General features: G+C 46.5%; 6 protein-coding genes and 2 long non-coding RNA genes across 26 annotated transcripts in view; 4 read left to right on the top strand and 4 right to left on the bottom strand.

The window, feature by feature from the left end:
* Positions 1–30,595, top strand: part of KDM2B (lysine demethylase 2B) — a 119,014-nt gene extending 88,419 nt beyond the window's left edge. For 3 of the 5 annotated variants that reach the window (XM_062009603.1, XM_062009608.1, XM_062009606.1), the window contains 11 exons: positions 13,710–13,934; positions 17,484–17,627; positions 21,813–21,899; positions 22,438–22,698; positions 23,675–23,713; positions 25,298–25,971; positions 27,291–27,454; positions 27,881–28,042; positions 28,368–28,469; positions 28,795–29,013; positions 29,353–30,595. In XM_062009603.1, coding sequence (XP_061865587.1) covers positions 13,710–13,934; positions 17,484–17,627; positions 21,813–21,899; positions 22,438–22,698; positions 23,675–23,713; positions 25,298–25,971; positions 27,291–27,454; positions 27,881–28,042; positions 28,368–28,469; positions 28,795–29,013; positions 29,353–29,534 — 2,259 coding nt within the window. In that variant the 3' untranslated portion in view covers positions 29,535–30,595. The remainder of the gene's footprint in view (positions 1–13,709; positions 13,935–17,483; positions 17,628–21,812; positions 21,900–22,437; positions 22,699–23,674; positions 23,714–25,297; positions 25,972–27,290; positions 27,455–27,880; positions 28,043–28,367; positions 28,470–28,794; positions 29,014–29,352) is intronic. The other 2 variants (XM_062009604.1, XM_062009605.1) reach the window with 2 other exon arrangements.
* RNF34 (ring finger protein 34) lies at positions 30,182–39,701 on the bottom strand. 3 transcript variants are annotated; one of them, XM_062009609.1, is made up of 6 exons: positions 39,625–39,701; positions 36,045–36,263; positions 34,818–35,204; positions 34,168–34,224; positions 33,731–33,932; positions 30,182–32,459 (listed from the first exon to the last, which is right to left on the bottom strand). In XM_062009609.1, exons 1-6 carry the CDS (start codon positions 39,628–39,630, stop codon positions 32,272–32,274), a joined length of 1,059 nt encoding a protein of 352 aa, XP_061865593.1. In that variant the 5' UTR covers positions 39,631–39,701; the 3' UTR covers positions 30,182–32,271. The 3 variants fall into 3 exon arrangements, with proteins under 3 accessions (XP_061865593.1, XP_061865595.1, XP_061865594.1); XM_062009611.1 differs by having other exon boundaries at positions 32,367–32,820; XM_062009610.1 differs by having other exon boundaries at positions 32,367–32,771.
* Positions 39,702–43,252: 3,551 nt separating this feature from the next.
* On the top strand, positions 43,253–57,415 carry ANAPC5 (anaphase promoting complex subunit 5). Of its 2 annotated transcripts, XM_062009719.1 has the most exons (17): positions 43,253–43,471; positions 43,616–43,695; positions 44,466–44,575; positions 44,960–45,155; positions 46,244–46,310; positions 48,035–48,136; positions 49,287–49,477; positions 50,089–50,170; positions 51,287–51,376; positions 52,302–52,483; positions 52,947–53,082; positions 53,299–53,373; positions 54,104–54,225; positions 55,260–55,367; positions 55,883–56,030; positions 56,544–56,706; positions 57,080–57,415. In XM_062009719.1, the coding sequence occupies exons 1-17, from the start codon at positions 43,268–43,270 to the stop codon at positions 57,292–57,294; spliced, it is 2,271 nt and encodes a 756-aa protein (XP_061865703.1). In that variant the 5' UTR covers positions 43,253–43,267; the 3' UTR covers positions 57,295–57,415. The 2 variants fall into 2 exon arrangements, with proteins under 2 accessions (XP_061865703.1, XP_061865704.1); XM_062009720.1 differs by lacking the exon at positions 43,253–43,471 and having other exon boundaries at positions 43,628–43,946.
* Positions 57,416–58,688: 1,273 nt separating this feature from the next.
* CAMKK2 (calcium/calmodulin dependent protein kinase kinase 2) lies at positions 58,689–77,088 on the top strand. Of its 5 annotated transcripts, none has more exons than XM_062009723.1 (18): positions 58,689–58,755; positions 63,463–63,590; positions 63,976–64,464; positions 65,363–65,410; positions 65,794–65,847; positions 66,002–66,053; positions 66,146–66,279; positions 67,408–67,444; positions 68,235–68,256; positions 68,500–68,588; positions 68,812–69,011; positions 69,102–69,155; positions 69,624–69,697; positions 70,234–70,321; positions 70,565–70,660; positions 71,197–71,325; positions 73,169–73,269; positions 73,653–77,088. In XM_062009723.1, exons 3-18 carry the CDS (start codon positions 64,027–64,029, stop codon positions 73,723–73,725), a joined length of 1,689 nt encoding a protein of 562 aa, XP_061865707.1. In that variant the 5' UTR covers positions 58,689–58,755; positions 63,463–63,590; positions 63,976–64,026; the 3' UTR covers positions 73,726–77,088. The 5 variants fall into 5 exon arrangements, 4 of the variants coding, with proteins under 4 accessions (XP_061865707.1, XP_061865705.1, XP_061865708.1 ...); XM_062009721.1 differs by lacking the exon at positions 58,689–58,755 and adding an exon at positions 59,312–59,416; XM_062009722.1 differs by lacking the exon at positions 58,689–58,755 and adding an exon at positions 59,318–59,416 and having other exon boundaries at positions 63,489–63,590.
* Positions 76,889–84,355, bottom strand: P2RX4 (purinergic receptor P2X 4). 3 transcript variants are annotated; one of them, XM_062009725.1, is made up of 12 exons: positions 84,065–84,355; positions 83,268–83,415; positions 82,242–82,313; positions 82,080–82,152; positions 81,803–81,899; positions 81,564–81,644; positions 81,316–81,457; positions 80,862–80,998; positions 79,455–79,548; positions 79,303–79,368; positions 79,128–79,223; positions 76,889–77,732 (listed from the first exon to the last, which is right to left on the bottom strand). In XM_062009725.1, exons 1-12 carry the CDS (start codon positions 84,193–84,195, stop codon positions 77,577–77,579), a joined length of 1,293 nt encoding a protein of 430 aa, XP_061865709.1. In that variant the 5' UTR covers positions 84,196–84,355; the 3' UTR covers positions 76,889–77,576. The 3 variants fall into 3 exon arrangements, with proteins under 3 accessions (XP_061865709.1, XP_061865710.1, XP_061865711.1); XM_062009726.1 differs by lacking the exon at positions 76,889–77,732 and adding an exon at positions 77,818–78,479; XM_062009727.1 differs by lacking the exons at positions 76,889–77,732; positions 79,128–79,223; positions 79,303–79,368; positions 79,455–79,548 and adding an exon at positions 79,556–80,035.
* Positions 84,356–88,802: 4,447 nt separating this feature from the next.
* LOC133627092 (uncharacterized) lies at positions 88,803–94,026 on the bottom strand. 3 transcript variants are annotated; one of them, XR_009819935.1, is made up of 3 exons: positions 93,498–94,026; positions 90,986–91,164; positions 88,803–88,934 (listed from the first exon to the last, which is right to left on the bottom strand). It is a non-coding gene; the product is annotated as an uncharacterized LOC133627092 (long non-coding RNA). The 3 variants fall into 3 exon arrangements; XR_009819936.1 differs by having other exon boundaries at positions 93,663–94,026; XR_009819937.1 differs by lacking the exon at positions 93,498–94,026 and adding an exon at positions 92,040–92,129.
* Positions 94,027–94,209: 183 nt separating this feature from the next.
* On the top strand, positions 94,210–128,759 carry IFT81 (intraflagellar transport 81). Of its 4 annotated transcripts, none has more exons than XM_062010254.1 (18): positions 94,210–94,654; positions 95,439–95,539; positions 96,112–96,292; positions 97,567–97,656; positions 98,743–98,808; positions 99,127–99,237; positions 100,158–100,242; positions 107,651–107,814; positions 108,753–108,848; positions 110,786–110,932; positions 117,522–117,671; positions 119,511–119,639; positions 120,749–120,838; positions 121,890–121,976; positions 123,419–123,490; positions 123,581–123,666; positions 126,298–126,343; positions 127,280–128,759. In XM_062010254.1, the coding sequence occupies exons 1-18, from the start codon at positions 94,511–94,513 to the stop codon at positions 127,460–127,462; spliced, it is 2,028 nt and encodes a 675-aa protein (XP_061866238.1). In that variant the 5' UTR covers positions 94,210–94,510; the 3' UTR covers positions 127,463–128,759. The 4 variants fall into 4 exon arrangements, 3 of the variants coding, with proteins under 3 accessions (XP_061866238.1, XP_010202919.2, XP_061866239.1); XM_010204617.2 differs by having other exon boundaries at positions 95,436–95,539; XR_009819934.1 differs by lacking the exons at positions 121,890–121,976; positions 123,419–123,490; positions 123,581–123,666; positions 126,298–126,343; positions 127,280–128,759 and having other exon boundaries at positions 95,436–95,539; positions 117,522–117,667; positions 120,749–120,829.
* On the bottom strand, positions 106,869–110,912 carry LOC133627093 (uncharacterized). The gene is made up of 3 exons (XR_009819938.1): positions 110,750–110,912; positions 107,519–107,593; positions 106,869–107,418 (listed from the first exon to the last, which is right to left on the bottom strand). It is a non-coding gene; the product is annotated as an uncharacterized LOC133627093 (long non-coding RNA).
* Positions 128,760–138,406: the final 9,647 nt, after the last annotated feature.

Here is a 138,406-nt window from a genome sequence, read left to right as displayed (position 1 = left end):
TTATCAGCACGAGCTTGCTTACATTCATTGCTGAGTTGGCCAACAAAAGCAAACAAGAAGTTAAGGTCTGAACCTGATTTCAGTATTCCAACGCTCTTGTGCTCTCTCCCACCCCAATGTTAAAATCATTGAAGCTCTGGGATTTAATAGTTTTGTTTCTGGATGGAAGGGCATCAGCAGAGCACTGGGGAAGGCGTTTGGCACTCCACAGTACGTGCTGCACAATTATGGACATTAATCCTGCATGCACTTTTCAGAACAAAATTGAATTGTATGTTCTGTCCCTGAGAAGATGGTTTCCTTTGAGTTCCATAGCACATCGAAATTAATGTCTGCTGAGAATATAAATGAGGTCTTGTTTCAGCTTTATGATTTTCCTGCAGGCACCAGTAGACCAGATAGAAGAGGGGTACAGAAAAGGCTCTCCTTCTTGAAAATGAGCAAATACAGCAAAAGATATGGATAAATTCTGACACGAGGGAAGCAGCTTTGAGACTGCCTACTGTGGCTTGGTTGTTTATGTCCTGGACGTTTCCCTACTAATCCCAGTCAGGTTTGTAGGTGACAGCAGAGCACCAGAGCTCTCATCAGGCAAAGCATACTTCAGCTTTTCATTTGTCTACCCTTTGTTGGACTCAACACATTTGGGTTTGGTTTCTAGACTGTAAAGCTGCTGCCCACACGTTGGGCACAACTGACTGTCTTAAGTGTTCTGTGCTGTGTGTCAAGTGCACTGAGCACTTAGAAGAAAGCAGGGCACATATTCTGGTTAATCCACTCTTTTAGCCAGCAGCCACATCTATTTGCATGTCCCTCCACAGCGTGGCAGTCACTTCTTATCTTCTTAGGAGCCTATTTTACTAGTTTTTGTATTTACTGACAGAACATGGCTCCTGGAGACACACACTGTGCTGTAGAAACACTCTGTAGCATGAGGATCTCTGGAAGAAGTGAGCACAGCAGGATTTCCCTCATTTCCCAATGAATGGTCCCAGTCCTGCCACAGATGTTCCTGTAGACAAGAACCTGTCTTGTGTGGTAGATGAACTTGATGTTTTACTACTCTGCAGTTGTATTTATAATGTTTTTAAGATGACAGGATGTTGGAGTTTGGGGAGGCTTTGTTTTGGTTTAAGGCTTATGGGAGAGATGGAGTGAGTTATTACCAGCACTTTCTGTCTGGTCTCTTGTTGCCACATATGTCATCCTTCACGAGATAGTTGTACAACCCCTGCTACCTTTGCTTCTCCTGTTTTGGATACTTGTTAGAGAAAGCATTTGCAGTAGGCATTACATGCAGTGAGTGATCAATACATTATTTTGTGTTGAGCTGTTTTATTTGATCTAAAGTTGATCAGTCAGACTGTTTATTAAAGAGATTGTGACGGATGCTCGGTGCGTCTGATGATTACTCTTGTGTCATAGTTCAGATAAAACAGACAGCATGAAGCACTAAGATCACAGTACTAGATGGATATTTATGAATGTCACTGCTAGTGTTGAGAGTACAACCGAAATACTGGCTAGAATACGTGAGAAAAGTGCCATGAAATTTGTCCAGGCCCAACAGTTAAGTCCATATTTCACCTGAATGGACACTTACACCAATACAATGAACCTTAGAAAGCCATTGGCCAACTCTCCTGTTCTGATACAGGTCATGATTCATAAACATCTCAGTGGGTTTCCTTTTCAAAAACACATGTGCTGGCCTGCAGGAAGCAGCAGCAGCTCAAATCACAAGATCTTTTTTGAAGGACTTGCAAGTATACCAGTTTGAGGTTGTCTTTCCAACTGCTTCCATGTACATATTTATTCTAATACCAGCTAAATACAATATTCTGTAAAAGGTGCATAAAAAGTTTTGAGGGAAGGTTAAATCAGAGGTGTGTTTGTGCCACATGGAAAACTTTTTCACCTCGTGTTGAGAACTGTAGAATCATAAACTCTTGTGGCTAATACAAAAACACAGATCCTTTTTAGCACTGGTAGCAACAACTGAAACCTGTTGGTACAAAGGATGCTCAGGAGCAAGTGAGCACAGTGCAGGGGTTATAGTTTTCCTCCTCCTCATATTGGTTTCACTACTTAAGGATATTTGCATGAGAATAAAACCTGGTTCTTTTGGCACTCATCTGCTCCTGCTGTTTATTCTTCACTTGAGGTTATTGTCTCAGTTTGTGACAACATAATTGGTTTCTGTGGAGAAGATTATGATATTGATGAGACTTATCTATGACTTCAGGTGAGGTGCAATCAAAGCAACGGTTCAGAATAGGAAGTACTGTCTATTTTCTTGGAGTTTTCACTAAGGCTCATTCAGCAATTGAAAGGATGTTGTTTATTACTGAATTGCATCACACAAAGCTGAAGTATGGACACAGGGGTGCCAATACAGGCATGATGAGGGTCAGTGCTGCTTATTTTCTTTTCTAAGCTGATGTAAACGGCACCAGGCTAGTCAAATATACACTGTTCACACAAGGGTTGCTCACTGTTTGTCGTAATTTAGTGTCCTCTAGTGTAGACAAGCTGAAAGAATTGAGCTGGAAAATGCTCTCTTAATAGATCTTTCTCTGTATTAAGTATTTCTCTGAATGGTTAGCTGCCATAGTTCAAGATGAGCTTTTTTGAGAGCAATTATAAACAGAAAAGTTTATTGTGATGTTTTCTCCCCACTGACTCCCAGTTTGCTGGTTTATATCCCTTTTTTTGCAATGCCATCTCAGCAATGTTTACCTAGCTCTTGGAAGTCAGTCTGAGACCTTCTTGGCATGTGTGTCTTCACTCCTAATGCAGGCCTCGTAATTAGAGCTCATTTGTCAGTTGTGTTGCTGTTGTAAGCAGCAGACTGGAACACGCTCTCCCGTGGCAGGGCTGGCTGAAGTGAGAGGTTTGATGTGGGTTATGCTGGGTGACCTGCTGCAGCCCAGATAGGCTAATGCAAATATCCAGAGTGCCAGTATGTGTTGCAGATGAGAGGAGCAGGATGATCTGTGTCATCATTTAATTTGCTGTGAATGACATTTCACTGTGGTGTGACTGGTAGATTGTCCTTGGGGGATGTCACAAGTTATTTTTTTCTCCTGGCTGGATTATGGAGCCAAAAGGCAGGCAGGGTGGGCAAGCGTGAGCCAGGCTACGCCGAGCCTCGCGTGGGGTCAGCGCAGGCGACTGGAGACTCGCTCTGCCCACGGGCAGGTGTGGGACCAGGCATCTTCCTTCCGGATGTCATCAGTCCTCCTGCCTGTGCTGGAGGCCAACTGCATGACTGAACCACGAACACTCCTCTAATCGTCTGGGGTATCATTGCCTCGTAGTTTAAACCTGTCCTTTGTAGGCCTGTCGTGAGACATGCATGCACCACACACCCCCCTTTCTCCTCCAGAAAACATTGGATTCTGCTATTACCTTGTGATTCTGAAAGCCAAGGCCTTAGGCACATGCCTTTCGTGCCTCAGCTTTCATCTGTTCCTGCTCCTGGTTGTGTAGGAACATAATGGAGGAAGAGAGAAACCTGAGGAGACAGGCTGAAAGTAACCAATGGCATTCTGGAGAGCCTCATCATGTGTGAAACGTTCACTTGCAACTCTTAGCATGGCAGATGAGCAGGGCTGGGAAAATACCATCATGTACCCATATTTTGAGTTTGAGTTGTCAAGAGGACAGAAGTACAAACAAGAAATGGGCATTTAAGCTATTCAGAATAAGGGGCATCATCCCATGATTCACTTGCCTTTATTGGTAGTTGCCTGTAAACGTGTATTTTGTTACTTTAACCAGAGCGACCAGGCTCTGTGTAGACTGTGGTGTCACAAGGGCTGTAAGCAGGTCTAAGGCAGCATTGCTGTTTGTTCCTGTGCCAGCTCCTGCCTGTTGCTGCCTCCTCTTCTCCTGGGCTACGCAAAGCGTTTGTGTGGCCATGTGGTAATTCAGACCAGGGAACTGAGCTGAAACTAGTTTGGTTAAAATCCGGATGCAGGGACCATGAGATGTGCTGCTTTATGGCTTCTTGGTTGCTCAGCACATGCAAATATTAAACCTCATGTTTAATTCTGTGTTGTGGGTGTAGGAGCCAGAGGCAAAATCCTAACAACTTGAATGGAATCAGGATTTCCCCTGAAAGCAGGCCCATAAATCCAGTGGGAAATACAGTTCTCGGTACTCAAATTCAGGCCTGTGTGTCAGGCTTTACGCTCTGAGGGTGAAGGTGGTGTCTGTGTTCAGGTGCTGGCCCTGCTGTGACCTTTGGATCCAGAACAGGTCCCCATTTCACTGCTCTATTACACTTCATGTGGCAGAGAGGATATTTTATTGTAAAACCCTAGTAGTGGGTCAGGCTGTTCAGAGCAGGGCTGGAAATGGTTCCTCGGGAGCAAACAAGGGGATGCTTGCATGGGGAGCAGCGTGAGGCCGATGTGAGCAGCTCTGCAAGACAGGTTGCCTTGTATCCCATCTAATCCAAACATCTCCCATCGCATCCCATCTTATCCTAGCGCTGGTTCTGCAGCCGCAGCTGGGGAATCGCTTGAAATCCCAAAGTTTGCTCGGTGCCTTCCTCCTCCCGTCCCGGCCTGGGCAGGGAGAGCGAGCCGGCAGGTAGCGAGGTAGAGAAGGGAGGGGGGGTGGTTGTCTGTCGGTCTGTGTGTGTCTCCTTTGTCTGAGCAGCCTGTGCAGCGCTGTGCACCCTGCGGGCGGCCGCGCATCCCCGCGCCGCGCATCCCCGCGCCGCGCATCCCCGCGCCGCGCATCCCCGCGCCGCGCATCCCCGCGCCGCGCATCCCCGCGCCGCGCATCCCCGCGCCGCGCATCCCCGCGCCGCGCATCCCCGCGCCGCGCATCCCCGCGCCGCGCATCCCCGCGCCGCGCATCCCCGCGCCGCGCATCCCCGCGCCGCGCATCCCCGCGCCGCGCATCCCCGCGCCGCGCATCCCCGCGCCGCGCATCCCCGCGCCGCGCATCCCCGCGCCGCGCATCCCCGCGCCGCGCATCCCCGCGCCGCGCATCCCCGCGCCGCGCGGCACACCCAGCCAGGCCGAGCCGCGGCCCGCCCCCGCCGGCCCCCTCGGCGGATCGCGGGGCTAATTACCAGCAGGGGGCTAATTGCCAGCAGGGCGTTAAAGCCCCCGGCCCGAGCCTGGCTGGGCTGCGGCGGGCCGGCCGCCGCTGCCCCGGCCGAGCGGCCGCGCTGTCCCCGCAGGCCGGCTTTGTGCAAGCGGGCCGCGATTGGCCGTGCCGGTAGGGCCAGCCCCTTCCTGGCTGCCTGGCATGAATATGCACGGCCCCCCTTCCTCCTCCTCCTCCTGCATGTGTGTGTGTGTGCGGGGAGCGGGGCTCCGCCAGCAGCGCCGCTCCAGCCATGTCAGCTCGGCTCCGCCTGGGCCCACCATGAGCCATGGCCATGTCTGCGAGCGCCGACGAGGAGGACTACGAGTCGGAGCCGGAGCCCGAGCCGGGGCCGGGGCCCGAGCTGGGGCCGGAGCAGGTCCGGGGCGGGCGGCGAAGTTTGCAGCAGGAAGGGAGGGAGGGGAGGAGGCCGGGCCGGGCAGCGCCGAGCCGAGCCGCGCCGGCAAGCGGGGAAGGAGAACAATGTGGGGTCGGGAGCGGCCCCGGCCCGGCCCGGGGCAAACGGCGGCCGGCCCGGGGCTGCGGCCGGCGGCGGCTGCGGGCGTGTCCGCGGAGCGGGGCGCGGGAGCCTCCGCCGGGGGCCGGCCCGGCGCGCTCGGCCTCGCCCGCCCCGGGGGCACCGGGAGTTCGGCACCTCCGAGGGCCCCGCGCCGCTTCCCAGGCGAGTGCGCCGGCAGCGTGTGGCTGTGCCTCTCGGGGGGGTTCCCGGGCGTCTCTCCGTGGCGTTTTCAGGGTTTTTCTTTTTTCTAACAAGATTCCTCAAATAACTGAGAGGGCTGCAGGACTTGAGGAGAGAGTCTGATGCTCCTGGCTACCTTGTCTTAGTTTGATTTCTAGACAAAACCTCCTTTCCCCTCTCAGGAAGGAGGGATGTAGAATAAGGACGAGGATGTGTACTGAAATTGAAAGAGAACTTTTGCTGGTACTTAAAGGGTTTCTTCTGTGAAGGTCGGGGTTTGTTGTTTTGGGGCTTATTTTTTCCTTCCCTGTGGGGGGAAGGAGAATAAACTTTTTAATTTCTGAAGTAATCTGTGAGAAATAATCCAGAACATATGTTCTAGATTGCGTATTTTACTCTCTAAGAACTGCCCGAGCAATTAAAATTGCTCCAGAAATAGAATTAAACATGTGTATGCAATTTAAATGTAAAGTTGATAGTTTTGTTCGTAACTCAAGGTGTTTAGCCCTTTAAAATAGCCTAATAATTTGCTTATAGAGGCAAGTTCCTGCGTAGGCCGAGCGTTGAGTTTGTTCTCCAAACCCTATCTCTTTCATGGTAACTCTACTATGTTTTCCTTCATAATTGCACCCAGAAAGTGGGGCTGAGAAAGTGTGTGGGCCAGCACAGTTGGTGTGTCCTGGGTGCCCCCCAGGGATGGCAAATCTGATGTGCAAACCTTAAGAGAGATGCTAATGTGTTGCACTGGCCTGGTGTAGTGTCCTTCCAAGAATCTCAGATGGGTCTTGCTTTAGTAACTTTATTAAGTCTTTACTTCGACCTGCAGGTTGTGTGGATGTGCAGGCATGTGCTGCTGCCGCTCAGCTCCCAGACCTGGTGCTTACAATGTCCCAACACTTCCTTTCCTTCCACTTTGCCCCACACCAGGACTTTTCCATTTGCATCTTTGTCTTGGTGTGATTACTGTATGCTTTTTAAAAGAGCTGATTTTTACTTGATCTCAGCTTTGTACCAGCTGTAAAATAGCTACTGGATGTGCTAGTTCTTGCTGGATGAATTTGGAAAGTTGGTTGGTTATGTTATGAGACTCTTCAGCTCCTCTAAAACCTGAGTCTTGGTGGCATTCTTCTGTCTTAATAGTTCAAAAGAGAAACTAACCCCAGAAAGTGGAGATCCCTCTTGTGGGATTTCTTAAGGAGCTTGGTCTCATCCAAAACTGTAATGCACTGACCTGTGTAGCAAAGACCTAAACATCTTGTGCGGATACAGCTGTATTTTTACACAGGCCTTGTTGAATGTGTGTCATTACTGTATTTTTCTACACTACATGTGTCAGATCTGTGTCACATAGCTTTTTCTACTTCCATAGTCCTGGGTGTGTAACAAGTGAATGGTGTCAGCCCTACAGGTGTAGTTGAACAACACAACTTTGGTGCTTGGGTCAGAGCTGCAGGTTTTGTCACTCCTGACGTTCCTCTGACTTTTCATTCCTCTTTCCCTAGTTTGTGTCTAAACTAAGGTAGCAAAAAGATAAGTTTCCCAGCATGAGCAGATGGATTTAATGCACCTACGGTAGTTGCAGTCAGCACTGGGGGCTTGGAAGTGTGTGTGTGAAGGGTTTGTGTCCTGCCTGGTGCAGGGCCTGGGGAGGGCAGCACCCTGCTGCAGCCCACCAGCCTCGCTGGGCACTCAGGGTGGGGAAGAAAATGATTTCTGATTGTGACACTTAAGTATGTGCAAACAGGCTTGAAAAATGCTCCTGGGTGGGGGTAGGGGGATTTGTTCTGAAGTGACAAAAAGCTAGGTTTGCACCAGGTGCCCCAAGTCTGTATAACTGGTGTCTTTCTTTTTAAGAGCTCCTAGTTTGGATGCAGCTTATCTACAAAAGCATATTTTTGCCAGTGTATCTTATTCCACCCTCCAGGCCTAACTCCCACCTCCTCACCACCACGGGAAAACAAAGGGAAGCACTTGCATTGGCACTGACATGCCAGTTTATCACACCCTAAACAGCACAAAGGCTGCTGGAGTGTCACTAATGGCCAGATGAACTCTGAGGTATAAACTTTGCTGTTTTCTTGTGGAAAATTGATCTGTTTATTCAGTGATGGAGCTCCCTGTGCTCACTGGGACCTACACTGGGTTTTGCTGGAGAAAGCTTGTAGGTATGAGTTGGAGTAGATGGTGGCAGTGAGCAAATGGAGAGGATTAATTCTGTTTGGGGATGACTTGAAAGTTCCACCTTTTCCCTCTGATGCTGCCTGCTTAATGGGGGACCTTGGACTTGTCTTTCTTCCAGCCTGGCAGGAGCATATGGTGATGATAGGTGGTGTGACTCTTGTAAACTATCACTGGTGAAGGAAAACAACTCTCCTGGAGTTCACATGGGTCAACATTTGGGTAGATCGTGTTAGGTCTGTGGTGTTGGCTGGCTTGCTTCATCTAATACAGCTTTTAAGGATGTTATTGGCATTTTTCACTGTCTTAAACTAGCTTCTTCCTCATCCACGTTGAATTCCTTCAGTCACATCCTCTTGACTTTTCTTCCTTCTTCCTCTAAGTTCTTCCTCTGACAAGGGTTTCGTTAGTCACTGAAGAGATGTAAGGGTTTAATGCTGAAGAACTGTTGACTTGCTTGTGATTATCTAATGCAAGATAGTGTGTGTGTAACAGGCTGTCAGCCTGCCAGGCAGTTCAGTGCCCATCCCCGTGTTTTAGGGTTAACGTGGAGTCAATGACAGCGTCTGTTTTGGAGACCTCTGGTAAAACTACTTCAGTGGATCTTGGTCCAGTACATTGGTGGTGTCCACAGCTGCTGGAAATTGTTGATTTCACTGGGTTCCTTAGCAGGAGAGTCAAACCTTGCCTAGGAAGCTGGGAGAGGGACTGGAGTAGGAGAGGACAGTGCTGCTCACTGGCCGGGGGCAGTGCCCAGTATCAGCCCATGACCAGTATGTTTAGGGTGGTGTTTTAGCTGACAACAGTTACGAATTGTGGATTAATGTGTGTGGCTTTTCTTTTTTTTCCCCTTAGTGTTTGTTTTATCAGATATTAGACAGAAACAACTGGTAATTTGTCTGATTCTGTCCTACACTTGCATTGGGATGCAGTGCCATACAAAGTGCAGTACCTGGGAAGCCTGGAGTCCTCATCTTTCTTTAAGAGCCAATAAGATTGTGTGGACTTGGTCAAACTACAGCTAATCAGGACAACAGGGGTTTGTCCACATGTTAAAGAAGGAAATCACCCCATCTTACAGATGGAAGGAATATATTTGTGTGGCACAGAACCTTGAAGCGATGAACTGTAAGGTGTCTTGGAGAGGTTTACATAGTGGATACATAAGCTGTTCAGATTGTACTTGGTGAGGAAGTTCTTCAGGGTCTCACTGAACTGACCACATGATAAGCTCTTTAGAAGGGCAGTGCACATGTCCCTGGGTTGTTCTCAGAGATATTGAGTCTGAAGTAATGATACAGTGCCTGTGGCAGCAGTTCCAGGACTTTGCTGAAGCTGAGTGGTGGAGTGAGACCTGTGCCCAGGTAAAGGCCACTTGCAGAAGAGCTTGTTTCTGGGCTGCAGGCTTTGTCACTCCTGCTTTTAGGACCAGGACCTCCTTCCTTCAGAATCCCCCACAGGGTCTTTTTCTCCAGAGCACAGGACTTTGTATGTGAAGTTGCCTTGTGACAATTCCAGTAGAGACAGGTTGAGGAACAGTTGGGGAACATCAACACCTACTTAATGATGCATTTGACAGCTGATAGCTCTTGAAGTGTTGTCTCCAAAGCTTGATGCTCTTGGCATTTTAGTTTACCTGAAATCTTTCTAGTTACTCTTTACAGATGAAGGTTAGAAATCTGTTGCTGTAAATACCAAAGTTGTCTTTCTGATGTAGTGAGAGTTGTGGTCAGGACAGAAGCCCTTGGTGCCTCTCCTGCTCCTGGCCCTGGTGATGGTTGGTGCCTTTTTGGTGACTGTCCAGTGGGGAAATGACATATATACTGTGAAAGTGTCTTAAAAGTACCTGTAAGCAGGCAGGGAAAACTTCCCACCAGCCACATGTTTGTCCTTAGCCAAGATAAACTAATGTTCTAAGTAATGACTCTTCCAGGTAGTGTGTCCTAGGGAGTTGTTTGGGGTCCTGTGGAGTTGGAAGTGTTATACCTGGTCTTACTCCAGATCTTCCCCACCTTGTTGAGACTTGAACTGCTGATGACCACCCCACCCAGTCCTCTAATTGTCCACCTGGAGCCCTGTTGAATTTGGGGGGGTTTGTAGGAGCTCAGCACTTCTGAAAATGATTTTGCAATTTTGTGTATTGCCTGTCTGAGGTGAGTTTAACCCCTGTGCTGTGGGAGAGTGATCTCCAATTAACGATTTGTAAATGGCTTCAGAGTTCATAGTGTATTGCCTAAGTTTACTCTGAGTAAGTACCCAGCTGCTATAAAGGCTCTGCTGCAGGGGCAGGAGTAGGTTACCTTTGTGTGTTGCACAGCAGTAATCTGTGAGGGGCAAGAAAAAAAAACACCCACAAAAGAAGAGAAAAATAGCAGGAGGTCCTGTTAACATGTGTCCTTTTAGAGGGCAGTGCAAGTCCACCATCCTTCCAGGGCTCAGACTAATAAAGGTAAGCATTTAAAATATTAATCCTAATATCTCTCAGCAGCTGGTCTTGCAAGCCTTTGTTGGGAGCTTGGGAGAGTGGTGGTCATTACTTCAGCATCCTCCTACCCCTCTTTTGAAGACTCTTCTTGTGGCCAGAGGAGTGTAGGCACAGTTTCTGGGAGGTGCTGGAGAACACAGAGGATTGCTTGTGATAGTATTTCAAGCAGACTCTGTCTCAATTCCCAGGGTTTTTTTTTGCTGTAAGATTTAGGAAAAAGATCTTTTCAAGTTGGGTATAATCTTTCTTTTCTTGCCAATTCTCAGAGGTGGCTGCTGGGGATTAGAGTCAGCAGGCACAGGCTATGCTAGAGGTTCTCAGCTCATTTCCAAGGAAAGGAGATGGCAGGATCCGTTACACATGTGGGAGACAGCATTGGTCCAGAACTCAGTTTAGGACTTAATGTGTTACCCAGTCCTGAGCTTGTGGCTGTGGAGCTGCCAAGTAAACCTAGGTTAAGGAATCCTGTTATCCCCTACCACTTGTTCATTATTTGCAAGACATTTTTGTGGAGTTGGACTAGGAGAGTGGCAAAATGCAGTCAAGAGATGGAAACAGGAGCTGGGAGGGAAAGCTTTGTTCCTAGTTTCACTACTAGAACTGGTACATTGTAAAACTACAATCTTAGCTGGAAATCCTGCAGCATCTCTTCACTAACATCGACCTGGAATTTATCTGGCTGTCTGCCATGTGCTAAATAAACCCCAAGTCATGTTGGAGGCTCCTTCTACCCCCTTGAATCCCAGCCCCTTTCTGGGATAGCAACCCACAGGCCAGATTTTCTTCAGTGGAGGTTTTTAAGTTACCACTTTGGAGCCCCTTGAAACTAGATACTAGTGGGAATTCCTGCAAGGCCTCTCTAGCCTTGCTGGCTGCGACATCCTGGAGTGAAAACGTGGCTTGGATTGAGGATTGGTTGGTTACTAAATTAGTACAAATCCAGCTAGTACAATTGCTTGAGTTTCCTAATGAGCAGTGAAGAGGCCTGGGTAGGTAAGAAATGTTTCGTACAGTGAGATCAGAGGTCTCTACTTTAATCTGTTATGTGGTGGCCATTTGTAAGGAAACCTGAACTGTGTGGTGTGATCTGGCTTCAGACTTGTTCTTGTGCCTTCATCTTTCTACCTGTTTGGTGGGTTTCTAGGATTGTGTGTTCAAGGTAGGTCTTTTAACCACTTGCATCTTTGCAGTGTTCTGGCACTTGCAGTGCTCTCCTCAGAATTAAGACTTGGCTTGTGTTGCTGTGGCAGAATCAGGAGTTGTCTTTCATCTGGAAAGGTATCGAGTGTGGGTTTTTTCCTTGACAGAGACTGTGTTTTTTAAAGACCATTGTGATGGTGTCAGAACTGTTGTTTGCCTTTGTAAAAAAGCCTTAATCCTGTTTAAACCTAGTAGGAAGGAGTCAGATGCTCATACAGAATCTTGCATGTGCTGTGGTCAGAGAGGAGCTGCCCAGGTTGTTGCATGTATTATGGTTTAACTTGTTCCCACTGATGTCTGGCCTTGGTTTGTGTCTCCTCCTTTCCTTACTAAGGAGACTCTGCCAGAGAGAACTGAGGAGTGTTTCACACTGAGGGAGGACAACTTATCTAAGTTGTCTCTAAGCCAGTCCTGACAGAGCTGACTTTAGCCTTGGGAGGCTGAAAAGTTGGTCTAAAAAGTAAATATTTATTCTTTAGAGCATCTGAAGTTGCTCTGAAATCCAGCACTGGTGTGTTGCTGATGGGAAAGAAGCTGCACTTGTCTGTGTTCACACAGCACGGTGCGATTCAACCAACAAGCAGAAAAGAGCTGTTCTGGAGGAGCATCATTAAAAACTTGCTGAAATCCATGTGGCTTCATGGACTAAGCCATGTTTTCTCCCACCTCAGTTATGATGGGGGATCTGTGGGAGAGAAAATTAAGAGATCTAGATGCTGGCTTCTCTGCCCTCCCAGCACCAAGGTTCCTGGGATGGAGACTATTGAAGTATCAGCACTTTTACTGCATCTCAGAGAAAGTCACTGGAGCTTTAAGTCAGCTGGGAGTAAGATCAAGTAGTCATCAGTATGGCTTTTCTTCAGGGTTGTATAATAGGACACTTAGGGAAGCTTTTATAGTATCAAGTAGAATGTTTCCATACCCTTTCTTTAATAAACTGCAGTGGAAATTGTGTGTGACTTTCTGTAGTCAACCTGTCCCTGCCTTGGTGATTGCCCAGAGTTCAGTCGGAACAGAAAGTGAAACAACCTGGTCTGTTGGTCATGTGCTGAGATGTGCAGAAAATGGAAAAGCTGTATCAATACTAAAGCAGATGAGCTTTGCTGTCCTGTGTTGTCATCTTCACGGAGAACGCTGTCAGTGGTGAGAATAAGCCAAGTCAATTGTTGCATAATTAGCTGCACACAATTACATGGTATTTAGTGATGTTTGGCTTGAGCTGTAAGTTCTTGTGTGTAACAGGGAATTTCTGATGAGAACGTGGAATCTGGATATCTAGCGTGAATATGTTGCAGTTAACCTAAGCATGTGAAATCCTTTCATGCTCCTTTAGCCTCTATCTTAAAGGTCATTGAAATCTAGACCTGGGATGCCCTTTCTAGCCCTTTGCACAGCATCAGTGTTCTACTTTTGAGCACTTTCTAGTACTAGGTATGAGGGAAGCTACTTTGGAAGAGTTCTGTAGTATTTGTGTTTAATTTCCTACGTTGTCACTTGGCTGTAGTTCATCCTCTCCTGGTTTTTTAGGGAGATTGCTGTGGCTTGAGCCATTGCTGCTGAACGTGTTTCTCTGTTGTACCTAACCTCAACATTACTTGTGCTGTCTCCTCGGATTCTTCCTTTTCCAGTGGGAGAGGCTTAACCTCAGCACAATCCTGAGAGCTCCCTAGCCCAGAGCTCAGCAGTAGCACCGATTGTCTCCTGACCTAAGCCAAGCCGTATCACCTGGGACTCAGTCCTGCGTTGAGCTGTGCATACATTGATTCTCCTTCCCCTGCTGCTGAGGTGGGCTTGGTTTGGGATCTCTCATTTACACCTTGGTTTCTTTGTCTTTTCACAGTGCATCTTTCCATGAAAAGGTAATGGAGCTCCTTTAGCTGTAAGAGTGATCACAGGCATCTGCTGAGCGTTGCCTGCCTGTGTACAATCCTGACACATCTGTCAGCTTTACATCTAAGATGCGCACAGCTCCTGCCCAGGGGAGCTCTGTGGCTTGGCGTGGGATGTGTGATTAACTTGGTGTGTGTCTGTCTCTTTCAGAACAGGGCAGTGGGACGGCCCAAAGGGAAGCTGGGCACTGCCTCTGCAGTGAAGCTCGCAGCTAACCGCAGCACGGCCGGGGCGCGCCGGAGGAGGACGCGATGCCGCAAGTGCGACGCGTGTCTGCGGACGGAGTGCGGCGAGTGTCACTTCTGCAAAGACATGAAGAAATTTGGGGGACCTGGCAGGATGAAACAGTCCTGCATCATGAGGCAGTGTGTTGCAGTAAGTGTACCTGTTGCTACAGCTCATTTGGAGATTTCTTTCCTCCATCCATGTCTCCTGGTGACAAAGCATGGACCTGAGAGCTCCGCTCAGAGCAGTCTCTAAAGTGCCGAAGACACGGCAGTAATCTGCTCTCTCAGTTCATGTCTCTTGTCCTCATCACTTTTCATCCTCCCCAAATCTTAAACCTAAACCTGCTGCTAAAACTTAATAGCACAGCTTTCCTTCTCAGTAGTATGCAAGTGGAGATTATCAGTACTCTGGAAACTGGCAATCAAATGGCACTGAAATTCTGGGATTTGGAGGAGAAGAAGAGTGGGAGGATCTGATTCAAAGAGAGAAGAGGCCTGTTTGGTTTGGATTTGCAGAGAAAAGCTGCCTTGCAACCATCTTTACCATCTTAACCACTTAAACAAATCAAGATATGGAAAAATCTTTGGCTGGCATCTTCCAAGATTTTGGCATTGGTGACCCTAGTCCAAGGATACTTGAGATCCAAATGTTGGTTGCTGTTACCCAGATACATAGCAGAGGGTCTGATACAGATGAGCCAAAGAGCCATCAAGCCAGGGTCTTGTTTTTTCTCAGGGACTGGAGATGTCTGTCGAGGAGTGAGCATCAGAACAGGGCAAGCAGGCACTCAAAGACAGTTTTGTGGGCTCCTGTGATAAGTTGCTTAGAAGCTTCTTGAGCCAGAAGTGGTGGCATTGTATTTAACAAATATTGACAGATAAATGTTCCATTAAGTTATCCCAGCAACTTTGAATCCATTGCTTTCGTGCTGACTGTTGTGGAGCTTCTCTGTCTGCAGCACCTCCATTCAAGGTTAAAAATTAGCTTTGGCTTTTATCTTAACTCTTTAGAAGGTCTTGTTTATGCTGTTGTTAAGGGTTTGGGTTTCTGTTGTGTTGGGTTTTTTTTAAGGAAAGGAATGTTGTTTATTCATAACTGAATTATCACCCCATCTCTCCTGATTTCTCTCAACTCTTGTTACAGTTCCTTTCACTTAGTTTGTCTTCAATTCAGATGAGGAAGCTGAAGTGGAGGCATTGAATGATTTGATCTGACACTGATAAAAAAAACTGATAAGCACTTAAGGTTTCCAGTAGCTGCCCCTGGAAGCTCCCTCCATGTCCTGTTCTAAGCCATGCACTGTTCTTGACATAGAAGATTGGATTCAGCTCTGCTGGATCTTTCAGTAAAGTACATAGTCTGTGGAAAGGTAGATATTCTGCTTTTGCAGCTCAAGTGTCTTTTCTTTGAACACTTGACTTCCTGGAGTGTGGCATGAATTGAACAGCATGGATGAAGAATTTATTATTCTCCAAGGGGAAGAAATAGTGAAACCATGCTGCCTTTTTAGTGGAGGGATTAAATTAGGGCTGCAGCCTGCTTTCTTGTCCTGACTGATGAAGGCAACTTCCATACTAAGCTGTTTCACTCTTGATAACACGGGCTGAACGTTTTGAAGATGAGCTGGGTTCTCTCCTGGCTGAATGTAGTCACCCTCTCATCCTCTCTCATCTAATAAAGAAGTGTTTTTCTTCTTGCTATCCACAGTTTTATTTTCAAAAGCTGTGGGTAGAGCCCAGGGCTTGGTAGGCAGTGTACTCTGATGCCTGGTCCCAGCCTTGCATGCATTCAGGAAGACATCTCAGCCCATCATGAGTCCCCACTGGTGTAAATAGCAGGAGGAGTGTTACAGACTTTGTTAGAGCAACAAGAGCTTAGAAAGTTGAACTGCTGCAACTTGTAAAGGTGCTTTACCTTTCTCTGAGCAATCCTGATGTCTTTACTCTTGCTATGTTCTCTAACAATTACAGTAGTGATGTATCATGGTACCTATCCAGCAGCTTCCAGACAAAAATGAAAAACCCAAAACACCGAAGCAAGGCTTCGTGGAAATCAGGATCCCCACAGTTCTGGGATTGTGCTTTCCTCTGGTTAATAACATTGACAATATTAACTAGACACAGACTTTCATTAAACTCAGAAGCCTTAAGAGAGCCTGTACTGCTGTTCAGAGAACAGGAAACTCCTCTGCATCACTAGTTCAATCAAGAAAGGAAACAAGAGTGCCTGGGACACTTTATGCTGCGTTGAATAGGTCTGAAGGGAGCGTGGGGTTCTGCTGGGAGGACAAGTTGTGACAGCATGGCTGCTTTTCCAGGCTGTCAGCAGGACAGAGCTTGTTGGGGCACAGATGAGATTCTCTAGACATCCTTGCTCACAGCAAGAAAAATTGTGCTGCTCCTGGTCTGTTTGTTCTTGTGTGTGGATATATTGTGTGGGAGATCAGACAAAAGAAGTGGACAGAGCTCTTACAGCTCAGGGCAGCTTGGCTTTGCTCTGGTTTACCTGCTGGTGGAATGGGATCCTGGGGATTTGTATTTTCTGCTTGGAGAAAGGGAGGGAATTAAACAGCATTTGCAAAATGCTTTTAAAATGGAGCGTGGGTAAGTTCTGGCATGAGAAAGCCGGGAAGTGTTGCTGTAGCTGATGTATCAGTGTGTGGGGCAGCACACTGTACTCTGATGGCTTACTCTAGCTGGCCTTTCCTCTGCCTGAAACTTGCTGAAGGATGGCTCCTGCATAGACTTTGGTGTGCAAGTATCCACATACATGTTTTTTCACTCCACCTACGAGAGATCCTTGCTGTGAAAAGTCACATCTCTGACTGCTTAATAGTTAAGGACTTGCAACCTAATCGATTGCATTTCACATCACAGCCAGGATCTTCCTTTTCTTTCTTGTAATGAGGCTTGTGCCTTATTGCTGCAAACTAGAAGTTTGTTCCTCGTTAGCAGTAAGGTGGCTTTTTAATTAGACTGGCATTCAGTGCTCTGACATGGGTGACATATGTGAGATGTTGCAGTTCCCTCTCTGCCTCAGGAAAAGATGGTGCACTTCTCGCTTGTGACACTTGCAGGAGAGGAATTCTCTTTCTGAAGTGACTGTGCAATGCTTTTTGCACTGCCCAGGTTGGGAGCAGGGCCCTAGATAATAGACTGTCAGTCAGGAAAGGTCTGTTCTTGGTTCTGTTGTGGGCTTGCTATTGAGACCTGGATCAAGTTCCATAACATCTGTCTGCCCTGCTTGTAAAATAGAGGAGCTGCCAAATTGCTTGTCAGATTGTGAAGCTTAATGGATGTGAATAGTGATGTTCTAGGTTGCTTTTTTTCCCCTCCCATTGTACACTAGGAAAGTGACTTGCATGCCAATGCCTGTTTCAGCTCACAGATCCAAGGGACCCACAGAAAGGTGTTTTCTTCCCTCCTTGGGATGTCCCATGATCTGTGTTGTTACAAGGAGGACACTTCCATTCTGTGAAACGTGGCCTGGGCTGCTTTGCCTGGGTACCCAGTCTCAACTGGTACCAGTTTTTCTTGCCTTTTTTGCTCTCCTGGGCTGGAGCCTTCAGGAGTTTGCACAATTAATCCCTATTTATCTCCTCTTTGAAGTGAAGATCCTTAAATGCACGTTGAGTTCTTCTGTTTCCCTACGTGTTCCATGTCCTGATCAAGACTTCTTTCTAATCTGTGTAAACAGCCCGTGTTGCCTCATACTGCTGTGTGTCTGGTGTGTGGAGAAGCTGGGAAAGAAGACACTGTGGAAGAGGAAGAGGGCAAGTTTAATCTCATGCTAATGGAATGCTCCATTTGTAATGAAATCATACACCCTGGATGCCTTAAGGTGAGTACAAAGATGCGATACGTGTCGGAAACAAAAACTGGTTTAGTTATCACCTCCATGTGAGAGCAGTGCCCTGAAGTTGGAAGGCTTTCACATTTTCATCTTTGGAACCTTAATTGAGCAAAGAGTTGGTGTGAGGAGCAGGGTGACAGCTGTGACACACGCAGCCCTGACTGGCAGGTGGGGATCCTTTGATGTAACAGCTTCCCCTGTAAGCAGAGACTCTGGTTTTGGACAGCCTCTGAAATGTGTGTGCAGGCAAATGTCTTGGGTGGGTTTTTGTTTTGTTTTTCCTTTCTCTCTTGTTTGCCTCTTGTTTAAGGAAGTGAGGAGATTGAGTTGGGATGGGGGAAGCTCAAGAGGACAGAGAAACCTGCATGTGATTGGGAGGAGTTAGTCACAATCCTGTGTCAGTAGCTCGTTCCTGTGTCCCACAAAGTACAAATGAGCAGTTTGCTCCATGTTTGTCCATGCACAGATGTGCCTTTCAGTGGCAGCTGGCTTCAAAGATGATATGAGCAAATGTTGCAGTAGGAAGACTGCAGCTCTAGAGAACAAACTGGGCAAGTTTGAGACTGCAGGAGTGCTCACCCTTGACTGACTTGAGTCCTGTGAACAATTGTATTCTTCGCTGGTAGCAAAAGTGTCATCTGGGACATACCTTTGTGTAGGAGCATGTGGAAGGCTCCTTTCTCCAGAGCCTGGTTGTTTCAGCTGATCAGCCATTTCCTGTAGCTGATGTATTCATGCTGAAAGTGATTGGTCAAAGAAAATGTATTCTGACACACCATGCCCCTAAAAGCAGCTTTTGGCCCTTCTGGGATCTCTGGGAGGAGAGGCATGTTCTTTATGCAGGCCTGGGGTGATGCTCTCCTGGCCTTTTCTTTTTCTTGTTGTACATATTATGGCACCAAGCTACATGTGTGTCATTTTATTAGAGCAGAAAGTAGGTAGCTGGCAAACCAGAGCTGTGGCTGTCTCCTTGCTCTGTGAAATTGATGCTTGCAGCTCCTGCCACAGATGGGCTCTGAAAGGGAGCTTTGCTTGCTTGGCTCCGCTTAAAACAAGGCTTCAGGTGCTAATGAAGCAAGGGAAGGAGCTGCTCAGTTTCAGAGGTACCTCAGTTTTGGCTTGTAACTGCTGCTTTGCTATTCCATTCCTCCCTGAAAGTGCCCTGTGCTCCCTCGTGTCTCCCTCTGCGGTGTCAGTGACACTTCATGGCTCAGTCCAGAGGACACAAGTGCTGTGTAGTGGCAGTTTGGGTATGGTTTCCTCTCCCCACACCACATTTGGGACTAGTTGCACAGGATGTGGGTCAAATCTGTGAAATCAAGCAAGTGCTGTGTTTTCTTCTATTTGTGTGTGATGTTGAGTGCTGCTTTGGTAAGCAGGAACACTGTTGCTTTGGGTGTTTCTGAGAGTTTAGCAGTGGTAGATTTGCAGTGTTCCTCAGGTTTTCATTTCCCAACACTTTGTCGAGCTGAAATGGTAAATTAACTGGTGCTGTTTGTTTACTGGGACAAAAGGGCACTGGTAGGATCTCAGAATCATCTTGGAAGGTGAGACTGTGCACAGGAGAACAGCAAAAAGAAAACTGCTTCTTCCTTGGATCCTTCCTTGCTCTTTATTCCCAGGTTCTGTGATTTTCTGCCAGACAAGAATCTGTTGCCATGTTTATGTGTTGTTGGAGACCTTGACATGGGCTTAAGCCCAGAGGATGGAGCCCTCATCCACACTGAGGATGCTGAGGGACATGGTTTAGTGATGGGCTTGGCAGTGTGAGGGGAGGGGTTGGATTCGGTGATCTTAAAGGTCTTTTCCAACGGAAATGATTGTGTGATTCTGTACACGTGTGTGGAAGGTTTCTGACATGCTGCTTTGCTTGAAAATAAGAGGCTCCTTGTGCTGAAGGATTTTAGACACAGTCCTGGTGAGTGTTTTGCAAGCACAGCGTTGTTTTCAGAGGGAGACAGTGAGATCTTTGCACCAATATTGATGGATTTTACTTGCTACATCTCACACTGCTGGCAGTGCAGGCTGGCACGTGTGAGGGAGTGTGGTGTCTGATGCTGCTTCCTTAAGCAGAGGGGTTCATTTTTCCCAGTAGGGGCCTGTTCTCTTACATCTTAGGTTGGCATAGAGATAATGATGGGAAGGGTGAATATTCAGGTGCCTTGTCACAACAGCAAGAATACAAAGACCTTTCCCAGCACGGCTGCTTGTGGCTTCAGCCCAGGTGTGTCTCGCTGCCTGTGTTGTTTCAGTCCTGGCACTGCCAGAATTCATGGCTCTTGCTCAGTGATGGCACATCAGTATCCTGGGGTCTCCATATTCCCTAACAAGACAACTTCACAGTTGCACAGTCTTGTGTTTAGTCTCTGTGAATTGCTGACCTTGTGCTGCACATACCTTTCTGAAGATGCCTCACGCTGCGACTCAGACACCCACCTGCTGTTTGTAGCAAACACTCAGAACTGGCTCCCACCCAGCCTGAAAGGCTTGGGACAGATTCAGTGGCAGGTTTGTGTGTGTCTAATTAGTTTGCTTACAGTTCCTCACATCTGTTCAGTTCCTTAAACTTCACAGAAAGGACAGGGCTGTAATGTTTTCCCTTCAGTAGCATTTGTTCTATATTCAGTGCGGGAAATAACTTGTTCCCAGCTTGGGCTTGGGCCAGGAATTGTTCCCCTGAGGCAGAGATGTATACAACAACTCCTGGAGTATCTTACACCTACCATGGGAAAGAAGGTTCAAAGGCTCACAGTTGTGATAAAACCAGTATTTAAATTCTGCCCACTTCATTTACTCATTTATTAACTCCAGAAGACTTGCTGAGACTGACATGTCATCACTCTTGCTAGATGGTGAAACTAGAATGGCTGCTGTCTGGCTCGGGGACTTGAGGAAGCAGTTGCCCTAAAGCCAAGGGCTTGCTCCTGCACAGCTGGGAGCTGGGAGGAGAGGAGGGAATGGTTCAGAAGCATGAAAAATCTGCAGATCTCTGCCCCTGACGGTTTCAGCAGCAACCTCCTGCTACTGTGCTCCTGATGCCAGTACCCAGCTCTTTGTCCCAACAGTAACATGTTTTTGTTGTCTACAACAGTAATAAATGGATCTTCTCTCTTTTTTTTCCCCCAAGGCTTTCTTCTGAACATATAGCTAAAGCATTAAATGTGAATATGCCACTGGTGAGCCTGTGTGTGTGGGGAAGGTGTTTCTAGCTTAGCTCCACTTTTCACCCTCGAGTTCCATTCACTGAAATGCCTCTTCAGAAACACCTATCTCCCATTTGGAAAGTACTGCTGGCTCTTATATGGAAATTGAGAAACCAGCAGCTTTTCAACTGCGTAGGGCAGGACTGTGCTGCTATTGTAGTGTAACAACACTGAGTTTGTGTCTTCTCTTTCAAAAGGCAAAATGTCAGAGTCTCTGCGAGGCAGGGAAGTAGTGAGCATTTCTCTTCCTTCCACTGGCTGGGTAGCTGTGGGTGTGAGAAACCTTAAAAATGCCTTCATGTGTCCAGTCTTCTGAATAAAAGTGCCTGTTCTCTAGCTGACTTGGCAACCATCATTTTTATTGGCACATGAGCTCGAGGGCTGGAGGCTTGGGGACTGCTAGTTCTGATCCATGGAGAAAAATACTCCCAAGGAACACTTGATTACAGTGCAGGGTGCTTTGCTTCTAAAAATGCCCAACACTATTAATGTATGTGAGAGTGTGTGTGTGGGAAAAATCCCTTCCTATTAAAAGATCAGGCTCAGCCTCACTTGGGAGGGGGACAGGATTGAGCTTTGCAAATCAGTGGTGGGAGAGGATGTTGGGAGATGGTGTCATTACGGTCCTGAGTTTTGGTTTGGGTTGTTGGGATGTTATTTCGCAAGAGCAGAATGTGCCCTTTGTTAGCTGGGATTGTCAGTGACCTCCATAAAAAGCCCACACCTGGACCCTGTTGTCACATACCAATTTGGCCAGCATCAGGAGGGTGATTGTGCAGGACCGAGGGCTGGCTCAGCACCAGCCGGATGGTGCAGCACCTGCATTGATCTGGGCCCTTTCCTGCAGCCACTGGGAGGGCAGCAGCTGATCAGAGACAGTGCTGAGCTGTACAAAATGTCTCTGAGTCGTGTGACCCGTTGAGCTTTGTGCAGCACGGTTGTGACTGGAGTTGTGCCTCTCTTTCCCCAGGTGAAGGAATCGGACGGTGTGGTTAACGATGAGCTGCCGAACTGCTGGGAGTGTCCAAAGTGCAACCACGCAGGGAAAACTGGAAAAGTGAGTTTAATGGGAATAAGAGTTGCTGGAATGAGATACAAAATCCCCAACATTCCCTCTGGCTTCTAGATCTAATTTTAACCAATACCAGCTTTTGATTTTGTGTTTAATTCAGTTGAGTTGAAGGAAATAAGCTGATGGCATTCTGCTCTTTCATAACTTGTGTGTTCTCGTTCCACATGCCAACACTCCACCCAGAACCTGGGCATTACTTAGGTTAGTTCTGTGCACTGCTGGGTGGTGATTTCCAAGAAGAAAACACTTTCTAAAAAACCAAATAAATGAGACCCCTGAGTCCAGAAGCAGTTGTGCAAACCCTGTTGGGATTAGTGAAACGTTATTTCTCTGCAAACCGAGACAGGCACTAGAAAAACAACTTTAGGAAGGTTGAAACTACCCTCAGTCCTTGCTGAATCATTTTGCTTTTACAAATGTGATCAGCCCCACCGATGCTGGAGTGTTGGAGGCAACTTTAAAGAGCTGAGAAAGGCGTAAGATATAAAGTTTGTTTGTGTTTTGTGTCTCTTTGGCCTACAAGCAAAAGCGCGGACCAGGATTCAAATACGCGTCAAATCTCCCGGGCTCGTTGCTGAAGGAGCAGAAAATGAACAGAGACAACAAGGAAGTAACAGATGCTGCCAAAAGGAAAGGGGATTGTGAAGAAACTCCCAGGAGGAAATCAGAGGAACATTCCAAAAAGACTCCAGTTGACTCAATACTGAGGAGAAAATCGGACGAGGTGCATCTGTGGAGGAAGAGGAAGTTTGAGAAGCCCCAGGAACCCACGATGAGAAAGCGGGTACGGCAGAACCCTGTCTCATGTGCTTGCGTGGGTTGGTTGGGGCTGATGTCTGTTGCCTTCTGGCTTGTAGCTCATCTTGAAATCCCAGCTTGTTCCAAAAGACACGGCGATGTTTTACCTCCCCTGCTGAAAGCCGCCAGGCTCCCGGGGCGCCGGCCTGAGCAGCGACGCCTGGGGTGGTGTTCGGGGGCTGTGACTGTTGTTTTGCTCAAAACACTGGGGAACCTGCTTTCCAGTTTTTACAAGGTGCTGGGAGTAGGAACAAGGTGAAAATGCCATTTTGGGTGGAAACCTTTTCATCTCTTTCCACTTGGTGGCGTGTGGCAGCGTGTTTTGTGGTGGATTCGGGGATGGGCAGGACTCCTAACCCAGCTCAAGACCTTCAGAAATGACACCTTCTGCAGCCTGCAGAGGGGAGGAGCTGCTCACAGCAGCAGTGTAGACAAGGTTTTTTCCACAAATTTAAGAGTCAGAGCTCTTGGGCCAGGCATGGACACTCTGAATTGTCATGTGAATTGCAAAAGATGGTACTGGGGATATACAGAAATGCTGGTTTAAGGAGGTAGAAGTAAGGAGCTAGATGGAGTGTTTCTCACGAGCAGGTGGCTGATGGCTTTAAACTCAGAACCAGTGGCTGGTTTGTACTGCACGAGCAGCTCACAAGGAGCAGCAGTCAGTCTGCCCTGGAAGGCTTGGCAGTGGGAATGCTACAGTAGAGTGTGTGTAGGGATTGGGGTTGCTTTGGTCGAGTGAGAGCACAAAATTCACGATACCAGCTTAAGCACATCTGCTTTCTGGCCATGCTTTCCTTTCCTCATCCCTTTGGACTCCCTGCAGTGTTCATGGATTGCTTGAATTGCTCCATGAGACCCCCCCCCCAGTGTCTGAGGAAGCCTTGTGGATCCTCAAACCTTCACCAGACAGCACAAGAAATGTCGTGTTTTGGGGTTTTTACTTTTCTTTCTTCCAACAGCTTAAACTTGGAAAAGAAGACAAACTCTTCAGGAAGAAGGTACTTGGCCTTTTTAATAGATGTGTTCTCAGTCCCTTTTAATCCCTTCTCCTCATGTGAGCTGAATGGTGAGCCAGTTTCTCTATCAGTCATGTCCGTGTGTCACTGCAGGCGTTTTTATTATCCCATTTACATCTTGAGAGCACAGAATACCTCCCTCATGGAAACCTTTACTCTCCAGGGTTATTTGGCTGCAGTGTCTGGTTTTCTGTGCTGCTGTCCCATATTAAAATACAGCAGCAGGCTGTGTTTTGATGACCCAAGGAATAAAACCCTGCTTCTCTACTGATGTTTCACTCTTCCTGTGTGGTCAAATCTTGTCCCACCACACAGCCCCTCAGCAGTCTGTCCCTGGAGTCCCCCCAGCACCCCAGGGAACCCAGGGTGACCCAGCACACAGGTTTTTCTTCCCTCTGGCAGGATAACAAAGTCTGGTACCTTTAAACCAAGCACTCATCAGTACCCCGAGTGAAGGATGCTGCAAGCTGCCAGTAGTCTGGTGATGTAATTAACCTCTCCCTTTGTACCATGTTAATTTAGAGGCAGGGTGATGGGTGTTCTGTGCTGTGTGCCCAGTCTGAAGCACAGGAGCACATCCACTGACTTGAGCCAGTTGTTTATTACAAAAGCATAAACCCTCCCATGTAGCAAGTGTGTCACAGCAGTTCACCTTTTCTTGCCAGACCAAATCTCTCTTCTTATTACAGCAGTTTCATTTTAACAGCTGGTGGCTTCTCTCTTGCTTTTAGTGATGAGATTAGACTTGAAGTCTTCCTTGGTCTGAGTTTGTATGTCTCTTACACCTCTTGTCTGGTGTGCATCAGAGAGATGTGATTACCATGAGCAAGCAAAGTGCAGTTTGCTGTTACGAGCAGTGAGCAGGGAGGGAAGCAGTGCCAGCTAACCCCTGTCAGCCTGCCTTGTGCTGGAGGTCTGGTCAGCACGAGGTCTCCTCAGGCTGGCGCTGTCAGACCTGTCTCTGCTCTGCATGCACTGAAGTGGGGGGAAGCTTGAGAAGAGGAGCAGTTCGGTAGGATGTGAAGGAGCAGGTACAGTGTAATTAAAGGCGGCTGTGAGTGGGTATCCAGCAGTAAGGGGCACAGCCACGGTGCCAGTTGGTGATCGTGGTTCAGGGTGTTCCAGGAGTTCACCTTCTGCCTGTTGGGCAGGAACTGAATGTCAGCTGCTGTTTAAAGTGGGTGCCCAGTGAACAGGTCCCAAGCCTGGTTTGTTGTGGCCTGCTGGGGAGGAAGCTGTGGGCAGCGTGCTGCTTGTCTCCTGTGTGTACATCATCCACTGTGTAACGAGTACGGCCCTTAAACCCGCAGGACTGTGCATGGTGAATAAACACATTTATCACTCCCTTGGAGTCCTGAGAGCTAAGAGCTGGGCTCCTCATCCATGATGGCACTTGAACTCGATACCTTTGGCCGGTGAATGTACCCTTGTGCTGAGCTGGGCGAGGCCTGGTGCTGGCAGGCAGCCTGACCCCTGGGCTGGGCTGCCTGTGCGGAGCATCAGCCTGTGAAGTGTCGTTGAGAACCCTCTCGCTCAAACAGTCGTCTCCTGTCTCTTCCTTCGCAGCGGCGATCGTGGAAGGCTCCGGATGACCGAACGGCCATGATCAAACCCCTGCGGCGCCTGAAGCAGGAGCCAGAGGATGAGCTGCCAGAAGCACCTCCCAGGTCCAAGGACAGCGACCAGTCACGGTCCAGCTCGCCCACTGCAGGTCCCAGCACGGAGGGCACCGAGCCCAGGGACAAGAAGAAGTTCAAGATGAGGAGGAAAAGGCGCCTTCCCAATAAGGAACTGAGCAAGGAGCTCAGCAAGGAGCTTAACCAGGAGATCCAAAAAACCGAGAACAGCCTTGCCAACGAGAACCACCAACCCATCAAATCTGAACCCGAGAGCGAGAACGAGGAGCCGAAACGTGCTTTGAACAACAGCGAGAGACTGCACAGGTTCAGCAAAGGGCTGAACGGGACTCCCCGGGAGCTGAGGCACCAGCTGCTGCCCAGCCTGCGGAGCACACCCCGGGGCATCGCCCGCCCGCCGCCTTCGCTCTCTCCTCCCAAATGCATCCAGATGGAGCGGCACGTGATCCGGCCGCCCCCCATCAGCCCCCCGCCGGACTCGCTGCCCCTGGATGACGGGGCGGCCCACGTGATGCAGAGGGAAGTCTGGATGGCTGTCTTTAGCTACCTCAGTCATAGAGACTTGTGCATCTGTATGAGAGTTTGCAAGACCTGGAACAGATGGTAAGGAGCGGGGGAGTCCGAGCTGGGGCTGACGGTCGCGGGGTGGGCTCCAGGGTTGGCAGAGGCTCCTACAAGAGGTGCGCAGGTTGTCGCTGAAGCCCAAGGAGAAGGGGTGACCAGTAGTGTCAGGACAGCTTAGCACATCTTCTGATGCTTTCTCAAACAGAAACAGCCCTTCCCTGCGTTTGTGATGGGAACTGTGTGTGTGTGAGGCTCAGCGTCACCCTGTGGGCGGCTGCTCTGCCGTTACACACCACAATGTTCCTGCCTGCCGGAACGGACAGTGTAGGTCACGCTAAGTCTTGGTGTCATTCTGCCCCAGGACTCGCTGCAGTTGTTTGTTCAGTTCAGCTATTAAATATCCATTGAGATAAAAGGAAGATCTCCCAGTGCCCTCGGTGTTCTCAGAAGGTCTATGCCGATTGTTTCTCTGCAGAGGGTACGTGGAGCACGACCCCGATCGCTGTGTCTGTGCCAGCAGAGCTGAGGGAGGAATCCCTCCGTAACTCTGTGTGCTCACGCTGTGTCTGTCCAGTGCTCGGGGTTCCAGTGTGAACACTGGCACAGTCGGTGGCTGTAGAGCAGCAGGAAGTGTCAGTGGACAGATGGACACGTTTCAGTGAAGTGTCACTGTCTGGCATTGGGTTCCGCTGCAATGTGCTCACAGACGGGCAAACTGGGACGGGTGTTCGGTGGCAGGAAGGTTGAGAGGTTGATGATGTCTCTGGAGTGTCTCCTCCGTGGGCTGCTTGGTGTCACAGAAGGCTGGTAAATGCCTTTCCCACTGAGTGCAGTGTTTTCTAACATTGCATTTCTTCAGGGTTTCTTGTTGCCCTCAGAGAGCTATACAGACAGTGCAAAAAAACCTGCATAAACCACATGGGCAGGAGCAACAGATACAGATCCTCCCTCTCCTGAGCTTTACAGCATTCACTGGTCTTAAGGAAAGCGCAGGGGAGATGGGGACAGCAACGTTTAACACCAGTCTGTGTGCACAGAAGGTGAGCAAGGAGGTGTGGCTTGGCTGCAGGCTAGAAAATGGGATTTTAGTGAGTACTGTGATGACTTCACACGGGATCCAGAGCTGTTGACAGTGGTAATTCTGTGGAAGTAATTCCAGGCTTTACTGCATTACGTATTTGATGAGGAACTCCAGACCTCCGTGACCTCGTGTGATGAGAGTTGCTCCGCTGTATTTTCACTATTTCCAGTTAAATGCTGTAGTTTTCCTTCCTCTTTAATGACACTGTTTAAAGTCTTTCAGGAAAGCAACCAAGTGCCGAATTAAGCGCCGTTGGCTTTTTGTTCTTTTTGGTTAGGTGCTGTGACAAAAGATTATGGACCAAAATAGATTTAAACCATTGTAAATCCATCACTCCACTTATGCTCAGCGGCATTATTAGGAGACAGCCTGTAACCCTTGATCTCAGCTGGACAAATATATCCAAAAAGCAGCTGAGTTGGCTTATCAACAGACTGCCAGGTAAGCGGTGGGGTTTTGGCAGCTTCACTGAATTTAGCACACCACTTTGTATCTAAGCTGCAGTGTCTGTGGGGATCTGAGTCCTCCAGGAGGGCAGTTAAGGTGGGTAGGAATAGCATCAGGAAGTTAGAACAGGCTCCAAAGCAGTGACTGTGACTACTGGATGTTCTGGGTAAACTAATTAGAGGCAGGTCTTTGTCACGTTGCTGTGGGAAGTGCCTGTGATGAGTGGAGGGGAGAGTCTGCTGTTACCCCACAGTGATGAAGCTCCAGAGGGTGGGAGAGCTGAGCAGGGGGAGACTCCTGGGGGATGGAGTGGGAAGGGGTCAGAGCAGCACTTGGCTTTGCCCAACCTCTGTGTGGTGGCTGAGATCAGCACAGGTGCCTCTGGGTGGGCCAGTGCTCCAACTTCTTCTGTATCTGCAGGTCTTCGAGACCTGCTGTTATCAGGGTGCTCGTGGATAGCGGTGTCGGCACTTTGTAGTTCCAGTTGTCCTTTACTCCGAACCCTGGACGTGCAGTGGGCAGAAGGACTGAAAGACGCACAAATGAGAGACCTCTTGTCACCACCCACGGACAACCGGCCAGGTAACAGGCGGCAGCCCTGTCCCAGCCCTGCTGCGGCTGTTCTGCTGGTAGGGCCTTGGGGAGGAAAAGGGGGCAGAAACCACCCCCAGCAGCGGGTCTGGGCCGCGCCACTGCACGAGGTGTTCGAGGGCAGGGACTTTGCTTCGGCAGGGGGGTTGGACTGGGTGATCTCTAAGGGTCTCTTCCAACCCCCACCGGTCTGTGGTTCTGTGACTTGCAACACCTCCTCGCTGGAAGCCACTGGGTAACGAGTGATGTTCTCTGGCTGCTGAACAGTCGTCTGAGCCCACTGTGCTGGTTTTCTGTCTGACTTTCTTCTCTTCAGGCTGCAACGGGTGTACTTTAGAGAGTATGGAAACACTTTCTTCCAGTTCAGGGAAGGAGCAGTTGTGTGGGTCATGCCACATTCGCCCGGATATCAGCTCAGGTGAAATTTTGAGCAAATCAGATCTGCTTTCTGGCATGCTCTGCACAGCTACTGCTTGTTCCCGACTCGTAATTCCGCTGGGCCCCTGCAGTTACTTTCATCCCTTTTTGTTTTGAGATCAGGAGGTGGCTTTAGTCCACGTGCCTGTTCCAAAAATAGCCAAGTGTTCCTGCCGATGTCCCCTCCAAAGCTCCAGACAGGCAAAAGCGTCTGAAGTGGACGTAGGGCGGCGGTGTCGTGTGTCACGGTGCATTTCATACAGACCCGCAGCTGTTGGGGAGGAGGGGTGAGGCGCGTGGGACTGACCCTGCGCCTCCCTCCCCAGGTCAGATCGACAACCGGAGCAAGCTGCGGAACATCGTGGAGCTGCGCCTGGCCGGCCTCGACATCACGGACGCTTCCCTGCGGCTGATCATCAGGCACATGCCCCTGCTCTCCAAACTCAATCTCAGTTACTGTAACCACGTCACAGATCAGTCCATTAACCTGCTGACCGCCGTCGGGACCACCACGCGGGATTCCTTAACGGAAATTAATCTATCAGGTGAGCGGCAGGGGGAGGGGGGAGGCGGGGAAATGCCTCGGCAGGAGCCGGTTCACCCGGTGCTCCCCCGCCCCGGCTCCGCTCCAGCCCTCGGGATGGCAGCAGAGCCGCGGGAAGCGTTTCCCCAGCCGCGAGCCTCAGCTGCCTCGCAGCTGCCCTCCACGGGGGCTTCTCCAGCGCTGCTGCAGCTCCACACGTTTGCTCCCAAGCTTTGCTTTGTCTCGCTTACACCAGAGGCTCGGGGGGGTGGGCGGGTTGGGTGGTGGGGCCGATGGGAGGAGCAAGGAGGAGCCACCGCAGCTGGGATGAAACAAACCCGTGTTGTTGTCTCCCTGGCAGACTGCAATAAGGTGACTGACCAGTGCCTGTCTTACTTCAAACGCTGCGGAAACATCTGCCAGATCGACCTGAGGTACTGCAAGCAAGTGACAAAAGAAGGCTGCGAGCAGTTCATTGCAGAGATGTCCGTAAGTGTTCAGTTTGGGCAAGTGGAAGAAAAACTCCTGCAAAAACTGAGTTAGTGAAAGGACCTGTGTAAATACCGGGGCGGGGGGAGGGGCTAAGAACATGTAGGGATTTTATTTTCAACGGGGAACTTGGACTCTTGGAAAATCCTGCGAGTGAATTTTATGACTCTTGTTGAGGAAAACCAACGCGAAACTACCCACGCTACGAATTCCAACCTGTGCCACCGGCTCAGTCCACCTGGGGTGTCCTGCACTGGCTCTTATGCAAAGCCATGAGGCGACTGTTACTGGTGAGAGTTGTTCACACCCGGAAGACGACTGATCTCCCAAGAAATACTGTTATTTAAAGTACCACAGCATGTGCTTGGTAGTGTAAATTTGATTTCTGCTTTTTCATTTCTTAAACAACGACGACTACGAGGAAGTTGGTGTCATTGAAGTGGACCACGCACTGCATTTCTGCCTTCTGAACACGTTTTGTTTTGTTACATCTTAACATTATGCAGAACTATTTTTGTACAAAAATTGTTTAAAGATTATTTATGCAATGTTTGAATGCATTACCAGTGTTTCGGTTTCGATTGCCAATTTTTATCTTTACTTATGGTAGGCGAGAACTTAACCTATACTTCGTAGACAGTATCTATCTACAAATGTGCCCAGGTCAGGAAACAAAAAGTAGGTTCATACTTTCAACTTCAAGCATGTTTTAATGGAAGTTTATATCCTGCTTTGTATACTTCAGAAGTGACATAAGCATGTTGTGGAAATAAGGTGTAAATTATAGTTGAAGTAAAACACTTTGCCAAGTTTTATCTGTATAGAAATCACCTTTTTTCTCAAAGTTTTAAAGAAAAGAATTCCAATTCCAGCTTTTGCACATAGGAGGGTTTCACTCTGTAGCATGAGCTCTTGTACTCAATATGAAATTTAATTTATACAGTGAGTCCAGCCGTAGAATAAATGGTCAACCGTAGTCTCTCTTTCTTTGAAGTGTGAGTTGAGTTCTCATTTGAGGTTTAGAACATGGTTATTTCCTGAGTGTAAGATTCTGCATCCATAAGTGCCATTGTTGTACGGTGTTGTTTTCGTAGACCTTCCTGATGCAGTTTTACCTTTGTTGAATTTGTATAAACAATTGTACAAAAACAGGCGCTGGCTCTGTGGGTTCTGTTCCTGGGGGGTGGGAGCTGGGGTTGGGGGGTGACTGTGGCACCTTGGCCTCTGCTGCTTCATTTTTATTGTGGAGGTGGGAAAGGAAATCCCCCATCTTACAGTCTCCTCCAGTGGGAACGTGCCCTGAGGAGGCTCCAGGGCCACACCTCAAAAAGAATGTTAAAGCTTGAGCTGAGGAACCAGCAGCCAGTTAAGAAAAGAGACAGAGGCTGAGGGAGCCCATCACAAATCTTTATTAAGCTTGTGTGGCTGAGGATCAGCGTGGCAATAACAGGGGGTGGGTTGGGCCAGTGCTGCACCCACTGAGCTGAGACTCCAGGAATTACCATTTAAAAAATCACTTCTAAAAAATCAAGCCAGGAGGAGCTTTGCTCCCTTTTGAGACACAACCAGCAGGGTCAAAGCTGTGGATTTTATTTGGAGGAGCCACTTTTCTCTTTTCCAAGCCAGCTTAATTTTTTTCCTGTAAAGGATGAGAGCATGTGTGACAGCAGCAGAGGTAAGAGTCCTGGGGTACTTCAGTCCTGGCACAACCTGTCACTTTGCCAGCTCGTAGGAAACTCAAAGCAGAGGCTGTAGCTTCAACTGTGCTTCAAGGAAATCCAACCAGGACAGAGCAGGTCTCACCTCCTTTTTGTAACACTTGGCCAGAGGCAGCCTGGCCCCAGCCCAGGGCCTGTTTTTGCCCCCCAACCCCAGGTTGACAGCCCCAGGTGCCCTCCATGGACCATTCATCTCTTTAAGGATTAATTAAAGGTCCATGAAGAGGACCCTGGCCTCAGGGCTGAGCACAGGGTGGGGTAATAGGGACTTGGCCTGGGTGAAAAGTCTGTGACAAGTTTTCAGCAAATGCTGTTTCCTTTAGCCCTGTCCCACCCCAGGTTAGCAGCAGGTTGTGTCCTGACTCACAGCAACACCTCACAGCTGTAGTTACCAGAGGCAGGATCGAGGGGGTCAAGGACCACAGGGCCCCTTGTTACAAAAATATTTTATTCCTAAACAAAAAACCACATAATAATTGGTACTGGGGCAGCACAGGGCAGCAGCCTGCCCCAGAGCTGAGCCCCAGGAAGGGATGGAGCATTCTGTGCTGTGACAGAAGGGCCCAGGCAGCACAGGTGTGGTGACTGACATTCAGAACCAAGCACTTGGCATACAACAGGTTGCTTAAGGGCTTCGGGGTGGGCACAGTTAATGGCAGTGCTTCCTACTGTGCTGATACTGTTCACACTGCAGCTGGGACAGTGTCAAACAGTTACATTCTATGATCACAGAAAAGCTGAATATTCCACAGATATACTTGTTGCTTCTAATGCACTAGAGACAAGGTAACGCACTAAGGGCAGAGCTGGCTGCCTCTGCCCAGGGCCAGGAGAGCTGATGTCCTTCAGAGGGAGCAGGAGCTGCTGTAAACCCTTTGACTCAGTTTGTGGGGTGACCAGGGAAGTCCAGCAGCGCCGTGGCCGGCGCCAGGGCAGCAGCTGCCCCAGCACACGCTGCATTATGCCCTAGGAAAGCCTTTCCCAGCCTTCTCCATCCTGCCGTGGTTACTGAGAGCTGTGAGGAGCTGACAGCCACCCACAGAGCAACTCCAGAGTCCTCCCCAGGCCTGGGCTCAGGACTTGAAGACGTGCACGGCCCTGACAACGTACTGGCGGCAGATGGGGCACTCGCTCATCCTCTTGCCACACTTGGTGCAGGTGACCATGTGGCCACACTCCAGCAGGACACAGTCAATGACGGCGTCCATGCAGATGCGACACAGGTTGTCGTCGTTGTCGTTCAGCTGCATCTTCTCCCCCTCTGAAAGGCAACACAGAGGGAGGTCACCCATTCAGGCCCTGGCACAGCACTTACCTTCAGATGGCTAATGTTGCAGGCAGTAGTGCTGCTCCCTCATCACAGCCAAGAATGGATCTCTGTTCCTTCAACAACAGCAAGGGAACGAGAACTACACCATCCCTCGGTGAACAGCCAATCCTTGGCATCATTCTTTTAACCCAGAGACCAATTTCAGCTCAGAAGATGATGATGTGAAATAAGGTGCTGGATTAAAACTCGGAGACTGCTGGTTTTCTGCCTCTGAGCTCCCTTCCTGTGGCAGAACCCTCTCCTCTGCCGATGAAACAGAAAGGCAGATGAAGCAGCAGAAGCCAGAAGTGGCCTGTAAAGGTGGCAGAACTGAACAAAACCTGCAGGTTTCATTACTAACAGCTCACAACTCCCTTCACTCCATCAGACCATGTTGAAAAAAAGCCAAACAAACCCAAGAATGCTGAGGTCAAAGCTTGGTTTCAGACAGGTTTCAGTTCCAGTTCATGACCAAACCAAGGCTCTCACTTATGTCTCATTTTGACACTCACTAACCAGCTCCCCACCACCACTTGCTGATTCTTTCACCCTCATTCCCAGGGTCCCTGCAGTGTGTGCTGGCACAATCTGGCTCTGTAGTGGCCCAGCCTCTCCCCAGTCCCTGTTGCCAGGAAGGACAAGCCAGGTGTCCATTATTCAAGCTGGTAACGACATCAAACAGCTCCTCAGCTGATACCTTGGTGAACAGGAGTTGGGCAGTGGCTGTGTCACAGTGGAGGAGAATGCTCAGCACTGAGCTGTTGCCACACAGCCACCTGAAAACATGGACCCAGACCAAACCCCTTGGCCTTGGACTCCTGCCACTGGAGCCTTTAATTCTGTAGGGCAGTGAAAGACCCGAGTGGCTTTGGCCTGTTGCCAGCTGCTGAGCAGCTCTCACTAATGCTTTGCAAAACCTAAGAAAGGACACAGAGGTGCCAAGTTTCGTGTTCACTGAGGAACTGGCTCTTAGTTCTGCATTTTACCTTCAGAGTGACAGCAACTGTCTGAGCTTTGGAAAAGAAGAGTCAGTAGAAGCCTGGAAAGCCTTGTTTGATCACCAGAACCCAGGTTCAGCTACACTAGATGCACCTTGAATCATTACAGCCCACTTGCCAGCTGTTCCAGCTGAGCAGACAGAGTTAGATACCACGTCTTTCTGTTGGCAGCTGGCAGAAAGCAGGAAGTAAGCAGTCTTAAGAAAGAATTAAAGATAAACTTACGTGTCTTGAGGTTCTCCTCACTCTCTCGGTATAGTCTGCTCACTTTTTCCACAAGTTCCCATTTTTCACAGCATCCTGAGTAGTTGACAAAATTACAGGCAAGTATTTCCTTCAGCTGCCGCACGCTCAACCCTTCAATGTCTTCCAGACTTGAGATATCAGACAAGGATGCCCTCACTCGCTTTCTGGACAATCCAGGGGTCTGAAACAGGGCAAATGTTTGTTTTTAAGCATCCCAGTAAGTTCAGAGTCCCAGATCTGCTGCTACCTGAAGCTGCAGCAGCTCAGCTGAAGCTTTACTCTTGCTAGAGCAAGAACATGCAGCTCCGCACCGCGAGCCACTGCGAGCCTGGCAGGGACTGGAGCGTGGTGCTGAACCCTGACAGAGATCTAAACACTCACACGGTGTCACATGCCACAGGTTTATTGTTTCTCACCTGCTCTTCGGCACTTTCTTCTTCTTCATTATTTATAGAAGATGTTTCCATTTGGCCCTGTGTACAAAATAAAACTGATGAGGATAAAACCAGATCATCCCTCATGAACCATCTTCCTTTGCACCAACCCGATGACAATGGCATTCTGAAGTTTTAATTGCTCCTAATTGTATCTATTTAAGTCACCTCTACCATCTGAATTAGTCATCTGGCCTAGTCATCTTCTGGTTTCAGGGAAGAGGTACAAAAGGCATTTTATTTTAAAGAGGTGCCTATTAAAGAAGAACATCTGTGTGAGGAGGAAAGGCTGCAGGACCTGGGGCTGCTCAGCCTGGAGTCTCATTAACACTTACAGGTATTTAAAAGGTGTTTGTCAAGAGGATGGGGCAGCACTTCTGTTGTCTCACCTGAGAGGACAAGAGGCAATGGACATAAGCTGGAACACAAACAGTTCCACTTAAACACAAGGAGAAACTCCTTTGGTGCTGAGGTGAGGGAGCCCTGGCCCAGGCTGCCCAGGGAGGGCGTGGAGGCTCCTGATCGGGGGAAACGTGCTTTAGCAGGGGCTGGAGCAGCTCTGCAGGGCCCTTCCCACCCCCACCATTCTACGCCAAGCTCTGCCCTACCCTGAGGCAGATGTTCACCCGTACCCGTAGGGGCGCTGCGCTGCCTGCGCTGCCGCGTCTGTTGCCGAGCTCTCCCTGGGACGACACCGACACCGACATAGAAAAGGGATGGGTAAAAAACCCCGAAGTCTGTGACCGTGACGAATGCAAACTCCCAGTGTCCATCTCCTCTGCCCCTAATCCGTGGTGGCACAGCACCAGATCCACCAAATCTTCTTTCTCCCTGCAGGTGTCTGTCGGAATGTTCCTGAGGAGCAGGTACTGACGCAGATCCTTTACCTTCAGCCTCATTAACTGAGGTCGCTGAAAGGCCGTTTCTTGCAGCAAGTGACAAGTGGAACATCTTCTGAGATTCTCTTGTAAGACCGAGCAAACTGAGCAAAAATCCTTCTTGCAGTCACAACACACATGCTGAGGAGAAAGAGAAAATAACCTTTCAGCTCTGTGTCCCAGAAAACAGATCTCAGCCCTGTTCTTCCCTTCCTTGGGCTGCACAATTCACCATTAGTCTTTCTTAGCAGACTTTTATTCTTAGTGTACATTTGAATATACTCAGTGTCCCTGCTCTTTTGACAGGTGTGAACAACAATATAGTCCCCAAACTTTAAATACAATACTTCTTCCACCATTAACTGAAAGAATTCAAAGGAAGCCTTCATAGTGATTTACCTAGGTGGTAAATGGCCTGACAGAATAACAATGCTGGACAGTCATGATCCACAGAACCAGTACTGCCCATCTCAATTTCATTTATCTGCATTAACCCACTAACCTGCCTCCAAATGAAGGGTGCAATGGCATTTAACAGAACTAAACCTGGCTAGGAAGCAAACAGAATCACACCAGTATTCCCAGAAAGAAGCTGTGACACCATCTTGCCAGTTTCTGACTGTTCCATCACTGGCTTTTGTTCATTCCAGTACCCAACCGCTATGTCTGGCACCATCTTCAAGATCAGGCTTGTTTTAACGGTCAAGATTCTGACCCTAAAACACATACCTTAGGAATTCAGATCTACTAATTTTTAGGTCAGACTAGATCCAATGTGTCACTGATTACTGAATGTCAGACCTCTTAACTCCTAATCCTGTCTGACACTAATTCCTGTGACCTCTGAAGAAGGCACTTCCTCCCTCCCTGGCTACCTGCCCGGCTTCCCTTGTCTGAGGGGACAACACACACACATCTCCCACTGTGCCTACAGCTTGGTTCATAGCAGTAAGATCACTACAGAACAGGGAGTATACTCACTTTTTTCCTAAAAACAGAAAAGGAGATTCCACAGGCTTTGCAGACGACGTTGGTGCCCGTGGCAGAGGGGGAGGAGTAGGCCGAGAAGTCCGTGTTTGGCGCGAACCTGAAGGGGCCGGCGCCTGCCCCGAAGCCGGCCTGCTGGCCACGCACAGCTCCAGTGCCCATCACTTCATTCAGCAAGCCACAGCAGGAAGCCCACATGGAAGTAGCTCCCGCCTGAAAACGTTCACAGAGCACAAAAGAGAATATCAGAAAGCCCACATCAGATGGGGCTTGTTACTGTGAGCTACTTGGCTCCATCTGTCACCATCCCCAAAGCACGTGGCGTGGATCCCCAGAGCGCCAGGAGCTGAGCACAGCAGTGTCAGACAGGGCCCCAGAACCTCCCCTGCCCAGCTGCAAACCCGAGCAGCAAGATTTGCTTCCAAGCTTTCACAGCTCCTTCTGTCACAGAGCTCCACACAAAAAGGAGTCTGAGGAGGTAACGCAGTAGTGGAACAAAGACAGAAGCGAGTAACAGCCAGTCTTAGGAGGGGGCAAAACCTGACAGGCAGCAACACAACAATTGATCATCATTACAGCACAGCTGTGCCCTGCAGCATCTTCTTCAGAACTCATGCAGCTCTTGTTTGGCTCACAAGGAAACTTGCTCTAAAAAACACCATTTCTGGATCTTCAAAATTCCAAGTAATAAACCAGTTTCCATTAGAAACTAGTTATGGTCTAGTTTTTCTGAGAGAGAAAGTTTGTCAAGGCTCCCTGTTGTCTTACACAATGTCTAACTTTAAATAACTCTAAATACACTCACTCTGCACTGACTGGGTTCCAGGTTTGAGTCACAGAACTTAATCTTGAAATGCTACCAAAAATGCCAAATCCATAAATAAATTGCTACTTATTACCCTTGAAAGCCTTTAGTGCTAAAGTCCCCATCAGAAGTGCAAGTTCTACAGAGTTGGAGTTTGGACCCAAGTTGTTCAGGTCACATGTTTAATCACTGTCATGTGCCTCACTGAAAGAAACCTCAGGGGTTCCTTTCAGAATGCAGCCAAGCTAGAGCTGTTCTGGTTTTCATTCCAGAGCATGACAACATGAAATCATTACTTTTGAGACTGGTAGTTCTTGCTGTAAAACCTAATCCAACCAGAACATGCACTGCAGCTCAGTAATGCTGGTGCTTTCATTCCTGCAGTAACTGGACTAATTTCTACATCACACTTCACATTTGCTCTGAAACAAACGTCGTCCTGTTACATTTGTGGCAGCTTAATAACTGGGGCCAGGCCAGAACATCACCTTTCTGAGCATGAAAGGTAAAAGTCGCCACTCTGGTTTAGAAAGATGATGGGAGAAACAATGCCATAGGAGCAGACAAGTTCTACACCACCCCCTTCATGTAAGGGCCTGAAGTATGGGACATGAAAAGCACCTCCCAGCCCCCCCCGCCAAACTCAGTACTTGGCTTGTTCTGTGGTAAGCTGACACAGAGTGTTGCAATACAGGGAAACACTGAACACTGACATCCCACTGCCAAGCTGTGCAACACTTTACACTGTAACAGCAGTAACAGCAAATAGACATGCAACAAATTAAACCCAATAGGCTCATTTTAGAGGTATTTCAAGAGCAAAACTTATCCATGGCATCAGACAACACCTCCAAGGGACAGGCACCCTCCCCATGTGAGAAAACCTTCCTCAGTTGCGTTCCAACAGTGTGCAAAGGGATCAGCTCCAGCAGCCCAGGCACCCACTGAACACACAGCTGCTCAGAGCACCTGCACACTCCCCTCACAACCATCAAACCACCACCAAACCAGGACTTTCTACTTTTCAGTAATAGAGAGGGGAAACTAAGCTTGTTAATTTTCCTATACAAACCAAGCTATGCATGACTACCCCAGTCTATTAGATAAGAGCAATTCCCTTTCCAGAAATACACTCTGAAAATCAATGACTTTATCCCCGAGAGCTCTGAGTTTTACAGCTTGGAACTTCTGAAAAGTACTTCTTCTCACCTTAAGGGAAAGCTCTCAGTTGCAGAAACGTTAAAACTTGAATTCCCCACTTAAAAACTGATGGGCCAGCTTTACATTTAAAGTATTTAAAACCAGCCACATACAAATGACAGAAAGATAAACCAATGAACCAAGAGGGTCTGTCAGAATTCAACTTACTTCATTATATGACAATGCTTTTTCAGGGGGTCACTGCAGCAGTGGGACACACGACTAAAAGGACATGAGGCAGCTGCTACCACAAGCTTTGCACAAGAGTTCAACACCTGCTTCTTCCACTTCATTCATCCAAGAGTCTGTAACAACCACTCAGACATTGGTGTCAATACTAAACACATACAGACCTGGGAAATTGTTTTGTTAGCCATTTGATATACATGAATGCTGTTGGTGTCAAACAGAAAATCTCCTTACACCTACTGGCAAGCATTCTGTCATTGTAAGGTGAAAGGCAGGGCAACATGGGCAGCATTCTTTTCCTCCTTAAGCTAAGTCGGCTGCAGGTTCATTATGCACTAGTATCATTAACTGATAATTGAATTACAGTGTCTAGACTCTTCATATTACCCCATGAAAGAAATGAGACCGTGCTGAAAAGCACCAGCCCAGGTCACAATGAGATGCACCAAACAAAACCCACACTCCCTCGAGAATTAGTTACAATTTTGCCAACTTCTGCATCAAAAGCCTTTCCAACAACATCAGCCACGGATTCCATGTTCTGGTCCCAAAAGCTGCCACCAGCTCTCCTCTCTCATCATACCCATAACACTGCATTTGAACTTCTCTGCTCATGTTTTTGGCTTTAGGGGTGTTTAGTAACCCGAGATGCGAATTTCACCTCAGAAAGACACCTGCCCCAAGAAGCTGGAGGCCGTATGCTGCCCCTCGCACGGCTGTGGTGCTGTCAACGCCGGCAGATCGACAGCACAACTGCAGAAAGGGTTTTGCTCCTTTTAGCTGAAACTTCGTCCTTACACCCAGCCCGAGATCAAGCAAAGCTTTCTCGGAGATCAAGGAACCCGCCGAACTGAGAGATCTCCGGTCACCACAACCCTCAGCCCAGCACACGGGCCGCGGAGAAGTGCCTTTGGGGAGCAGGACCCCCAGAGCCCCCGCTCCCGCACACTGGGGGCTGGGCTCACACCCGCCGCCCCCCCGGGCCCAACCCCCCCCACACCGCCCCAGGCCCGGCTCAGGCCGTTCGGAGCCGGTCCCTCAGCCGCCGGCGATCGGCCGCGGGCAGCGTGCGGGGCCGGGGGCCTCAGGCCGCGAACCAGGCCCTACCCGGCTGCTGAGTCAGGGGAGGGAGGGCGCCGGGGCTCCTCGGCAAGACAGCGCTGCTCAGTAACAGCGCAGGCCCGGGGAGGCGATCGCGGCCGGGCCGAGCAGCCTGAGGCGAGGAGGGAGGGGGCGGCCCCGCCCGGCCCGGCCCAGCCCAGCCCAGTCCAGCCCAGCCCACTGGGGTCCCGGGCCCGTCACGCGCCGCCTCGCCCCCCTCCTCCCTCCCCCGAGCCGCGGGGAAAGGCGCTTCCCCGGCGGAACGAGCCCGGCCGTCACCTTCATGGCCGCTCCGGCCCCGCCGCCCCGTCAGCCGCGGCCGCCGCGCGCCGCCTCACGCAGGGCGGGCCTTCCCGCCCGCCGCGCCGCACGCCATTGGCCGCGCCGCCGCCGGCAGCCAGCGCCCGGAGCCAATGGGAGCGGAGGACGGGGCGCGCGCGGTGACGTCACGGCGCGGGGCGGGGCTGCGCCGCGGCTGCGGGCGGGACGCGCCGTGCCCCGGGGGGCCGGGCCCGAGGCCTGTGAGGGAGGGGCTCAGGCGCCCAAAGGCCGCTGTTCGGGCACCTCTGCGTGTGCCAGCGGCCGCTTGTCACAAACGTCACCGAAAGCCTCGGCGCTGTACGTGAAGTGTCGTGGAATCAATGAGTGGGGGCGGGAAGGGCCCTGCAGAGCTGCTCCAGCCCAGCCCCTGCTCCAGCAGCTTCCCCTGGCTCAGGGGGCACAGGAATGTGTCCAGGTGGGGTTGGGAACCTCCTGAGCAGGAGCCTCCACACCGTCCCTGGGCAGCCTGGGCCAGGGCTCCCTCCCCTCAGCACCAAAGCTCTTTCTCCTTGTGCTTAAGTAGATCTGTTTGTGTTCCAGCTTGGTCACAGTGCTGATTATTCTACCAAGCCCCTGGGTGATAACCTTTAAGTACTGGAAGGTTTATTATTCCAACAACCCAGCTTCAGCTGCCTTGTAGAGCCCGTTATTTCCTCTGTGCAAAATGTGAATGGGCAACATCAACAGCAAAAAAACATAGCCATGGGTTATGAGAGCTGAAAGCTTTTCACCAGAAGGTTGCATTAATAAACCCCAACACCACAGACCCAAGCAAGGAAAGCTTTGTATGAGAGCACACGGGGCCAAGAGCAAAGGAGGCCAAAAAGAGGGGACAAAAGTGGCTGAAAAGAAATGTTGCCCACAATCAAATTTACTTGTGCAAAAGGTGTCATGCAACGTTTAATAGCTTCTGCACGCCAGAGCTGTTTTTGGAACGAGTCAGATACAAGAACTGAGTGAATTTAAGGGGTGTGGGGGGGTGGAACTGCCACAAGAACGGCACAATCTTGGCAGCATCGGTGTCAAGAGCAGATGCTCCGTGCAGGCCAACTGCTGGATTTGCACTGACACCCTGTCAATTCAAAAGCAGGTCAGCTGGTGTTGGAAATGCTTGTGCTCCTCAGCCAGCTTCCCAAACCCTCTGAACTTCTACATGTGATTCAATGAAAAATGTCACCTTTTTCCTCTCCTGCCCTCCAAGACCAGCCAGCTGTTTTAGTCAGAGCAACTGAAGAGAGAGAGGAAAAGCCTTGTGAATACCACACTGAAACAAGCCAGGGCACAATTCCCACATTCCTCATGCAAAACAGTGCTTGAAGACACCTTAAGCACCACGGTAGGGTTTCTACACTTCCCTGTCACCCACCGACTCAGAGTCCCCCTTGAAATACCAAATCACACCCACATTTCTGTTAATTATCTTCCATTAAACCATGGGAGTTGCTCATGCAGTCGCTGCAAGCCGGGTGAAAGCTCTGTCCCACGGACAAACTGAGCCAAACCTCATGTTTCTTTCCTTTCAGCTCTGTTAGGGACTTGCCACCAAGAAATCCTCCCAAACACAGATGTTTTAGGGATGAACGTGGGCCTGACAGAGCTGAGATCTGGTGACTGTGCTGGCAGCTGCCTTAATTTGGGCGGATCTCTGGTGAATCATCCTCTCAGCATGTGATTTGAGATCACTTTGAATGCATTAGCGGGTCTCAGTCACCACACAGATTGGTTTTAAACAAGCATCTTTTAACCCCGTGGTTGAAAAATGGCATTTGCAGAGGTTCTGTTAATAAAAGACTTGCCCTGACTGAGCCAGGAGCATTAAAAGATTTAAATCTGCTCAGGATAGATGTCCCATTTCCTTTTGTCACGAAGGAACCAGCAGCAATGACTCTGGCAGCTCAGTAATCCCCCGAGGCTTCACACACCCGGGAGCTGGAGGTTGAGAAGTGATTCTGACCAGGAACATTCACCTGGTTTTCATGTAACCACGTGCAAAATTTTATAGCAGCAATAATAATACAAAGCAGTTAATCTCTGTGCTTGATTTGGGGATTTCAGGTTGGATATGAAGAACTGTAGGAAGCCTCGTGACAACACTCACTTCTCATACCAGAGACTTTTGGGAGGTCTTCAGATTTCAGAGACTTGGTTGGACAGATTTAGCCTTGCACAGGAACACAATTATCCCCAAAACCGTGGCTGTGTGGTGCTCTGTGGGCTCAGGCATTTTACTGAGGGACATCAGCCTGGTTTAGGTCAATTAACAGATGACTTTTCCAATTGCACTACCTAATCTTGCAGTTCCCACAACCCATCTCTGGTTGCTTCTTTGGTTTTTAGGTGTGTGAGTTTAGTTAAATGTTCTGTGTGCCCTGAGCTGGAGGATTCTCAGCAGAGTCAGCACATCAGCTCCTGAGCCTTACATAGAAACATCAGAACCAGATGTCTCTCATTTCCCTTTGCTCCCAAGTCCTGCACATGCTGGCTGCTGCCTGGCCTTTCTCTCACCCCCCCAAGCCACTCCACCGTGTCAGTGTTTCCTCCCAAGCTCTTGTACTTTCTTTTCAGGAAATGTCAGTAAATTGACCTTTAGAACCTAGTGGCTGTAGTTATTTCCTGGGGTTTACATTCAGATACAGTCCAAGGAATATTTAGTTCATTGAGGGCCTGGAAGCTATTGTTAATTATACCAGCAAACACTAACACAGTGCAAAGGTTCTTCAATGCAAATGTATTCTAGATTACTCCACACTTGATTTGCCTGCTCCTCTCACCAGGCATAAACCAGGAGGCACTCAACTGGAGCCCCTGGGGACATGCAGATGTGTAATAATACTGAGTTTTGCTTTGCTTTCACTTACCAGAAAAACAAAGGCAACGGTTATAATAACTGGAGCATCTTCCGTGGGGAACGTGATGCCTGAATGAAGTGAGTTGACAAATTACTGGGTAACTAAAACCTGATGTGTGGAAATATCAGTGTCACATGCAATTCATTGGCAAGAGATCCTGTGCTTTAGCAGGAGTGGATTTGCTCCGTGGTGTTCTCCAGCTGCACCAAGGGAACGCATCGGAGCGGGGGTCGACCTCCCCTCATGGCTCAGGAATGCCCAGGGAATGCCCACATGGGATCCCAGCATGGCGAGGGCTGGGAGGGCCCTGCAGAGCTGCTCCAGCCCCTGCTCCAGCAGCTTCCCCTGGCTCAGGGGCACAGGACCGTGTCCAGGGGGGTTGGGAACGTCCCGAGCAGGAGCCTCCACACCCTCCCTGGGCAACCTGGGCTCCCTCACCCTCACAGCAGCCTTTCCTTATGTTTAATGGAACTCTTTGTGTTCCAGCGGAGCTTTTCGCGTTCCCGGCCCACAGACCCGCCGGTGGCTCAGCGCAGCCTGCGGCTGCCGTTCCCCCGCCCGCCTCCAGGCGGCGCCGCGCGGACCCCGCTCCCCCCCGGACCGTCTCTCCCGGGCTCAGCGCTCCAACCGGCCCTGCGGTGCCGTCGCACCCCTCCGCCTCTGATTGGCTGCGGCACGGCCCACGTGACGGGAATGGCGACGGCGATTGGCCGGCGGGCGAGGCCGGTTTCCCGGGCGACGGGGCGGGCGCCATGGCGAGCGTCCACGAGAGCCTCTACTTCAACCCGATGATGACCAACGGCGTGGTGCACGCCAATGTCTTCGGCATCAAGGACTGGGTCACTCCGTACAAGATCTCGCTGCTCGTGCTTCTGAGCGAGCTGGGCCGCGCCGGGCCGCAGCTCGGGCTGCTGGAGCGGCGGCGGCTCAACCGGCTGCTGCTGCCGCTGCTGCAGGTCGGGGCCGGGGCTGGGGCCGGGGCTGGGGCCGGGCTCTGGAGCCGGCTCTGGGGCCGGGGCTGGGGCCATGGGGGGACGGGGAGCGAGCCCGAGGGGCTCGTTGCGTTTCAGTCTGTCGCGACATGTCGCTTTCCTCCTCAGGGCCCTGACATGCCGCTGTCGCGACTGCGCAAAGTCATCGAGGAATCCTGCGCGCACATGGCCAGCTCCGTGCTCGTCAGGTGAGCGCCGGCGCCGCCTCCGGAGGCCCTGGAGCGGGGCGGGGAGGGGCTGAGCTGCCCGAGGATTGCAGGGAGCGAGCCAGGCGGAGGCCGAGGAAACGCCCACATGGCCGGGTTGATCCCATCCCACCCCTCTTCGGGTCGCTGTGTTCTGTGTTGGAACCATGAAAAGGCCGCTGCTGCAAGCGACATCTCGGTGAAAGATGATCAAGCCGTTAAATGCACAGTGTGTGTCATCTTTGTCTATCCTGGTGTGTACAAGTGCTTGGAAAGAGCACTATAAAGAAGTGCTGGTAGAAAGAAGTGCTTGGCAATGTGCAAATGTATAGATGAAGGAGTCAAATTGATAGCAATTTGTTTCTGCAGTTCTCATAAACAGGTTCTGAAAGGCACATGCACCAAACATTGGAGCCACCTGTTTTAAAGTTGCTGTGATCCAGGAGATCTGTTTTGGTGTTAGTTAATGCACTAGACAGCAGCAGTCTAAAAAAAATCAGCCTCTTCTGGCTTCCCAGTTGTTTTGGTAGAAGAACAGCAATCTAATTGTTATTAAAAGAACAAAAATCAACCCAAAGCTGATGATTCTGTGAGGTATTATTAACATGTCATGTGTTTTGATTTGGCCGATGGGTGTAAATACCTTCTGTGCCTAATGGATTAGCTGCCACTTGGTTCTGTCTGTCTTTACTCATCTGTCCCTGAAACAGGAGGTTTTATTTGGTGTGTATTATTTATACCCCAAACAAATGTGGTTTTCTTTCCCTCTTTAGGTTAAAACTCATGGCAGAAGGAGAATTGAAAGATATGGAACAATTTTTTGATGACCTTTCAGATTCCTTCACAGGGACAGAGCCAGAAGTTCATAAAACAAGTGTAGTAGGTAACTAATTGTTATCCATGAGCTGTATTTGATGTGATACCTGTCATTGATGTAACTGACTCAGGACACAGCTTTGGGTTTGTTTTGGGGATGTGTGAGGATGGCTTAGTAGCATCTTTCTCTTGCTCAGGTGTCTCCTGTCACCCAGTAATTCTGTGCAGTTCTGGCTGATCCTGACATTTCTTTCTGGCATCAGAATCACTAAATTAATACCAGACTGACACCCTGCAAAGCTGAGTTTTGTCAATTGTTATGCTGAGCTGAGGCAAAGTGAGATGAAATCATGCAATTTAAGCTTCTGCTGGTTATGATTCTGATTTCCAGCCCCCTCTCTGAAGCAGCAGCCTTACAGGTAACAGCCATTGCAGGTGTTTTCCTTTGCAGGGCTGTTTCTACGCCACATGATCTTGGCATACAACAAGCTTTCCTTCAGCCAGGTCTATAAACTGTACACTGCTCTTCAGCAGTACTTTCAGAGTGATGACAAAAGAAATGGACTTGATGAGAGTGATATGGAACTGACAAACACAGAAGAACTGGAGGGGAAGATGGAGAAAGAAGAGCTTGACATGCCTTTAAGGTGATACATTGATGTTAAAGTCTTTCCCACTTAATCACTCATAGTTCAGATTACTCCTGTACACATCAGAGGCAACTTAATCTTTGTCGAGCTCCGATGTAACTCCTCTTAATCCTTCCAAACTCCACGAGTGCTCACCCAAGCCCCGTGCGTGTCCTGCCACTAACGGCTTCACCTGCCTGATTGAGGTGTGGGCTGCTGGGGTTCGTTTAAAGCCTCACACCCCGCCTGAGCTGGGCTCTGCGTTCCTTTGGTGCCACCGTGTGGTAACACTTGTCAATAGCAACGGTTCTGCTCGGTGGCTGGTAAAATGGCAGTATCCTGTCCTCAAGCTGGCTGAGGGAACGGCAGGCTGCGGGCCAGATGCTGCCCACGGTTCCCTCGTGCACAGCCCACTGCTGAGTGACTTCTCTGATTGTGTGTGATGTGCTAAAGCCGTTGGAGAGGTCACTTTTGCTTCCAACAAGGAAGAAGATTGCTTGCCTAGGAAAAGTTAAGCTTGATGGGTTTGGTTTCTCTTTTGCCCTTCTCTAAATACAAAACTCACATCAAAAATGAGAAGCAAATATTATTTTCTTTCACCCACAGAAGAAGTGCTCCACTGTAAGAATCATCCTAAAAGCAAGTTCTGCCTCCAGAGATTTAAAATGTACTTTCTCCAGTGCCTCTGTGCAGGCTGTGCTGCAGCATGAGTCAGTTCACAGCTTTTGGAGGCTGGATGCTGTAGTCACTGTCTTTCCCTGACATAAACTTCTGTCTGCTCTGGCAGAACAGCTCCTTTCTGGAGTGGTGTGTGTGGCCAAAGTGCCAGTTTGAGCCCCAGATCTTCTGCCTGGGGTTTCCAGGTGTGTTTAGAGTAACTTTCATCTTGACCACGGGCTCTGCAGGTTGAACCAAGCAGAGTGAAGTCTTTTGGATTGCTAACTTTGACGTGGTAGATTTTATTCTTTATTCAGTTTTCTCCTTTTAGTTTCATACTTTGAGCTATAATGTCTCTCAAAACCTCATAAAGCAAAAGTGTGGGGTGGCTGATGAAGTATTTTCTCCATTTCATTGCCCTTGTTTCTAACCAGAGTGCTTCTTCTCAGGGAAGAAGAGATATCTTGCAGTGGGCCTCTTTCCCAGAAACAAGCAGAGTATTTTCTTTCTCAGCAGGTATGTCAGTTCTGGATAATGCTGAGCAAATTCTCCACAAGCTTCACCTTTAATTTTATCCACAGTATCAGACATGATGTTTTCTTAGCTCTGTTAAAGATTTGTTGATGTCTTGTGTGTGGTTGCTGAGTATGAGGGCTCAGGGCTGAGAGTGTTCTATCTTAGACACATGATGGTAATTGATACTGAGAAGGTCTCTTCTGACTGCTTGCCTCAGATTTGATGTGTGGGAGCTGTGCACTTGTGGTGATTATTCCAGGTGGTAATTACAAAATAGAGCAGAAACACACACAGGCACCAATGTCAGTAAATGCACTGCACTGTAATAACATGAAGTACATGGAATGTGTGATGTTTCACAGACACTTTCAAAACTCAAAGTAACTTCTCAGTTCCATTAGGTCCTTCACTGTTAGGGGTTGCTGATCCAGTAGCTGGTTCATGGCAAAGCTCCTGCAGCTCCCATGACCCACAGTGCAGGCAGTGTGGAGGCTGAGCATGCTCTCAGTTATCCTGTTCCTCTCTCTGGCTGATGGGGATGAAGGTCCATTAGTGTGAAATATATACACATGTTCAGTCTCACGTGTGCTATCCCTATTCCACCAGTAACTGGGTTTATACACTCAGTTTATGGAGTAAGTGGCCTCTGGATTGTCCTGGATGCAGTTGCCTCCAGCAGAAAGACAGGGCATGTGTACAAATACAGCTCTCAGTTGACCCAAAGGCCTAACAGTCTCTCCATCACTTGGGATCTCCCTGGTTGGCCTGGACTTCCTCCAGTTGTCTCATTTAGAGAAATATATCTGGCCCAGTCTTACAGCCATTTCAATACTTGGCTCTCAAGCTGCTTACCCTACTTTCTGCCCAGTCCAGCTTGGTGTTCCAGTGACAGGCATCCTCAGGTTTGCTCTGGTTGCTGGCACCAGGCACACCCAGGCCTCTGTGACCTGTGGTCCCCACTCCAGTTGCTGGCACCTCAGGCACACAGAACCCTGTGATTGAGCTCCAGTTGCTGGCACTCCAGCCTCCCTACACACATGTACAACAGGAGACCCTTCCTCCAGGAGCAGAGTTAGAAGTGGATTTGAATGAGAGGACAAGTCAGGCTGTGGTGATCTGGTGCAAGGTGTGGATTTGAACTGCAGTGACTTTCTGTTACACTGGGTTTTAGCTGGTGGGATTGATGTGGAGTATCTGTTACCATATGGGTTTTTTCCCCCTCTTAATTAGATTATGAAGGAACCAGGATGTTTAGGAGAGTTCTGAAATGAGAAGTCATTTGATTATCCAGTAATGCTTGTTCTAGTAACAAATGATTGTAATTTGTTACTAATTGCTCTACTGGCTGAAGCAAACTCTGGGTTTACCTTCATTTAGTTTCCTGTATTTTTTTGTGGGAAGACCCATGTAATTCCAGTGAGTGATCTGTTGTGTTAGTTCTTCTAAGAGAAACTTAGACAGACTTCTTTAGGTACTTTTAAACAGTCCTTTGAATAAGCTTTTCTTTTACATGGTCTCTCTGATCTCTGCAAAGTGGATGCTGTAATAGCATAGAATTAAACTGTCAGTGATGTTGCAGCATCATAGTAGACAGAGCTGTTAGAAAATCTTCTTTAATGTTCTCTCCAAGCAGATAACAAACTGACAAGTGTGTATCAAAATAGATTTGCAGCTCTCCAGTGTGAGTTACTTATCTTACTTGCAGTTTTCCACTTTTATTCCAGGCCTCTTTACTAAAGAATGATGAAACAAAGGCTCTTACTCCAGCATCTTTACAGAAGGAGTTGAACAACTTGTTAAAATTTAATCCAGACTTTGCTGAAGCAGTTAAGTATCTTTTTAAGTATCTTTTTCTTCATGGTTGTAAAGGGATTTCTTATCTCTAAGATGGGATTATTTGGGACTAATTTATTCTATCTTGAAATAGCAGCAGATGATAAGAGTGTGAGGGAGTTGCATGGAAGTATTTAGTAATTCAGACTGAAACTCCTGAAGGTACACAAAGCCAAGTGCTTCACCATATGTCTAGCTTTTTGCACAGATAGAATCCCTTCATTTTGGTGGGCCTCAGTGAGCACATTCTTGCTGAGCTAAACCTAAAACTTGTTTCTTGTGACACAAGTTTTCCTGAGACATTCCAGGCCTTGTATTCCTACAGTTTAAAAATCAATATTAAGTGCAATACCTGTTGATTGTCTTTACTGATGTTCACTCTGGTGTTTAATAGCCTTTTATACTGAAAGCAAGAGACAGCTCGTGGTGTGAGTTGGTTCCAAGCCTGTGCTGTGAACGTTTGCCCTGTTCCTTGATAACTTATTCTTGAGCAAGTTCCATGAGTTCTCAGTCAACTCTTTCCTGCCTCCCAGGAAGGAGACTCTCTTCCTCCCAGGAGGGAGACTTTCTTCCTCCCAGTAGCCCTGTGCTGAGGTGTACAGGATTTTCCTTGCTCTTACTTGGCTCTTATCTCTGAAAGGGCTGCCTTTCAACCTTCACAACCCCAGAAGTCCTCTCCAGTCCTATTTGACTCACATAAAGGATTGTCCTGCCCAGGCCTCAATACCAAGAAGAAAATACATGGTTTTAGCATCTCCTTTCTATCTGCATGATGTTTGGAAGCCATGCTCATGCTTCTGAGTATCTTCCTAAGTACAGGCACAATATGCCCCACTTAGCACATAAATACAGGGATTCTACCCCTGTGGAGGCCTTGGGCTGGGTGGGATAACCCAACAGCCTGTGAGACACCATTTGGAAGATCTTACTGGGGAAAACAACCAATTCAATCCAAGATTTAGAGCACTTCTGTGCAGGTCATCTCAGTATCACTGCACCTGCTGGCCAGGCACTTCCCTGGCCGTACAGTTCAGTGCAGTTGTTAGCCAGCCTTTCAGTGAGAACACACCCAGCAGTTACCACCAACTTGGCTGAAGAATTCTCTGTACTTAAAGCTGGTTTTTGCTTCATTTTTCTTTTTAGCATTATTTAAGCTACCTAAATAGCCTCAGAGTACAGGATGTCTTCAGTTCCACACACAGCCTCATTCATTATTTTGACCGTTTGATCCTCACCGGAGCCGAGAGCAAAAGCAACGGGGACGAGGGTTACGGGCGCAGCCTGCGCTACGCCGCGCTCAACCTGGCAGCGCTGCACTGCCGCTTCGGCCACTAGTGAGTGCTGTCTGCTGCCACCTACAGCTCATCTCCCTGTCAGGCCATTCTGCAAAGCTCCCTTCAGGAGAAGGGACTTCTGTCTGATTTGGTAACTGCTGGGGATGGGTTGGGTCAGGAATTGGGTTGGGTCAGCCAACGTTTGGCTGCTGCAGTGGTTTCCTGAGGATTTAGGAATGCTTTCCTAAGGATTTAGGTTCTCCATTGCTGTGTTCCCATGACCTTATGCATCATGTAAAAGGACTGGAGATGAGGAAGCCATCTGCAAAATGGAGAGCGACAACTTTTCCTGCTCAGGCAGATACGTGATGTTGTCCCTGTTCAAACAATAACTTGGCACATTGGCATGCACAGGGCTTGAAAGCCCACTTAGGGGTTACAGCTGCATTTCTGTAGTGGCTTGTAGATGCTCTCTTGCTTATTATCCTCAAGACTAGAATGTCCTGCTGAAGTGCTGGGAGGGAAATAGAGGCTTTCTCAGCAGGTCTGTTAAATCACAGTTATCTCCAGAGGGTGATTATGCAAAGTTTAGATCAATATTGCTGTGTCCTGATGCTGTATTTTAAGCACTGTGGGATATTCACTCATTCTCCCTTTTTGTTTGCTGGTAGCCAACAGGCTGAACTTGCCCTTCAGGAAGCCATCCGAATTGCACAGGAGTCTAACGACCACGTTTGCTTGCAGCACTGCCTGGTAAGGTGGCTGTGTGGAGATGGAGGTGAGGTCACCTCTGCCTCTGTTACCTGAGCCTTTGCTCAGTGAACTGTTGCAGAACTGCTCTTACATTGTATCTCATGGAAGGCATCAGCAGTTTCAATCTGACTGTGCAGCAGCGGGGTGATGCTGCTCCTGGCAGATGGGTCACCCAGAGCTCTGGGGACATCATGGGATGGTTTTGTCACAACTCAGAATTACTTTCTTAAACAAGAATTGTGATCCCTGTCTAGTAAGATCTCAGTACTAAGCTCAAAGTTTAGTCTTAGATGTTCTAAAGAGACAAAGAATTTCAAAGGATCCCAGCATGGTGGGGTGGGAAGGGCCCTGCAGAGCTGCTCCAGCCCCAGCCCCTGCTACAGCAGGTTCCCCTGGCTCAGGGGGCACAGGAACGTGTCCAGGTGGAGTTGGAAACCTCCCGAGAAGGAGCCTCCACACCCTCCCTGGGCAGCCTGGGCCAGGGCTCCCTCACCTCACCACCAAATGAATTTTCCCCTGTGTTCCAGTGGCACTTCATGTGTTCCAGCTTGTGCCCATTACCCCTTGTCCTGGCACTGGCCACCACAGAACAAAGACTGACCCGTCCTCTCCACAGCTGCCCTTTAGGGATTGATCAGCATTGATAAGGTCCCTTCTCAGCCTTCTCTCTTCCAGGCTAAACAGCCTCAGGACTCACAGCCTTTCCTCATCAGAGAGATGTTCCAGTCCCCTCATCAGACTTCCTCCTCACTGTCTGTTGGATTCTCCACTTTAGAGCAAATCAAGAAGAGGAGAGAAAGACTTAGATGTCTCTGTGCTTTGTTCCATAATTAACGTTACTGTTACAATGAGTTGGCACCAATAGGATCCAGCTCCTGAGATCCTGCTTTCCCCAGTGTTTCTGTGCATTACTCTGAACCTTGTTGAGCCGGTGCCCCAGCCCACCTGCACTGCTGAGATGCTTTGCTGTGCAGTGTTTAAGGGAAGTTTCCTCACTCTCATATTAATTGTGCAGAGTGGTTTGTGTTTCCAGTCAGGTTTTTGTATGTAAGAAGTTGAAGGTGCTACAGCCATCAGCTGTTTGCAATGAGATTGTAACTGTTTTTTCCTTGATAGAGCTGGTTGTACATCTTGGAGCAGAAGATGTTTGATAGCTGTGTTCTGCTGGAGCATTCTGTAAACAAGTCTTTACATTTTGGGTTGCCAGTAAGTCCTTTTCATTCATACTTGGTTCTAGGACACGCACATGTGGTGAGAGGAGTGGGCACGGCAGGGATTTGGGTTTTGTGGCTGGTCTGTTCAAAATATGGAGCTGAATTTAAGCAGATGTACTGTAGCACCCCAAATTGTAGCTGTTTCTATTATTTTTACTCCTCATATTAACAAACCAGAGTTGAGTAGCTTTAATGCCAGGGCATTACTGCAAAGCCCACTGGGTGTTTTTGTAACCTGTTTGTTTTTCAGACACAAAAGCTCTCTGTGGCTACTGGCCTGGCCCCACACACCATTTCTAAGGCCTGTGGCACAATCTGCTGGTGCTCAAGGGAGGTTCTTACACCTCCACCTTCCCTAAAACTGATGCTGATGCCTCTGGCAGGGCTTTGAACACATGTTTACTTGTATAGCTCTGTCCCGGCTGTGAAATCTCGCAAGGCAGCCCTACCCCTAGGTAGTTTTGTGCTCTGAACCTGCTGGCTGTTTATGTTTAGCTCTGTCTTCCCCAAGATCTGCAGTCTCTTTATTAAGAAAATTGTTCTAAAAGGAACTAAAGTGCTGATGCTGGGAGATGAGAGCAGATATGGCCTCTGGGTGGGGAAGGGGAGGGACAGTTCTGTGTTTTCACAGCTGTTTCATCATCTCAGAAGTCCAGGTTCAAGTCCTGTCATCCCCTTTCTTTAAGCCTTCTGTGTGGAGGAGTGGAAATTACCTTTCACATCTAACAAAATGGCATTCACATATGTGTGGGTGTGCATAAGTGGGTATTTAAAGAGCTGCCTGGAGCAGTGTTCCTTTGTCTGTGCTGAATAACATCATCTCTTTTTCTTTGGGATTTTTCCCCTTAGTTTAGAACTCTTCCTTCAGTGTCATTTGCAAGTGTCCCATACCCTATTGTCTGTCTTCTTCTTCCCAGTACCTTGCTTCCCTGGGAATACAGTCCTTGGTTCAGCAAAGAGCTTTTGCAGGAAAGGCTGCCAACAAACTAATGGATGCCTTAAAAGATTCAGATCTGTTGCACTGGAAACACAGCTTGTCAGAGCTTATTGATATCAGCATAGCCCAGAAGACTGCCATTTGGAGGCTCTACGGCCGCAGGTATTTGGTTTCTCTTCAACTCTTGGCTTAGCTCACCGTACATCTTAGGACATAATGCATTCTGAGTTATTTATGTAGGTGTAACAAGTGACTCTGTGTCTCCAGTGCACTCAAATCAAGCAGTCAGGCTGTGTGGTTCAGTACAGGCTGGCTGCTTTTCCATTGTCTTGTGTTTCAAATGTTATACTGGAGAGGAGATTTGGCTTCCATTTAGTGGTGGCAAACAGAGCAGAAGTTGTTCCTGTACTCCCATTTTCAGCATCTCTGTGCCTAGACTGTGTGCAGCTTCCAGTATGTAGCACTTGATGTGCCTGCACAGTCCAGAATTCCTGGAGAGCAGTTGTTTTACAAGTTTCCATTCTCCCCCAGGCCTCTGGCATAGACTGTTGTCATAACAAGACCCTAGATTAAAAATGGTTGCTGTTTGTTGCCTGAAAGCTAAAAGATGTTTCTCTTACACAAGTACCATGGCACTTCAACAAGCCCAGACACTGCTGAGCATGAACAGCCTGGAGGCTGTGAGCGTGGGTGTTCAGCAGAACAACACGGAGCCCTTTGCAGTGGTGCTGTGTCACCTGGCCGAGCTGCACGCCGAGCAGGTGAGCTGCACGGCCTCTTGCACCCCGTGGCATTGGAGGGCATGTGGGTGTTATTGACAGAGAGGGTGAGACTTGGCTTGTGTTTTGTTCTGCCTTTGATGTCTGCACTCAGAAGATGCAGGCTTTGGCTTGGCAGGCTCTTTGCACGGGGGTTGTGTTGCAGGGGAGGCGCTTGCTGTGGTGTGTGGGAATCTCAGTGCTGCTTCTGTGTTACAGGGATACTTTGCAGCTGCTGCTGAGATAATGAAACACCTAAAAGAAAGATTCCCTCCCAACAGCCAGCAAGCACAGGTAGAATATTGATAATGTAGCCTGTCAGTTATGGAACTATTATACAATAGGATCTGAATTCTTTCCTCCATATCCCCTGGGCTATACATTTGCTGGTTCCACGTGGCTCATGACGTCAAGGGAAGCCACATGACAGAAACTGTTCTCCAAAAGCATGAAAAAGATGCCTCTGTTACTTTAAAAGTGGCCAGACGTTTACCTCCCCATCTGTTTAAATACAGATGTAGATGGCAGAGGAAGATACATCTCCTTTGTGAGCACAGGCAGGAATTAAATGCTTTGCATCGATTTGGAACTTCAAAGTTCTGTTTAATTAGTGCTGCTTATCTTGATGTGTTATGATCCAGAAATAACTGGGGGAATGAGCTGTTTTTTGTGTGACTTGGAAACACGTTAACACATGAGTGTGAAAAAGAATATTTACATTGAAGCGTTCAAGATTCCATTAAATATAGCTTGGGCCTTCTCTTTTCCCTGTAGAACAAATCTATTTCAAAGCATTAGTAATGATTTAAGTGCTTTCTTACTTAAAATGGAGTCAAATAGGTGACCTTTGGTATTGAAACATTAACCCAGACCTGTTGAGAAGAGTAATTTTGTTAATCAGGTAGTTGGACACTGGAGTCACTTGTGTCAGGACAAATATTCATATATTTATAACTTAAGTTCTAGCTCAGAAAAATGAGCAGGCACAGCTTCTGAAACTTGTTTCTGGATGTTCTTTGTTTAGCTTTGGATGCTGTTTGATCAGAAAATACAGTTTGAGAGAGCCATGAATGATGGCAGATACCATATAGCAGATTCTCTTGTAGCAGGCATCACAGCACTGAGTAGCACTGAAGGTGTGTACAGGTAAGCAATGGTGACTGCACACAATTTCAGGTGTGTCCCATGAAGATAAGGAAAAGAATTTGGCAAAATGATTGCTGGCAATCACATGTGCTTACATGTTCTTCCCTTCCCAGAACTGATTGCTCTCATGGAATGAGCACTACAGGGTAAACATGAGAGTATGTCCTGCACTTATCATTTCTAGTTGTTTCTCGGGGTGTTTTAAGAGCTGGGGTAGCACTGCTGAAGTCAGACTGATTCCAGAGCTGTAGAGCTGTTGTGACAACACAAAGCACTTCATTAAAATCTGCTGAGGTAACTGTCCTTAAACCTAAACACACAGCAGGCTTTGGTGTCATCCAACTGGGGAGCCCAGGCCTAGCCTGAGCTTCAGTGTCTTCATCTGTGTCCTGGCTTCTACATCTACTAAAAGGAATAACAGGGTTTTTCTCTGACCTTCATGGATCCTTCTTTCTAAATGAGAATGACAAGGCAGAAATAGAGTTAAAACTTGTTACTTGGTGAGTATGAAAAATAACTTACTGCTAAAAGCAATTCCTGGCTGCTTCTCAGTGAGGCTGAACACCTAAAGCACAGCCAGTGTCATCAGCTGGAAGATGAGTATTCAAGCTGTGGGACCTGAGGCTTGTCCTTCTGCAATTGGACTGTTTGTGATTTTCCTGATCTTTAAATATTTCACTTGGTGTCAGGGTGCAGGGTGTTTGGACCCATCCCTTCCTGCTCTGTATTTGTGTCTTATTTCCATGTTCTTGCTCTTTCCCTGTTGCTCCATATCCGTGTTGGCTTCGGCCAATTTTATCTCCTTTACCTCATACCTGTTTTTCTTACAAATAATTCCTTGTGCTTTCTAGCTTTCATGCCCTCCCACTTCTGCTGCCTGTTTAGCCTGTGTTTTTGGCAATCCCTGTTTTCCACCTAGAGCTGTTTTATGCATTTGTCATAAAATAGAGACTCGTTTCACTGTGTTCTGAGGAGCAGAATTGTATCTAAACCAGAAACATATCATCAGTGATGTTTTCTCTCTACCACTGCAGAAAAGCCATTGTATTGAAAGCCCAAAATCAGATGTCAGAGGCACACAAACTTTTACAGAAATTACTGATCCACTGCCAGAAAATCAAGAACACAGAGATGGTGATAAGGTAAGAACGTGTCACATTCAGGGTATTAAACCACTTTGCAGTGATTGGCATCAGCCATTTCACTTTGCCTGCATTCAGGTTACCTGCTGTGATCTGGGGATGACAAAATAATTTCATTCATTAATTGTGGCCTGGAGGAATCCTCAAAATACTGTGGAATTGAAGCCCAGTCCTCTCCAAAATGTAAACTGAAAGGCAGTAAAAGGAATCAAATCTCCACAAAGGATTGTGGAAGAAGGAAATGCCACCTCCAAAACAATAGGAAATGGAAATGTATGTGTCTAATTGTCCCTTTGTGCTGACCTTCATAGCAGTTACAGGACTGTTTAATCCTTTGTGTCTGAGCAGCATCTCCTCTTCAGGCTGTAATTGGATTCTATTGCACATGCAATGATGTAATTCCTAATAAAATCACTACCATTAGGGCTGGAGTAACTGTTTGGGAAACAAGTGGCTGTTTTTTTTTCATCAAAAGCAAAATGTTTGTCATTCTTTCCCCCCCTCACTTTGGTTAGTGTCCTGCTGTCAATAGCGGAGCTCTACTGGAGATCCTCCTGCCACACCATAGCGCTGCCGGTCCTGCTGCAGGCTCTTGCCCTCTCCCGAGAATACAGCCTGCAGTACTTGGCTTCTGAAACCCTGCTGAACTTGGCCTTCTCCCAGGTAGGTCTCCTTTGTGTTTGCACAGGGGCAACATTGATTCTGGGCATCTGGTACCGTTTTGACTCCTGTGAGGTTTTAAGGACACAGCCCTGCTGGCGTGAAGTTAGTGATTCTGCAGAAGATGTGTAGTTATGTCATATAACAAATTGTCTCTGCCTTCATTTCTTCAGCTGTTATTCTTTCTGCTACTGTTTTGGTTTTCCAGTAGCAGTTTGGCATGTATTGGAGTTAAAAGTGATGCGTGTATTGGAGTTCAGTGATATTGTTTGTTCGGAGCTGACAGAGACGTTGTCAGTGCTGACTGCAGTGGAGAAGCCACTGATCATTTCAGAGAGTGGCTCATTTCTACTCAGAAGTTTTGATTTAAAAGAAGATGATGAGGAAAAATGTTACATCCGTGTCTGTAGCGTGTTGTGTTCTTGCAAACAGATGTGGTTTATGTTGGTCTTCTCTGCAGAAGCTGCTTTTAGCAGTGGTTTCCACTATTAGACCAGCAAGTATTTTGTCTTTCAGCTGATCCTTGGCATTCCTGAACAAGCCCTGAATATTCTGCACATGGCAATAGAACCTGTCCTGGCCCACGGAGCTCTCTTGGACAAAGGCTGCGCCATGTTCCTGGTGGCCAAATGTCAGGTGGCTTCTGCAGCTTCCTACAGTCCCCAAAAGAAGACTGAAGGTAGTGTGAAGAGTAATTCTCCTCACTGAAACTTGGGAGTTGAGAAGTGCAAACCAGTTATACACATTGGAGTGCTGCTGCACAATTGCTGCTGAAGTTGAAGTGCTGCAGCAGAGTGTGTTACCTCGTTACCAGACAGCAGCAACTCGTTTGGAGTTAGCTTTTGGACAGATGCAGTGTTTATAATGGCACCTTGTTTTGCAGCAAAGGCCAAACAACAGAAATCGGCTCAACAACCATGTTGCTAAGACACAAATTGTTTTGAAAAGCTGAAGGATTTCTAATTGGGCTCCTCAGGACTGAGCTGTATTACTTGGAGGTTTTACTGTGACGTTATCACAAAGATGACTGTCTCCCTTTTTTCCCCCCACAGCTTTGGAATCTGCTCTCCTGAATCTGAACGAAGCCAAGGCTTACTTTGCCAAAGTGGACTGCAAAGAGCAGCTCAGAGATGTTCTCTATTTCCAAGCCCGGCTGTTTCACACCTTGGGCAAGACCCAGGACAGGAACAAATGTGCCATGTTGTTCCGGCAGCTGCACCAGGACCTGCCAGCCCACGGGGTGCCCTTAATCAATGCCTTCAAGTGATGTAGAAGAGATTAAATGATGAGATTTGTTTGTTTTCTTGGGGCTTGGGTTGGTTTGGTTGTTTTTTTACACATGCCTATCAAAGTAAGTGCCAGTAAACGATGATCTTCTGTTGAACAAACCTGGGTTTTGTAATCGCTGCAGGGAAAACACGGGTCTCCACCCATTTCACTTGTATTCTGTACTTAACATTAAGAATAAGAATTGGATGGGGACAAGAAAAAGAAAGAAAAGACACTCTTGACTGTGTTATAAACACAGTGAGGGGAGCAACACAGTCACGATGAAATCATATCTGTTCTCAGTGGTGACATTTTCCGAGTCAATGCTGGCTTTATGAACACCAGGGTACAAAAATGAGGGGGAAATGTAGGCGAAGCTCCTTTGTGCTCATTTTAAGTGGTATGGAATAAGGAGTCTCATTTAAAACCTGGCCTTGTGTTCAACCTGTCTACAGTCACTGTTTACACTGTAAAAACAGATGGTGCTGGCAGAAGGGAGAGAAACCAGGATTCAGTTGGAAAGGTCTAATGGTGCAGAGCCCTGGCGTTGTCGTTACCTGTGTCCTTGTGCAAGGGGGGGCTGAGAAGAGTCAAGATGCTGAAGAAGAGCCTCAGCTGAAACGTTCCTGTTGCCTTCTCCCACAGGCACTGTGTAGATTTTACCTGAGCTGGATTCCTGGGTGAGTAGCTGAGGATCACAGTTCAATTTGATACACAATTAGATCCTTTTGGAAAGGAAATTTACTTTCAGGTGTGAGGGTTGTGTTTGGGTGAGCATCAACCTTGGGGCTGGGGGTGCCTGTCCTTGCACCTGTGACTATATAAAAGCTGCATGTTGCTAGTGTAAACACGTGGAGGTGCTGTGCGAGGCAGGGCTTGATTAAACTGGGACATTGCTACCCATGAGAATGCAAGACTTGATCTAAACTGGGCTCCTCTGCAGCCCTGCCAGGTCAGGCAGGAAGAGGGAAGCTTTGAGAGGCCAGTGCTAGTTTGCACATCTTGTTAATTAGTGTTGCAATGTGGCTGTTGGCAGATAATCAGGGCCTTGATTTTAAAACAGCAGCTGGATTGCTAACAGCAAAGTAACCCCAATTCCTACTGGGGCTTCATGGGTTTTGGTGGCTCCCTCACTCTCAGCTCCATTACCAGACCTCCATTAACCGTCAGTGTGGAGCTCAGAAAACATTTGGAGCACCTACTACTTCCCTAAGTACTTACTACTAAGTGCTTAAACCTGATTTCTTGAGTGGCTTTCAACATCCTGGCCAAAATAGAAGCATTTCTTGACAAAGCTCCCACGGCATTGTGGCTCTCCCCTGGGAGCTCTGCCCTGTCAAAGCAGCGCCAACACGTGGGTCAAAGCAAAATGAGGAAGATGGTTTGTGCCAGCCGTGGTGTTTGCATCTGCTCAAGGCTGAAGCTGTTGCTTCGTGAAGAGACACTCAGAAAACTGCAGGTGAGCTCCGCACAATAATGGTGCTTGATGGGAAAGTGCTCGGTAAGAAAAACCAACTCATTGGCACGGACAAAGCGAGGGAGATGCTTTCAAAAGACTGGTGCCGGCTGGGGAGTTAAAGGCCGTGTCCGTGGGGCAGCTTTGCCTCGTCCTGGTGCCGCAGAGCTGGGAGTCGTGACCTTTCCAAACAACTGCTTTCTCAAATCCCCTCTGGGTGATCGCTCGGGAGCGCTGGGCAGCCGCTTAGCCCTGCTGCGGGGCGGCCGGGGTCGGTGTCCCGCGGGATGCCCGCGGCGGGGGAGCGGGTCCGGCCCGGGCACGGCGGCTCCGGCCGCGGCTGCGCTGGGCGGTGAGGCCGGGGAAAGAAAATACTCCGAAAAAAACCCCCCAACCCCCAAAAACCCACCCGGGGAACGGCGCACGGGGGTGGGCAGGAGGGATGCGGCTGCCCGCGGGGAAACCTCCCCTTCCCCGGGGCGGAGCGGCGCCTCCCTCCCTCCTTCCATCCCTTCCTTCCTCCTCCCTCCTTCCCTCGCTGCCGCCGCCGGAGCGGAACCGAAAGCGAAGGCGGCGCCGGGCGGCCGCGCTCCGGGCGCGGGGGCTGCGGGGGCCGCGGTGCCGCTGCCCGGGCCCGGCGGAGCTTCCCGGCGCGTCCCGCCAGGTCGGTGCTGCGGGGACGGGCGGGCGAGGCCGTGCGGGCCCGGCCGGGGGGACGAGCCCGCGGCTGCGGAGACAAAGCCGCGCCCGGAGCCGGGGATGCCCTCCCGGCACAAACGGGCATCTCCGTCCGAGGCGGGTTCCCGCGGGGCTCTGGCCGGGCTGCGGGTGCCGCGGGGCGCGGGTGCTGTCACCTCCCCCGTCCCGCTTCGGGCGGCGGATCCCGCTCCCGCTCGCCTCCGGCCGCGGGGATGTGGCGGGGCGCTGGCCGTGCCCGCGGCGCCAGGCGTCCTGCGGGAGCCCGTGGGGCTGCTGCCTGCGGAGGCGAGGGCTCGGGGCTGCGGGAGCGGGGAGAGTTAGGCCGTGGGGTGGGGAGAAGGAGGGGATTTTTAAGGTCAAGGGGAAAACGAGAGGCTGGGAGATGATGGAAGGGATGGAGTGGTTGTGTACGGGGGACAGGTCTCATTAGGAAAGGCCACAGGTTGGGTTTCTGAGAGAGACTGAGCGTGACTGGGAGGTGGGATGCAGCCCTGCGGCCACGTGCGTGGAGCACGAAGGTAACAGCAAAGACCAACAGCAGTGGCAGGGTGACTGCGGGAGGCTGGTGCCCTGGAGCTGTGGGCAAACAGCTGTGCCATGGCACAGGAGCAGAACCCGTCCCTGGGGACAGGACGTGGGGGACCTGGTCAGTCCTCAGGACCAGAGGGAACCGCAGTGGGGAGAGGATGTGTGGTGGCTGTGGATGCTGGAGCTGCTGTGGTGGCCCACAGCCAGAGAGGCAGCCCATCTCCTGGGAGAAAGAGCCCTGTCCCTCTCCATGAGCACTTAGTTTTGGGAAAAAACAGCCAACAAAACCCAAGAGTCCCTACCTGAGAGCACTGTGAGGGGTGTCTGATCGACCAGCGCTGTCCTGGGGAAGGTGCCTGTTATCAGATTGGGGTGGCAGTTTGGAGGAGGCTTTGCTTTCAGCTCAGCCCTAATGTCTTTCAAGTGGTGTCCACCAAGTGCAGAGCTGCTCTTGCGTCCTCTTTCATGGGCATCACGGGCTGGAGCTGTTCCCAGGGAGCACTGGACAAGGTGATGGTGGTGCCCTGAGCTCATCCCATGCTCAACACCATCTTGTTTTGGGATGCTCACACTGTATTGCTCAAATGGTATCAGGTGGTATCACCATAAAAAAATCCTGATGGTTTTGGACTCCTACTGAAACCTGCCACTGGGGTTTGGGGTTTTTTCCCCAGTTCTTTGCATCCTGTGTTGAATGGATCAGGCAGCACAGGAGGCTCTTCTGTTCCCCTGAGGGTGATAAAAGCTTTGCTGCTCGGGCACAGGGAGCTGGTGTAGTTGGGAGCTGGGTGTCTGTTTCCAGTGTCCTGTTATTTTGGGTGTCCTCTGGCTTCTCGAGAAGCTGTTGAGAGATTTTTTTCCATTCAGAGGCAGGCAGGGATACATATGGTCTTTGTATACTACAGTGACTAATATATTTCTGGCAAGGTTTGCGCTCACCCGTAGGAAGGGAAACTGTGATCGATGCCCCCGTTGCGGCAGATGACACGGCGCTTGGCACTGCAGCTTCCACCACTGAGGGTGACCAGGGAAAGCAAAATAGCCACTGGACTCTGCCCAGTGAGAGCTGATAACTGCCCTGTGCACTGGCCCTGGTTAACTTTTAATTGCAGACCTTTGGCAGTCGCAGGGGGAGGATCCCCTGTGAGTAAAACCAGCCTTGGTTGGGGTGGTTTGTGTTCAGCTGTGGTTTATGAACAGCTTTTTCTACAGTGAGTGAGCTGATCCCCACAGAAGGATGGATGGAGGTGTCACAGCTGGAGCTGACACCAAGTCTTACTCCCTTGGGAGGGTCTGACCCTGACTGACACCGAGTGTGGCCTTGCTGGAGGGAAGCGTGTGGGGGAGGAGCCCGGGGCACCGTCCCATCATCGACCAGTGCATGGGTAGAGAAACAGCTCCAGGGAGGGAAGGACGGGCCGATGCATCTGCACGCTGGCGTGTTCCCATCTGGAGGTGGCCACATCCCAGCAGGGAGCAGGCAGGGAGCACAGGCTCCCAGCAGAGCTGGGCTGGCAGGAGGGGGCCGGACGAATCCCTTCACCCTCGCAGGGGCCGTTTTCGCTGCCGTTCGTTTCCGCTCAGCCACGTGGCCGCTGAGCGAGAGGGAGAGCTGCTGCCAGGCTCTCACAGACCTCTTTTCATTTTAATATCCCTCTCCTTGCTGAATTAGATGCGAGACTGATTGCTTCGATAATCCCCCGGCAGCCGCTCTGGGCTCTGTGTGGATCGCAGCCAAGCGCCGTGCCGATAAATCATTCCTATACACCAGCCTCTTGTGTTTCCTGAGGATTTTGTGGGCATGTGCTGCCTTTTACATAAGGATCTGCCAGAGTTCATACCAGAATGTGCCACTTTTCCCCAGGCAAGGACCCGGGTGGGTTGGTGAAGCCAAAGGCCCTGGGCTGCATTTCTCCTTTTTGGGTTTATTTCTCCACATTCCAGCTACTTCAGTTTTCCCTCTGGCTGGGAGCACCATTGTTCTCCTTCACTAGCCCCATGTGCTTATTGAAGAGAACGGGCTGTGTTCAACAGTGGGATCCCACTTTTGGGTTTCTCTTGGGGAAAGCATCATCTCAGGGGGCAGTTGCTGCAAACCCCCCCTGCTCAGCCCCTCAGCACACAGGCAAAGGGAAAAACCCTTCTGCTTTCCCACCCTGATGTTACAGTGGTGCTTGGATGACTTTTAGCCTGTTTACAGAGCCCAAGGAAGCTGCTCAAATTAATCAGCCTTGATATGTTTATCCTGGTCAAGCCAATTAACTCCCACTGACCAGGGCACTCTTGGCTCTGGAGTGTGGTGGAGACTTGGTAACAGTTTTGCTCCAGCCAGCAGAGTTCAGCAGGAACCTTTGGGAATGCAGGCGGTGCCCTGAGGGCAGGACGGGATGCCTGGCCTGGTGGTGCCACCGTAGGGGACCAGTGCTGTGGCTGATGATGCTCCTGGGTTGGCTTCATCTCAGGCTTGCCCGGATCAGCTGCCTTTTTTGGTGTGGCCACGGTGCACGGTGAGGACAGAGGGCACGGCGTTTGGGATCAGCTCTGGCTTCGAGGGACAGCTATTTATATGTGCCCGCTGGCAGGGTGCCCAAAGCAAGCCAGGCAAGTGGCAACCGGCCTCGAGCTGCAGCCCTGAGGGTTCAGGTTGAGCAGGACAGGGGGTGGCTGTTTATTCTCATCCATATTGGGAGTGCACTAAGACACTTGTGTGGGCTGGGGGGAGTTTTGCAGCCACGATGCCTGAGGTGCAGAGTCCTGGCTTGGCTTGGCTGGCAGCTCCTGGCTGTCTTGCCCAGCAAAGCCCCAATGGGGAGCAGATTCAGCCCCATGAAACACAGTGTTTCTGAAATAGTTTGTCCTTGTTGCTGTTCGTTGGCTTATTTATAGCCTTCGCATCCCCAGCGTTCGTCTGCGCCTCGAAGCGGCGCCGGGTTGGCTTCAGCTCCCGGATGATCCCGCTCAGGCATGAAAAGCTCCAGTTTATGGAGTGGTGTTGAAAACAGCAATTAGGCCATTGTGAAGCTTCGTGGAAGGGGGAGTCGATTTGATTTCTGCAGTTGACCTGTAATTCGTGCCGGGCTGATCCCGAGCGCTTGTGCTGCGTCGCGCAAACTTCAGTGGAGAGCAGCCGAGCTAATTTTAACCGTCCGCTTCGCTGAGGTGTGGGATCCAGGGAGGAGAACGCCTCAACCCTTGTTCTGCTTCTGGGCTGCTTGTTTCAGGATATTCTTGTGGGGGTTTTTTTTCTCTCCCACTTGATTCTGCAGCAGCTCCTTAACCTAAAAATTAAGAATGGCATCAGTGTTGTGGCAGGGAAAGTGATGGTTTGGAACCAACCAGCCGTCCCGCTCTGCTGGCTGCTGCGGGGTGCCCCGGCTGGGAACTGACTCCACATCCTCCCCTTCCCAAACGATTATTTAGTGGTGTTGTTTTAAACTTTAAATTCTTTGCTGCTAACAGAATTGTCTTCTCACTTATCTCAAGGTTCTGGAAACTGTTTTTTTGCGCAGAAGGCTCTGGGGAACACGGGGTGAGGAAGAGAGAACACTGGCAATGATGGGCTGTGGGAGGAAGCAGTGAGCCAGGGGAGCTGATCCTGCACGTCACGCTTGGTAAGTGGGTCCCTGTGCCCCTGAGCTGCTTTGTTCAAGGGGTGTTTGGTAGGGATGTGCCCGCTCCAACTGTGGGATGGAGCAGTAAGGGAGGGGAGCGAGTGGTGTTTATGTCAGTATGGTGTGAGGCTGCATCCAGCCCCTGTAAAACACCCCTTTTGTGGTGTTTCCACCGCAGGGATGATGGAGTTGTTATTCCCTGTAGGTGTTTAAGTGAAGGGGGTGGAAGGAGCGGTGGCAGTAGCCCCATGGCAGGGAGGACGCACACTCATGGCCCCACCACCCTTGACTTCACTGTCCCCCGTCAATTAACCTGTAGCGGAGGGAGGAGCAGGAGGAAATGTCCGTTCCCAGGGGAGCTCATCCAGCCGCCCTGTCTCTGCAGGCACGCAGCCCCCCGCCGCGGCGTGGCCGGGATGAGGCCGCTGCTCGCGCCATGCCATCGTGCGTCCCCGGCGGCTCGCCCCCGCTGCAGCCCCTCCGCCGTGACGGAGGCCGCGGCCCCCGCGTGCCCGTGGCCCCGCAGCACCCCCGGCCGCTGAGCCGCCGCCGCCCCGGCATGGCCTCGCTCATCGTGGTGACCGAGTGCGACGCGACGGGGAGCGCGAGCGAGGGCGAGGAGATGAACGCGCCCGGAGGGGACGGGGCCGGGGACGCGCGGGAGCCGAGGGCCAAGCTGCACCTCTCGGGCCGGAAGCTTTCCCTGCAGGAGCGGCCGCGGCCGTCCCGCTCGCCCGGCAGCGACGGCCCCGGCGAGCAGCGCTTCATCTACCCGTCCCTCCCTTACTCCCCGGTGACGTCCCCGCACTCCTCCCCGCGCCTGCCGCGGCGCCCGACCGTGGAGTCAAACCGCGTGTCCATCACGGGACTGCAGGTGAGGGCGGGTCGGTGCTGCTCGCGGGGTTCTCCCCGCTGCCCCAGCTGCCCTGGGCGTTGCTCCTCACTCGCTCCCTCGGGATGAAACCCTGTGGGATGTCTGCAATGGGGTGTCCTGAGCCGCTGTGGGCCGTGGGGCCAGCCCTCAGGGAGGTGGGACCCGGCAGCTCCGGGCTGTGTTGGACCCGGCAGCTCAGGCCTGTGTTGTGGGGGAGCTGGCCCTGCCTGCTCCCAGCCTGCCAGCACTACAGGAACCAGGCAGCGAGTGCTGCTTTGCTCATAAAACCCAAAAATACTCGGTGCTGGGTCAAAGAATCACAGAGTCCCAGAATGGTGGGGTGGGAAGGGCCCTGCAGAGCTGCTCCAGCCGCTGCCAAAGCAGGTTCCCCTGGTTCAGGGGGCACAGGAACGTGTCCAGGTGGGGTTGGAAACCTCCCATGGAGCCTCCACACCCTCCCTGGGCAGCCAGGGCCAGGGCTCCCTCACCTCAGCACCAAAGGACTTTCTCCTTGTGCTTAAGTGGCACTTTTTGTGTTCCAGCTCATGCCCATTACCCCTTGTCTTCTCACTTGAGACAACAGAAAAAAGTGTCACCCCATCATCTTGGCTGGTGTCAGCCCCTGGGGCTGTCCCAGTGCTGATCCCCAGTGCTGCTGCTCAGCCCCTTCCATGTGAGGGACAATATCACACATTATGGGCCACCCACCCTTAACTGTTAACGGCTGTCAACTGTTAACGGCTCCTGGATGAAAGCTGCCCAGCCCCAGGAGGTGCCCAAGCAGAGCAGACAGGCTGGGAGTTTGCAGAGAAAGGTTTCCTAGGGATTTAAAAGGAGAGGAGAGCAAATGCAAGAGGCTTCGTGGCTCGTGTCGGATCCTTCCCCTGTCTCCCCGCAGGACTGTGTGCAGCTCAACCAGTACAAGCTGAAGGATGAGATTGGCAAGGTGAGATTTGGTTGAATTTGGGGTGGGAAGGGGAGGTTTGGGGCAGGAGGGCACTGGGCTCACTTTTGCTGTTGAGTTGGTGAGATGGCAAGTCCAGCTGCTCAGCACAGCCACTCCTGTGGCTCCTCACTGTGACACCAGTCTCTTCTGGGTGGTGCCAATTGAACTGTGTCATTTTTTAAGTTACTATTAATGTTCCACATTTCCCTTCCCACAAAGTGAGGCGTTTGAAGCTTTTCTTTGCTGGATTGTATGCCCCACTGTTCCCAGCATCACCCACCAGCTCTGGGAGTCCCAGTGGGGTTTGTGGAGGGGCCAGAGCCTGATTTGGTGCTGCGGGGACTTTTTGGACTGTCTCTAACTGTGGCTGTGCCCCTCTCCAGGGCTCCTACGGGGTGGTGAAGCTGGCTTACAATGAGGATGACAACACCTACTATGTGAGTAGCACAGGCCCCAAAAGCCCGCAGCAGGGGTGGTGGGCTGGGGATGGATCCCCTCTGATGACTTCTCAGCTCTGTGCTGCTCACATCCCACAGACCCTGATTTATCCTTAATTTACCCCAAATCCCACATGTTTTTCCCCTCCTACAGGCAATGAAGGTTCTCTCCAAAAAGAAGCTGATGAGACAGGCAGGCTTCCCTCGTAAGTGCAGCAAAAGCTGTAGGGTGGAGGATGCTTTGGGGACCCCAGGGGCTCGTTCCCAATCACACCCCCCGCCTTTGCCTTTCCCACAGGCCGCCCACCGCCCCGTGGGGCCAAAGCTGCCCCTGAGGGCTGCCTGCAGCCCAAAGGGCCCATTGAACAGGTCTACCAGGAGATTGCCATCCTGAAGAAGCTGGATCACCCCAACGTGGTGAAGCTGGTGGAGGTGAGTGCCAGCTGGTGCCTTCCCAGAACCCACCCTGAGCGTGAAGGCAGCTGGATGCTGTGGGGATGGGCTACACGTTGGCTTGGGCAGAGAGAGGGAAAGCAGAGGGGCTGGGATAGAATCACAGAATCATTTCACTTGGAAAAGCCCTTGAAGCTCCTGGAGTTCTGAACACAGCCCTCGAGCTGCAGCCTCCCCAGGGCCCAGCACAGGGGACACTCCCTGCCCTGCTGCTGCTGCCACCCCAGTGCTGATGCCAGCCAGGATGCCCTTGGCCACCTGGGCACGCTGCTGGCTCCTGTTCAGCTGCTGTTGATTAACATCCCCAGGCCCTTTCCCTCCAGCAGCTTTCCAGCCCCTCTGCCCCAGCCTGGAGCATTGCCTGGGGTTGGTGTGGCCCAAGTGCAGGACCCAGCACCTGCCCTTGTTAACCCTGATATAATTGCCTGTGGACCATTGCTCCAGCCTGTCCAGGGCCTTCTGAAGAACCTTCCTTCCCTCAATCAGTTCTATACACCCACCCAGCTTTGTGTCATCAGTCAATTTACCGAGGGTACACTCAGTCCCCCAGGTCATTGGTAAAGATGTTAAACAGAACAGGCCCCAACACTGAGCCCTGGCAGGACCTGCATGTGGGAAACTTGTGTTTTTCCTGGTTTAAAAGGTTTTTGTATTCCCACCTCCCAAAAGAGAATTTCTTTCTTACCTGCCCTGAAAGGCAAATGCAGAAAACTGTTTCTTCCTTGGAGGAAGCAAGTGCTCAGATGGGTTTGGAAGGAGGAACTGGTGGTTCTGCAGACTCTGCGGTGCAGCTGCCCTCTGCTCACTGCCTGCATGAAACAGTCCAAAACGTGGAGAATGAAGGGTGTGCAGGCTGGAGTTTATTTGGCTCATGAGTCAGATGATGCTTCCTTTGTGTTTTAAATATTTACTTCCTTAAAGTACAGATAAATCTCTGTCCTCTTTTTTGTTTTCCCCCACCCCCTGTGCTCGCCCTCAGAGACCATGCAGATGGTGCAGATGGTGCACAACTGGGATGGCCACTACATGAAAAATCAGTGTGTCATTTGCAAGGGTTTGTGTGGGGTTTTTTGTGCTGTCTAATTGCCTTTCTGCTTCTTTCAACAGGTCCTGGATGACCCCAGTGAAGACCACCTGTACATGGGTAATTGCCCACTGCCCCGTGGTGCTTGTGAGGTGTTGGGTGGATGGGGTTTGCTGGGACAAAGGGTTCCCCTGTGTTTTGGGGTGGCTCTGTGCAGGGTTGGGTATCTCTGGAGTGGGTTTGGCTTGGATGTGCAGGAAGAACAAATTTCCTCTAATGGTCAGAGAAATGGGATCTAATCTGTGTCCTGAAGGGAGGCAGGAATGCTTTATAGCACTTTACAGGCTTTAATTTGACATCAGGGCATGCTTTGCCATGAGAAGTACCAGCATTTATGTTCTCAGCTCTGAAGCTGGGCTGCCAAAAAATAGCTTTATTTCTTTGGCTTCCAGAACAAGGCACATGTTAATTATGCACAGTACAAATGAGCCATTTCCTACCCTGTCTTACAGACTGCAGTGGTTTGCTTGATGTCAATCCACAGACACTTTTGGAGGAGGCATTTTCCCCCCATCATTTATGTCCAGCCTGTTCAGGGCCTTCATGGCCAAGCACTGAGGTTTGCTCAAGGTGTGGGTTTGGCCTAGCTTTCACAAGCTGAGGGTTTGATGGTGCCATGCAGAGGGTGTTTCATGACACTCAAGCTGCAGCACAGAGGAGGTGGTTGGCAGCATCCCCTTAACTGAAGACAGAAGATGACATGTGCCTTGCATGAGATAGCATCTCTTTTAAAAATACATACTCTTTCCCTAATTCTTCTCATCAGAAGAATTGCCTTTGTGCTGGGGCTGTGCTTGCAGGAGCTCTACCCTGTAAGCCATCAGTAACCACTTTTTCTTTTGTGTTTCAGTGTTTGAACTGGTGAAGCAAGGGTGAGTATTGAATTCCAGGCTTAAGCCTGCTAAAGCCTGGGTGTGAGGTGGGTTTGGGGGTGGCCCAGCATGGGCAATGGGCAGGTTCATGCTGGGTTTGGGTAACATCCCTCCAACCCAGATAGAGTTGTGCACACTCTCTATGTGCCTATGTTTGGGGCTGTGTGCTGGCAGCAAAGCCTCTGGGACCTGTTTCAGTGCATGCAGATGAGGAATGAGCTCCATTCTCTGGCGTCTTTGCAGCCCCGTGATGGAAATCCCAACCCTGAAGCCTCTCAGCGAGGACCAGGCTCGGTTCTACTTCCAGGATCTGATCAAGGGCATTGAATACTGTGAGTGTCTCTGCAAAAAGGGTGGGATTTGTTTTTTAAACACCTGGGGCTGGACTTCCTGCTGGTGTTCTGTGCTGTTTCTGGTGTCTCACGCTACTGCAGAGGGGGATTTGAAGCTGAGGCCAGTGGTGGGGTCAGCAGAACAGCCATGCAGAGCCTTTGTGTCTCCTTCATGCAGACCAGTGTTGCTGCTGAATGACTTGTTTAATTCCTTTGGCTGCAGTGCACTATCAAAAGATAATCCACCGGGATATTAAACCTTCCAACCTGCTGGTGGGGGAAGATGGGCACGTCAAGATCGCTGACTTCGGAGTGAGCAACGAGTTCAAGGGAGCCGATGCCCTCCTGACCAACACGGTGGGCACTCCAGCCTTCATGGCCCCGGAGACGCTCTCAGAAACCAGGAAAATCTTCTCTGGAAAGGTATTTCATAGCAATTAGAGGGATTTGGGACTCATTTTGCTTGCACATGCTGTCTGTGGCAGATGTAACTGTGCTCTGTCATCCCCACAGGCTTTGGATGTCTGGGCCATGGGGATCACGCTGTACTGCTTCGTCTTTGGGCAGGTAACGATGGTGACTGTCACTGTTGGTGGTTCAGGGCAGGTTGGAATGTGCCTCCCCTGTGCCAATGCTGCTGGGATTTGCACCTTGCACCCCTGTTTGGGCAGTCAGGGACTCCTGAAGGCACACAGGGATGTGTGGGTGGAAAGAGGAAAGCTCAGCCTGTCCCTGGGGTGGGTGCAGCCCACGGGGCCTTGTTTCTCTTTTTTTCCCCAGGGGAAAAAGTGTCTGGACAGATATTCTTTTTAGGAAAAGAGCTGTTGTACTAATGTGGCCATTTTTAGTCAAATGGGTTTTTTCACTTGTGTTTAAAAGAAGCCATTGATATAATAGGAAATCTGGTATTTTCCTAGGACTCTTTTCTTTCCCTCAAACCCTACGAGATCCTGATGCTCAACTGGCTGCCCCACTGCTGCTTCTTAGCAAAGGCTAAGCCAAAGCTTTTCTCATTGCTCTTTCTCTTTGTGGCAGTGCCCTTTTATGGATGAAAGGATCCTGAGTTTACACAACAAAATCAAGACACAAACATTGGAGTTCCCAGACCAGTAAGTACTCCAAAAAACCCAAGAAACTCCTCAGTCCTTATCTTAAAGCTCATTTGAGCTGTTTCTTGGGTGCTGCCTGGGTGGCTCTGGCCCTGCTCTGCTTTGGTTTTGCCAGACTCAGGCTCTGGGCCCTTCTCTTGGCCCTCAGCCCTGCAAAGCTTCTGTGCATTGAACATGAAGGCAATGTGGTTTGCTGTTGCTGAAGAAGGAGCAATTGAAGTTGCAGAGGCATTGGAGGGAACAGATTAACTCTGCAGTGGCTGCCTGTTGGGTTTTGGCCTGGGTGGAGCTGGAGATGGGCTCTCGCAGCCTTGTACCCAAGGGATCACATTTCAGATTGCCCAAAAGGGGGCTATTTTGCTTCCCTGGGGACTTTGGGCAGGAAGGGCTGTGTGGCACCTGGGTGCACGAGTACCTGGAGCTGGGGTCCATCCTCAGTTTGCCTGGGAAGGTCCACAGCGGTTGGCAGTGGGGTGAGGAAGGGAGGCAGCATCCATCCCCTTCCCCGTTTCCTCTCTGCCCTCTCCTTTCCCCAGGCCAGAAGTTACAGACTTCCTGAAGGATCTGATCACACGGATGCTGGATAAAAACCCTGAATCCAGGATTTCGGTCCCAGAAATCAAGGTACTGACCCAACCCCCTGGTGTTGGCTGTGGATTCACTTCTGTGTACTTCTTGCTTGGCTTTCTTTGGGAGTCAGTTTGATCGCGCCAGGCTAGGTCCTCCCCTTGTGCCCAGGGCCCCTGGGCAGGTAAGTCTCAGCTCCTTCCCTTGTTCTGGGACCTGCTCAGCTTTGGGAACTTTGGTGCCTACAGAAGTCACAGGCAAAAGGAAATCCCCTGAATACAGTATTTCCTCTGCTACCAGGAAAGTACTGTGCAACAGCCTTTCACAGGAGATTTCTGGTCCTCTGCCCCTGCGGGAGCCTGGAAGGGGCGAGAAGCTGAGGAAATGGAGACTAAGGTAGGGGGGAAGGATGGAGGGGGAATTGCTGAACCCTTTTGTGTTCCTCCTGCAGCCACCCAGGACACCAGGTGTGTGGGCAAGGAGAAAGAGGCATTTCTCCCTTCTGTTGCGGATTAATTCAGGTCCCAGACTAGAGCTTGATGGGTCTTCCCATCACTACAGCTCATAGGTATGGGTCTGGAATAAATCATTCCTGCCTCCTGGCGCTGTCCCATTTGTGAGATGACAGTGGAAATAGGTCTTCTCTAAAACCCACTGAGACACCCACTGCTGTAGGTCACCAAGGTTATTGCTTGGTTGCATGGTCAGGGCCAGCGCTGGCTCTGGATCAGCCCCACCATGGCATTTTCTGCTCCAGGCTGAGCTGGGGTGAGCTGGTGAGATGGCATCTCACATCTCTGCCCTGCTCCCTGCTAGTTGAGGAGCTCGTAGGGGCCGTAGCTTGGGCGAGGAGATGCGTTTGCCAGGCTTGTGTGTGTCTGAGTTATGAAAAAGAGGAAATCGTCCCTGACAGGCTGTGTTATTACTTGAAGTTGCACCCTTGGGTCACCAAGAACGGAGCAGAGCTGCTGCCCACGGAGGATGAGAACTGCACCCTCGTGGAGGTGACGGAGGAGGAGGTGGAGAACTCAGTCAAGCATATCCCCAGCCTGGCCACCGTGGTGAGTGGGAGGGAAGCTGGTTGTGGATGCACATGGGGGTCCACGCTGCCTCCTGGGGTGGTCCTGAGCAGCTGGAGGTTGCTGCTGAAAGGCAAAAGCATTGGAGAGGATTAGAGCAGAGGCCTTCCCTCTCTCAGAACCGAGTGCTGCAGGAGGGGGCCTCAGCATGCCATTTGAGGTGGCTGTACCCTGCAGTGCAGGGGAATATTTCAGAGTGCTCCCAAAGAGGCATGTCAGTGAGTTGCTGGTCTCCACACTTGAGCTGCATAAATATTGCTGTACTTGCTCAGGGCAAAAGTGTCTGGCCCAGGACCTGCCCATGGCCAGGAGTGGGAGTTTTGGCCAGGCAGGAGCTCCTGCCCTGCCTGTCCAGCCGTAGGGACTGTGGGAGCTTCCTGGGATGGAGGGAATCTGGGCCACAGCATGTGCCAGCCCCCGCCTTGAGCTATTCTTGGTGAATTCATCTCTTTTCAAGCTCATATTTTTATTCCCTGCAACCCGCTTTGGTGGTGAGAACCACGGTGTCATCCTGCCCTGTGCGGAAACTGAAATCCTTTTGGGTTTTGATCCTGATTTCTTTGAGTGCCTGTTAGTCCTTTTTCTAGGAGAAACAGTGAGCAACCATTCACAGTGCCCTGGTGCAGCATTATTTGCCTGTAGACACCCAGGCTGTGATTTTTCTTCAAGTACAGGTCTCCCTTTGAAGCACTTTTTCCATCTTGTGGCTGTACCCACATCTGGGTCTGTTTCTGGAGCTCCCTCATGCTTCAGTACCCTGCAGAAGTCTCTTCAATCACAGATATGTTAATATGCAAATGTGCCTTGTGCTGCTCAAGCTGAAAAAGCAGCTCTTGCTTTAAAGAGATCACCATTGCTGAGGGGTTTCTCTCCCTTTCTCCTGTTCAGAGGTGACTTGCCCTCTTGAAAATCCAGGTTTGTTGAGCACAGCTCAGGGCAGATGAGCTTTTCCTGTGCCTCCAGGCAGATCTTGTGTTTTCCCATTTGCATTGATTCTTCCAAATGACCTTCCTGATGCCTGATCTTTGTGCACCCAACTGCAGGTGTTCATGTTCAAGTTCAGCTCTCACATAAAATGCCTGTGGGACTCTGCTGGCAGGTGCATCTCTGCCATCAAGATTGCAGAGATGCTGAGCACATAAATAAGGCACAAAAAGGCAAGAAGCAATATCAAGTGAAGGCAAAAGTTCCCAGAGCAGGATGCATATGCTGAGGCAGGGTCCAGGCTGCTCACATTATTCTCTGCCCCCACCAATGACATAAGCTGGGGATGCCTGGGAAGGACCCTGACACTTGCTCTGTTCCCAGCAGTCTCTGATCGCAGCTGATGCTGGTTAACTTTGTGTTTTACAGACAAAGCTAGACAAAGGGCCAGTTCTTCAGCCTGCTTTTGGTAAATGTTAAGGCAAAATGGTGCTGGTTCCTTCCTTCCTTCTGCTCTCCCTTTCCAATGAATTCTTCTGCCAGGTAATCGCAGGGAACTGGGAATTTGCAGGTACTGGATGCATCAATCAGTAAAACCTACTTCTGGTAAGAGGAAATCTTCCCAGACCTGGCTTTTCTCTCCTTCCCAGCCTCTCATCCCTAGCCTGTGTCTCACCTGTGTGTTCGCTTGTTGCACCGTGGGTTTCAGATGAGGACACAGCCCCAAGCGAAGCGGCTGGAGTCTTGCAAACGTGATGCCTTCCGTTGGGTTGTTTTAAACATAAAACTTGAGCTTGTTTTGGCTATTTTTCTTAATTACTTGGGCCTGAGGGTTGGAGATTCCTGATGCTCTTGGATAAAGGGCAAGTGTTGCTGACAAACTCCAATCTGGTCTTGGCAGATCTTGGTTAAAACGATGATCCGGAAGCGATCCTTTGGGAACCCGTTTGAGGGGAGCAGGAGGGAGGAGCGGTCGCTGTCTGCTCCCGGGAACCTGCTGCCGTGAGTGTCATCCCTTCACCTCATCCCAAAAACACATCTGCATCTCGTCTTAACGCTCTGGAAATCGCTGCAAAGCACAGGGGGAGAACTGGAGGAGCTGGGCTTTGACTCTTTCCCATGGGGCCATGCCTGGGGCATTCACACACCCTGTGTCTGACCTGTAACCACTCTGTGGGATGATTTTTGTGGTAAGGCATATCCTGCCCCTCTGATGGGCTGAAGAGTGGATTTGTAGAGTCCTTCCAGCTTGCTACAAGTGGGGAGACGACATATGCTGAGGGTCCCTGTGGTGAGGGAAGAGGCAGATGCAGGTGTCTCATTGTCTGCCCTGTGGGGTTGTTTTTTGAGTCACTCAGCAACTGTTTTATTTCCTTTTAAATCAGGAAGCAAGGCAGTGAAGATAATCTGAAATGCATCGACTTGCCCAACGTGGGAGAGGAGGAACTTCTCTCGTGAACATCGACTTCGCGGTTCTGTTGAGCAACTTGGTGCAGGGGCACCAAGTTATTAAAAGTTATTAAAGTTATTAAAGTGTGCAGCTGAGGATGAGCAACACTAACAGAGCCCACAGCAACCACAGCATGCCACAGCACTATTTGAGTACAGTGCTGGATGTAGAGCTGACATAGCAGCATGTTATCAGACACCCGACTACTCGCCATAAACATTGAACATCCGATCACTTGGACTGCTGACTTCTGGTGGGGAAGGCGCTGGCTGATAGCAGAGAGGTGAGCTATCTCCTGGAGTGCTGGCTGATAGAGGTGAGCTGTCTCCTGGAGTGCTGGCTGATAGCAGACAGGTGAGCTATCTCCTGGAGTGCTGGCTGATGGAGAGGTGAGCTATCTCCTGGAGTGCTGGCTGATGGAGAGGTGAGCTATCATGTTGAGCAGCAGCAGTGCTTTGCAAAAAAACCACAAAAAGCCAAACCAAAAGCAGTCAAAAATGCATTTGTAACTGCTTTTACCTGGTGTGAATGCCAAATAATTAGCAGGGACTAATGCCAGCATCACTGGGGTGTTGTGTGCCCAAGCGTGGGGGCACGTGCAGAAGGGTGAAGCTTTTGCCAAGTGACACACACGGCAGCAGAACCAGGTGTGCACTTTGAGAGTTCAGGACCTGCTGGAAATGTTGCATCTATTTCTTGTTGTTCTGGTTTGTTTTTAATTGAGACATTTTTAATTGCATGGGAACAATAGCAAAAAAAAAAACCCAACCAACCCCACCTTTCCAGCTTTTTAAAGAATGCCTGCCTTTGGGAGCCAGGTTGTGTTACACAGCATCTTTGGGACATTCAGAGAGAGGTTAATTACCTCCAAAGGCAATTAATGCCTTTCCTAAGGTCTTGGTGCGACTAAGGGTTGGTAAGTTGAGTATTCAGTGTATGAAAGGAAAAGGTATTTAAGGGCTTAAGTTCAGTCTGAACTATTTTTGCTGCAGACATATGAGTGAAAGGTGGTGTTTAGCTGAATGTTTAGAACAGCAGAAGAAGCACTAACAACAGTTTGTTTCTAAATCTTTTACTTGATCTAGGTAGATATATTATTAAATATAAAATTCAGGGTAAAATCCTTCACTTCCATGTACATTACATGGTTTACTACAGTTAAAGGTAATAGAACTTATGCTATTTTTTAAGTATAGACTTAGGGCTTGCTTAGAATTTAAGATCTTACTGAAATACTTAGAGTAGCTAGTAATTTTCAAAGAAACTTTTGTTTTCCAAACTCTTGATTTGGATTTTGGGGCCAATGCTATGTATTTTTTGCAAGCTCGTTACCAGTGATTTGTGAATGCCTGTGGATCAGAGGCTTGTTAGTAAATTCAGTGTATACCTAATTCCTGGATTGTTTCTTATGAACAGCTCTCTTCACCTTCAGTCAGATTACTCTGATTATTTTGTGGTGCTTGTAAACAAACAAAAAAACCCAACAACCTTGTGCTGTGGTGGGAGAGATTCTGCCATCCAGACTCACTTCCCAAAGTTCTCTGTGCTTGGACAAAGCTGGAGAACAGCCCAGTGTGGGTGAGCTGGAGAAGAGTCAGGGTTTGCTCGAGGCAAGGGGCCACGGTAAGTACAGCCGTGTCGTGGACTGGCAGGGAAAGCTCTGACCTCTTCTCTCATGTGGTTGTGTGACCTTGAATTTAAAATGATGGTGAAGCTGAAAGAGGGGGGAGGATTCAAATGTCCCAAGCAGGTAAGGGACTGCTGAGGTGTCATTCTTTGCCCTAAGGAAGAAGGCACTAGGAGAGACCAAAGTATTTTGATTAACAGTAAGATCTCTGCCTGCTACCCCCAGCCACAGATGCCCTGCCTTTGGGAAGTGACTGTCCCCTTGTCTTCCTTCATCTTGGGCACCACAAGCAGCAATGCAGTGAAGTCCTTGGCCCTGCTGCAGATGGACCTGGCCTGGTAATTCCTGGTCAGGCTAGGTCTTTGTTAAAGCCAGGACAGCATTAGCAGGTGCCTACACAAACAGTCCCTTACGTCTTCTGATCACAGGAAGCAATGCTCCCCCTAAATCACAATTTATTACTACAACATTGTGCTGCTGGCCTCTCTCCAAAGGCAGTGACGATGGTTCATGGTTTAGGAGCTCTGTTAGAAAGTCTGAAGCCATCACACACACACTGTTTTCCTCCCATTGTAGTCTGAGGCTGTGCCAAAGCCCTGCAGCTTCAGCTATGGGAACACCAAACAGGTGCCTCTGGTGCCAGCACTGCTCCCCCCATTCCCAAACAGGAAGGTGCTTGCCCAGGGACAGCTTGCTTGTCTAACCCTGTAAATGGACTTGTTCTGCCAAAAAAAACCCATGAAAAATATTACAAAATAGAGCATCTGATTCTTTGTAGCTGGAGCATAGTAACATGTGTGGTGTGCTTTCGTTCAGGGAGAGGTGTAGAGCTGCTCTGTGGTGTGTGTCCCCACTTTGTGACTTGTCAGGTGCCTGGAGAGACAGTTTACATTTACCAAACTGAGAGGCTGGCTGGTGCAATGTGGCTCCTGACCAGAATGAGCTGTACTAGCCCCTCACGTCCAGCCACAGAGTCACTAGGCCTCAGGTTTTACCACAGCTCAGTGGCTCAGGGCTAGCACAGGCTCGCCTCATTCAGCATGTCCCTAAGGCACTCTCCCAAATGATGGTGTCTCAGTGCCACCTCTGGAATGCACATTTCTGAAGGAAACTTGAGGTAGGTTTTTGTTGTAGATTAGCATCAAGAGTGGCTGTGTGAGGAAGATCTAAGTGCATGCCCTGTTAGAGAAGCTGTACTGTACGTGTAAATCTGCTCAGTTCCCCACCTGCCCTTCCCTAGTAGCAAAGTTAGCTTTTCTCCTCCTAGTGAAGTAAACATTTTGCTTGTGCCTTGGAACTGGGCTTTAGCTTGATTTTCCCCAACTCCCTTCCTTTCAAGCAAGCCCAGTGCTGCCTGTAGGCTTAATGCTGGGTACTGAGCCTTTATGGCTCTGAAAGCACACAGGAAAGTTCAAAGGGGAAGCCAGGCCTCTTGTCTGAGTTGTTTTTCTTGGTGGGCCCCTCTTACCTATCAAGCAATGGATCTGTTTCTTTTCTAAGGTCCTGAACTATTGCTGATTTTTATACTGTTTGTTTAATGACCAAGGCTTGTGTTTCATTCCTATCCCCTTTATTATGCATTTAACTTTATCAGGTGTATCAAGTTTAAATACTGTGTATTTACCACTTTTAAATTATTTTACCTAAGAAGAAAGGAAGAAAAACCCAGCCAGCAACTACATGTTTTTCCACATGGCTGTTCAAGCTTCTCTGTACAAGTTGAAATAAATGACATGCAACCAAACCTATAGTTAGTCCATCACGTGGAACCATTGTCGTGTTTGACTCGTCTTTATCAAGCTCTGAGAATTTCCATGTTGGAAGAGGAGTCTGAAAACATCTTTCTGTGTTAGTGAAGACTGCTGCTGTACCACTGCTGGGGATCTGGGATGAGGACAGGACCACAGTGCTTGTAGCCACTGCATGATCCAAACAGCTCCATTCATAAGCTGACTCTTGGAAAGACGCTGAGTCAGAGGAAGGGAAGAGCTATACCTTGTGAGCCAGAGTGATCACTAGAGCTGCTCAAGGCCCTGAGTAGATAAAAGCCAACAAACCTACTTAAATCAAATTAAAAAAACCCAAACCATTAAATACAGCAGCCCCAAACCAGGGTGGGGTGGTAACAAGCATGGGATGGGGGCCAGGGAAGGAGACAGTGGGGCTTCCAAGAGATGACACTTGCCTCTGACTAAGGCTGTCTTAGGCTACCACCTCCCCCTCTCCAGCCTCTTAAGTTTCTTCACTTGGAAACACACCAGACAGAGAAGGTGGTAGGAGAACCAAGGTGGAGGAGATGCTGGAGCTGCAGCAGCACTCTTGCTGATAGAATCCAGGCAAAAGAGACAGGAGCAGTGGCTTTGACAGCTCTCCAGTAACAGCTGCTGTCTGTGTAAAGATCAAGATGGTTCACTGACCCTACCCTTCACAGGCCCTGGGGGAAAATAAATGAGCACAACCCAGCTTGCAGGGCTCAGAGAGGGCAATATTTTATTAAGAAGAAAGTAAACTTGAAGTACCCTAAAAATTAGGCAAAACAGCAAAAACATTTCTGTAACCAGGAAGGCATTTACCATAGCACAACAGAACCACACAGGACTTTGTCTTGGTCTCTGGCCACTGGAGCTTGGAGACACATTTAAGGAGTAGGCACAGGCTCAGCTAAGCAGCACAATCCTTCAGGGCAAGGAAAAGTGATTTAACAGCAGCAAGGAGCTGCTCTCCCAAGGTCAGGCAACAGCTGGCCAGGGCCACATTTAACATAGGGAGCAACCTGTGCCTGTTACCACTCAGCTCAGAAGAGAACTGTCGAAATAGCAGAGTGGGATCAGCCCCTGTTCCAGCCTTTGCCAGGGCAGAGGCCTCCCCTAAAAGCACAAGGCTCCCCCTCTGCTTAGTGCAATTAACCTGGAAAGAGAACAGACAAGCAGCAGACCCAGTTCTCCTCTCTGGGGGCTGGCTCCAGCCAACCAAAGTAGTGAAAAATAGTGAAGACGGTCCCTTTCTCACATTTGTTCCCCTCTTCCTTCCAACAAAGGTCTCATGGCAGGGTCAGAATAACCTTCACAGCAGCAGTTTACAGCAGCAGTTGGTGCTGTAGCATCAAGAGTCTGTTCCATATGTCTCACCAACTCCCTGCAAGGATCAGAGGTTCAGTTCTCTGACAGAAACCTCTTCTTTCTCCTTTTTCCTTCCACATAAAACCCTCTGCACAGGCAAGCTACTCTTCACTACTCAGAATTTACTTTTCCAGTGCCATAAGGTCTTTTGATTCAGAAGTCTGCAGCAACACTTCTCACCAAGCCCAGGGCTGCAGGGCTGAGCTCCACCAGCACCACTAAATCCTTCTACTGGCCAAAGGGATCATTTGGAGGAAGCAGTAGCTGTGGCTGTCAGCACAACAGTCCCAACAGACCACAGCTGGAACCCCCAAAAGACAAGATGAAAGGATTTGATGGGGACAGAGCTGTTGTCTGCAGCTCTCAGAGGGCAACTGCCAAGGACTGCAACCCAAAAAAAGAGCTGCAGTGGGAACATGACAAATTCTTCAACATACATTTCCCTCTCCAAGAGTGGTTGCCCAGGAAACGTGACAATATTTGTTTCTAGTGCTCCTCCCTGCAACAGCTTTGAAGCAAAAATTAGCCTCTCTGACAAAAGTTTCCTCAGAGCTGTGGTCCAAAGTCCCTATCTGAGGTGGATTTTCAACATCCTGTTTCAGAACCTCTCCAGAGTCAGAGGATAAAACAGCTTTGTGTTCCCTCTGCCTTCTCAGATGCTTACCAGTTCATAATCCTCCACATACTTGTATTTCTTCTCCCGATAGTAGTACCTCTTCTTCATACAATAGAGAACAACAATGTCACACAGCACTGTTGCCTAGTAGAGATGGAGAGGGTTTAAGACAGAGTGAGGCACTAATCCAGAAGCAAGTCCACGTGCAGACAGCAGCACTTACCACACCGAACAGCGCTAAGCCAGAGCCGATGTTAATCATGGTAGGAATTACATCAAATTTCCCTGCCTAGAAGACAGTTACAAGGGGTAACATGTTTTTCAGCATCTCTGAAAGCCTCCACCACAAGACCTCCAGGAATGAAGTCACCCTACCTTTCCAAACACTATGATATCAAAGCGGATGCCATAAGCTTTGACAAGCGTCCGTGACTCAGTGCCATCACTATCCCTGAAGTATTTTGCAAACCTGGAGAAAAGATAGGTCAGAGCTCAGCTGGAAATGCTGAGGTTGTTTATGTGATCATGCACTGTCCAGGTGTGTCCCCCATCCCAAGAAGATGAGCTGATCACTGGTACTTCCATAGACAAGCCTCAGGTGATGGAGGGAGATTTCATGCAGTCAAGCACATACAGAAGAAAAAACCCAGAAGAGGGGAATTTAAGACAGCAGTTTGCATAAGCCAAACCTGGAAGTTTGCAAAGCACAGGAAGGCAAGAAAGTTCTCTTTAGGAGGGAAGGAGAAGGACAGACAGACAGCAATTCAGCTGCACATGAGAATCAGCCCTCCCGGAGGGAAGCAGGAGGCTGCAGGAGTGCAGGTAGCCACGAGAGGGCAGGGGTGAGGGGGGCGGCGTCCGGCACACAACGGTTGCTCCTCCACTCACAGGCAAATAACAGATAAAAGAGGTGACAACATCTAAGTGAGATCAGACTTACTCTGCCACGTGGTTGACTATGCCAGGAGGAAGCAGAGAAGAGGGTGGAAGAGAAGAGGAAGGGTTGGTAAGGGGCTGCAACGCAGTCTAGAATTAGCAAAACCACTTCAGAGCCCAGCCCAGCCTGCAATACCCTGCAGCTGGTCTCACCCAACACCCCAATACCTGCAGGCCTGGCAGCTCCCAAACACATGCTTGAGCTGTCCATGTGACAGCAGCTTCTCAGTGAACTCATTCAAATTCCACAAGAGATCCCCTGAGCTAAATGAGAGTTTGTGACTCCAGGCACAGCCATAGCCCTGAGCTGTGTTTTCTCAGCTACAAGGATTTAGCAAGGAGGCCAATCCATAGCTCTGAGTCTGGATGCAGCCAGCTACCCAGGTCTATACTGGTGCTTTTACTGGAGGTGCTGGACCTATCTGTACTGGCCAGAATGTGTATGTGGTATGTGGTGATGTATGCCAGCGCAATACTCCTGGTGCAGATACAGTCTTCAACTAACAGAGCTACTTTCTAGAGGTTAGCTCTTCCCTAAAGAACTCACACATTGCCATGCCATGGGAGGCTAGCCCAGTCACCCAAATGCTGCTGCAAATATGATTAAGACACTCCCAACACTATCAGTGGGGTTTCACTGACTTCTCTCCTCTGCTATGGTTTGCACACGGTGAGGATCCAACCTGCTCTATGTTTTATAGCATCAGAGAAAGTCTCCATGTTTTAAAGCACTACTGAAAGTCCCAAGACTTGCTGCAACTGCCAGAGGAGCCAGGACAGTCCCCAACACTGTGCCAGCAACAGACTGAGCTGCAGAACACCAGGTGCTCTCCACAGTCACCTTACCTGAAGTTGTAGCCAGGAGAGACGGTGTGGGCAGAGTCCTTGTTGTCCAGGCGCCGGAAGGAGTACTTTGGCACACAGAGGGAAGCAGCTCTGTCCAGGTTGCAGTCCCAGTTGATCTGCACTGCCATGACTCCACCCTGCCAAGTGTAGGAGAGAGGAAGGTGAGCAGTCTGAGTCTTTCTGCTAACTAGGACTCTTGATTTACTAACTCTTTTCCCAGTCTCAGTCAAACACTCTTTCAGTCTTTCGCTCTCCCGGTTGAACCCCTGCACATAACATCACCCACACAAGCCAAGACTAAATATTTGTTAAGTAGAACTAAGTCCAGTCCCTCTGGCCAGAGCAGCTCTCCATCCTGCAGCTACTCAGTGTCTGTAGCTCCTGCTGCAAGGCAAAGGGTGACAACCACCTACTGCTCCACAGCTGAGACCCAAGAGAAGGGTTTGCCAAATACCTCCACAGCCATTTCCTGGAAGTTCTGCCCAGCAGCTTCAACTATCTGGCCTAAACGAAAGATGGGGCAGAAGGGATCTGTCTGGGAGTCATAGATGCAGTTCTTGAGGTACGTGGAGGTGATAGTGGGGAGGATGTTTCGCCTGTGGGGGAAACAGAGAGAAGATCCGTTGCACCTTCTTCCGCTTTTCCAGCTCTCTTTTACTGTCCAAGACACCAGACAGCACAATGCCCCCCCACACTATTTACTTGCTGAAGTTGAACTTGGGGTACCAAATGTTGTTCTTCACCAGAATGGTGAAGTTCTCAGCTTCTTGCAGGAATGCTGGCCTACAAAACAACAGGAAAACTAAGTTTCACTTGTATTTTCATAAACAAGACTCTGCAGAGTCCTTCATGACCACCTCTTCAGCTTTTCCCAGTGGTGGCTCTTAGGGAGAAACATCAGCTGCATATTGCTAGCCTAGAGCAGAAGGCAGAGCACTCACTTGGGTACATGGTAGTCATCCTCCACAGGGCACCATGCAAAGACTTCACAGGTACTAACACTGCTGTTGTATGGTACACACTCTCCAGTCTGGATGCCTGCAAAGACACATGAATGGAGGTACTACCAAACAAAAATATGGGCTTCCCTTTCAGTTGTCTTCAGTGTGAGTGAACAAGGAGACTGAGGTGAAGTGTTGCTTCCTTCCCACGAGAGAAGGCACAGCACAGAAGTATTGCAACACAGCCTGAAAGGAACCTTTGCAGCAGGCTTCTTACCACTGCTATGGGTGCTGGCATGTCCTGGAACACAGTCAGTCTTCCCCTTGCACTCTGTACTATCATCTGGAAGCTGGAGAGGAACAATAATTACACTAAACTGAAACCTTCCCCTGCACTCCCACCCACACAAAGGAGGATTAACACAGATCCTGTACCTACCTCTGCGCAGCGGCCTTGGCTCTGGTTCAGTGTGAGTATCACATTGGTCATGACAAACACAGCGTTCTCCTCCTGAATATGCAAAACATGAAGGAAATGTAAGAATCTAAGTCTGCAAAGAATACTCAAGGCAATGCCCCAAAGGTCTTTGTTGATGGAACCCTGGCTGCAGAGGGCTCTTACTTTGGGCAGTGCCAGTGTAGCACTAAACAAGCAGATTTCCACATGTATCACCTAATGCTGCTGCCTTTAGGCAGAGGAAGGACTGTGGGACTAGTGTGACCCTTTCTGTCTTCCTACTTGGCCCAAACTTCCTCATTCATGTTATGAAAACAGAGCTCACTCTGTTGCAGGGCAGGAAAAGAAATAAAGCTCCAGTTCCACAACTCTCAATTTTTCTTCCTCCTCAACATATCTGTTAGAAACTGGCCCAGTCCTGGTTTGTTTCTTTAGGGAACACCACTTCTACTATTTTCAGATCTGTTCAGATCAGCGATGCAGAATCTGTTGTTTGCTTCTGCTCTACTCATGTGCAAATACAACCACCCAACCAAAATCTGGCTAAATCTATTGCTTTTTTCTGCACCACATTTCATGCTAGCAGAGTGATCCACAACTAGCAGTTTGGCTGTGGCCTGCCAACCTTATTTGCCCACACAGCGCAGATTCCCACAGAGTCAATCAGTAACTACAGCAATATCTCCTGCTCAATTCAGTTCCGGATCAAGTAACTTGCAGCCTATTCCGGAGCTTCTGCCAATAAGTTAACTTGGAATTGTTTGCTTTAGAGAGCATGAAGAAAGAGGATGAGTGGTTATTGTTGCAACTTTTCCTGAAGCCTGCAAAATCTCCCCTCCTATACAAGCACAAACCAAAACAAGCTTCACAAGTGCTCAGCATTATCAGCAACAAAGCAAAGCTGCTTAATTCTCCCACATCCAGGGTGTGCTGGAGCCAAAGCTGCTCCAGACCTCTGTGGACTGTTTGTTAGAAAACCCTCCCTCTGCACATGGAAGTGATGGATACCTGAGGAGGGATGACATAGTCAGCTACATCCCAGATCCTGGCTCCCAAGGTGGATGTGTTTGTCAGTGCTACTCCTTTCACCTTTGTGGTTACTGAACTGACCACAGAGTCTGTTTCCTGGTAGCCCTTCTCCCACAGAAAGACCCAACTGCAAGAGAAGGATTGCAAGAAACAACAACAACAAAGAGGTAAATGCCATAAACCAGCACAGGTAGTTGAGAATTTCTCCTTTACTCATGTGTCACCCCGGAGGGCCGGTCCATATAGTTTTATAGTGTTTCTCTACACAACAGTCACAGGAACAGCAATCACCCTTCTGATTTTTTCCCCAGAGTGGTTATTTTAGGGTTTAAGTACTGATTTTTCGCACAATGCTGCCAGGTGAGCAACACCCTCTGGGACAGCTTCTGAGGGGTCCTGTGCTGTCTGCTACCTCTAAGCAGCCCTACAATCCCAGTTAAGCTGTTTCACCGCCTGATTAGCACTTCTTAACGTCGGCTGCGGCCTCTTATCAGCCGACGCTTCCCACTAACCCAGCCCAGCCCGCCCCGGCCTCCCCTCAGCCGACACTTCCCACCAACCCAGCCTCGACCTCCCTGACGGAAAACGGGGCCTCGGCAGCCGGGAGCTGCCGCCGTAACGAGGCCGCGGGCTGCCGCCCCTCAGCCCCACGCCGCCGGCGGCTCCCAGCGAGGAGCTGCCCTTCTTCCCTCCGACACGCTCCCCCGCCGTTCCCCTCGCCCACAGCCCGGGGCGGGGGGCGCAGGACACAAGCCGGCGCCCACCCGCCCGCTCACCCGATCACGTAGGCGAGGATGGCGAGCTGCACCCCGCGGTTGACGAGCCCCACTTTGCGGCTCCGGATCAGCACGATGCGGGGGGTGTCGTATTCGAAAAGAAAGCTCTGCAAAGCCCCGCACGACCCCATGGCGGCGGCGCCCGAAGCGAGTCCCCACAGGCCGGGCGGCGGCTGCCGCAGCGCCGGGGCTTTGTACCGCCTCGGGCCCCGGATTGCCGGCCCGCCCCGGGCAGCTGCGGGCTGCTGGCCCTGCCCGCGGCCGGGGAGGAGGCAGCTGCTGCCCGGAGGCCCCGCGGCCTTTCCCCCGGGTGTTTCCGGAAGGGAGAAGGGGTTCGCGGCGCTCAGCCCTCGGGCTGCTCGGGATAACCCGGAGCTCGGCAGCCAGAGCAAGGGCAGATCTGCCCTGAGGCCTCCCACTGCTGTAGCTCAGCCGTACGTGGCTACGGGGTTGGGTCATCCCGAGGAGGATGCTCTCACCGTAGCTGCTAAATCTGGGAGATGTTTTACTCGTTGTTAGCAAGTGTAAGGGGAGTTTTGCGCCTCTGTAGTGGCCAGTTGTTACCTAGAAGTCTGCTGCTGCCAGTCCCAAGCTAAGCTTGAGCTACTAAGTCTCACAAAGAAGCTGGACTTCAGACAAGGGCCATCCTAACCCCAAGACATAACCTGCAGCCAGCTCAGGGCAAGGACAGAGCACCTCCTGGCAAAAGATAGCAGAAGCATATCTAAGACTGTCACCCTCCATCCACAATGAGCAAATCCTTGATTTGTCCTGTTGCAGAATTAATCTTTGCTACAAAAGCAGAGATCTGCGTCACCTAATTAATGTCCCTTCCACCTGATGCTTCCAACACAGTGCTTGCTTTAGAAATACCAGCATAACTCTCATAATAGCAGGTAAAAATCATTAGAAAGAGATGAACAAGCAGGCAGTGGGAATTTTAGACAGTACGAAACAATTAAAGAGACTTCCAGGCAGCTATAGATGAGTAGAACATTATTACAAAAACAGTAAAAAATGACAGGACCAGAAAGGGGGGGGGGGGGGGAGAGAAGGGATAAGAAGGAACATACACACAAATGTGAAAGATTAAAATCACAGTCTTTAAGTGAATATGCAGTGTAATTCTTCCTAAAAGGAGACAGTTCATGTGTCAGAGCAGGAACACCAACTGTAAAATTTCCCCACTCTAGAAAGATAAGATGCTGCAATATGAATGCTAATGCAATTAATGTGTATTATAACTGAAGATATAAATACAGTTGGCATCAACTGCCAGCAATATATCTTAAAATACATGTGGGAAAAGGAAATGGCAAACTGCTGGGTTAGCTCTGAAAGAACAAAGCACAGTTCAAAGGAGTGAAGAATATACGTGTTACAATCGCCTTGTTTCTACAAAAATAGAACATGTCCAAGTACAATAACAAAAAGAAAGACCTGAAAAGGTTGAAGTACAGATTAATGTACCCTGAATTTGCTGCTCCCTGTCTGTACTCCGGCCTTAGGCATCATAGCACAAAGCAACTCGTGCTGTGCCAGGTTCAGTAGGAGGTTGGTGTAGGAGGGGAGGCCTGTGTGAAGCTAAGAGCAAACAGGAGGCCAAAGTCCAACACTGCCATTTCAATGAGAATGAATGAAATGCCCGAAAATGTTACACAAAGATGGTAGGAGTACTTTTCATTATAATCCCTGAGTTCAAACTAAAAGGAGTAATACAAAGAGAACAGTTGGGCTTTGCAGAAAACGCTTCATCTGTGTCACTGAAATCATCCAAAACAAGCCTGTTTAATCTGGATGGACCATGAGGCCTTCAACTGTGAGTCAGGAAACTACATGCTCAGTGGCCTCATCTGAAACCAAAGGGAGGTGGTGTTGAGCACTGCCCTTTTTTCTTTCAGCAGCAAGAGCTGCTCTTGGTACTTGTGTGTTGGCTGGCGTTTGCCAGCAGCACTGCTTGTGTTACCTATCAACTCAGATTCTTCGTTATCATGGTTCCCATTGGACTTGCTGGTGCAGCAGCTGCCAGCATCACTGAATTTCACAGGGTGGCTCTGCAACAACAATTCCCCACATAAAGAAAACAGCATTTGCTGCTTCATCCAACTGCAGAGAGAATTTGCAACAGTGATCCTCACCATTGGGGTTTTTCATTTGACACAGCACAATAGGGATAATGATGGTACATCAGCAGATCTGGAGGAGGATTGCCTTTCTGTGTTGCCAGCGCCCACCCCAGTGAAATCAAACCAACACCTCGCGAGTTCTTTCAACACCAACGCACTCCTGCTGCCACATACCCACCACAAGAAAGCAGCAATTTTTAGATGACTCTAGAAAATACATCCTCTGGTCACAGGAACTCTTAACTTGAAGTGGACAATAAGAATGCAACCGACATGGCTTCCATCCCTGAATGATGGACAGGAGAGAAGAGTATATGGCAGAAGTGGGGTTAAGGAAATACCAAGCTTTCTTCTCTCTCCACAAGAAAAAAGAATTGCATTTACTGTGCTGAAGATAAGGACATCAAACTGTATTCTAGAGACTTTGGAAAGGTTCTCTGCTCTTGCCCATGTGGTAGCTTGTTGTACCTTGCATATCTGCAAAAGAGTAAGTGAAGATCTGTGCAGCTTCCCCAGGGGGTATAATACCATGAGGCTGCAGAACACAAAGAGATGTAGTTTCTTCTCCCTTCCTCCTCCAGCCCATTCAGCCTTCTGAAATGAAGATGCCAAGGGCCAGCTTGATGAAGAGTATTTTGCCCAGCATCTGACCTGGCAGCCTTCACTAAATTAATACACATACAGAGATTCAGATAAATTAAAAAAATAAAAATGATAATTGACCTAGTTTCTTACAGATATATTTCAAAGCTGGTTTAGAGGAGCTAAAATTGATTATAATTTGCTCTCTTGAAGTATAATTCCCATCATTTCAGTTGAAATAAAATCTTTCATAAATTTATGTCATTCTTTGGCTGATAAAGAATAGAAATAGAACATTTTCAGATTGGAGCAGTGTACAGTCATGGGGTTACAAAAAGAGATGGCTACAAAGCTCCTCCATCCTACTCTGTAGGTCACAGCAGCATTGTCCCTTGAAGTCTTTTTCCTAGAGTTTTCTTCCCATCACTGTAACAGATTTCCAGCACTGAGGTTTTCATCATCTGTCTAAAGATGATGGAGAGACTGTTCTTCAGTCGGAGGTGGATCCCTAAACACTAGCCTGCAGCACAATGTACAGGCAACCAAACCACCCCTACTGAACTCACAAAGAACTACATCACAGAGCCCTAATCTTGGAGAAGAAAGCTCCAAGTTAGGAAACTTTTTAGTTCTGTCACCAATTAAACCTATCTTACGTTGATGCATTTTCCTTGACATTTGAATTAATGAGCCAAATGCCTCTAGTGAATTCAAGATGAGCCTGTGACATCTAAAAGTGTTTCTATGGCAGCTGAATGATGATAAAAACTGGAGGCTATGACTTCACTGCAGAATCACACAGCAGGACAGATTGGTAGAATAAACTATTTAGATATTATAATGAGTGTTAACAGTATGGCTATGAAGGAAATAGCTGTTTTACACACATGAGATCTGTATGTGCCTACACAAAGGGATCATCCTAAAATTTCACTGCTTTGTCAAAGTAAATCTTGTGACATTAAAAACCCCACAGGTAACTCCCTCACTTACGTAGGGGTGGTTTCCACAGATTCCACGGGGCACCATGCCCTGACCTCACAGGTTTTAACAGCTGCATTAGAGTTCATACATCTTCCTGTTTGACCTCCTGTAGAGAAACAAGCACTTTCTCAGCAAAGACAAGAGGTTTTTGCCAATGAGAGACAATTTAAAGATGTGAGTGGATACCTCTTCAAACCTAAGATAGGCAGCTTGACATTTCAGATTGTTGCAGCTTTCTATAGGAGGAAGCTGTAGGAAGAACTACCCAAACCATAGTCCTGCCACACCTCATCAATCCTTATTTAGCTGTTTGCTTGGGTCAACAGTGCTTGTCATTGTTTGGGCTGAGGGTGAAGTAATTTCCTTCACAGTTTTATATGAAGTTGCATATCTGAGTCTTGGGATAAATTGAGAAACCAGCTGTTTCAGTCAGAACTTTAATTCAACAACACAAGCAAATTAAACAAAGAAGATAAAGGTGGCCAGAAAACTTTAGATCTTTGTGCCCTCCTGGAAAGTCAGCATTTTTTTGTGAGCACTTAGTCTTTACCAGGGAAGGTGATCAGCCAGCCAGGACCCGAAATTCAGGGAATCTCAGGACTACAAAGAATTCAGATGATGAAAACAGTATGATGTCTTCTGGACAACTGGTCCCAAATAAAGGACACAAGTTCCCTGACTTATTCTGAGAACCACCTATCACAGGAGTGTTACAGACCCTACAAACAGATCCTGCAGTCACTCCACTCACTAGCAACCATGGACTTCAATGGGAGTGACTGTGAGATCAGCCCTCATTCATGCCAATCTGTACTCTTCTTCACATTTCCCCTCCCTCTGCTCCCTCTCACTGTTTCTCCTTTCAGTAAGGGCATGCAGAAGCCAATAAAACCTCAGTTTTGTGGTTCTGAAAACATGTTCTCAGATATCTCTTAGCAGGTATAACCTTCACTAGTTATTTGGTTTGTAGGAGATAAAGGCTCAGCTACCTGCAAAACCAGATCAGTGGAAGCTGAATACTGGACTGACATTAAGACTTGCCTGTGTTGGTAGAGTGTATTCTTCTGTATCCCAGGTCCTGTTGCTTGTGTAAGCCACTCCCTTCCAACTAGCATGAACTGAGCTGTCAATGTCTGATAGAGTCTGTAAGTGATGATTATACAATTGGCCAGATAAACCTGAAAGGACAAATAATCTTGTAAGAATCAAATGGGTCAGCCTCTTTGTCTTGTTCTTTGACAAAACGCACTGCAAGATAAAAGTCAGATGTCCATTTTCATGTAATTGAGGCCTTTTTGTGTGAGACACATGCATCAGCTGGACCAAAGACTGCCTTGGTTTCACTTCAGCAACTTTTGGCTTTGTCAGAAATGAACTGATATCTGCAAGAAGAGAATTTCCCATCCTAACTTATATAGACAATATGAGGTGATATCCTGGCCCTTCAGAGGCCATTTGTGAAACACCAATTAACTGCAACAGGGCTTGATGTCATCCAAACACTTTCACCCATGCTGTGTTGCTGTCTACTTAGACTTTGACTTTTTCTGTCACAAACAGTAGTGTCCTCTCTATGGTTTTGGGTTTTTTCAAGAGAGCTTAAAATGCTTAGTCCTTAACTTTCCAGAATGACTACTTTTGTGCCTCATGCTGACTGCCTCTGTTACCTTGGCCTAATGTTTTCTCTTTCTCAAGAATTAAATGTGTTAATAAAAGGAGGAGGGATGCCCCTGGTTTTAAGCTGACAGGAAAGTCATGTAGCTCATAAAAGTACTATCAACTTTAAAAAAAAATTGTATGTTCAGAAGATACTTTCCACACTACATAAAAGTGATGTCAAAGATTTGATTTGGAAAAAAAGCCACAAAAACTAGCACCATTTCAGTTTAACATGTCTGTTCTGGAGGGGGATGAAGTAGCATCAGAAGAAGAGAAATAGAAAGCAACTGATCAATGTTCCCTTATTTATATCATCTATTATAACAGCATTTCAGCCTTTTCCTTCTGGAGAACCATATTTGAAACTGGCAGTGGGAAACCAGCTCTGAGCAGCAGTAGGTGGGTATAGTACCTTAGTAAGGCAACTTGAATTTCCTGCAGACATGATTTCTTTGTGAGATTGGGATCAGTGTGCTCAATGTCCTGGCTTGCTGCCCTCCCATGAGAATGAAACCGACTTTATGAACTTCAGCAGACTTTGTTCAGCAAATACTTATCACTAAGAACAGTCCTAGTTTGGCAGCAAATAGGAAAATCTGCCCTTTGGAGGCAATCATTATTGCATATTCCTAAAACATCTTATTGTCCCTGAAATCTGCTGCAAGGGTTGACTTGCCATTTCATCTGACCCTGAAGAGGAGACTCTACAGAGCAGACTCTAATCTCAGAAACACTGGTGTAGATCTGACATTATTCAGTAGAGTTATTTTGGATTTTTCAGACAAGCAACAAAACCAGACAGCATGGCAAGAAACAAAACTGCACGTCATTTTTAGAGGAAGCTTAGTTAACTCTGTTCAAGCAACCCCACCTTGTTAGATAACATCCCATGCCACATTCCCACCACAAAGTTCCCACAATCACATCCATCTTCCAAGAATGGCCGAACACCAGATCAACGACCTCGTTTGCTGCCACAAAACTCAAAGTGCTGAACATCAAGTTAAAACCAGACAAAATCCCACTACAAGAAACATTTGCCCATGTGCAACACAGCCTCCCATTGCCATGAGGCTTCTCCCAATCCTTTGGTATTTTACATCCCATGGAATGCTATCTATGGCTATAATCATGAAAATACATTCAGAACCAGACAGGCATCTTGGCTGTTGGAATTGTCTTAGATGTTTTAGCACACAGGAATGTGTCACATTCTGCACAAACAGGCATCATTTAGTGAGACACTGGTGATAGCTCCTTAGGCTTTTGCTGGGGTTGGTATTATTGACACTTCAATAAATAGAATCCTGCTACATAATAACAGCTGAAAAAGCTGCAAGTGGGAACCAGAAGCAGACCTGGGATGCACTTAGGTGCTGGAATTGTCACAAAGAAATGTATTTTTAATATAATGCAGCCAGGCCTATGTGTACATACACATAACACAATACTTAAAATAAAACAGACAACAGGAAGGCTCAGATTGCCTAAGTGAAGAAGTAAGTGTTGTCTTCCTTTCCTAAATGCTCTTGTTTTAACATTAACATCTTACATCTGTTTGGGATCTGACCTCAGCAGCTCAGCTGGACATATTCATCTTCTTGCCCATGATGTTCCCATATAAGGTGATCTCTCTTCGCCCATGGAGCATGATTTTGCTTTGCTCAGGTTTCGTTCTGCTGTGATTTGCTGGCCTCTACGGTCGAGCTCCCTCACAGTTTTGCAAGGCAGTCATCCACACAGCAGTAGCTATAAAGGGAGAAGAAAGTCAGGAGGGAGTAATGAACCCATGCCTGCAGATCTGAAGAGCTTTGGATAGCTCATTTGCAGGCTCGATTCTCTTTCTTCCACACACTGCCTATGCATGATGCTGTTTTAATAAGCAGCTTCCACAAGCCACACAATATAAAACATAAACCCTACTCAGAGAAAGGAGTGGAACTATAGGGCTGAATTACTAGAATAACTCTTGTGTCATCAGGAAACTTTGACTGAAACCCTGTATCACTCTCCGTGCAAACTAACTTCAGAATTCAGAAAATGCTACCACAATGAGACACAAATATACATGCACACTGGTCTCCAGTTCTGTTAAGACCTGATTCAGACACATCACCACAGCTAAGATAACAAGACAAGTATCACATATCTCAGCTGCTTCCTGTAATAGTTACACAAGTCTGCACAGAAAGCTATAATCTCTTTTAAAAAAGAATGTAAAGATTTTGTTGTGATACAGAGGTCAAGAGACTGAGATAAGCCCTAACTTTTTTAAAGCATAAGTTTGAAAATTGAGTCTTCACTCCAGCGTGTAAATATCAAGGGGTAGCAGGGTGGTGACTTTGGGCTGCACCTATCAATAGCACACAACTGCTGCAAGGAAGGATCGTGAAAACATGCAACTTTAAGTACAACATCACACTTTCTCCAAGTCGGGAAATCCCAACTCTGACGTATGATTTTGCTCCTGCCTTCAATCACTTGAGCTTTCGAACAGGCCAGCAAGCCAGAGCTCAGCCAGGCCAGCTCTAATGACATCTGGTCATGGATGTGTCCTTCCTCCCCAAGGGTCAGAACAATCAGAAGTCATGGGTTTCCATGACAACAGAGTTAAACAATCTCACCATCTTTATTTCTTCTTATCTTGGTGTTTATTCTAAAGCTTCAGACATCCTTCCTCTTCTTTATCTGTTGCCTCTTTAACATTAGAGAGACATGAAAAGAGAGGAATGGTCCTTTCCTTCTTGGAAGCTATGGGGACTAAAATAGCCTGATGTAAAGAAGAATCTCAGAGCAGCACCTTTGCACAGATCCCTCTCCAGCAAAGTGAGCACAATCACTCTCCTCTGCACCAAGGTCTGAAGAAAGGATGTGTATCAGTATTTACAGAAACAAGGTTTCTCTAGCATTAAGTGGTAGACCCACACTACCACTTCCTATTACCTTTTTGTGTTTTTACAGGGAGCAGACCTGGTCCCCAGTGCCACCCAGGCAATACCGTTTTCATTTGTTCTCTGTGGATTCTATATGCTCAAAATACTCATCAGAAGAACAGTGTAACTGATACCAGGAAAGCATGTCAAGGGAAAGCAGATCTCTTCTGGGAACTTGTAGGTAAATACGATTCCTAAAGGTCAGTTATACAGATTGAAAGCACAAAGGAAACATGATCTGGTTTTAAAGTTCAAATCCAGGAGTCAGGAGACTTGGATTACATTCCTGGCTCTACCACAACTTTCATGCACAATCACAAGCAACCTGTCCATTCCCTCTGTAACTTAGGTTAGCCACTTAAAGGCTATGACACCAACACAGTGTCACTTTTCAGGCTTCCCATGAAGACCAGTAAATTAGTAATTTATGAAGTGCTTTCTGTTCCTTGGAAAGAAGAGATCTAACAAGACAGACGCAGTGCTCAGAATTGCAAAGTATTACATTTATGATTGCTATTTACTGAGTCAAATTCTGCAGTGATTTACAACCTGTGCATTTCAATTGGCACCAATTTAGTATGACTCACTGCATATTTTAATCTGTCATCTGTGGTCTCACATGGGATTCTAAGACTATCTAAGAAGCTAATTGCAATAGCAGACTCAAAAATCCACCTATTTAAGATCTAAGTATAGGTTTTGAAGGATCTGCAACAAAAACCTCACAGATTGAGAGACAACCATTTCACAAATCTCACTTTAATATATAGTCTATTTTTTGACTGTTATCTGTGAGGCTCCTGTCCTTGTTTCAGATTTAGCATAGCAAGCACTATCTATTTATTACTCCTTTGAGGCACACTGACAACTGATGTTCAACCCTGAGGACATAAATTTGCTGTTTGCCCCCCATGAGGCCTGGGCACAGGACTGGCATTCCTGTTTCACTGGGATCCTCTGTGCATTTTTCCATTTCAAAGAAATGAAGCAACCATTCACCTGATACGTGCATCAGCCACACCTGACATGTCTTTATGCTGTCAAGGACCGCCAGAATTCTTAACTGGGTAACTGCATCAATCTGTTTGTACATCTCCTACACATGCGACAACAGCCTCCCTCCAAGAAACTGCAAAGCTAAGTATATACCTTAAAGGGTGAATCTCAAACCTATTTCTGCCGTTCCTTTCATCAACAGCACTTCTGCTGTGAAGAGGCCCCATGAGAGACAGCCTAGGGAATGTGTACGCCCCAGCACCACCTAACAGCGACCTCAGCCATTCTTCCCACACGGCAGAGGAGCACCGACCCTACCCTGCTGCTAACTCCACCTCACGTCTAGCGATGGCGCTGCGCCTGCTGCCGCTGCCTCACACCACAGCGCGGGGCAGGGCCCGCTGCCGCCCACCGCCGCCAGCTGCCCTCTGGCCAGGGGATAAAAACCCCAATTTCCGACCAATTCCTGTCAGGAAAGGGGGTGGAGATCGAGTTTCCCAGAGTCCCGCCGAGCTGGCAAAGAGGCGCGGCGGGAAGGGCTGCGACGTCGCCGGGATGCGCCTCGGTGCGGCCTGCTCCGCCTCGCCGCCCCTCAGGCCGCACCCAACCGCGAGGGCTGCGAAACCCTCGAGGAGGGGGCTGAGACCCGCCCTCCGCCGGGACGGGACAGCTCGGGACAGCCCGGCTCAGCCCGGCCCGCCCCGGCGGGGCAGCCGCGGCTCTCCACAGGCCGCCCTGCGGCCCCTCGCCCCCGCCCCGCCGCCGCTGTGCGCACGCGCGGCCGCCCCCTCAGTGCGGCCCGTTTGCGCGCGGCGAGGGTCGGAAGTGACGCCGCCGCCCCGGCCCCGCAACCGTTACCACGGTAACCGGGAGGCGCGCGGGAGGGCGCGAAGGACGCGCTGCTGCCGGCGCTGGGGGCTCGGCCGACTCCCCCACAGCCTCTGTGAGGGGCCAGGTCTTCCTTCGTAGGCCGCAGAGCGTCCCCCGGGGCTGACGGGGCGGCCGGGCTGGGCGCTGCCGAGCCCGGTGTCTGCTCTCCGCCTCTGGGCTGCCATGGGCCTCGCTGAGCTGAGGTCTTCGCCCGGCAGCCCCCAGGCACCTCTCCCCGCCGAGGCCTCCTGACATCTCTTCTGTCTTTTCTGCAGAGCTTTTTCCAGGACAGGAATATGAGTGATCAAATGCAGTTCATTGTTGAGAAGCTCAATCAGGAGCCTTTCAGGAAGAACTACAATTTAATCACCTTTGACTCCTTAGAGTCGATGCAGCTGTTGCAGCTGCTCAATGATGTTCTGGGGGAGATTGACCCGAAGGTAAGGAAGGCAACCAGAGGTGCTCAGGCCTGTGTAATCCTGAACATCTTAAATGGGCTGGACACAGAAATTTGCTTTTATTTTGGTCAGGCTCTGTTTAATCTTGTGGCATGTTTGATTTACCAAAATAGCTTGTATGACCCTTGAAATAAATGTGCCTGGCAAGAATCCTTACTGTCTATACATCTGTGTGTTTTTAGCAAGCCAGGAAATGTTTCTTGGGCCAAGGATACTGGATACTTGTCTCCCAGAGACAGATGTCTTTATATTTTTCCTTGATGCACAAACCTTAACTTGGTTCATACTCAAAACTGCTGTTTTAAGTCAAAAGTCAGGCTATGTCTTCTGCACATGCACAGGGCAAGAACTGATCAAGAGCTGACCCTCATGACTTAGCTGTTGCAACAGGTGTTGAATCCCTTTCAACTCCTTTGGCACTACCAAAAGTATCAGAAAGGATTGTTCATACATCTAGGGCGCAGATAGGTGTGCCTTGGCATGCTTGGATATCTGACTTTCTTGGTGGAGGTAATGACTTTGCATAGATGAGGTGCTATGAGCAGGGAGGATGTACACCTAGAATAAATTTACTTGAATACACGTTGAAAAAACATCCATTAGAAAAGAACTGAAGTCTGGTGATAAAAGAGATGAAAAAAATGGAGCGTCTCACTTCATTGACGTGATAAATGGATAAAGTAAGTTCTTTTAGTACTGTAGTTAATTAACATGACCTGGACAAACAGGAGATAATTGCTTTTTTCTTTTCTAAACTGTTTAGCAGGCTGTTGACATTAGAGAGGAGCTGCCGGAACAAACAGCTAAAAGAATGTTGAGTCTTCTTGGTATCCTCAAGTACAAACCTCCAGGAGGTATATCAGACTTGTAAGTATCTTTTTGTCTACAAATCATAGGTAAAACATCTTTTGCAGCCTATACAGTAACAACCTTTAAGTCAGCAGTTGCATGTGGTTTTGACCTCCGCTGTCCCAGCGTGAATGTATAATGCCTTAAAGACAGCTCCTATGGTATAGGGGATGGCAGCAGCAGGCTTGCTGCAGGTTTTGGGTGGCCTTGTGGCCGTGATGCATCAGCTGCTATTGCGGAGCCAGCCAGGAGAGGGTGCCGCCTGACTGGCAGGGTCGGTCCCTTCCCCATCCCTATCAGAAACAGCCGCCCGAGGCTGGAATCGCACCCTCCTGCCCCAGGTTATAACCGAGAAAGCCCACACTCTTCCCACACCGCCTTTATGTGTGATGGGGTTTTTATGTGTCTGGAGGTAGCAGAATCGGCATCATAAATATCAGTCTGGCACCATGAGTGATTTCTCTGTTAACAGCATTCAGAAAATCATTAGGCAAGTGGAGAGGGAATGTCAAAATATTGCAAATTGTTTCTTCCAATCCAGTGTTCTTTAGTTTGAGATTTATTGGTATTCCCTGGTTGTTTTTGTGTAGGAGTGCATTTCGCCAAGGGTTAGTTACTGGAAGCAAACCTGTAATTCATCCTATCTTGCATTGGCTTCTCCAGAGGACCAATGAACTCAAGAAAAGAGCATACCTGGCACGTTTCTTGGTAAAATTGGAAGTGCCAGCAGAGTTCCTACAGGATGATACTGTGGCTGACATCAACGAACAGGTACCATTTTTCATGAATGCCAACATTCTACATTAATTACTTAAAATGACAAGAGAAGGAAGAATAAATGAATGGGGGAGTTACCGTTGAGGTCCATGTTCAAAAGAGCTATGTTAAGAGCATGTTGGCCTCAAGAGTTAGCAAGGATTCATAGTAAGAAAGTCTTGACCACCTTAAGTCCTAACCACTTTTCTTTCAGTAACCCTGAAATTGTATATTAATAGCTAGCATTGAGTTAAAGGAGTTTAAGCCCATCAGGTACGGGCTACTAAATAATGTTCAGATCTGTGTTGGCCAAGCCAGTTTATTGCTTTTTAGAAAAAATGGATTCCAGCTTGTCAGTGCATGCTTGATATTGAAACAACCAGAAATGAGAATTCTAGATGCCAGTTCCCCAGGGTTTTATAGAATGGAATTGCTGCTTCACTGCTCAGGGATATGATGCCTTTGTTTGATCTGGCCTTTTCCATTGCCCCTTTGTGTTCAAAATTCTTATCAATTGCTCTTTCCAGGAAGTAAAAAATGACTTGATAGTCTCTTTTTAGACTTTCCCATCTCATTGAATGGCTGTTTCTGTGGAGATTATCTTTCTTTATATCTCAGCTTGCATTTCTCCAAGTTGAATCTAAATTTATTTCCTATCCATATTTCTAAACTCTTTCTGTCCCCTGTTATTTCTCTGCCCACACAGACTTTCACACTGCCTCTCAGTTTAAGATTACTGGTGGGCAATGTACTGGTGTGGAAGTAGCACACTGTCTACTTCTTTCTAACTACCGAACTACATATATCAATCTACATTATACTGAGGGCACAATTATGCAATGTGTCAAAACTGTTTCTCACATGTTGAGTCAGGTGTGCTCTTGGGCCTCTGTGCTGGGTTGAAGTTCAATGCTCTAGAAATGGAAGCCCCATTGTTTTGATAAAGCACGTTGTTAGATCAAGGTTTTCCTTTTTGTGCTGATGAATTTACAGATATACACAGATTCATAGTAAGAGCAAATAATTTGTTACTTTAAGATAATATCTTCCTGTTATGAAAATACACTGTAATAAAAGGGAAAAGGTAAAAATGTGGAAGAAATTTCTGAGTGTACCTTAAAATGGAAGATAATTCACTTGACAAGCTTTTATGATTAAAAATGTCTTTAATTCCTGTTCTGACCATATTTCTCTTTCTGTATTTACTGCCTTCATACTAAAGTGACATGTTGGTCTGAAAATCCTCAGACTCAGAGCTCATTGAGCATGCTTTTGCTTTTCTTTTGTAGTATGAAGAACTGATAGAAACATTTAAAAACCTACATAAGGAGTGTGAGCAGCTCAAAACATCTGGTTTATCAACAGCAGAAATAAGAAGGGTAAATATCTGACAAAATGGCACTACTTTTGTTCAGGTTTTTCTTTGACTGTCAGTTCCATTTGTTGGTTTTGTGGAGTCATTGCTGTGTGTGAGCTGCAGAGAGGTCAGAGCTGGTAGGCACTGCAGCTGCCTTTTGGAAACTGTCTCTGTTGGCAAACAGATTAGAAAGTCCTCACTTGTGTTAAGAACAGAGCTTGCTGAAGCAGATTGGGAAACTGCTGCCAAGACAGTTCAGCATGATTTTCAAATATTAGAGCTCCTTCTCCTGTGGATATAAAACTGATCCAAAGGCTTTTGCTTTACTGATAGATTCAGGGTAATAATTTCAGAGGTTGTTGAATAAATTAAGAACCTAAGTCAATAGAAATGATGATCCTCTGTGGCTAAGCTGTTAAGTAAAGCTATTTGTCCTGTTTCAGAAAAATATTCAAGACCAAGTACAACTTTCCATTAAGACATATGGACAAGTTAAGGAGATGTTGAGATAAGGCCTAAATGCCAACTATTTATTCCTCTTTCTCTCATAACTATTAATCTTTGGAATCCTGGTGTTGTAAAATAACTGAAGGAGAATAATGTTTGGATATATGTTTTAGCACTAGAAAGTGTTTAACATGATTGTCCTAGGTTTGGGCAATTTTAATACAAAAAAGTGGCCACAAACCTCCCTTCTATGCAACCTCATGCCAAATTGTCTGCCAGGAAGTGGATAATGATGGTAACATTAAGAACATATGTTTGACTGCATCACATGTTGAATTAATGCCTATTCTTGCTTGGTTGTTTCTGTTTGTTTGGTTTTATTTTAGAGAAATCCACCTGCTTTTATTTTCAGTGTTCACAGTAATAGTCAAGGATGCAAATGAAGGAATGTTAGCATAAAAGGAGTGGGAACTGTGGGGGAAGTAAGAAAGAGAGATTGAAATCATGGATGTTCTGATCATAAATCAATAAAATGATAACTGCTTCAGTGTATTCAGAGGAGGATTCTGTTCAAATGTATATGAAAATAAGAATTTTAAGCCAATCCATATTATGTTGTAACTAAATTAACTTTTCTGGATCTATTCTTTCTGTGTTTTAGGACATCAGTGCAATGGAAGAGGAGAAAGATCAACTCCACAAAAGAGTAGAGCGTCTTAAGAAGAGGGTAATAAGAGAAGTAACACTGTTACATTTCAGTGTCATAATCCTTGGCTTGCAACTCTGATTTTGGAATGCAAACAAGGATTAAGATAAACATACTGTATGTCTAGGAAGGAATCGAGTAACTAATTGACCCACAGGGAATCTCCCTCGGCGTTAGTCCAGGGCTTTTAAGAATCTTGAGTCCACTGCTTCGCTGTCATTTCTGAGTAGTAACATGTATGGAAAGGAAGCACTAAATGGGCTTGTGAGACATATGATCTCTTTAATGCATTTCTCAACTATCTGACAGTAACATGCACTATTTATCCACTTGCTGTAGGTGGAGACAGTGCAAAATCATCAACGAATGCTTGAAATAGCAAGACAGCTTCGCGTAGAAAAAGAGAGAGAAGAATCTTTAGCTCAACAGAAACAAGAACAAAAAAATCAGGTACTGTTATCAAGACATGCCCATTAAAATGAACAGTCATTGACACTTGTTTGAGAATCATGCATTTAAAACAGTACATCAGGAACAACAGTCCAGAGTTTCTCCCAGCACCAGAAAGTTAAATCCCATTTAAAATATCCGTGCACGTTTTAAGGGAAGAGGCTTGACCCTGCAAGTCTTGAACATCTCATTCAAGATTCTTGGCTTGCCTCAGCTGCTACTGACATCATCTTTCAGCTGTCCCAGGAAATGTTCCGTGACTTACTGTGGCAGCACCCAAAGAGAATTCTTTATATTTATGGTAGCATGTGAATGTTTCCTTAGTTTGATTTGTGCATCTGCACTGATATCAGGGGCTCAGTAACACAGCAAGTGTTAATGGAGTGGAGGAGGGAATGTGGATCAAGATAACCTTGGGATTTTGGTCCTGAATTTGACAAAAATGATGCTCTGGGCAGCACTGGAAGCAGCTGACATCTGAATACAAGGTTGGGTTTTATACCTGAGATACGTTATCAAAACAAGACACTTTAATAAAATCCAGTGAAATATCATGGTATCATCTCACCAAATTCTGTAGCATGAACTTCAGCATTGTATTAAAAGGGAACCACTTCCCCCTGATCTCTAGTACTGCAGTTTCTATCTAGATCAGAAGGCTTTCAAGCTCTTGGGTCTTTCCTTAGACCTTGGTGAGATCACAAGTAAATGGAATGTGATGTCCAGCTAATTCCATCCATGGAAGCCCAGGCCAATGGTTGAAAATTTGCTTTGGCACATTCCCTCATGAAACAGATAATGACCAGTTGCTTCTAGCTACCACTTCTTATGTTTGTGATTCTTTTTGATACTTTTTTGTTTTAGTTGTTTGAATATATGTAAAGGAATGAGCTTATGTGTGTCCAATTCTCTCTCAAAAGTTGTTCCATGCAAAGCAGAGACTGCAAAGAGCACAGCTCCAGCTGAAAGAGATGCGTCAGGCAGTAGTGGATTTGAAACCTGCAAGTAAGTAGTAATCTATAAAGGCTGGGGGTTTACATTTCTGTTGGAAACAAAAGCAAAACTGGATGGCTGTCAGTAACATGATAGTGCCAAAAAGCATATAGGAACTTCAGAGAATCTAAAGAAGGAAATAACTTGTGCTCTGAATGCACGTGCTGGAGATCCCAAGGCTGAATGTGAAGCCAGGGAGGCAATCAAAAGGGAAGATGATATGTTAAATTAAAACAGTTACAAAGTGAATGTTAACCATAATACCCTGTGAGGAAAAAACCCAGCTGTGAAAAGCAGAAACCTCTTACAAATCAGAAGTTTGTCTTTTCTAAGGTTTTATGCCTTTTGTATTTGTAATGGGGCATTGGTGAAGTGCTGCTTAAAAATTTACTAAATGACTGTACAAATGCATGGAAAACAATGCTTTATTCAATATGAGCTTGTTTTTTCTTGTTACCTCCTATAAAATACTTGTCTGAAAAGCTTTAAGGCCTATTTCTTACTGTAGTGCTGTTTTGTATGGTACCAAAAATAAAGATGCTTCCTAACTAAGCTTTTAAAAATAGATCATGGATAATATATATACACAAACACTTATATATGCTTATGTTTGTAAGTATATATATAATAGATACTAATTATATATGAAAGCAGATATATGTAATATGAATATATTTACCTATTTATGTTCCTATTTACATAGGAGAATACTTTGTTTTCACAGCATGACTGCAGCTGACTGGATTGTATGTTGCTGTGTTACATTAACAGCGAGATTGCTGCTCTTTGTTTTCTCATATTTCAGCCTGCAAATAACCTCAGCTAAAGAAATGATACTATTTGTGGAATAAGTTGGTATTCTGTAATCATTTATAAAAACAGCAGGTGGGAAGGAGTTTACCAGATAAATGCCCAACTGACTGTCTCCAAATACAGTTTGACAATCTCTAGATTTCTGATGATTTAATTCCTTTGAAGGAAACATTAACAAAGATGAACCTGTTGTTCGACAACAAAACAGAGGCAGTTTAGGATTTGTTATTTCAGATGTGTGTGACCTTTGGCAAATCACTTAACCCCCTTTCAGTTTGTCTCTTGTCCTTGGTTGTTAATAAAACATCATGGGATTGACAGAGGTTTTACATACTGTTCATACAGGCAGTGGGGTTGATTTGTGGGGAAATACTGTACTGTAAGTAAAGTAGTGTGAAGGTATAAGACCCAGAATGGTCCTTTTCACAGGGCTTTTCCAGTTGCTTTTCCAGGTAAAAAAAAAGCTTATAGAATGATTTTTATTGTATAAATTACTTTCAAAAATATAGAATCTGGCTATTTTTGGATTTAAACTTAATCAAGTAAGTCATTGTTCTACTCTTTCAAGTATGTTTAATATTCCAGTTGCATCTCACACCTGCTTTGGCAGCTGCTTTGACTGGGAGGCTGTTCTTTAGTCACCACCACGCCGTGTCCTTATTGCTTCGTAACCTGACTTTAATTTTTTTATGATCATCATCAGCCACTGAACCACAAATGGAACTAAAAGAGTATCTGAACATCTTTGTTACTCAAAGGGACCTGCAGTGGATTTTATAACTGTTCTATTTTTGTGGTAGCTATCGGAGAGTTTCTACAGCAAAGCTGTATCAACATTTCTATTTCAGTTCCCGGGTTTTTTTAAGGCCAATGGAAACTTGATGGGTTCAGTTCACAGAAGCAAAGGTAACATAACAAAATCCAGTAAACATGTGATTTGATCACTGAGATGAAAATAAAGTTAACATATTTTATTTCCTTATCTTGAGTCCTGCTGGCAGAGAGGGGAAAAAAGTGTTTAGATGTTCTGAAGAAAAACTTGGTGTCATTATTTAAGAAAAGCTGTGTTGAAACTTTGCCCAAAGACTTCAGGACTTAGCTTTGTAATTGCTTTTCTCCACAGCAGTTACAAAGACACTGCCTGTAGGAGCAATTAAAGAATGCCAACCATGTTTTTTAAATAATTGAAATTAGGTGACCACAGTGTACTGAATAGGATTCCATTTACTTTAAAAGCTTTGTTGGTCTACACTTAGCACAATTTATTTTGTTTTAAGAACTCCCTTTGGCTGCACTTTGGTATCTCAGCTGCCTACTCCTGCCAGTGTAGCTTGTGTGCTGACAATTCAATGGCTGGTTGGCAAGTGTGGATTTTCACTAAAAGTTAGATACTTTACAATAATTTTCTTCCATTTCTAATACTTCAGGGGCTTCTTCTCCCAAAGCCAAATAAAGTGATAAAAGTTGTTATTGAGTAGAAGCTTTTTTGTTTGTCTTATGGATGCATGCTGCTTTGATTACTTTGTCTTATAATTAGTTTAGGATGAAGTACTTTGAAGAAATGGAAAGAAACTCTTGAAAGAATTCAACTAGCCTGTATTCCTGAGTATCATTAACATGCAATTAGCATCAGTGCCAGGAAAATACAGCTTATAGTTAGTAGGCTTTTAACTCCTAGAGATATAAAATTGATAAGGCTTTGTATTGTATCATGAGAAACAGTTGATTGTTATGTTTTGTAGACTACAATTGATTGTACTGATTCCACAGTACACTCCTTCCACGTTCACTAACTTTGGTACTTACTCAGGATGCTGTTTAACTAAAGAGAGGCAGTTGCTGCTGGTAGCACTAAGTATCATGAATTGGCAGTTTCTGGGGTTTTTTCATGTTGATGTTGTGGATATGAATAGTATTTTCATTAACACTGACCACCAGTTTGAGTAACCTAGCTCATGCCTTCTCAGCAAGATTGCCATCTTTTTGCTTTGAATGTCTCTGTTGGCACAAACACAAACTGTTAATGCCAAAAAGTGAACTGTATTACTGAAATTCTTGCTCTCTGTCCATTTTACAGAACATTATTGTTGACTTTATTGGCAGAAATATGAAGAAGTAGATGATTAGCTTGAAAGTACTGATTAAAGGAATGTGTTAAGATGGTTGTTGTTGATAAACAGTGAAAAGTGTAATTTATACACTTCATCAAGTTAATATGGAGCAATAGATTTAGAGCACTGAGAACATCGAAGACAGCAGAGGAATTGCTTTGTACAGATGTCTGTTTTCTGTCATCTGAGCACTTGATGAAAAATACAGATTTAGGCTGCTATTAGCTCTCTCATGCTAATGCATGAAAACAGTAACATTTCTCTTTCCCTAAAATTCCAAGTTTAAATGATGTCCACCAACACATCAGATCATATTGCAATTATAGATGTATCTGGTAAAGGGAAAAGGCTTAGGCAGAACTTTATTTCCATCTTTAAATGACTGTGTTTATTCTGAAGTCCCTGTCAATAGATGCAGGGTCAGGGGTAAAGCACTTTCAAGCAGTGTTGCTATGGTTGACTTTGTTAAGACCATCAACTCTTTACTTGCACCCCACTTTGAAAGAACAAACAAAGCAGTAAAAAATCAACATGACCTATTATTAAAAGGAAATTGACATTTTTACAGAGGAAATTGATCAGAATCATCACTGACTGGATGCTTCTCATTGGGACATTGCAGAAATCAATGTCTGGCTCTGTTTTTGTTTAGCATTTACATGGATAGCTGAAAGAAAACAGCAAATGGTCACTGGTGAAATTGTCAGATGAACTAAAAGTTGGGGAAATGACAGAATAATGAGGAGAGCAGCCTGGTGAAATGACCTGAATCACTTAGGAAGCCAAGCCTGTGCAAACAGTATATATTTTAAGGAATAGCCAAATGCCACAGTATTCCTCGAGCAGTAACTTATATGCAGTGTAGTTATGGCATGTGGGACTCTTTCCTAAGAAGTGACTCTGAAAAGGATGTGTAGGTCATGCTGTAAAAAGGCTAGAACTGTATTTCCTATAGTCAAAGATTTGGTGCCATCCATGCTCTTATTTATGGAAGAGAATGGAATAGGATAGTTATTAGCTCTCTTGAGCTCTGATATGTCCATCACCACAACAGAGTGTCCATTGCCCAGAATTCAAGAAAAATGTTGAAAGGTCAGAGAGACTTCAAAGAGCATCAATCATAGTTCTAAACACGAAAAGCAGAACTTAGAGTGACAAGTTCAGGAAGCTTTTTACTTTCTCAAGGAGATGTTGAAGGGATGATTTGATCATAATCTGTCAGTATTTGCATGTCCCAGGCCTTTGTTTAATACAGGAAAATTGGCAGTGGTATCAATGGAAGCTGTGATGGGAATAATTGCAGTGCTTTTTGACTGAGGGTGAGTGCAGAAAGGGAAGTGAAGGCTTTGTAAGTGAATGCACGTGGAAGTCTGTTCTAGACGTGCCTTTGTCGTGGCCTTCCTGTGTGATATTAAACAATGTGTTGGCAGATTGTCTCTAAAGTGAATGCTCCTCTTTTTTAAAAGGCAGGAAAAAAAAAACCCAGTTACTGGTTTTGTTACAGGATGCACCATCAGTGGCCTGTAGAGGAAAAGAAGTCTGAATTTGAGCACAAGTTGAATCAAGTTTTAGATCCATTAGCAGAATCGTGCCGAGAAACTTGCCTCTTTTATACATGACTGAGCAAGCACTGAGCAGCTCTTTCTCCCATCCCTCTCTTGGTAATAATAATAATAATAATAAAACATTGAATGGAAAACATGAGGAGTTGCTCTTAATAGCTCTCCACATGTAAATACGTGGTTGGCAGAGCCTTGCTAAAATAACCTTAGGGCACAGAGCCAGACTTTCAGTGCAGCTTACGTATGTAGATTTTGTAACCATAAGTCAATGTTAAAACATTCAAAACATAATTTATATGTGTAATGGAAAGACTTAAAGTATGCTTGCTTTTCTTTCCTCTAGCCTGGGAATTTAAAAAAAGGATATTTTTCAGTGAAAAGAAAAACTAAACCAAGAGCTGCCCTGTGTTTTGTTTTTCAAGATTCTGATAAGCAGCAAAAATAGCTCTTAGGTAGTTACTTCTCCATATGTTGAATCATATAGGAGGAAAAGTATATCCAAAGTATTTAGGAAACAAACTACGTTAGTCAAGAGGGATGTTGACATCATCCTGTCTTTCCCCATCAAGATGTCAAGTTTTAACTTGCTTCATTGCCTGTTGTACTGTCAAGAGTAAGCAGTCAGTGCTTCAGAGAAGCTGGTAGTAGCACTGAGGTTATCTGAGAAATTAATCTAGATAGCCATCAAGGTTATAACCTGTGAAGTCAATAGGTCCCCACTGTTAGGAAAGCAATTGTTTAGGTGTGGTTATTTCCTGAGTTTAGTGTCAAATCTACAACAAATCATTTAGGCAGGTACATTTTGATAGGAAAACTGGAGTAGTACAAGTAATAAAGTCTAGGCTATATATGCAGATTTTTTGTGCTACTGAGAGAAAACCAATACATTGGTTTGATTAAATGAAAATATTAATATTTAATATCACAATAGTTAAATGAATATCAGTTTGATTCCCACACCAAAGAGCTTGGTTTATAGCAAATTGGGAATTGTGTTCCTAGTCAATCTGAGGTGAGAATTCAGCTCACGGTGTATGTGGGAAGCTTTGCTGCATTTGCAGAGGTGCTAGGTTCTCAGTGAGACATTAAAATGTGGTCCCTCTTGCCCAGCTCTGGTCGTGGGCTGAAGAAGGCTGGAATTGAGTTCTTCAGAAAGAAAGAAGTGGGAAATCTCTCTCAATAAGCCCAAGTGTGTTCCTCAGGGTATGGCTGTAGTGCCAAGTACACAATGGCTATTGCATACATAGAGCAGCTCTGCTTCCTTACCATTCTGAAACCAGTTTTGATGCTCTTTGTTTTGCACAAGATAAATGACCTTTCTGTGAAAGGGAACAGAGGGTGTGATAGTGTTGCTTTTCATAAACACAGAAATCCAGTATCTCCCAAATATGGAGATAACATCCACCCCCCAAAAACTACCCCAAACCCAACTCTGGTATGTAGTTTTCAGAAGTACCTGGGATACTCATCTTTTAGTCATCTAGATCATGAAAAATACTCTGAAATACCTATTCCCACTCTCATCTGACATATAACTTCCAAATCTTACTGTAATCCTTGGCACAGGTGTCTCAGAGGAGTGATTGCACTAAACTGCCCGTTGTCAGTGGAAGACTCTGTAATGTAATCTGAATAGATGCTTTATCCTGTTGCATTTTCCTAGCTCTGTATTGTTCTTATCTGTATAGACCTGTGTTTATAAACTTTCTGTTAAGGAGGCTAAATTACTTTCTCTAGAAGAGCCATATCATCATAAGTGTGGTCACATGCAGTGTGCATCAGGCTTGTGTAGAACAAAACCTATAAATAGGGTTGCTTTTCTCAACAAAGTTTTTGACATTACTCAGCAACTCACAGGATCCCAGATCCCAGCATGGTGGAGTGGGAAGGGACCCCCAGAGCTCCTCCAGCCCATCCCCCTGCTAAAGCAGGTTCTCCTCGCTCAGGGGGCACAGGAACATGGAGGGGGTTGGAAACCTCCCGAGCAGGAGCCTGCACACCCTCCCTGGGCAGCCTGGGCCAGGGCTCCTTCTTGGTTTTCTTTTTGAAATGTTATTATTGCTTTCAGCATTCTCAGTCTGTCTGCCATCCTGGGATTAAATGCTGATTCTTACAAGAAAAGACAGCATGCTATTTACAGGGAAGCAATTTATAAGTGTTCCAGCAATGTAAAAGACCCTTAAAGTAAGCATACTTTAAATTCTGCTCATTTTAAGGACTTTTTTAGGTGCCAGCTTAGAGTAAAGTTTTATTTTAAGGGAGAATTTCCAGGAAATTATGAATCTATACATGAGCTAGGCCAAATTAAGATCTTAAAATTAAGATAAAGGACTCACCCTGAGATAATTTCTGTCTGTAGATGAAGTAATTCACATGAAACAATGAGCTATGCAATCTTGAGTAGGACCAGCTGCAGGGTGCTTGCTCCACTGCTCCTGCCAGAGAACCTCCAAGGGATAGAAGCTTTGAAGAAACTCTGAGCAAGTCAACGTGGCTGTGACGTGCTTTGCTGCCCCTCATCTTGCATGGGCATGAGCAGCCAAAGTCTAGTTCTTAACTTCCAAAGTTTCAGAAGAATGTAATTCACAACACAGAATCCAATATCTTGATGTGTACAGGCCATATGTAGGGTTTGTGGCTTTCTGTACCAATGCTGCATGTTCAATTTTGCATCTGATTCAGCTGGAGCATCGTGTAAGAATCTGTCAAGGAGTTAACAGTCATATGTTAGAGATACAGATGGATAATAATACCTGTTATACTGCTTAACATCTGGAATAAAAATCTAAATCAAGTACCTACCTGTTTCTTTGTTGAGAAGCAGACTCAGGCGTTGTGCTGTTGTTCTTTTGACCTGTTGCTGAATACTTCAGTGAGCTGGTGAAATCCAACAGTTACATAATTTTTATAGACATGCAATGATTTCTTTTTAAGGTTTAATGAAGAAACTAGAAGAGGAGATAAATTTCAACTCATACCTAGTCACTGAGAAAAATCCTAGAGAGCTTGAAAGTAAGAAGACTTCAGTGTATTTCTTGCAAAAGGTGGCTGCAGAGCCAGCTATGACTCAATCTGATCTCAATGCACTTGAAATGAAGGTAAGCTGACCAAAGTCACACTGAATTTGTGTTCCACAGCATAATCTAAGGTTCTCATACACTGTACTTTGCTTATCCCTACTTTATATCTTTGAGAAGATGTTTGATTCCCAAAGGAATTTCCCTCAGTTGTAAATCAAGGACAGAAACCAGGAATTTATTCCCGGAAGGGAGTTCTTATGCCATCTCCAAATTCAGGCCTATTCTACCACTAATAGCTTTTGTAAAAAAACCAGAATTTACAAGAGAGTTGGTTTTTTTCAGGTGTTCAGACTATTTTTACTCCTATTGAGGACTTTACTGTACCCAGCTTTCAAACTACCTAGATACTGCTCACAGAAATGCCAGGGTAATGCCCTGTACCTACAGTACATTTGGACTTGGTTGGATTTCAGCACATATTTACACTGCTTGCTTATCAGCACTCCTTGAGTGAGCAGAGAATGAAAGGCAGGTTGCTAGGGCTGTGGTCTCCATGCTGATGTGAGTCCCAGGTTTGTGCATGTTATGGCACAGACGGTACCAGAGAGCTGGAATACGACAATCTGTGACTCTACAAAGCATTGCTGGAATCTGGGATCACTTAGGCTTTATTTTCTCCACTTTAAACTTCTGATAAATGGTTAAGTGAAAAGAAATTTTAATGAGTATCAGCCTTATTTCTGTCTGCACCAATTCACATGCATTTTCTCTCCACATACACCAGGTTACTGCATTTTCAGGGCACACATCATGCTTCTGCCTTATCATAAAGGCACAGAACTGGAAATCCAAAAGCATAGCCTCTTCCTGGCCAATACTTGATGACTCACGGAGTTTTTTGGGATTGTTTCTCTGTTTTAGAAATAGAACTAGCTGGATTGTAATTCTGGTTTGCAAAGCATTTAATTCTTGGAGAAGATAAAGCAATAAAGCTCCATTTCTACTCTGTCTTGCAGATAAATGAAGTAAACACACAAATTAACCAGCTTATTGAGAAAAGGATGATGAACTATGAACCAAGTGACAGCAAGTTTTTGATGTATCGCCAACAGGTAAGGAGGAACAAAACATTTTTGAACCAGAAGCAGCAGAACAATTTCAGTTCCTGAGTGTTTTACGTGCTGCTTTTCCCCTCCCTGTAATTTAGCATAAATCAGTAGAAACACATCATAACAAAGGACACAAAGAACATAAATAGCTGTTGGATACCCGTGTGTTTAGGGCTGAGTCAAACAATTGCTTTCAGTCATGTCACTGAGTTTGTATTGATTGCTGTCCTTAGGCTGTTAGGTGTTGCCCTTCAGCTGCATCACAGCAATTCTGGAAGGATCATTTTGGAGGAGCTATTTTGGTAAAGCTCCAGCTGTGGACAGACTCTGACGAGGCAGCGTGTGGGCTGGCTGCTGCAGTCAGACCTGGAGGCAAAGCTGCCTTCGCTTATATCCCTTCCTCAGGTTTGGTCACACACTATTTTTCTCTTTACACCTATTAAGAAGTTAATCTTTGATTTTTTTTTTTCATCCTGAGGCTATAATATAGTCTTTCTATAAAATATGCTGTCTGGACTTAGTAAATTCACAAGCTATTAAAGGCTTTATGAACTCTGAGACTCTCAGAGCTTATGCAGAAATGTGATTTCTTTTCCAGGCAACCTGTACCACTGCTAATTTTATTGAAGGTCTTCATGATGCTGCTTATGGTGATGGTCAGAAAAAATAAAAAAGCTTAAGTAAAATGTATCAGTGGGAGGAAAAAAATGGTGATAAAATGTATCCTGCAGTTCAATCACACATGCAGTATGAAATGCATCATTTTGTTTAGTAAGAGATGCTCTTCTTCCTGAAAGAAAAGCCTGCTACATGCTGTGCTGGTACCAAAGACCAAATCTATTGTGATACAGTCTTGTTCAGTGGAGGAACTGCTCCAGGAGTTCAGGTTGCTGCTGTGAGTTGAAAGCACAGAGTGGTCTTTGTTTTGGTCTACTAGGGACAAAATAATCACATATATTGTCCCCCAATTTGTCACTGCAGATATCTCATGAAGGAAAGAGCTGAGATGCCCCAGCAGAATTCTGTTTGATATGGTTTTAGAAATAAAGCTGGTCCTCCTAAGCTAGTCTGAGCAAGCCACTGTGTATTTTGCTTCATTTTTGCTGAAGTTTTCCCTTTCATATGAAGAAACCAACCATGTCTCCAAATCCATGCACATGCATCTACATTAATGTAACAAAGTTTACTTTGGCAAGAGAAAAATGCTTTTTCCCCGTCCCCCCCCTAAGTAATACATACTTATGTTAACAAACCTCTTAGCTGCTGGTCAAATGTTACGGACTATTAAAGATTTTTTCTTAAATGTTTTATCTTCTAGACTAAAAAAAATCAGAGAATCATCTGTAATCTGCACTATTTCTGTCCTGTATTGCTTTATTCATCGTCTTCTAGCTATTTGCCAGGATTTAGTGGCTCGGCTCTGCTGTTAGTGTAACATATTTCTGTAGGTTGGAGTAGGTTGGAGTTATAAAAATCTGTATTATGACATTTGTGAAATCTTGGACAACTTTCCAGTTAAGCCATGTTGGTTTATCTTACATATGCACAAAAAGAGACTAAGAAGTGAAGCAGCTCAAATGCTGTTTCAATGAAACTGGAAAAATGAGGTGAAGGAATGTAAATCTGAAATGTAAAATGTATCAACATGGATCTGGGAAGAAAGGGTATGCTCGAAATGTCAGCCATGCTGGAAGAGGCTGGGAGGCTGCAGTCAGCTTTTCAATGAAGTTGTGGTTTAACCTGCTGCACGGAATGTGCAATCGCTGCTTTTTGCTTTGCAGTGAGACACTCTCGTATTTCTTAGTGAAAATCAGTTTCTGACAGTTAAAATGTGGTTTCAGTGGCAAAATGCCCAAAATGTAATGGATAACATTTGACTAATGATTAAATATGGCAGTTCTTACCTTACTTGTCCATATGCATTTTTAATGACCGTGCAGGCATCTATAATTTCCCGGAAGAAGGAAGCCAAGGCAGAAGAACTTCAGGCTGCTAAGGAAGAAGTGTCCAGATGGGAGAGGCAGATGCTGCAGAAGACCAATCAGGTCCAGGAGTTGGAAGGCTCTGAAGTTCTGAAAGGGGATGAGGTAGGCAATCTGGCAGTGGATATAAAGAAGAGGAAATTTGTGTCAGAGGGCTCGGTTTTTGTTCCCTCACAATTTCCTTTCACCTTTCCATTGCAGGAACTGCTTCTATGGTGTCTTTTCCATTTTTACAGTGTGGCCTCAGATTGGCCTCTGGGTTCTTTTTAATGCACACTTTTGCCATCAAACTCCAAAATTAACATATTTGAAGGCTTTTTTAATGTGCAGACACTACAGTGCTGTCTGGTGCTTTCAAATGCTTTCCAATATTTATGCTGCAGCAGTGCTTGATTTGTGGCTGTTTCCAAATTACTGCTTTTGATTATTCACCTTGTACTAACACATTGCAAGGTATTTGAGGCCTCAGTGTTGGGCTGTCTTAACGTTCCAGACTCTCAGTCAAAATAATATCACAATGGTATGATGGTAAACTACTAATTATGAAAGTCAACAAGACTAATGAAGGGATTAGGAGTTCAAGTGATAAGTCACGGTGGATAATTGTATTATTTGCTGTGTAATAACAATCAATGTTACTGTTTGCTCTGTGATACGTGATTATAAAGCACCAGGCCAGCAATTATGGGCAATGCAGTTAGTCCAGCTGAATTCATTACCCACAACCACTTTTACTTAGAAAAACATTCCCAGACCCTCCTGAAGTTTACAGACTTTGACTAGCATGATCAGCTTAACTCAGGCAAAGTTCTAGTTGAAGCTCTACTTAACAAGGCAGTTTTTTCTTCTTCAAAGGCTGCTGCCTCTGGGTAGGGGTTTGTCAGCAAAATGAATTGACTTTTCTTAAGACAGTAATTTCTCTGAGCTTGGAAAGAGGCTGCTAAGTGTACTTACGGGCAGAATCACTACAGCAAAGAGTATTTTAGCTGCATCATTCTCTGACTTAATACATCTTTTAATTCCCTCCATGCTGTGTTAATATGCACTGCCATCATTTATCAGGAGTAACACTCTTGCTTTCTTTTTCTTTGTCTATGTGCTTTTTTTACATACTGCTCAATGCAGGGAACGCCCTTTGTAGAAGGAACTCCCTTCCTGATCCCATAGGACATGCCTACTCCACAAAAATCAGTTTGCTTTTACAGGAGCTTTAAAGAGTGAATCAAGTATAGAACTGTTTGTGCACACTCAAGCATGAAGGCTTCCTGTGTGCTATGGAATCCATGCATGCTTCACTCGTGCCTTCAGGCCTTTCTCCCCTCCTGTAAACCAAGATAAAAACTAAAGGCACAGAGACTTTGAAGAATTAAGAGACTGATTTCTCTTACCATAACATCCTAATCACGTTCCATAGGATGACCACTGTGTTAGGTTTCCCTCCATTACAAGGTTTTCAACCCCACTGAGCACGTTGCTGAAGTCTTTGACAACTAAAAATGAGTAAAAAATAAAAGCAGAAAGCAGACAATCCATGGTTCATGACATGTGATGGGAAAGAAGTGTTTAATTAATCAACAAGAAGTCATTGCCAAGACAGCAACATTTGTTTTACATTCTCTGTAAATGCACTGTAAGGTAAGAAATAATTCATCTTGTGGCTGTTCTTGAGGGGGACAACATACTCTGACCCAGTCATTCAAGGGGAGCAAGGTAGGAGGGAAATGTGGTTACAGAGCATTCCAGCTGGTTGGAGAAGTGCTACAGCTAGATACAACTCAGAAGAAACAGCAGGGAGTAACCAATTCATTTACATCAAGCACAAAAAGGTAGGAATAAAATGTCTGCTTCAGGGATTATGAAATCTGTTCAAACACTTCAAAGAAAGTACAATGAGCAAGGGGCAAAGTTGGCAGGCTGCTGGCTGCAGCTGCCAGATCCTGAAAATTAGGGAATCAAATGTTGACACTTAGAAGGCTACATGGTTCAGTTACAAGTGACTCTAGGTGAAGTTGGGCTATTTTTAGCTCTTTACACAACACATTGTACTTTCCAGAGCTCAGAACCCAGACTTTCCCAAGGTAGAACATAGAACAGTATTGCAGCAGTGGTTGAAATGAGGCTGGTTTTGAGAATGTGGCCTAGAAAGTCTCATCAGTTTGTTAACAGATATGCAAGGTTTTCAGATTCATTTACATAAGGAGTTTAATATTTTCCATCCCAGTGCTCGTCCTGCCCCCTGGTAAAACAATATCAAAACTGTTCCCATTTGCAAACAGAGAAACCCCTTCTCCTTGGACCACAGATCTTGTCACTTGTCCTCTAAAACTGTTGGGTCCATCTGAATCCACTGGAAATGGTTACCTAGCTCCAAACTAGGTGCATGGATTTATAAGAGAGTAGCTCTAAAGGAGCTCACAACTTGAACATTACATGGATTCAGCCAGGACCCGTGGTATATTAACCTATCAGTTTGCTGCTGTTCTCTTAACTGTTCAGTACGGTTCTAGGTCCAGTTACATTCCTGTCTGTGAAAAGTTACACATGAAAATAAGAGAGTAGCTGTTAGTCAAGCAGTGAGAATGAAAGTGGCAAATCTGTAGGATTCTCACAGAAGCCAGAAGAGTTTCACTGTCAGAAGTGAATGCTCCTTTCAGCCAAATGTATGCAGTGATTCAGACAAATCTGCGCTGAAATGAATGCTCTTTCAGCACCCATTGCCGTGAATAAAGCATCAGTTTCATTGATCTGTGCATCTTCAGTGATAACTGAAAATGGTTTTTCATTATAAATATTCTGATTGATCCAAACTATTAGCAATGGCCACTTTAATCACAGAATCTCAGAACCTTAAGGGTTGGAAGGGACCTCATCCCCCTGCCAGAACAGAACCACCTAGAGTAGGTCACACAGGAACTCGTCCAGGTGGGTTTGAATGTCTCCAGAGAAGGAGACTCCACAGCCCATTTGGGCAGCCCCTGCCAGTGCTCCCTCACCCTCAAGGAAAAATGTCTTTACTATATGTTTCTTTGAAACCATTTCTGTTCCAGCTTTTACCTGTTGCCCCTTGTCCTATCATTGGCCATCACTTAGAACAATCTGGCTCCATCCTCCTGACACTCACCCTGTATGTATTTGTTAACAATAACTAGGTCACACCTCAGTCTCCTCCAAGCTAAGAGCCCCAGCTGAGAAGGGAGATGCTCCACTCCATCATCTTTGTGGCTCTCTGCTGAACTCTCTCCAGCAGCTCCCTGTCCTTCTGGAACTGAGGGGCCCAGAACTGGACACAATATTCCAGATCCTCCTCAATGCTTCTGGAGAGTTGTCCTGATTGATCCAGCCCATGAGTGGGCTGAAGGGTAACTGTCATTTTAACAGACCAAGGTAATACTGCTCCTATCTTTTTGAAGTTTGTCCTTCTCTGTATGAGTTATTAACTGCATCTGTCAGTGGCTGTAGCAGCTGAGATGTAGAGCCTTTTAGGAAAAAGTACTGAAATTCTGCCATGGTCAGGAACTTTCCCTAACTGTGTCTCAGTACTTTGGACAGTCTGTATCCTGTTAATTGCTCTAGTTAGAAAATGAAAACATCTGCTCCCCAGTTCTTAATAAAAATAGAGATAGTCAACTAAGGTTTTATCATCAGAACTGTTCATTTGCATGCAGTACTAGCATTGCTGGATTCCTTCAGTGTAAATGGAGCATCACACAGGAAACCTGCCCAGGGATGCAAGATACCTGCGTGCTGCAGGACCTTCCACCAGATATCCAAGTCCTGTTTTCAGTCATTCCATTTCATAAGCTAGATTCCACATGGGTTATGTTACAGTCACCCACAAAAACCAGCCAGTGCAAAGGCATAATCTCTGCTTTTGTTTGTGTAGGTTTTATATCTCGGGGGCTCTGCCTCAGCCAGCAAAGACAGGTCTCCAGGCTTGTTTACTTCAACTGCAAACCCAGTGCCAGCATTTGATTTATGTCCAGTCATTTAATCTTTGAAGCTTAGACAACTATTTGTGTTAAGTTGCTTGAGAAAGAGAAGCTTGCTAGTGGACATGGCCTTGAATGGTCCATCACTGCAGGCACCGCCAGGTCCAGGGGAACCATCAGGGTCGAGCCCGATGAGTTTCTGGGCAGGGAGCAGTTGACCTCATCTATGGGAAAATGCTGCTGCTCAGAAATTGATTCCTTCTGGTTAGTTAACTTGAAAGTGACATGGCTAGACAATGGTATTCTTTCATGAACTATTTAAAGTATTTAAAAGACCTTCTAGCACACTTACTGCATTTTAAGGGTTTGATTTTTCAGCTACTTATAGATGGGAGCACGAGGTGTACAAAACTTCAGAAGTAATGCTTACCCAGGTGGAAGCCCTGGTATTTTACAAGAAGCTTTACTTCTAATCTTTGGAAACCTACAGAATGATTCTTAGCTTTTAGACTGAAGATATCTAATTTTGCCATAAGATCTCTACCAGCTGCTGATTTGAGTCAAATCTCACGACTCCAGCTCTGAATTTGGCCCTGGATCTAAAGAAGCCTTCTGTGTGTGTGGCTTTGAGGGACCAGTCTCTGCTGTGTTTGGAGCACATGAAGTCTTTTGAAAATTCTCCCAGACTATTGATGGATTTTTCTACAGATACTGTCATTTTGCTACTGTTGTTTTAATCTTGTTTTACCTTGTTTGCTGCAATAAAAGCTGTGTGAAAGGTTTAAGTTTGCTTTTCAAAAGCCAGAGATTGGGGTGAAAGATAGACATCCATCTCCTAAAATTAATAGGTTTTGTGTGTCAACTTGAGCAACTTGGAGTTCCTTTTAGATGCAATTTTTATTATATAGTCTTAGCTTCATCAACTAATAATAGAACGTTGGTGGAATCGGTTCTTTAATCAACAAGATCCTTTGACTTCCATTGTAAAATACATTATGCTTTGAATATTGAATATGCAAATACTTTACCTCCCACTCAAGCTATTTTCAAGACCTTAAAAGTAGCTGTAGAAGTGTAGAGAATAGTTTGCTTTTCATCCTGGGATAAACTGACAGAAAATTGTTCAGGTTTGAGAGCTGAATGTGGTCACATTGTAAGTAAGTTTAAGCCTTTACATGAGTCTTTGGTCAAATGAAATACCTACTTGATGAAGACAGACAACTGTACTTCCCTTAGAGTTTCCTCAGCTGGAGAGAGTGTGTTTCTATTTCTGTCATCTCTTGAAAATCACAGAAAACTTGGTATTGGCTGAGCAATTAAAAAAGGCTTTTGTATTAAGAGGATATACTTGAATTTGCTGTGAAAAAGAAGGAGTTCTGGCAATACTGGATTGAGTGTGGCAGTAAGATAACCAAGGCAGCGTGGCTGTGACAATGGGTGCCTGCGCTGTGCTGTGACCTTGTCTATCCTTGTCCTAGGTAGCATGCACCACGTACAATGCTCTTCCAAAGCCACACAGAGTCCAATCTGCATAGAGCACATTGAGTAATTTGTGGGTTTGTTCTTTCACCAAAAACGTTTATAGCTTTTGGCTTTAAAAATAGTTCTGGAGCATAGCAAGAGAGAAGCAGCTTTGGCCTAGATATCGCACAGGATGGCAGATGAACAGGGTTGATTTCATTTTGGGCATTTTGCCCAGGACACTTTTTATAGAACATACAGTTACTCTGGGGGTTCTCAGGCTGTGGTCACACTGGGGTTTTGGGATTTAGTTCTTAGAAGAGGGAGGCATAATTTTTTTGTAAAGGAAAATCAATGCAAATGTCCAAATCTCAGTTCTTTTATGTTTGAGTTTGAAACTTGTATCAGTGGTAGTGGGACTCCTGTTTTTTCCTTAGGGCTGCCTGGTTTGTGCTCAGGCTGCACAGGCTGAACCCCTCCTCATCACTGAACATTCTGAAGCCTTTTCTTACATCATGCACTCTAAGAAATTTTGTTTTGCTTTCCATCTCTGGATCTGAATGCATTTTTGAACTCTGACTGGCACTTGCCTAATAGCTGTCAGGTAAAATACAAGAATAAGAGCTAAGCTTGTTTGAGAGATGGAAAACATTAAGGCAAAGAAAAGTATTTCATATTTGTTTCAACATTTGGTATTTTGTGTGTGTTAAAAGTTGAGCACACAGGGATTCAGATGGAAATTAGCTGAGACAGTTGATCTCTAAGGAGAGCTACTTTTTACTTAGTCTTTAAAAATATATAAATTACTTTAGATTTCCAGTGTAGCAGATACTGCATTTCTCTGCTGACAGCCTTTTGTATGCTCTCTTCCAATTTTACTGCACTTTTGTATCATGTTTCTTGGTCTGCAGAGCTCTTTGAGTCACTCACTGCTGACCTGGGGCTCTGCTACAAGTGCCAATTACTATTCCATTAACTTTTTTGTTATCCACGATTCTCAGAACATTTTGCAAAGGTTACTTCTCCAGCTGTCAAATGGAGAACTGAACTGAATGAGCTCATTACTACCAATGAGTGAGCTGGGACAGAAAGCAAGAGAGTTGTTTTCTTGGTCTTACTCTGTGAACAAATGTAGAACTGTAAATAAATAGAACCTGGGAATCCTGAATTCCAGCCCTCTGTTCTGAACTGTTCATCTTCCATACTCACTCCAAATAGGAGAATTACTTTTCATATAGCAATAGTCTGTGAGAAGGTCTGTTGTTTTTTGCTTTAACTGGTATTTCTGTTCCCTCTCTTTCCAGTTCAAACACTATGTTAATAAGCTCCGGAGCAAGAACACGGTTTATAAAAAGAAGCGAGTGGAACTGGCAGAAATCGCAGCGGAGTGCGGGGTGCTCCAGAGGACCGAGGAGCTGCTCAAGCAGCGCCACGAGGCTCTTCAGCAAGAGTTGGTAATAAAAGCACTTAATTCTCCCACAGCCCACCACCCTTCCTTCCCTGGTAACAGCTAGATACCAAGATGGATGTTGCTTTGTTAGATTCTAATGTCTACCAACCTCAGCTCTCCTGCTGTCGTTAGTAACGGAGTCATTAGGGTATAACATTTAGTTTTGTCCGTGACTACGTGGAGCTGCTGTACTTCATGTTCAGCAACTGTTTCTTACAGGCACTCGTCACTGTCCTGCCATTTCTTTTTAGACTGAGGGGCTTGACCCTGCTTTTTAAAGTCGATGGTAAATCTTCACTAACTCCAGCCAGAGCAAGGCTGGATTCTTAAATTAGTTTTCGGAATGCACATACATAGCAAAGGCTTTGAAAGTTATCAACAGCAAGCAGGACTCAGGTTACTGCTGCAAAATATATAGGAATAGTATTTTTTAAAAAGAGCAGGCAGGAAGGAAACATTCTAACCCCAGAATATTTAGAGGAAAATGCATTTTGGTCAGTGAGAAATTGAAAAGTGAATGAATGCTGTTTCTAACAGAACAGCAGGAGGATTCCTGCTCTGCACAACTGGAAGCATTCAGGGAAGCATCCCAAATGCAACACTGCTGCTGTAGGTTTTTTTACTTCCAATACCAGCATTCTTGTTATCAAAACACTTTGGCTTTGTTTCTCTCATGTCTGTTCTATTTCATGTCCATATGTTGCATTTTTAAACATCAAAAGTATTTACCTTTTTAAAAGAAATGTCAAGGTGTGAAAATCCACAGGATGGGCTTTGGAAAGATACACAGGTGCAGTGGGTGGTGTCCTGCTGTTTCAGTAGGACATTCATTGTTCAATTAAAAACAAAACCAGCAATGACACCATTTCTCAGGTTGCTCCTCAGCTACAAGGAAGGTGAGTAAAGGCTTGTGAAGGGTTGACACAGTCAATTCAGGGGGAAATTGCAGCCCAGACCAAGCATGGGAAGTTCTCTGTGACGCAGCTACACACATAATCAACAGGATCTTCTCACTGAATTCTGACCTTTTCTAAACTGTCTCATAGTAAAACTACAGAGCTTTGACTTTGTAAAGTTCTTTCCACCAGATGACCGGCGCAATTGCTTCTCCACACAATCAAATACATTTTTCTAGACCTGGGCATAACGCCCTGGGAAACTCCTCACTGCTGCTGTGGTTGACAGACTGCTCCCATCGTGGTGGCAGGGGCTTTTAGTAGAGACAAGTATTTTCTTAAACATACAGCTGTAAAAGTTTTTGGAGGAGAACAGACTTGGAGCTCATCAGTACATGGCACTTTTAAGAAGGACGTTTTGCTTTCTAACAAACAGTGGATGCATAAATCAACACTTCGCTTCTGGGTTTCAGCAAATACTCTCCTTACTTGCTGAGCAAGCATTGCTAAGAACATCATTCATGTGAAGTTTGTCTAATGCATTGCTAGAATTTGGTAAGATGCTATTAGTATTACTGTAATGAATACAATACCCATTTAGTTTTGCTTGACAGGTTGTTTCAAAAACAATTAGCTACACATTCAGACTAAACATCTGGATTTTGCATACTGAATTTCTTCAGAGCCTGACCTAAAGCCCACTGCACATTGTGGAAGCTTCCTGTTCATGTCACTGGACATCAGATGACCACATAGTGTATTTACAGAAAGTTGTTATTATCCTACTGTACAAGTTAAAAATTAGTTGTCCTGTCAGATTAGTCATCATTTAAAATAAATTTATAACAGTGCTTACCTTTTCCACTTTCAGTATTTGTGTTCTGTGAAGGAATTTGCTCTGGCTTCATTACTGGACTGACATTCAGCATCTCTTCTTTTGTCTGCAGCAAGCTATTGAAGAGAAGAAAGGTATTTCTGGATATAGTTACACCCAGGAGGAGCTGGAAAGAGTATCTGCAGTAAAGAGTGAAATGGATGAAATGAAAGGCCGGACACTAGATAACATGTCTGCAATGGTGATTTTGTCTTAAACTATTGCATTTCCTCAATTCCAATATCTGGTGCATCAACATATAAACCCAAGTTAAATATTTTTGTTTGGATTTTTCATTTTCCTTTATATTTATCTATAAAAACAATGTATCAAACTACATATATATATATAAGCAAAGGTCATCTTGGCAAAATTTACTAGAATGTGCATTTCTTTTAATGTACAGAGAGACATTTACAATTATTAAAACCAAATCTTATCGATCAATCCTTTAGGGATATCAAATTGTGGGTTTTTTCTGTTTTGTGATTTCAGAAGAGATTTCATATTTGTTCTTTCACACTATTTGAAAGAGACAAATGCTTTGGATCTTTAATGAAGCCTTTTTAAAAAGTATTGTAAATCACTGGAGTTAAGCATTTCTTGAAAAACTACTTTATATGCCTAAAGAGGGAAATATCCTGACTATTTCTCCGTAGCCTAATTTTCAGTTGCCCTTAGATGTGTCATGTTGTAATTTCACTTCCCACATAGCCACAGAAGCAAGGCAGAACTTGAATTTTTAATTTGAAAATATTCTAAAGGAGTGAAAAGGAGAACAGCATTCTTTGAAACCATTAGGGCCCTTTGAAAATAAAGTGGTCTAATTAAAGCAGAATGACTCTCAATTAGAAAGCTGGATCAACTTTGAATTTTCTGTATAAATATTTTAAGGTGACTCTGTTTTAGCATTTTCAAATGGTTTTTAAGCCATGCAGGTTGCTTGGTTGGTTGGTTTTCTGAAGGATTTCTTCCTGAGTTCATCTCTGTGCAAGTCCTTCATTTCCCCCTGCTCCTTAGGCTCTTTAGGTGCCAGCACAGAGATGGTCTCCTGGACTTCTCTGTGATATTCTCAGTCAAACCAAATGGAGCAGAATTTGTCTCTTGTGGTAAAGACCGCACTGCAAGATGAGCTCTTTCCCTTTGTTAGTTAGGCCTGAACTGATGGTATATTATATACAATTCAGGACTGCATCACACATGTTTTCTCTCCATATTTTGGTTTACTTCTCTTTCTTTTCACCCCTCTAATTAGATAAGCAAACTATTCCTATCATTGTGTTAATGGGTATTATTTTGCTCCTGTATCAGGTAAAAAAGCTGAATGCTCTGGTGGCAGAGAAGAAGGCAAGTCTGGCCCCTGTTATCAAGGAGCTGAGACAGCTGCGGCAGAGCTGCCAGGTCAGTAGGAACTTTTCTCATGTTTGATGTAAATGAGGTCAGAAGGACAAGTCAGTCTCAGTGACAGATCTCTGTAAGGCTGTGCAAGGGTGTAATCAGCTCTGGAGAAAAGCTGGAAATAGCAGAATGGGTCATCAGTGATTTGCAACAGGCAACATGTTAAAGACTGGAGTTCATAAAAGCTGACAGTTCAAGCAAAAGAAGGCTGAAAATGTGGTTCCTTATAACAATTACAGAAAGTACCATACCAAGAGAAAACTTTAAAAATCCTGGTTCAAAACAACAGCAAAGTTGGTTTTCAAATTGGTTTCAAAGCTTTTTCTGCATCTCAGCACTAATCATCTCAACCAATGCTCTCCTTTTCAAACGGATTGCCAATAATATCTCATCCAAATAGTTGAATACATTGATCTAAGTCCTATATGAGTCTGTAGGAATGACACATTTATCCATTTGTTTTCAAAATTGTATAGAGAGCTGACAAAAAAAAGCTGTTCAGGTCTGCAGCTGCTGGGAGCTGGCTCCGTCCCATCGATGTACACAGAGCTCTCCATTTATCTAGCAACCACGTTTCCAGAAAGCTGACTTTGAATGGTTCTCTTAAAAGTGTCAGCAAATGAAATCCAGCTTGTGGATTTGTTGTGTACAACCAGAAAGCTGACTTTTCACAGGTAGCAAGTACATTCATCCTTTCTTAATCTCCATTTTGATAACTTTTCCTTTCTTCCTGCAAACGCTGCCTTATTAACTGACCCCATTAACGACAGAGATGTGGCTGTAAGGAGAGGTTTGTGTGCTGTGGTTGTATACAGCTGATCCTCCAGCTGTGGCTGTAAGGAGAGGTTTGTGTGCTGTGGTTGTATACAGCTGATCCTCCAGCAGGTGAGGGCAGGCTGGTGGCTCTTCTGCCTGTACTACCATTGTGTGTCTGCGAGTGTGACAGCGGCTGAGGCTGATGTGTGAGACTGACAAGAACACAGTGTGCCTGAACATCACATGACAGTCAACTGAAGGTTTCATTTCTGTACCCTTTTTGCCCTTTTCACATAAGGAATTAACTCAGGAATGTGATGAAAAAAAAACCCAATATGAGAGTTGTGCAGCGGGGCTGGAGAGCGACCGCTCTGCGCTGGAGCAGGTGAGCTGCCGGCTTGTCTGTGCATATTCATACATGTTTTCACAGTGGTACAATATTTTCCCAGCCTTCCCTCTGGATGTGGAAAGTGCAAACCCATTTCGGGTAGAAATGAGTCAGTGGTGATCCACAACTATGCAGATGCTGCCTGAAGCTGCTGAGGAGTGGCTACAGTGGCACATGTCTCCTGAACAGCAACAACTGTACATCAGTGCATCCACCAACGGCCAGCTTTGATTGGCAAAGACATTGTAAAAGAAGGTGCACCTGCCAGAAATCCTGCTGACCTAGACAGCACCCATTAGGAAAGAATTTGACCATAAAAATAAGGATTAAATTGTCAAGACAACTCTTCCTGTGCATTTAGCAGATTCATTAAGTTAGCAACCAATCCCAAGGATAATTAATGCACTGAAACTGATGGCAGAGATCCTTCCTTAAATGTCATTTTGTTGAGATTTGACTTTTCAAGGCCTTGCCCACAGAAAAAATAAAAAAGGTGTACATTTGAAGTGCAGAGGGACATGTAGGTAATTCTGTGCTAAAAGTACCTTTGAATGGCTTAATCCAAGCAAAAGAAAAGAATCCATAGATGACCCTACCATGAAGCAGCCCTTCTGTAAGAGCCATTTGACAGAGGCAGTCAAGGCTTTTTTCTTGGCACACAAATGTTACTCATTTTCTAAGACATGATGACAAGCAATAAAACAAGAGGAAATGGCAGTGCTGGAGTCTCATCCCTGGAGGGATTCCAAAGCCGTGGAGCTGTGGTGCTGAGGTATGTGGGTTAGTGATGGCCATGGCAGTGTGGGACTCAGTCTTAAAGGTCTGTTCCAACGTCAATGATTCTGTGACAGTCACATCCACTGATTAAACTGCAGACAAGTGTCAGCAGACTCTTACACTTGAACAGTAGAATTCAGTTTTCTACCTAATGGCCTGAAAAATCACTTGGTGACAGCTTTGGAGCTGACAACTTCTGCATGACCTGGAGTATATGAATTCCATTATTATTTGGTTTTATTGGGACCATTTAGAGATGGGACTCAGCCATGATCTCTGGACTCTTCAATGTAATTACTGATTGCTAATTAACACGTCTGTAGCTTCTAACAACTACTTTGCAGATTTGTTCCAAGAACTGCTTATTCACAACTGTATCTAGCACTTAGGATGTGCTTAGGCACAAAACTCTTGGCAGCATTTGTGAAGGGTTTGTTACAAGTCAGTCACGTTAATAAACACCTATAACCATCACTCAGCATCTCTGTGACCAAAACCACGAATCTAAAGAAGCTGATTGGCTTTCACTTTAAAAGAGACTTCTGTAAAGCCCAAATGATATAAGCATTTAAGAAATAATCAGGCCAGTACTATGACTCTCAGGGTTTGTTATCTGGGCTTTAAGTTATCATGTCCTTTGAAATCTTCTGTTTGTACCACAGGCAGTGAAAGGGCTTCTTGAGGAGTGTGTTCAGGAAGAAAGCAACTACCACTATGTTAACTGCATGAAAAGGGTAAGCTCACAAGAGGGACCCAATTGTTTGTTGTGAAATGAAATAGCAACTACAATATGTGTATTATTTTAATTATATGTTTCTTTATAGACTCTAGAAATACAGCTGCAGCGTGCTAAAGATGAAATGAAGGCCTACATCTCCCCAGACCCAGGGGAGAGACGGAAGGCGATTCGGTGGGTGTCTTCACGTGTTCCCTTTGCATTAACTTGAAGAATATTCATAAGCTCAGGTTGAAGTTTGGAATTTTCTCAGTGGCATTTGAACTGCAGTTCACCTGATAAAATTAGAAATGCTATAATAATCTAAAAATAAGCATCTCAAATTCCAGTATATGCTCCTGGAAACCTCCGAGCTCTCTCAGACATACCAGAAGATTTTCCCTTCCTGCTGGAGATTATAGGCCCCAGAGAGTGGTTTTAACTTGCAACCCCTGTTGGCAGCAGCTCAGGGAAACTGTGCCTCAGATGGGTCCTGCAGGAAGTGGGGCTCTCCCAGACATAAAGCCTCTGCCAGGCATCCCCCGAGACTCCAGTGGGCACAAGAAGGTCTGACCCCTCTCAGAGAGGAAGCCTGTGCTGCCCTCAGGTTTGGGGTGTTTCTGAGAGGCTAAGCAGCCTCTTATTCCATCTCACAAAATAATGGAAGGCTGTAAGAAAGAAAAGATTTAATGAGAGACAATGAACCAGCAAAATTAAACAAAGGGATGACAAGAGAAGTGTCTGGAGAAGAGTCTTAGTGATGATATGAATACTCATTAGTATGAAAGGCAGCACAGCTCAGCCAAGCAGCTGTGAGGAAAGGGGGATCACCCAGCAGGCATTGCCCTTTTATGGGCTGGCAGGGAAGAGGAGGGTCCGTGTTTGTTCACAGACACTGAGCAAAAAAATGCTCCAAGTCAAATACTTATGACATGAAGATCCCCAATGAATATTCCCACAGCCAAGGCAGCAAAGGCTGGAATGAAGCACTGTGTCATTCCAGGGATGGTGAGGAGAATGTGAACAGAGCATTCCTGCTCTCGGCTGTCCCTATTTCACTTGCTGGTGTGGGCATCAGGCAAGGGAAATTATCCCCTCACAGTGACTGCACACATTTTTCACCTCCTGTGAGAGGTCACAGATCTGTCGTGTTGAAATGAATTACAACAGAGTTCAATACAGAGACCTTTGCAAAAATATAAAATGAGACAGTAATTTTTGTTTTCTGGACATCCTGTTAGCATGTGAATGTATTTTTCAGCAGGCAATGGAATGTAAACGGAGTAAAAATGAACCATGAACAGAACAGTGCTTTCCTAACAACGTATTGAACAAAAACTGTCTCAATTCTGACCCTCTGTTGAATATAAACTCTCTGTTCCGTGGAGTCACTTCTTAGGAATGTGAAAAGTTAATTTTGTTCTCTAAAAATAGAAAGTTGTGGGGTTTCTAATGAAGTTATTAAGTTGCATTCTTTCCAGTCATCCTTATAAATAGTCAAGAAAAACTTACTAGGAAAGACATCTAATCTTCTGATGGTTACTTTGAACTCCACTTTCAAAAAAAGCAGCACGTTCTCACCAGCTGTGGGTGAACACACACCGTGTGCCCACAGAGATCAGCCTCAGTGTGGCTGTCCCTGCCTTTGATTTGGTGAGGGTTGCCAGGGACCAGCAGTGCAGCACTTGGAGCAGCCTCAAGACAGCTTTGATTTGTTGTGGCTGAATTGTCCAAGGGTGAGAGATGACACGTTGATCCGGCTCCATTTCTCACACGCCCATTCTGCAGGGAGAGCAGCACTAGGACCAGGTGGCTGGGACCAAGGGCTCCAGTCAAAAGCCTGGGGGGCTTAGGGAGGGAAGGAACATGAGAAACACAAATTCTTGGTTCCACACCTTTGCTCAGTAAGCTCTGGCAAACCCTCCCACTCTGATATAATGAAATTTCCTTCTGTAAATTAGGATTTCTCCACACAAAGGCCTTCTGCTCTGAGCAGTCTGGGAAGTTCTTTAGATGAGCTGGGTTAGTTTGAGTTCCACTAGCAAGCTCTCACTCTCTAAGTGTACCTGTTACACACAACATGTCATCACTGGGTTTTGTAAGTGAATCAGTGAAGAGGATTTTTTACTCACACATTTTAAACAAGGACATTGTAATGTATCTGAATCGTGCTGTTATCCTTTGCATATTGTCAGGTTTCCTATAACAAGTTTGTATATGTCAGAGTGATCCAGCCACTTGTTACAAAGGTGTACAGCCAAGATTTTTAATAATGGATGTCAACAGTTACACTCCTGAGCCTAAATTTAGTCACCTAAATGTGACGGCTGTTTTCTGAAAGTGAGGAGCATACAGTGGTTCCATTGCAGGCACTGGGTTTGTCAGACCTGAGGTGAAATACTGTTCCCCTTCATTCCTCTGTTTTCCCCTTCATTCTAACACCACCCTCACAGCAGTCAAGGGCTGTGGGTTTGTAAACTCGGAGGCTCATACCAAGGAGGCCACTGCCTCACCTCAGAATGCCACCAGGATAAAAAAGGGATCAGGCATTACTTATCCCAGTGATCTTGGTGTTAACTTCAAGCTGGAAGGAGCAGTAATCACATCTGCTTTAAGATGTAAGAGATCTTATCCAATGTCACTTTTCCCAGCTGCACAACTGGGGGAATCAAAGAGATCTGATCTTTGATGTCAAGGGATATCTTGTCCTCAATTTTCCTCCTGAACCTCCCAGTACTTTAATAATTCTCCACACTTGCACCATTATTCTGACCTGTTACACAGAACCAACTAACATCATACTAACACGATGTTATGTTTCCTTAGGGAACAGTATACACGAAGGATCCTCGAACAGGAAAACCTTGGGAAGGTAAGAACGAGAGTTTGGGTTTTTACCTTGTCAAAACCTTGTACAGTTTGTATCTTTGCAGGGGCTTATTAACCAAGGCTGTGGTCAGGCTTTTATAAAAAGCATATTGCAGCCTACAAAGAAAATTCCATTACTGCTGTCATTGGTAACTAATACCCTGAAAAGAGATCACGCTCACTCTTCAGGGCTTGGTGTCCTGCAGCGGGGAGCATGAGCCTGTAAGAGATAGTCAAAGAGCTTCACGTGACGGCACATTCCCCGAAAACCATCGGGCTAAGAAACTGAAACATGGGCATAACAAACTGCCAGCTCGGATTTTATGTTGTATATAAAGCAACCTGCTGAAGACAATAAATTGTGTGCCTGTCAGCCGTGTGGCCGTGGCTAAAGGGCAGGGGATGATCAGCACAGCGGCGTTCAACAAAAGCACTTGGCCACTTTTAATCCTGGGTGCAGCTCGGCTCAGCATGGGCAAGGCCAGGTTGAGCAATTCCCACTGAGCATCTTCTCACTTCCCTTTGTGTGAGTGTTTTACCTGTGAGTGATTTTCCCAGGTTTGGGCTGCTGCTTGTAACAGTCAGTAGCGGGTTTCAGTGTAAAACATTGATTTCATGCTTATACTGTCAGGCTCTGAGTCCACTGCAGCTCGATCCTGCAGCAGCTCGGGATGGAAACCAACTCAGGTTGTTAGTGTAACTTCTCACACAGATAAGGGTCTGATTTACTTTTAAAACACTGCAATAATTGTCAGTCCCTGCAAAGCAGATAACTGAGTCCCAGGTGTTAACGCTTTTCTCACTCGCAGGGAGTGCTATTAACTTGAACAAAGTAGTATTTCAGTAGCATATAAAACCATTGTCATTGCAGGCTGCCTCACTGAGTGGTGTTTGGGGTGTGGAACTGTTCTAGAAATCTATTTGTTTGTATTTTTAACAGAAATTAAGAGAGAAGCAGAAAGTTGTAAGGGAAAGTCACGGGGCAAACATGAAGCAAATGAAAATGTGGCAGGATTTTGAGCAGTTGATGGAATGTAAGAAAAAATGTTTTCTGAAACAACAAAATCAAACAGCCATTGATCAAGTCATTCAGGAAGAAGGTAAAGACAGACTTGTGTTATGAATCCTTCATTCTTGATACCAACATGAAGTAGGAGGACTGTGTTTGCATCTCAAAGGTAACCTCTCATTAAAGGTTGTTGTTTTCCTCATTTCCACATGGATTTGTTGTACCTTATTTGGTTTTGGTGGCTAAATAAAGAGCGTGACTGGGTTCTCTACGAAGGTTTTCCTCCATTGCTGGCTGACAGCAGCACAGGGCAGAAGATCTGCCACGAGAGCTGCACTGGGGTGAACCTCGTCATAAATCTCTGGGTTATGAGGCTGGGAATGGCATGCATCTGCAGAGATCAAAGGCAAAGAAATCCTTCTTCAGGGTCACAGAAAGCTTCCATAATTGCTCTGCTCCTTACTCTGTATCACTAAGGTTACATGTTTGCAAGGCTTGATGTTGTGTAACTGCAGACCTCCTGGCTTTGGCCCTCTCCTTCCCCATTGTCTTTACTCATGTACTGTGACTGGCAGGAATGGAGCCCTGTTCACTCCAAGCTGCGCAGCCCTTGCTGGCTCACTCCTAGTCACACTTTCCTTGCATGGCTGAATGAAACTGATTGTGCTTCCAGGAGACAGTTTGTTGCTGCAGTGTCAGGAGTAGGTTCTGAGAACAATTACCTGGATTCTGAGCTTTTTCCATTATCTTTTGTTGTTGTTTTTAACAAATGTCTTTTTCTTGTACATATACCTTCTTCTGATTTTTACAAGTTGCCCATGTGAAAGTGTAAATGGTGGCTGACTAAAGGCTCCACTGAGGACACTTTGAGCTGTTTTCTCTGTGCAGCAAAGTGATTACATCACCCAAAGAGGCTCATCCCAGGGCTGGAGGGTTGTTGATGGATGCAGACGCAGTACAGGGGTTCTGGCCTATGTAGAGTGTGCAGAACAGGTAGGTGGGCAAGGCTGCCATCTGCTCTGGCACTGACCTGTGAGCCACAGGCCACTGTCACTGCCCTTCAGATTGCATCATGAGACCCACAGCTGACCCAGAGTAAGAGGAATGTAGCTGAGGCTTGAAACTGTCCCTCACACTTCATCATTTGGGATGAGCACCCCAGCCACAATCAAAGCTCGGAAGGAGAGAGATAAGTCTGTGGGACCAGAACTCTGGCTGCTGTTCTTCAGTCCTGTGGCTTCTTGAATTTCTAGATGGGGGAGGGGCTTTTTTTAGTTTTTCCTGTCTGAAGCAGAATGTCTTTTTAGGACAACTGAAAAAATTTTGCTTTCTTCAATACCAAACTATAAAGATCTGTTGCTGTTTTCTGGATCAAGACAGAATATGGCAGTGATGTGATTCCCAGTTTGCCTTTGCAGTAAATGATTTGTTAACAGAGCTAAAATAAAACCTGATGACTCCCTTTTGCATGTGTTCTTTTGTTTTACATTTCTTTGGTGAAAGAAGGTAAACTGTTAATGACAAGCAGCTTGCTGGGCCACAGGAAAAAAGAGGTTTGAATGGGTCATTTCTTTATTTCAGATGCCCCCCAAAGTGTTCAGAACTGCAGTGTATGTGTAAGGAGTGGGTCTGGGATCCATAGATTCCCAGGACATCCTCATGTAAGCCCTCCCACGCTGCTGAATAGCTGAAGATAGGCTTTCTCAACAGCTGCACACTAATCCTTCCCAAAACCAGGAGAAGCAGCATGTTTTCCCCTACACACATTTTCAGGGAGTGAGGAAGAAAGGCTGGGCTGTGCTGGGCTGTAGGACACAGGCACAGGTAGAGTTGGCCAAGGGAGAAGAACATGCAGCACTGCCACCAGCTGCTGCCTCCTGAGTGGCTGATGTGGCAGAAGGGGTTTTAGAAGGCACTGAAGGGAGGCCATGCCCATCTGGAAGGGAGAAGCTGAGGAGAGGGACAGAGGCAGATGATATTGTGTGGGCACAGCCATCTCCAGAGACACCTGTACCTTGTCTCCCTGCCAGCCCTGTACCATTATTACCTGACTTCACCTGCATTGTACTGTATGGCCTGTTGAGCTGAAGAAAGTTAAAACAGCCACATACCTGGACTTCTAAAGGAGGGCTCTGCTGAATACTTGCCAGCAATAGTAAAGTAACAGTGACAATTAGGTGTGAGACATGCTGAAAAAATGGGAGAGTCACCAAAAACGGTCACTGATGTTATTTGTGAATCAGCCTATGGTTCAGCCACCAGACAGGGCAGGGAGAAAGGGGATTTTATATCCTTCAAGCCAGAACTTTTAACAAATCCCTAGAGGCCCGATTTGGCTAGACCATTTATGTACAGATGTCTTACATGGATTAGCCTGCTGCTCAGGAAAAAGCAATGCTTTTGAAATGCATCACAGTCATGTAGAGTAAGATGGAGTATAATAATTTTCTGGTTTTCTGTTCAGTTACCCTAAAAATAGTTCATATCTCTTCCTTGTAAAAACAGTTTATTGCAAGTTACTCAAAGATGACGCGATTGTTGTTCTGATCTGATTGGTGTTCTGTCATTTGTACTGCACCAAGAAAGGGCACACAGATTATAGACCACAGCAGCAGCAAAATGACTTTATGAGATGAAGCAGAAAATCATAATAACTGTTATGAAAAGCAAGTTGGAAAAACTCAGATGCTATCTTTAGCTTTCCATACAAGTGGACATTTCATAAATGCAACTCGAATGGATCCTGTTCACTGGCTTTTTCACCTAGTTCATGATTTGATGGCAACATTCAAACATCTTTGCATTTCACACCTGTATTTTTACTTCCTCACTTGCAACAAAAAGCCTACTTTTATTTTTTACATTTTGGTGGTATTAATAGCCTAGCTGGTTAACTAATAAGATTCAAATACCATATGGAAAAATACCTACCTTTCCCTTGTGAAAGTCCAAATAAATCAACATCAGCACTTACCAAATCTCTTGCAGTGGGAACACTGATCTGAGCAGTCACTCCTGAGCAGCAGCTTCCCTTGTTTCAAAAGGCTTCTCCTTGTCTTTATCCAGACCTGGATGAGGAACTGTTCTGCTATAAAAGCACTCCAGTCTTCTGCAGCTTTGTGTTATTTAGTCACGTTGACTTCAGCTGTCCTTAGAGCTACAGCAAATTCCACATAGACCTAAGAGATGAAATAGGTACGAGCATCAGAAATGGCCCTGAGGAGGCAGAACATCTACTGTGTTAGATGAGCAGCCACTTTACCACCTGGTATCAGATTATTTTGTTTCTATTAGTGGTACCATTTAACTTCCATTTGAACTAAAACAAGTAATTTACTTCAGACTTCCTTAAGCAACCCAAATCTGGGATTACTTCTCTGTGTATCTTTACTCACCTGGCTATTACTACTAATGGAGCCATGTGCATATAGTTGCCCACAGTCATAACAGTCAGGCCTTGATATTGTGTTTAATATGTTTAAACACACTGATTTCCACAGCGTTCTTGATAAGACTTCCCCACAGCCATGGTGCAGCTGAACTTCACTGCATGTTCTGAAGTACTTCACGACAGCTCGGTGCCCAGAAAATGCCCTCCCAGGGAGGATGTTCTGATAACAGGCAGGGGTAGTGTAGCACCAGTGTGTGAAATCTGAGGGACTTGCTGGTTCAGAGACTGGAAATGGGTACAGAGCTGCTCCTCTTTAGCTCACTACTTCACATCTGGCCCAGATGAATGGTGACTGAAAGCTCACTGTGAACTATCTGGAGGCTGCCCTCAGCCACTCATCTACAGTATCAGTCAAGTTCTGAAACAGCCGCTCTGGCCCTGTGTGGGGACTCTGGAGCCACCTCCCATACAAAGGCACATAGATGTGGGGCTGACAGACCACAGAGACTGAAGTGCTGCCACCCAAAAGGTGTCCCCTTGGGAGAGAAGTCATGGCACGTTGACACAGAGTGTGGGAAGCTGTTCCTTGCCTGTAGCTGAGGAGAGAGAGCACTGATGCTTACAGATCTCATTTCTCTCACTGACCCTGTATTTGCTCAGGGATCTGAAGGTGTGCCCTGTGTTATCACTTGGAGCAGGAGGTTTCCTGCTGAAGGAACACTGTTAACACTTCAACTGCCTTTCTGTGTTGCAATTTGAATTAGAAAGCAGCACTGACATTTTCACAGCCCTGCCAGTGTTCCAGTGAGGAAGTATTACCCAAATGAACAATTTTATCACAAGGTACCACCTGTGTGGGCAACACCCAGTTGGGTAGTTGTTTTCTAACAATCAAAATCTGATCTATTTCCAGCCTGTTTAAAAAGCTCTTTAAATTCTCAGCACAAATTTAAAACGGGTTCTCCAAAGTCTCAGTGTCTCTGTTAGTTCCATGTAGCAGTCTCCAAATTCCCCAAGTCATTCTTATTTTATTCCAAGGTCATTGGGTGAAAAGGGTATTTTTCACAACTGCATTACACTGATTTTCATGACTCTTGTTTACAGACAAAAAAGTGCTGTCAGGTACTGTGCTGCAGCGACTCGAACTCAGTGAGGAGCTCTGGCGTTGGAGGGGAGAGCAAACATCTCCCAAATAATCATCAGGAACTGTGAGACAAATCATGCTGTCCTTACTTTCACAAACCCCTCACTGACTTCAGTGGGAGTTTTGCCAAAATAAGGTCTGCTGGATTTAGCTCTGTATTCTTCCTCCTGACAGAACAAGCAGGAATTAAAGGGCCAGCATCAGACTGAGAAGACACGGGACATAAAAAAGAGCTGTAATTATCTAAAATAATGACTTTCATCCAACACAAATCAATGTTCCATTAGACACATGCTAATTTATGACAACAATTAAATGTGGAAGGTTTTCTCAGCACAAACAAAACACACAAGTCCTTAGCAATATGGTTTGGTTTTTATGAGCTGTCTAAGAGAGGCTGTCTTGTACAAATCTACTGCTGAAGTATTTATAGTGTTTATCATTAAAATACAACTTCATGCATTAACTTGTATTTACAGGCATTATTTAGTACATTAAAAAGAAGGATATTTTACTTCTACTTGCATTTCCACTCCTCATAGTTCTGAAAAAAGGATGTTTTTTCAAATGAGGATACACACAACCAGCAGTTGCTGAATGCCAAGAACTAATGTTCTTTCCCTGCAAATGCCTCTGCTCAAGCCAATGACTATTGTACTCTTTCAGTTGAGTCTTGTCATTGCAGAAAATCATCTCATTTTTAGGCTTCTAAGTTTTACTGCAACTGCTGAAATTTTCAAACCACTCATTTATACAATAAGCACTTAATTAACTCTGCTCTTAAAACAGGATAAACCCAAATCCTGTACATCTTGCCAATACCAGAAAAAGTGCAGTTGATAGGAGTATGGAAATGGGATCTCACCAGTTTTCAGAGATGAATTCCTTTCTCTCTCACAGCTCCTTTTCCCTGGGAAGGGAAAGGAAATGCAGAGGGATAGAAAATGCCCGGCATTTAGGGAGCAACAACAGCAAAACCATAAAGGCATATATCACATAACAAATAGTAACCAGCAAAGGGAAATAATGAAGGAATTAATCTCACCATTTCTTCCTTTTTTACAGAGGGTTTATACTGAAAAAATCCCTACGAAAACCTTGAGATTTTCTGCAATTAAAATTGGTGGCATTTTAATGGGTTTTTTTTAATGGGATTACTGTATTTTAAATAGCAGTTGAAATTCTAAGGTTATAAAATATGAATAATTCAGCAGTTTCCTTGATTTACACTATTGCAGCATTTTCTGGAGAGTAAACTGGTGTTTAGGCATTTCTTTGCAGCTATCACAGAAATCTCAGTGCTGTTAGGGAAGAATTACCAAGAGCAGAAAGGGATGATTCATTTGAGATGCTAAAAATTGAGAATTTTAAAATTAAAAATCACATGGAAATGATGCACTTTGCTTCTCAGCTGCTGCTCCAGTGCTGCAGAGCTCTGAGCCAGCATTCTGTGGACTGCAGCACCCAAAAACCTGGGAGTTTCTAAAGTATTCCCAAAACATTGTACCCATCTCCACTTATTCTCTGCTTTAAAGCTTCCCATGTTTTCACAGCATATTAAAAAGAAAACAGAACTATATAAGAACACTGAAAGTCACCCACAGACAACCTGTTCCACTCACATTTTACATTCCTGTTGTATCTTTTGTCCTAAAGGCTTTCTCTCCTTCATGTTCATTTTCCAACAGCTGATGAGACTGCTCAGGTATCTGCAGGACTGAGCACCAACCAGGGAGCCATCTACTTAATGTACAGAGGACAGTAATGAAAATTAGGCATTTATTATTTCACAGGCAATGACAGCATCATCTGGAAATGAAGTCTCCTTAGGAAAATCTCTCCCACAGCTAATAACTAGAAAGCAACCTGAATTCTAACAAAGAGGTGGAATGTGGCAGACTTCACAGTGAGTTGGTACCGTTGTGCTTACTGTTCCTTTTGTGGCTTTTGTTTACAACATTGTAATTCCACCATTTGCAAGTGAAATGCATCACTTTATGTACACCAAAGCTTCTTTGCTGCTTGTTGCTTTAATAGAATGAAGCAAAGGTTGATTGTAAAATACGAGGAGAGGGAGGGAGGGAGGGAGAGAGAACTCACATACTGGAAAAAGCTCTATAAATCTTCTCCTGGGATCACTAACACAACCTTGTAACACTTCACCCAGTGTAGCAGAAAGAATTATACACTCCTTTTACGAAATGTCTACAAAGTGTTTACAATTCCATCCCAGATTCATCTGCCTCTCTTTATTTGTTTTTATGTGTAAAGGAAACATCCCATAATTCTTAATTTTGTTATCAGAGTTATTTTGAACCTTTAAAGGGATTTGCTTGCAAGTGGCTTGGCAGTGTCAAAGAAATGTTTGACTTTTATTCTGACACTTCTTGAAGAATTTGATTGAAACTATATATGTCTCGATAACACCAACAAAGTGCCCCTCTTGCGTTGGTTTCGAGATATTTTTGGAAACAACAGAGGCGACCTTGGATGGAGCTGCTTTTCCAATTTAGGACTTCATTTGGTCTAAGAGAGTAAAACTATACTCTTCAATCCCTTTGCCTACCCACAAACAGGACAGTTTTCTGCTATTGTAGAATTGTTTTTCTGTACCTTCTTAGCAGCGTTGATCTGTTTAGGAGAAGAATTATTTTAGCTAATCAATGGTTACTTTCACTTATACATATAAATAGTCCTGCACTGTAGCACACGGCCCTTAAAACTAGTGTGGAATCTAAATGGACAGTGGTCCTTCCTGCAATACCTTTGCTTCTTTAGAACCAGCCTTAATAAAGAAGCGTTAGCCTTTGTCTTTGCTTAGAGACATGAATACTCTTGACTTCCAGCCAGAGCTCACACAGACTTGATGTAAAGTCTAAATGAGGAGAGTGGTAATGCTGGCAAACGCTCTGTGATGGGGCTGCCACCTGTCCCCATCACAGGAAAAATGCTGTTTGTCAAGCTTCAAGTTTAAAAGCCAAGGTTAGGAGCCAGGTTCTCTGCACATCTCGAGTGAGGTGATTGTTTTCTTCTGACTTCACTCTGCCAGCTGTGCAACTGTATCTGTAGGATTTTATTACACCTACTCAAGATGTTTTAAATAATTTGCACTGAATTTTCTGTATAATCAATGTATTTCAATTCATTTGTATTTCTCTGCTTTAGGCATACTGCACTCTGGAACTAAATGGAATTAGTTTGTTGCAGTGATAATGCAGTTTCACTGCTGTGGATAAAAGCAGCACTGACAGAGTGCAGCATTCTTGTCATTTATCCTGCACAGTATTTACTCTCTTCAACAATATCATTGTATAGTGTCACCTAATGATCAAAGTCTAAAGTGGAAACTAAACCTAGACATGCCAGTGGAATCTGGCTGACTTGTGGTACATGCAGATACAGTTGTAAATAGACTGCTTGGGAGTACTTTATTGTTTATATCCATCTGATCACAATTAGTGTCAATGCATGTTTCTGTAACTCTGTTACATACTTACTATGACTGATGGCTCCAGTTCCAACTCTGGACTGTCCAGTTCTGTGGTTTTATGGCATTGTAAAGTATTTGTGGACAGCTTAAGAGAAGCAACTCTGATCCCGTGAACCTGTATGTGTGTGAGCGTAACTACGTTAGCACATGCACAAATCAGCTTAAAAGAAACTGTTATAGCAACTTTCATTACAGAATCTCAAAATAATTCACAAACAGCTCTTAGTAAAGTCTCTTGAGCCAGATAAACAAGTTGCTGCTATTTATACTATCTTCTAGATGAGTAAACCACAGTATGGAGGAGAACAGAAGGAAAACCAGGGTCCAGTCCTTGTTTCTGGGCTGTGGTATCGGGGCATGCCCAGGATTCCCAATCTGACCTTCTCCCTGAAAACCCTCCTGGGGCTTGTCCTGAGCGTGGCTGTGCAGCCCCTGAGCCCTCATCCTAACCCAAGCTTTGGTTTACTTGAATGTGAGGGAACGATACAGCAAACGTCACCGAATTTCCCAGTGCAGTAGTCAGTGTCCCAGCTTTGAGTGTCCTCATCTGAACCCTGCCACCCCCTAAGAGGCAATGCAGAAGTAAAATAGCTGTACATTTGCAATGTGGTAATTGATTGAAGTCTGTAATGGAAAGGTCATCACAGGTAAACACACATGATACACATTAACAGATGTGATACAAACTTAGAGCGAGTTCCTGAAGGAGTTTCTAATTGAGTTGTAACAAAGACTTTCAAAGCATAAAAACCATCATTGAGCTAATGGAGGCAACAATGTGAAATGTGAGATTTTTCCCTTACCCCAAGATCTTTTTGTAATCCCAAAGAGATAAACATCAGGAGAAGCAGTCCTAAATAGAAACAGCGTGTGTGTGTGCCTGTGCAAACAAGCATGGGAACAAAGCTCGGGTCTCTCAGTGGCACACTGGCACACAGCAGCAACTTTTTGGGTGCCTATTCTGGGGACATTTTCATGTTTTTTACAAGTGTCTGCTCTGTAGCTGAAGCACATTAACTATAGAACCTAGTGCAGAAATAACAGGACATGTTCTCTTTTTTCAAGCACCCAGAGGACATGAAGGTATTCTGCACGTTATTCAGTGCCTTCTCAAAAAAACCCCATAAAGATGCCCGAGTGGGAAAGCTCTACAAGGGAAAAGCTGCCTGGTTTAGGACATGGTAAAGGAAGAGAGAGTTTGTGCTTCTGGTTTATTGCCCCAGGCAGCTGTGGTGAAAGCTGCTGCTTCTGCTTGTTTGGTCTGTTCCTCAGTGTACTGCCATGGAATCACCTCAAACAAAAAGGCAGCAGATTTACCACTGGAGCACTAAATTTTGTTTTTATATGTGGGAAGAAGTCCAGGGTAACCTCAGCTAATGAATAATCCAGTCAATGGTGATAGCTCCTGTTTAGTCTGATAAATTTGGCCTTAAATAAAACCTGAACTTGTGTTGATACAAGCATATGCCATAATGGGGTAAAGCCATATTCCCCAGGAAAAATTTCAGTCTCCACAGAACAAAATAAATTAAATCTTCATGTTATTTCTTGAGGGGGAAAAAAAATCATGTTTAAAAAACCCCACACGACTTTTTAATGCCAAGTTAAAGTATCCAACACAAAGCTGATACTTTTGGGGGGGGGAAAATGACCAAAAAAAAAAAAGTTTCATTAGGCAATACAAAAAAATAAACCCAACTCAAATGGCTTTGATGGAAACATCCTCCTTACTTACAAGATGTACAGCCTGTTAACTGTGTGGTTCCATTAGAATCAGATGAACTCCTCACAGCAGGCTCAGCAATGCTTACAGCATTATATTCTCCATGGAGAGGCACAGATACTGGAGTTTCATAATAAGGGAATATTTCTTTGCTATAGCAGCTGCACCAGGGCCAATTTTATCTGCAAATCCATCGTGCTGCTGCAATTTATCTTTGTTTGAAACAATCCATATGGGTACATCCAGTTTTTATAAAAGGGCATTCAACAAATAGAGTGGTTTGCAATGTTATTGCTTCATTGATGCATAAATATTAAATACCTAAACACAACATTAGCTAATTAAGTTGGAGGTGATTATTGGATGGAGATAAAGCACACAGTAAGTAAGCATGGATTAAGCCTGCCCTCTTACTGTACATGCTGTGGTTGCTCCCTGAACACAGTGAGGATGTAGGTTTCCAGGACATTAAATCCAGCTATAATTTGCACCTGGAATCTAAAAGAAGGCTCAAAAAAATTTAGATGGAGCTTCTTAAGTTGCAGGGTGCTGCACAGACAGTATGGAACGTAAGCCAAACCTTCTGCAAGCACAAAATCCCTCCAGTGGAGCAGAGAGAACTCTGCTTTTAACTGAAATCATTACTTGGTATAAAGAAGTGGCAGCTGAGAGAAGAGGTGGGACTGCCCTGCTTGCTGGTACCACTGTCTAAACCAGCTTCCAACCAGTGTGAAGATATTTTTCTCAGTTGTGTTGGCACAACCCTTTGTGGGGCTGCACAGTCAGACTTACCACAGCCTCTTGGCAAAAGATGATTATTAACTCAGTTTATAGCCACAAATAATTGTAAAAGCACAGCTGAAGGGGTAGAGAGCAGCAGGCAAAGAACAGAGAGCAAGTGGGCAAGGACACAGAGGATAAGGTCTGGAGCTTCGTGAACTGCCCTTCACCATCAAAGGCAATGTTTTGCAGAAGTGCACCTTGTCTGCAGTTCTCATTGTCCTCAATGTGCTGCAGTGACCAGCTCAAGACAGTCTGAACACAAATTAGAAAAATATCAACTGTTTTATTAAAAAGCTCATAAGCAAAGGTGAAATCTCCCCTTCATCAAAATCTACTCCCCTAACGGAACGATGAGAGGCCACAGAGCTAAATAACAAGAACCAAGACAGAAACATTTTCTCATTTAAGAAATGCTTACCAGGCAGCCAGTGTTGGAAGGCAGGAAATTAATAATCCTAACTTCTGATTAGCTTTGTCAGAGGTGTCATGCTCCTCTCCTTTGTGTGGTTCTCAAAAAAAGAAACACA

Source organism: Colius striatus, chromosome 17 (genome assembly GCF_028858725.1).
Source record: "Colius striatus isolate bColStr4 chromosome 17, bColStr4.1.hap1, whole genome shotgun sequence".
NCBI classification, from domain to species: domain Eukaryota; kingdom Metazoa; phylum Chordata; class Aves; order Coliiformes; family Coliidae; genus Colius; species Colius striatus.
Note: the sequence above shows the minus strand (reverse complement) of the source record. Positions and strands in the feature narration are given on the sequence as shown.

What these genes read in the sequence shown, in the direction of transcription:
- P2RX4 (XM_062009725.1), bottom strand. Translation starts at nt 84,195, where the DNA reads ATGGGGTCGTGCGGGGCTTTGCAGAGCTTTCTTTTCGAATACGACACC. An exon ending in ATCCTCGCCTACGTGATCGG is followed by an intron (nt 83,416 to 84,064) that starts GTGAGCGGGCGG and finishes CTTCTCTTGCAG; the next exon opens with TTGGGTCTTTCTGTGGGAGA. An exon ending in ATGTGGAGGATTATGAACTG is followed by an intron (nt 77,733 to 79,127) that starts GTAAGCATCTGA and finishes ATCTTTACACAG; the next exon opens with ACAGCAGCTGTTACTGGAGA.
- ANAPC5 (XM_062009719.1), top strand. Translation starts at nt 43,268, where the DNA reads ATGGCGAGCGTCCACGAGAGCCTCTACTTCAACCCGATGATGACCAAC. An exon ending in TCATAAAACAAGTGTAGTAG is followed by an intron (nt 44,576 to 44,959) that starts GTAACTAATTGT and finishes TTTCCTTTGCAG; the next exon opens with GGCTGTTTCTACGCCACATG. An exon ending in TCCCCAAAAGAAGACTGAAG is followed by an intron (nt 56,707 to 57,079) that starts GTAGTGTGAAGA and finishes TTCCCCCCACAG; the next exon opens with CTTTGGAATCTGCTCTCCTG.
- RNF34 (XM_062009609.1), bottom strand. An exon ending in AAGAAAGTGCCGAAGAGCAG is followed by an intron (nt 33,933 to 34,167) that starts GTGAGAAACAAT and finishes GCCCTGTTTCAG; the next exon opens with ACCCCTGGATTGTCCAGAAA. An exon ending in TGAGGAGAACCTCAAGACAC is followed by an intron (nt 32,460 to 33,730) that starts GTAAGTTTATCT and finishes GTTGCCTTTCAG; the next exon opens with AGGGGGAGAAGATGCAGCTG.
- CAMKK2 (XM_062009723.1), top strand. Translation starts at nt 64,027, where the DNA reads ATGCCATCGTGCGTCCCCGGCGGCTCGCCCCCGCTGCAGCCCCTCCGC. An exon ending in GGAAAATCTTCTCTGGAAAG is followed by an intron (nt 69,012 to 69,101) that starts GTATTTCATAGC and finishes TCATCCCCACAG; the next exon opens with GCTTTGGATGTCTGGGCCAT. An exon ending in TCCCCAGCCTGGCCACCGTG is followed by an intron (nt 71,326 to 73,168) that starts GTGAGTGGGAGG and finishes TGGTCTTGGCAG; the next exon opens with ATCTTGGTTAAAACGATGAT.
- IFT81 (XM_010204617.2), top strand. Translation starts at nt 94,511, where the DNA reads ATGAGTGATCAAATGCAGTTCATTGTTGAGAAGCTCAATCAGGAGCCT. An exon ending in AAGTTCTGAAAGGGGATGAG is followed by an intron (nt 110,933 to 117,521) that starts GTAGGCAATCTG and finishes CTCTCTTTCCAG; the next exon opens with TTCAAACACTATGTTAATAA. An exon ending in GAGAGACGGAAGGCGATTCG is followed by an intron (nt 123,667 to 126,297) that starts GTGGGTGTCTTC and finishes ATGTTTCCTTAG; the next exon opens with GGAACAGTATACACGAAGGA.